Raw genomic sequence first — 144179 nt, 5'->3', positions numbered from 1 at the left:
TCTTTGATTTCTCCTCTTGTCTTAACCTGTGACTTTGCGACCTTGTTACTACACAATCCAGGAAAATCCAAGGATATTCGTCCTTCAACACTTCAGATGTCTGATTTTCCACTGGCTTATCAACAACAGTAGGCATCACTCCCACCTGCGATCCAGCTATATTACTTTGAAATCATCAATGAGCTGAAGACATTCTTTAGCTTGTAGAGAGAAAGATCAATACACACATCTGTTTGGTTCACATGCAGCTCTCCAACTGAGAGCGAAACTAAACACTGAGCTCAAACCAGCTTTCAGCACAAAACAAAAGTAATAAGCAGAGCAGAGCCCAGCTCCACCCACACAATGACATCACTGCAGCCACTTAAAAAGACAAACATTTCTTAAAGTGACATTGACATGACAGGGGCTAAAGACGCTGTTCAGGATTCTCTGTTTGCTGACACGGAAACCAAGAAAGGCGATGGGGCGGAGAATAGGTTCCGATGCCAAAATTGCGGCGGGCGTAGATTTGACGCCAAATTGCAATTCTCTGTCACCTCAACAGCAGCGTCGATGCGGTCCAGAACGCACGTACAGTAAACACCATTTGCATATAATTAGCGGGCCTGACCCGGTATTCTCCGGGACCTCCATGATTCTCCGCCTCCGATGGGCCGAGTTCCCCGACAGCGCGGTTCACTTGGAAACTCGTGAAACCGGCATCATGGCTGATGAAGGAGAGAGAGGGGGAAGGACATGGAGAGGCGTAACTGTGGGCTGCCAGGCCGGAAACTGGCCGGCTGGCTGGGGAGGGGGGCCCTGCCAGGGTCAGGTGGAAGGGGGGTGAGCGACGGGGGAACCAAGTTGAATGGCCGGGATGACCCTCTCCACAGGACTGGGGCAGTGTCCAGGCACGGACCGCCATTGCCCCGGCCAGCAAGGCAGCGATCATGCTGCGCATCCCACTGACCACCCACCTAGGCCCCTAGTTCTGCAAAGTGACTCCGGCCTGATGGGTGTCCAGACCTCCGCACACCACCCTCCGCCATACACCCCCCGCCGGCGGGGCATCAGACGGCCCACCAGGGCAATGCCCACGGTAGCCCCTACAGGGGGCCCGGTGAGGGTCACGGAGCATACCGCTGGCAAGGGCAGTGTCAGCCGATGGTACCGATGGTATTATAACAATATTAGGCGGGAACTGAAGAACATAGATTGGGGGCGGATGTTTGAGGGCAAATCAACATCTGACATGTGGGAGGCTTTCAAGTGTCAGTTGAAAGGAATTCAGGACCGGCATGTTCCTGTGAGGAAGAAAGATAAATACGGCAATTTTCGGGAACCTTGGATGACGAGTGATATTGTAGGTCTCGTCAAAAAGAAAAAGGAGGCATTTGTCAGGGCTAAAAGGCTGGGAACAGACGAAGCCTGTGTGGCATATAAGGAAAGTAGGAAGGAACTTAAGCAAGGAGTCAAGAGGGCTAGAAGGGGTCACGAAAAGTCATTAGCAAATAGGGTTAAGGAAAATCCCAAGGCTTTTTACACGTACATAAAAAGCAAGAGGGTAGCCAGGGAAAGGGTTGGCCCACTGAAGGATAGGCAAGGGAATCTATGTGTGGAGCCAGAGGAAATGGGCGAGGTACTAAATGAATACTTTGCATCAGTATTCACCAAAGAGAAGGAATTGGTAGATGTTGAGTCTGGAGAAGGGGGTGTAGATAGCCTGGGTCACATTGTGATCCAAAAAGACGAGGTGTTGGGTGTCTTAAAAAATATTAAGGTAGATAAGTCCCCAGGGCCTGATGGGATCTACCCCAGAATACTGAAGGAGGCTGGAGAGGAAATTGCTGAGGCCTTGACAGAAATCTTTGGATCCTCGCTGTCTTCGGGGGATGTCCCGGAGGACTGGAGAATAGCCAATGTTGTTCCTCTGTTTAAGAAGGGTAGCAAGGATAATCCCGGGAACTACAGGCCGGTGAGCCTTACGTCAGTGGTAGGGAAATTACTGGAGAGAATTCTTAGAGACAGGATCTACTCCCATTTGGAAGCAAATGGGCATATTAGTGAGAGGCAGCATGGTTTTGTGAAGGGGAGGTCGTGTCTCACTAACTTGATAGAGTTTTTCGAGGAGGTCACTAAGATGATTGATGCAGGTAGGGCAGTAGATGTTGTCTATATGGACTTCAGTAAGGCCTTTGACAAGGTCCCTCATGGTAGACTAGTACAAAAGGTGAAGTCACACGGGATCAGGGGTGAACTGGCAAGGCGGATACAGAACTGGCTAGGTCATCGAAGGCAGAGAGTCGCAATGGAAGGGTGCTTTTCTGATTGGGGGGCTGTGACTAGTGGTGTTCCGCAGGGATCAGTGCTGGGACCTTTGTTGTTCGTAGTATATATAAATGATTTGGAGGAAAATGTAACTGGTCTGATTAGTAAGTTTGCAGACGACACAAAGGTTGGTGGAATTGCGGATAGCGATGAGGACTGTCTGAGGATACAGCAGGATTTAGATTGTCTGGAGACTTGGGCGGAGAGATGGCAGATGGAGTTTAATCTGGACAAATGTGAGGTAATGCATTTTGGAAGGTCTAATGCAGGTAGGGAATATACAGTGAATGGTAGAACCCTCAAGAGTATTGAAAGTCAAAGAGATCTAGGAGTACAGGTCCACAGGTCATTGAAAGGGGCAACACAGGTGGAGAAGGTAGTCAAGAAGGCATACGGCATGCTGGCCTTCATTGGCCGGGGCATTGAGTATAAGAATTGGCAAGTCATGTTGCAGCTGTATAGAACCTTAGTTAGGCCACACTTGGAGTATAGTGTTCAATTCTGGTCGCCACACTACCAGAAGGATGTGGAGGCTTTAGAGAGGGTGCAGAAGAGATTTACCAGAATGTTGCCTGGTATGGAGGGCATTAGCTATGAGGAGCGGTTGAATAAACTCGGTTTGTTCTCACTGGAACGAAGGAGGTTGAGGGGCGACCTGATAGAGGTATACAAAATTATGAGGGGCATAGACAGAGTGGATAGTCAGAGGCTTTTCCCCAGGGTAGAGGGGTCAATTACCAGGGGGCATAGGTTTAAGGTGAGAGGGGCAAGGTTTAGAGTAGATGTACGAGGCAAGTTTTTTACGCAGAGGGTAGTGGGTACCTGGAACTCGCTACCGGAGGAGGTAGTGGAAGCAGGGACGATAGGGACATTTAAGGGGCATCTTGACAAATATATGAATAGGATGGGAATAGAAGGATACGGACCCAGGAAGTGTAGAAGATTGTAGTTTAGTCGGGCAGTATGGTCGGCACGGGCTTGGAGGGCCGAAGGGCCTGTTCCTGTGCTGTACATTTCTTTGTTCTTGTTCTTTGTTCTTTGTACCCCTGGCGGGCACCAACAGGGCCAGGGCTGCAGGGATGGGACACACACACACATGGGTGCAGAACCCACAGTGCCAACTGCGGCCACCATATACCCCATTAGACCTGGTTGGGCACGGGGTATGCACCATGCTAACATGTCGGCCTTTCACCCCCCTGAAGACAATGGATGTTGGAATTCAACCAGCAATGCTAGTCGCCGCAGCCCTGGGGGATGCCCTGGAGCTGCTCGAGGAGGAGGAAGCTGCAGCAGCGGAGCGGGCAGCAGCAGAGCGGGCAGCAGCAGAGCGGGCAGCAGCGGAGCGGGCAGCAGCGGAGCGGGCAGCAGCGGAGCGGAGCAGGCAGCAGCGGAGCGGGCAGCAGCGGAGCGGGCAGCAGCGGAGCAGAGCGGGCAGCAGCGGAGCGGGCAGCAGTGGAGCGGGCAGCAGCGGAGCGGGCAGCAGCGGAGCAGGCAGCAGCGGAGCGGGCAGCAGCGGAGCGGGCAGCAGCGGAGCGGGCAGCAGCGGAGCCTGCCCCAGTGGCAGTCGCCCAGGATGGAGAGCCGACCGCCCAACAGACCGAGAAGGAGGAATCCAAGGGGGCGCCGCATGAGACCCATGAGGACTGGCAGTGCCCACCTTTCAACAACCTGCCGGACCGGGCTTCCGTCGAAGACCCCGTTTGAGCAGGGAGAGAGTGCAACATATCTGCCAGATCTTGACACACCTGGCACCGCAGGGGAATGGGGGAGGACACCGCACCCGGTGGCAGTCAAGGTGATGGTTGTCCTGAACCTTTACACCACAGGGTCCTTCCAGGCGCCGAGTGGGGACCCATCCACGATCTCACAGACCTCGGTGCACAGGTGAATCCACGGCAACATGGTGAGGGGGTGGTGGGGTGTGGGGTGGTGTTGGGGGGTTGTTGACACAATTGACATGGGAACCGCAACTCAGCATGGTCTCAGTTCCTCGCCCGAGGCCGAACTCCACTCCGGCAACCTCCCTTTCCTCCGAGCCGCTGACCACGTCCAGGGTCCTCTGCTCTGCCATGGTCAGCGGCCGCATGTCCGGCGGTCCCCCTCCAGTTTCCTCCCGCTCCCAGGGGTTGTGGGCGGCCATTTCCTGCGGGGGGGGGGGGGGGGGGGGGTGGAAAACCAAAAACGACAGTGTTAGACAGTCCGACGCATGCAGCCCAGGGGGTGGGTAGCTGGTGGCCTCCGTGGCCCAGGGCACCCGGCCATGGCGGCCGGTATGGGTACCAGCACGTGGTGCAGGGTGGGGGTTCGGCCGCCATCCATGTTGTGGCAGGGTGCTCTGGTTACTGGTGTGTGGGATGGGGTTAACGCCAGGGGCACAGTGTTGCCCACTCACCCTGGCCGCCCTGAGGAGGTCGTGCAGTTTTATTCAGGGCTGCTGGACGGTGTTGCTGGTGGCGCTGACCACCTCTGCCACCTGCATCCAGGCACGACGAATGGCACAGCTGGCAGCCTCCCTCCCGAGCAGGGGCACAGGATGGTCCGCCACTCCTCCACCACGTCCAGGAATGTCTCCCGCTCAGCAGCTTTCTAGTAATATAAGGAAGGAAGCTGTTAAATGTGATCATGACCCCCATCGAGAGCCCAGGTACTAGAGGTAGTGGTGTCTGTCATAATAGCCACTCATGTATATAATGAGATGCAGACAGGCAGTGTTTGACACACAGGATGACCAGTAAGCACACAGCACAGTGCAGCCAATCACCAGACAGGACACTACCACTATAAAGTCAGAGAGCATTAGGTTTCCCGCTCTCTCGGGACCCAGCCACTGAGACAGTCAGAGTCCACGAACTAGCACGTGCAAACACCATGCGGTAGCTAGTAAGTCTGGTCAGGCTACTACAAGGTCTCCAGTCAGTTCAGTATAGTGTCGACCCACAGCTGAATTTTATATCAGTTCTATCGTTGAATAAAACAGTGTTGGATCCTCTCCAGTGTCAGACGTCTGTTTCTAGCTTCGCTGCATCGAGTGCAGTCAACATCGAACCTACCTGCCTAACACATCAGTGTCGATGGATGCGGAGAAGGTATTTGACCGGGTGGAGTGGCGGCACCTGTTTGAGGTCCTGGGACGATTCGGGTTTGGGCTGAAGTTTGTGGCATGGGTGCGCCTGTTACATGTGGCACCAAGGGCGAGTGTGCGGACCAATGACAAGGGTTCACAGAACTTGGAACTACACGGGAACAAGGCAGGGATGCCCGCTGTCGCTGCTGTTTGCGCTGACTATAGAGCCTCTGGCAAGGCTCCTGGGGCTCGGCAGAATGGGGAGGGATTATGAGGAGACGAAGAGAGCATCGAGTGTCGCTCTATGAGGACGATCTACTCGGGTAGCACAGTGGTTAGCACAGTTGCTTCACAGATCCAGGGTCCCAGGTTCCCAAATTCAATTCCCCGTTGGGTCACTGTCTGTGCGGAGTCTGCACGTTCTCCTCGTGTCTGTGCGGGTTTCCTCCGGGTGCTCCCGTTTCCTCCCACAGTCCGAAGATGTGCAGGTTAGGTGGATTGGCCATGATAAATTGTCCTTGGTGTACAAAAAAGGGTGGGTGGGGTTACTGGGTTACGGGGATAGGGTGAAGGCGTGGGCTTAAGTGGGGTGCGTTTTCCAAGGGCCAGTGCAGACTCGATAGGCCGAATGGCCTCCTTCTGCACTGTAAATTCTATTGTTAGTTTCAGACCTGCTGGAGTGCATGGAGAGGATCGCGGGCCTCTTGGAGAAGTTTGGGGCGTTCTCAGGATATAAGTTAAATGTAGGGAAAAGCGATGTGTTCGCAGTAAATAAGTTGGGTCGGCGAGCTAATTTAGGGGGGATGCCATTTATGATGGCCAGAGACAGGTTTAGATACCTGGGGATTCAGATAGCGAGGGAATGGGCAATGCTTCACAAATGGAATTTAACAAAACTGGTGGAGGAGGCTAGGGAGGATCTCAAGAGCGGGGACACGCTGCACTTGACTTTGGCAGGGAGGGTCCAAGTGGTGTAGATGAACATTCTTCCGAGGTTCCTGTTCATATTCCAGACACTCCCGATTTTTATACCGAAGGTCTTCTTTCGAAAACTAGACACGATTATTTCGGACTTTGTATGGGCAGGGAAGGTGCCAAGGGTTAAGAGGGCCCTGTTACAGAGGCAGAGGCAGCCGGGAGGGTTGGCGTTTCCGAACCTACTACATTACTATTGGGCGTCGAACGTGGGGAAGGTGAGGTGATGGTGGGAAGGAGAGGGAGTAGAATGGGTGAGGATGGAGGAGGAATCCTGTAAGGGGTGCAGCTTAAGGGCTGTGGTGACGGTGGCATTGCCAATGGCGGCAAGCAGATACTCGGAGAGTCCTGTGGCGCAGTCCACGGAAAAGATCTGGTACCAGTTGAGGAGGCACTTTGAGATAGAGGGGACGTCAGTTGTGTGAAAACCATGGTTTTGAGCCGGGGTGGATAGGTGGTACGTATAGGAAGTGGAGAGAAGTGAGACTGGTTAAGGTGAGGAATTTGTATCTGGAAGAAGGGTTTGCCAGGATAAAGGAACTGAAGGAGAGGGTAGAGCTCCCGAGAGGAAGTGAGTTTAGGTCCCTGCAGGTAAAGAACTTTGCACGGAAGGTTTGGAAAGAGTTCCCCAGGTTGCCGAGGAACATTCTGCTGGAGCGACTGCTGCATCCGGATGTGGAAGGAGCAGGATCGGAGACATATACAGGGGCTGGTTCAGCACAGTGAGCTAAACAGTTGGCTTGTAATGCAGAACAATGCCAGCAGCATGGGTTCAATTCCCGTACCGGCCTCCCCGAACAGAGGCTACTGGGTCTACATGTGGTGACTAGGGGCTTTTCACAGTAACTTCATTGAAGCCTACTTGTGACAATAAGCGATTGTTCTATTATTAGGTAGCTGGGAGAACAGGGAGGTGAGTGGGTGGTGAAGATTAAGGAGAAGTGGGCAGCGGAGCTGTGAACGGAGATAAACTGGGGAGTGTGGAGTGAGGTGCTACGAAGGGTAAATGCGACCTCCTCTTGCACAAGGATGAGCCTGATACAGTTCAAGGTGATACGCAGGGTGCACATGACTCGGGTGAGGATGAGTGTGTTCTTTCAGAGGGTGGCAGACGAGTGTGAGAAGAGTGGGCGGGGACTAGCGAATCACGCACATGTGTTCTGGGGCTGCGAAAAGTTGGAGAGATTCTGGCCGGGAGTGTTTGCTGCCCTCGCAAGGATAGTGGGGGAGGAGGTGGCAATATTTGGGATTTCAGAGAAGCCGGAGCTCATGGAGGGGAGGAAGGCCGATGCTGTAGCCTTCGCCTCTGATTGCCCGGCGACGGATGTTATTGGCGTGGCGCTCGGCATCGCCACCGGGGGTAGCGGTCTGGCTGGGGGACTTACATGACTTTTTCCAGGTGGAAAAGATTAAACATGAGTTAAGTGGTTCAGCGGAGGGGTTTGAGGCAAGGTGGGGGATGTTCGTGACTGTGTTTGAGGAGTTGTTCTTCATGGGAGTTGGGGGGGAGGTGAGGGGGGGGGTGAAAAAGGGGGAAAATTTGTACAAACTGTAGAGTTGTGTGTTGGGAAGTTTGTTTCCCGAATTGTGTATGCGTTGTAACATTTTATATACGTTTGGAATAAAATACAATTTTTTTTCAAAAAGAGGCTGAATGGGCACCTCTTTATCTGATGTTTGAGTTTAATCCAGTAGGTGGCAATCTATTCTGCAAATTGGTGATTCTTCACTGCAAGAAAGCTTTTAACTCAAGCTCCCAAACAATTGTCGATTGCAGTTAATGTGCAAGTGGCACTCAGAGCATCTGATGCACGCAAACTATGCAGCTGTAGCTTTCAGAAGCTCATATGTAGTTTCCCTACACATTCAATACATTCACAGATAATTATCAGAGATTATTTTGTGATAATGTAGACTAGGAGGAGCTCCATTCTATATCTGCCCAATATTGTATGTACACTCCGAACATATTCATTCTGCAACTGCTAAATAAATTCCTTTTGCAATCTTCTATTTTACCCAACTCCTCTGAATTAAACTCCAATCTTATTCAACCCCGGAAAGGTAAATTCCGGAAAAGGCAAGCATAAGGGTTCCTTAACCATAAAAGAGTCAGTCAATCAGTAAGTGTAAAAAAAATATATTTTATTGAAATTTTTTTCCCTGAACAACATTTTTCCCGCTTACAAAACAAACGAAACGATAACAATAGCAAAACAGAAATTTTTAACTTTTTAACAATAATAATAATAATAATAATACACAAGTAACAAAACCTCATTCTCTATTGACCTATACTCAACTAAACCTCCTCCCCCCCCCCCCCCCCCCCTCCCCCTGGGTTGCTGCTGCTGGTCATCTGTCTTCCCTCTAACGTTCCTCTAGGTAGTCAAGAAATGGCTGCCACCGCCTGGTGAACCCTTGAGCCGATCCTCTCAGGGCAAACTTTTTATCTGCTCCAGTTTAATAAACCCCGCCATATTGTTTACCCAGGCCTCCAGTCCGGGGGGTTTCGCCTCCTTCCACATGAGTAGGATCCTGCGCCGGGCTACTAGGGACGCAAAGGCCACAACGTCGGCCTCTTTCGCCTCCTGCACTCCCGGCTCTTCCGCAACTCCAAATATAGCTAACCCCCAGCTAGGTTTGACCCGGGCATTCACCACCTGCGAGATCACTCCCGTCACTCCCTTCCAATATCCTTCCAGTGCCGGGCACGCCCAAAACATATGTGCGTGGTTTGCCGGGCTCCCGCCACACCTCCCACATCTGTTCTCCACTCCAAAAAACCTGCTCAATCTTGTCCCCGTTATGTGTGCTCTATGTAGCACCTTAAATTGAATCAGGCTAAGCCTGGCGCATGAGGAAGAGGAGTTTACCCTGCTTAGGGCATCAGCCCACATACCCTCCTCTATCTCCTCCCCTAGTTCTTCTTCCCACTTTCCTTTTAGTTCGCCCACCGACTCCTCCCCCTCTTCCCTCATCTCTCTGTAAATCTCTGACACCTTGCCCTCTCTGACCCACACCCCTGAAAGCACCCTGTCCTGTATCCCCTGTGTCGGGAGCCGCGGAAATTCCCTCACCTGTTGTCTAATAAACGCCCTCACCTGCATATATCTCAAGAAAGTTCCCCGGGGTAACTTATACTTTTCCTCCAATGCTCCCAAACTCGCAAAAGTCCCATCTATGAATAAATCTCCCACCTTCCTAATTCCCAACTGGTACCAGCTCTGAAATCCTCCATCCATTCTTCCTGGGGTGAACCTATGGTTGTTCCTGATAGGGGATCCCACCAGGGCTCCCCGCACCCCTCTCTGTCGCCTCCACTGTCCCCATATGTTCAGTGTTGCCGCCACCACCGGGTTCGTGGTGTACGTTTTAGGTGAGAGCGGTAGCAGTGCCGTCACCAGCGCCTCTAGACTCGTCCCTTTACAGGACCTTCTCTCCAGCCTTTTCCACGCCGCTCCCTCACCCTCCATCATCCATCTACGTATCATTGCCACATTGGCAGCCCGATAATAATCTCCCACGTTCGGTAGTGCCAGTCCTCCTCTGTCCCTACTGCGCTGAAGGAACCCCCTCCTTACTCTCGGAACTTTCCCTGCCCACACAAAGCTCGTAATGCTCCTATCTATTTTATTAAAAAAGGTCCTGGTGATTAAAATAGGGAGACATTGGAATACAAATAAGAACCTCGAGAGGACCATCATCTTAATTGCTTGCACCCTGCCCGCCAGCGATAAAGGCTGCGTGTCCCACCTCTTAAAGTCCTCCTCCATTTGTTCTACCAACCATGTCAGATTAAGTCTGTGCAAGGTTCCCCAGCTCCTAGCGATCTGAATCCCCAGGTATCGGAAGTTTCTTTCCACTTTCCTCAGCGGTAAGCCTTCTATCTCTCTACTCTGGTCCCCTGGATGTATCACAAATAATTCACTCTTCCCCATATTTAACCTATACCCCGACAATTCCCCGAACCTCCTCAAAATTCGCATAACCTCTATCATCCCCCCCGCTGGGTCCGGCACGTATAACAATAGGTTGTAGCGCACAAAGACTCCTGAGAGATGAATAGAGGTGAAGTCGATGAGGCTTTATTAAGCGTGACTCGTTCCCCGCAGTTCAGCAACAGACTGAGCTGCAGGGAGAATTCCTGGTTCGGAGCTAGAGATCAACGGCCAACCAGGACCCGGGATCTGTCAGCCAATGACATCACGGCTTCACAGTCCCACATGACCCCTAATGCATACTACCACATTCACCCCTTGTTAAAAATGAACCCGGCGGGGTGGTGCTTCGCATGGTGGTAGGGGTTTACAAGGCTGGTCCTGGGAGGAAAAAAAACTTTTGCATGTCATTACAGTGCCCTACACTGGGCTATGTACAGAGTTTTTTGTTTTGAACTATTTACAGTATTCGTAAGAGGGAAAAGGAAAAAAAAACATTCTCGTTAAAGTCCACAACATTCTAGTGTTACACCGATGCCACGAGTCGGGCGGGCGGTCTGGTCGTCCTTGTCGATCGCCTCAGCCCCGGTGGTGGTGGTGCTTGTTCCAGTGTTGTCGTCTCCGGGAGCTTTACGGTTTCTGCTTCAGCTTCACCTCCGGTCGGACCTGGGAGGAGGACCGATCCTCCCGGGAAGGGGCGGTCGCGGGGTGCGCCGGTGGCAGGGAGGGGGTGATTGGTGTCGAGGGGGTGTGCGTGTTGCCGGCGGGCGCCAGATCTCGCAGGGAGACCGTGTCCTGTCGGCCGTCGGGGTACTCCACGTAGGCGTACTGCGGGTTCGCGTGGAGGAGGTGAACCCTCTCGACCAACGGGTCCGACTTGTGCGCCCGCACATGTTTCCGGAGCAAGATGGGTCCTGGGGCCGCCAGCCAGGTCGGCAGCGACGTTCCAGAGGAGGACTTCCTGGGGAAGACAAGGAGGCGCTCATGAGGCGTTTGGTTAGAGGTGGTACACAGTAGCGACCGGATGGAGTGGAGAGCGTCCGGGAGGACCTCCTGCCACCGTGAAACTGGGAGATCCCTGGACCGTAGGGCCAGTAGGACGGTCTTCCAGACCGTGCCGTTCTCCCTCTCTACTTGCCCGTTCCCACGGGGGTTGTAGCTGGTCGTCCTGCTCGAGGCTATACCCTTGCTGAGCAGGAACTGGCGCAGCTCGTCACTCATGAAGGAGGACCCCCTGTCGCTACGTTCGTGTGCGGGGCAATCGAACAGTGTGAATATGGTGCTAGGGGCTTTAATGACTGTGGCCGCTGTCATGTCAGGGCAGGGGATGGCGAAGGGGAAACGGGAGTACTCGTCCACCATGTTCAGGAAGTATGTGTTGCGGTCGGTGGAGGGGAGGGGCCCTTTGAAATCCAGACTGAGGCGTTCAAAGGGGCGGGAAGCCTTGATCAGGTGCGCGCTATCCGGCCTGAAAAAATGCGGTTTGCACTCTGCGCAGATGTGGCAGTTCCTTGTGACTGTACGGACCTCCTCCACAGAGTAGGGGAGGTTGCGGGACTTTATAAAGTGGTAGAACCGAGTGACCCCCGGGTGGCAGAGGTCCTCGTGGAGGGTTTGGAGACGGTTAATTTGTGTGTTGGCACATGTGCCGCGGGATAGGGCATCGGACGGCTCGTTCAGCTTTCCGGGACGGTACACGATCTCATAGTTGAAGGTGGAGAGCTCGATCCTCCACCTTAAGATCTTGTCATTTTTAATTTTGCCCCGCTGTGCATTATCGAACATGAAAGCTACCGACCGTTGGTCAGTGAGGAGAGTGAATCTCCTGTCGGCCAGGTAATGCCTCCAATGTCGCACAGCTTCCACTATGGCTTGGGCTTCCTTTTCCACTGAGGAGTGGCGGATTTCTGAGGCGTGGAGGGTTCGGGAGAAAAAGGCCACGGGTCTGCCCGCTTGGTTAAGGGTGGCTACATCGGAGGCGTCGCTCTCGACCTGGAAGGGGAGGGACTCGTCGATGGCGCGCATCGTGGCCTTTGCGATATCCGCTTTGATGCGGCTGAAGGCCTGGCAAGCCTCTGTCGACAGAGGGAAGGTCGTGGTCTGTATTAGGGGGCGGGCCTTGTCTGCGTACTGGGGGACCCACTGGGCGTAATATGAAAAGAACCCCAGGCAGCGTTTTAGGGCTTTGGAGCAGTGAGGGAGGGGAAATTCCATGAGGGGGCGCATACGTTCGGGGTCGGGGCCTATTATCCCATTGCACACTACATATCCCAAGATGGCTAGCCGGTTTGTGCTAAAAACGCACTTGTCCTCGTTGTATGTGAGGTTCAAGGCTTTAGCGGTCTGGAGGAATTTTTGGAGGTTGGCGTCGTGGTCCCGCTGATCGTGGCCGCAGATGGTTACATTGTCGAGATACGGGAACGTGGCCTGCAACCCGTGTTGATCAACCATTCGGTCCATCTCCCGTTGGAAGACCGAGACCCCGTTTGTGACGCCAAATGGGACCCTTAGGAAGTGGTATAAACGCCCGTCTGCCTCGAAGGCTGTGTACTTGCGGTCACTTGGGCGGATGGGGAGCTGATGGTAGGCGAACTTGAGGTCCACGGTGGAGAAGACCTTATATTGGGCAATCCGATTGACCATGTCGGATATGCGGGGGAGAGGGTACGCATCTAGCTGTGTGTACCTGTTGATGGTCTGGCTATAGTCTATGACCATCCTTTGCTTCTCCCCTGTCTTTACTACTACCACCTGTGCTCTCCAGGGACAATTGCTGGCCTGGATTATGCCTTCCTTCAGTAGCCGCTGGACTTCGGACCGAATAAATGTCCGGTCCTGGGCGCTGTACCGTCTGCTCCTGGTGGCGACGGGTTTGCAATCCGGGGTGAGGTTTGCAAACAAGGATGGGGGCTCAACCTTGAGGGTTTCGAGGCCGCAGATAGTGAGTGGGGGTATTGGGCCGCCGAATTGGAAAGTTAGGCTCTGCAGATTGCACTGGAAGTCTAATCCCAGTAATGTGGGCGCGCAGAGTTGGGGAAGGACGTAGAGCCTGTAGTTTATAAACTCCCTCCCTTGCACCGTTAGGGTCACTATGCAGAAGCCTTTGATCTGTACGGAGTGGGATCCTGCAGCTAGGGAAATCTTTTGCGCACTGGGACGGATGGTCAAAAAAACAGCGTCTTACCGTGTCGGGGTGGATGAAGCTTTCTGTGCTCCTGGAGTCGACCAGGCATGGTGTCTCGTGTCCGTTGATCAGCACCATTGTTGTCGTCGTCTGGAGTGTCCGGGGCCGTGCTTGGTCCAGCGTCATCGAGGCCAGACGTGGTCGTAGTGCTTCAGCGTCTTCCTCGAACCCCGTGGAGCCGTCGATGCTGGGGTCCATTGTTGCCGTCCAAGATGGCGGCGGGGGTGAACAAAATGGCTGCCCTCTTGCATCGCACATGGCTGGGGGGTCACAAGATGGCGGCCGGGGTGGACAAAATGGCCGCCCGCATGCGTCGCGCAGGGCTGGGGGGTCCCAAGATGGCGGCGCCCCTCCTCCCCTCGTGGTGGCCGGGACCCAAAATGGCGGCGCCTGCGGGTCGCACATGGGGCGCTGGGGGGGTTGGGGAGCGTTTGGAACGCGCAGGACTCTTTCTTCTCCGGGGACAGCGGCGACCCCCCGGGACCGGCACACAGCCGCGAAATGACCCTTTTTCCCGCAGCTCTTGCAAATCGCTGCGCGGGCCGGGCAGCGCTGCCGGGGGTGTTTCGCCTGGCCGCAGAAATAGCAGCGGGCCCCCCCGGGATGACTTGGCGTCTGAACCGCGCAAGCCTGTGGGGGTGGGGGGGGGGTTTGTCGCGACGGGGGTCCACGGAGCCCAAGGGGCTGCCGCGCGGTCGGGGCTGTAGGCGCGGGCGTTTCGCGCGGTCACATCTAGGGAGGCTGCAAGGGCCCGTGCCTCTGAGAGTCCTAGCGACTCTTTTTCTAACAGTCTTTGGCGGATTTGGGGCGAGTTCATACCTGCCACAAACGCATCGCGAATTAACATGTCCGTGTGTTCAATCGCGTTTACCAGCGGGCAGCTGCAGGCCCGTCCCAAATTAGCAGCGCGGCGTAGAATTCGTCTAGCGATTCTCCGGGACTTTGCCGTCTCGTTGCGAGTTGGTAGCGTGCGTAGATCTGGTTCACTGGGCGAACATAGATGCTCTTTAGTGCTGCGAACGCCGTCTGGAAATCCTCTGCGTCTTCCTCGAGAGGGAAAATTTCCGGGCTTACCCTCAAGTGCAGGACTTGTAGTTTCTGGTCTTCTGTGACCCGGCCGGGGGCCGTTCAGAGGTAGGCTTCGAAACAAGTCTGCCAGTGTTTAAAAACTGCTGCTGAGTTCACTGCGTGGGGGCTGATCCTCAGGCATTCCGGGACGATCCTGAGCTCCATAGTCCTTTAAGCACACTTAATAAATTGTAGCGCACAAAGACTCCCGAGAGACGAATAGAGGTGAAGTCGATGAGGCTTTATTAAGCGTGACTCGTTCCCCGCAGTTCAGCAACAGACTGAGCTGTGGGGAGAATTCCTGGTTCTTATACTCCGCCTTCAGGGCAGAGCTAGAGATCAACGGCCAACCAGGACCCGGGATCTGTCAGCCAATGACATCACGGCTTCACAGTCCCACATGACCCCTAATGCATACTACCACATAGGTCATCCGCGTATAACGAGACTCTGTGTTCTTCTCCCCCTCTAGTCACCCCTCTCCATTTCCTGGAGTCTCTCAACGCCATTGCCAGAGGTTCAATTGCCAATGCAAACAACAATGGAGACAGCGGGCATCCCTGTCTTGTTCCCCTAAATAATCGGAATAACTCCGATATATGTTGACCTGTAACTACGCTTGCCGTTGGTGCCCCATAAAGTAGCCTAACCCAGCGAATAAACCCGTTCCCAAACCCAAACCTCCTTAACACTTCCCATAAATACTCCAACTCCACCCTATCAAATGCCTTCTCTGCGTCCATTGCCGCCACTATCTCTGCCTCCCCCTCCACTGAGGGCATCATTATCACCCCTAATAGTCGTCGTACGTTAACATTCAGTTGTCTCCCTTTTACGAACCCTGTCTGGTCTTCGTGCACCACCCCCGGGACACTGTCCTCTATCCTCGATGCCAGCACCTTTGCCAGCAATTTGGCGTCCACGTTCAATCGTGAAATAGGTCTATAGGACCCGCACTGCAACGGATCTTTGTCCCTATTCAAAATTAGCGATATTGTCGCCTCCGACATCATCAGGGGTAGAGTCCCCCCTTCCCTGGCCTCATTGAACGTCCTCGCCAACAACGGGGCCAACAAGTCCACATATTTCCTGTAGTATTCCACCGGGAACCCGTCCGGCCCCGGGGCCTTCCCTGCTTGCATGCTTCCCAGTCCCTTAATAACCTCGTCCACCTCAATCGGCGCCCCCAGTCCTACCACCGCCTGCTCCTCCACTTTCGGGAACCTCAATTGGTCCAGGAACTGCCGCATCCCCTCCTCTCCCTCTGGGGGCTGAGACCTATACAGTTCCTCATAAAAGGTCTTAAACACCTCGTTTATCTTTCCTGCCCTTCGCACAGTGTCTCCCCTTTCATCCCTAATTCCTCCTATCTCCCTCGCTGCTGCCCTCTTTCGCAGTTGGTGCGCCAACAGGCGACTAGCCTTTTCCCCATATTCAAACCTCCTCCCCTGTGCCTTCCTCCACAGTACCTCCGCCTTTCTGGTGGTCAGGAGGTCAAACTCGGTCTGGAATCGTCTCCTCTCCCTGTACAGCTCCTCCTCCGGGGTCTCTGCAAATTCCCTGTCCACCCTTAAAATCTCCCCCAGTAATCTATCCCTTTCCTTGGCCTCTGTTTTCCTTTTGTAGGCCCCAATAGAAATCAGCTCTCCTCTGACCACCGCTTTTAGTGCTTCCCAGACCACTCCCACAGGGACCTCGCCGTCGTCATTGACCTCCAGGTATCTCTCAATACACCCCCTCACTCTTGCACACACTCCCTCATCCGCCATCAGTCCCACATCTAATCGCCGGAGTGTTCTCTGCTCCCTGTCCTCTCCTACTTCCAGGTCCACCCAATGTGGGGCATGATCCGAAACCGCTATGGCTGAGTATTCAGCTTCTTCCACCCGAGAGATCAACGACCTTCCTAAAACAAAAAAATCTATCCGGGAGTACACTTTATGGACGTGGGAGAAGAAGGAATACTCCCTAGCCCTGGGTCTAAGAAATCGCCATGGATCCACTCCCCCATTTGGTCCATAAACCCCTTAAGTACCTTGGCCGCTGCCGGCCTTCTTCCGGTCCTTGAGCTGGATCTATCTAGCCCCGGGTCCAGCACCGTGTTGAAGTCCCCTCCTAAAATCAAATTTCCTGCCTCCAGGTCCGGAATACGCCCCAGCATCCGTCTCATGAACCCCGCATCGTCCCAATTTGGGGCATACACATTAACCAACACGACCTCCATTCCCTCCAGCCTACCACTCACCATTACATATCTACCTCCACTATCTGCTACGATGTTCTTTGCTTCAAATGCTACCCGTTTCCCCACCAAAATGGCCACCCCTCTGTTCTTTGCGTCCAGTCCTGAGTGGAACACCTGTCCCACCCATCCTTTCCTTAGCCTATCTTGGTCCGCCACCTTTAGGTGCGTTTCTTGGAGCATAGCCACATCTGCCCTTAGTCTTTTCAAATGCGCGAGCGCTCGGGCCCTTTTTATCGGTCCATTCAGGCCTCTCACGTTCCACGTGATCAGCCTCACTAGGGGGCTACCTGCCCCCCTCCCGTGACGACTAGCCATTACTTTCTCTAGGCCAGTCCCATATCCCGCCTCCGCGCTCCCGCTCGCTCCCCCAGCGTCGCACTCCGCCCCCGACCACCCACTCTTTAGCCATTTCCTTTTGGATTTCCGCAGCAGCAACCCAGTTGTCCCCTCCCACCCCCCCCCCCCCCTCCCCCGCTAGATCCCTATCTAGCTTGATTGCTCCCCCATATCACTTCCATAAGTCAGCTGACTTCAACTGACCCCGGCTACTCCTGCTCACTCCTCGACCCCCCCGGTGTGAGGGAACTCTCATCCGCCTTGCGCCTGTTTTCCCGCCTTATTCTTTCTGGCGCGGGAACATCCCTTTACCTGACCCGCCTCTTATGGCGCAGCTCCCTTTCCCCTCCCCGTCCCCTTCCCTATTCTTCGACTATGTCCCGCCTTTCCCCCCTCACCGGCGCCCACATTTCCCCAGTGTCCCCCCCCTTCCCTGTTTACTTCTCGATTAACTTTCACCATAACATTAACAAAAACAATAACAATAACAGTTCCCTGCAGCATCAGTCCCTCAGTTCCGGTCCAGTTTCTCTCCATTGATGAAGGACCATGCTTCCTCCGCCGTCTCAAAATAATAGTGTCTCTCCTGATACGTGACCCATAGTCTTGCCGGCTGCAGCATCCCAAACTTCACCTTCCTTTTGTGCAAAACCTCTTTGGCTCGGTTAAAGCTCGCCCTCCTTCTCGCCACCTCCGCACTCCAATCCTGGTATATCCTTACCACAGCATTCTCCCATCTGCTACTCCGCACCTTTTTAGCCCATCTCAGGACCTCTTCTCTGTCCTTAAGGCGGTAGAATCGCACGATTATCGCCCTCGGTGGTTCTCCCGCTTTTGGTCTTCTCGCCAGGATCCGATTTGCCCACTCCACCTCCATGGGGCCCGCAGGGGCCTCAGCACCCATCAGTGAGCTCAGCATCTTACTTGCGTACGCTCCACAGTCCACTCCTTCCACACCCTCCAGGAGACCTAGTATCCTAAGGTTCTTCCTTCGCACTCCATTTTCAAGGGCCTCAATCCTGTCAGCACACTTTTTATGAAGTGCCTCGTGCGTCTGAGTCTTAACCGCCAGGCCCAGGACCTCGTCCTCAATACCTGATATCTTCTGCTCCAACACGCGAAGCTCAGTCTCCTGGGTCTTTAAAGTCTCCTTAAGCCCCTCCATTGCCTGCAACATCGGGGTCAGTACCTCCTTCTTCAGCAGATCCACGCACCGTCTCACTACTTCATCCTGCTCAGGCCCCCATGTCACCTGCGATCCCTCCGCCGCCATTTTGTTCCAATCCCTCTGACCTTCTGGTTGAAGATTCTTCGGGCTGCAGCCGCCGCCGCCGGCTTTTCCCTCCGTCGTTCGGGGGGGGACTCCCTTCCCACGCACCTCCCACCGGGTTTTTCGGCCGGCAAAGTCCCCGTTGGGGCTCTTAAAAGAGCCCGAAGGTCCGTCGGAGCTGGAGCCGCCGAAACGTGCGGCTAGCTCATCCTCGCCGCAACCGGAAGTCCAGTAAATGTAGTATTAAGGGTATCAGGTAGACCCAGGGTTAATGGGGGACTGGGAAACAATACTGCCCACAGTGTGATGTAAAGAGACACAAGACCTGAGATTAGAGTCAGTTGCGGACTGGACAGAGACCTGTGTTGAAGCAAGCATGGAGCTAGCGCATAGCTTGGGCTACAGCCTGCTTATAAATGACATAGTATAAATGTGTTATAAATGAATGTAATATTCAACCATTCGAGATTTGGAAACTCTTTGTGTGACCTGAGCATACAACATGATGGCAGCTATTGGAAGATTTTAGGACTTCGGGAAAGCTGGAACAGAAATTCAAAAGTTGGAAAATTAAAGGAGTAGCATTCTGACCTGACAAAGCACCTGACGTGGCGACACCGAGGGAGATCGTCTGAGAGAAGTTTCATGACAGAATAGGAAGCAGAAAGGCAGAACAAAAATCTCCACTGTGCAGCTGAGGACTCCACAAGATCTTGCGAAAGTTGGTTGTGATTGCCCAGAGCGCAAAGTCAAAGGAGCTAGCCTGGGTGAGCAAAAAGAAAAATTCACTTCTGAAGCTTCAGTGCTGTTAAAAAGGAAAAAGTCAGAACAGCCAGTGCAGGTTCAGAATCGGCGCCATACCATGTGACAACTGAGCTTGTTTTAAGGAAGAAAAAGAAGGGGAAGGTTTAGAAACCTCAGCTAAAGGCAGGAATTGATTGTAAAACGCCCGAAAATCCTCCGATATCACAGGAAAAGTCCCAACAAATTGCAGCAAGAAAAAAACTAAACCCCAAAGAGGTCGGGCCCATGGCAGCCACCAAAACACGACAAGTGCAGAAAGACTCTCTGAGGTTACTGCAGCGACATCTTTAGAACCTGCACAGCATTTAAGTTGCACTCGCCTGATCTTTAAGCAACCATGGATAACAAATTGACATTACTGGACCAATCTGCACTAAGCCAAAGGCCAGACCAAACACAAAATTGAGGACTTTAGCGAAACCAATTCTGAAGATACACAGTAGCTTCAGGATAGGATTTGATAAAAAGATTGAAGCTAAACAAGTGAATACACTACTCGATTCAGTAGGTCCAATTGCTGATGATACTATTGCGAGACAGGGAATAAACAAATCTTCATGAAAATTTGATGAACTTCTAAAATAATTCAATACAAATTTTAATAATGAACCAGCAGAATTTTGGAGCGAAATTCAACAAATGCATCCAACAGCCTGGAGAACCAGCTGATTCTTTTATAAATCAATTATACAGATTGGCGGCACAAGGCTGTGCCTATGGTGACCTTAAGTCTGAACTCATAAGGGATAGAATTGTTGTGGGAGTGGCTGACTATGCCCTTTCAGACATACTACAGACCAAAGAAGATCTGACTCTAGAAAAGGCCACTTAAATAATCAGGCAGTCTGAAGTCTGCCAACAGCACTGATCCATTTTCTGTGGTGAAAACACGCCGTGGTACAACTGTCCAGATCATAAAATAACTGTCCAGGGGAGGCCAATGATTAAGATTTGCTAAGTGGCGCAGTGGTTAGCACTGCAGTCTCATGGCGCCGAGGTCCCTGGTTCGATCCCGGCTCTGGGTCACTGTCCGTGTGGAGTTTGCACATTCTCCCCGGGTTTGCTTGGGTCTCACCCCCAAAACCCAAAGATGTTCAACGTAGGTGGATTGGCCACACTAAATTGCCCCTTAATTAAAAAGAGAAGGATTGGGTGCTCTAAATTTAAAGAAAAGATTTACTAACAACACTCTATTTGGCCAATTTATAGTTATAATAGGTATTGAAATCTGGTCTGGGCCAGCTTGAACGGCAGCCTCCCCAGCTCTGCTCCCTTTGACAAAGCGGGCCTGATCCACGTGGTGTGGAGCGTGGTCGGAGGTTGCAGAGTATTCCGCTCCTCTCAGTCCTGGAAGCACCGATTTCGCCAGTACAAAGAAGTCGATTCTTGTTTAGGCCTTATGGATCTGGGAAAATGAGAACTTCTTCTACCTTGGGTGTGTGAACCTCCATGGGTCCACTGCCCCCATCTGCTGCAAGAAGGCAATTAGTTCTCTCGCCATGTTTGGCTGTTTCTTGATTTGAGGCTGGATCTGTCCATCTGTGGGTCCTGTACACAGTTGGAAGTTTCCACCCCACCCCCCCACCCATAACCAGCAGAGGCTGGTTTCGCACAGTGGGCTAAACAGCTGGTTTGTAAAGCAGAACAAGGCCAGCAGCGCGGGTTCAATTCCCGTACCAGCCTCCCCGAACAGGCGGCGGAATGTGGCGACTAGGGGCTTTTCACAGTAATTTCATTTGAAGCCTACTTGTGACAATAAGCGATTTTCAATCAGTCGGTGCAAGTCTATGTCAGGGTTTCTGCCATGGTTTTCCTTGTAAAGTTAGCGTCGTCCCAGTTTACACCCCCCCCCCTCCGGGTTGCTGCTGCTGCTGACCTCCTAACGTTCCTCCTGAAAGTCTAGGAACGGTTGCCACCGCCTGAGGAACCCTTGCACAGATCCCCGCAAGGCAAACTTTACCCTCTCCAATTTAATGAACCCTGCCATGTCGCTGATCCAGGCTTCCACGCTTGGGGGCCTCGCATCCTTCCACTGTAGCAGAATCCTCCGCCGGGCTACCAGGGACGCAAAGGCCAGAATACGGGCCTCTTTCGCCTCCTGCTCTCCCGGCTCGTCCGATACCCCAAATAATGCGAACCTTGCAAAACCCCTCCAAAACCCATCTAGCGCCGGGCACGCCCAGAACATATGGGCGTGATTTGCCGGGCTCCCCGAGCACCTCACACACCTGCCCTCTACCCCAAAAAACCTACTCAACCTCGCCCCTGTCATATGTGCCCTGTGAACAACTTTAAACTGTATCAGGCTGAGCCTGGCGCAAGAGGAGGAAGAATTAACCCTACCCAGGGCATCAGCCCACAGACCCTCGTCTATCTCCTCCCCGAGCTCCTCCTCCCACATGCCTTTTAGTTCCTCCACTGAGGCCTCCTCCTCTTCCTGCATCTCCTGATAGATCGTCGAGACCTTGCCTTCTCCAACCCACACACCCAAAATCACCCTGTCCTGAATCCTTCCTGCTGGAAGTAGCGGGAATTCCCTCACCTGCCGTCTCACAAACGTCCTCACCTGCATATGTACCTGAAGGCGTTTCCGGGGGGCAGCCCAAATTTCTCCTCCAGCGCCCCAAGGCTCGCAAACGTCCCATCTATAAACAGGTCCCCCATTCTTTTAATTCCTGCCCGTGCCAGCTCAGAAACCCCCCATCCATTCTTCCCGGGACGAACAGATGGTTCTCTCGAATCGGGGACCAAACCAAGGCCCCCACCTCACCCCTGTGCCGCCTCCACTGCCCCCAAATTTTCAGAGTCGCCGGACCACCGGACTCGTGATGTACCTTGTAGGCGGGAGCGGCAACGGTGCCGTCACCAGCGCTCCCAAACTCGTGCCCACACAGGACACCATCTCCAGCCTCTTCCACGCCGCCCCCTCCCCTTCCATTACCCACTTATGGATCATCGCCACATTGGCAGCCCAGTAGTAGCCACATAGATTCGGCAAAGCCAGCCCTCCTCTGTCCCTGCTACTCTCCAGAAACACCCTTTTTACCCCCGGGGTCTTATTCGCCCACACGAATCCCATTCTACTCCTGCTTACCCACTTAAAAAAGGCCTTAGGGATCAGAATGAGAAGGCACTGGAACACAAAGAGGAACCTCGGAAGGGACCGTCATTTTAACCGATTGCACCCTACCCGCCAGCGTGAGTGGCAGCATATCCCTCTTTTGAACTCCTCCTCCATCTGCTTCACCAACAGTGTCAAATTGAGCTTGTGCAGGGCCCCCAACTCCTAGCCACCTGGATCCCCAGGTGCCGAAAGCTCCTTTCCGCCCTCTTCAGTGGGAGCTTGTCCTATCCCCCTTCCCTGGTCCCCTGGGTGTACCACGAAGAACTCTCTCTTCCACACAAAAGAACAAGAACAAAGAACAAAGAAATGTACAGCACAGGAACAGGCCCTTCGGCCCTCCAAGCCCGTGCCAACCATGCTGCCCGACTAAACTACAATCTTCTACACTTCCTGGGTCCGTATCCTTCTATTCCCATCCTATTCATGTATTTGTCAAGATGCCCCTTAAATGTCCCTATCGTCCTGCTTCCACCACCTCCTCCGGTAGCGAGTTCCAGGCACCCACTACCCTCTGCGTAAAAAACTTGCCTCGTACATTTACTCTAAACCTTGCCCCTCTCACCTTAAACCTATGCCCCCTAGTAATTGACCTCTACCCTGGGGAAAAGCCTCTGACTATCCATTCTGTCTATGCCCCTCATAATTTTGTATACCTCTATCAGGTCTCCCCTCAACCTCCTTCGTTCCAGTGAGAACAAACCGAGTTTATTCAACCGCTCCTCATAGCTAATGCCCTCCATACCAGGCAATATTCTGGTAAATCTCTTCTGCACCCTCTCTAAAGCCTCCACATCCTTCTGGTAGTGTGGCGACCAGAATTGAACACTATTCTCCAAGTGTGGCCTAACTAAGGTTCTATACAGCTGCAACATGACTTGCCAATTCTTATACTCAATGCCCCGGCCAATGAAGGCAAGCATGCCGTATGCCTTCTTGACTACCTTCTCCACCTGTGTTGCCCCTTTCAATGGCCTGTGGACCTGTACTCCTAGATCTCTTTGAATTTCAATACTCTTGAGGGTTCTACCATTCACTGTATATTCCCTACCTGCATTAGACCTTCCAAAATGCATTACCTCACATTTGTCCGATTAAACTCCATCTGCCATCTCTCCGCCCAAGTCTCCAGACAATCTAAATCCTGCTATATCCTCCGACAGTCCTCATCGCTATCCGCAATTCCACCAACCTTTGTGTCGTCTGCAAACTTACTAATCAGACCAGTTACATTTTCCTCCAAATCATTTATATATACTACAAAGAGCAAAGGTCCCAGCACTGATCCCTGTGGAACACCACTGGTCACAGCCCTCCAATTAGAAAAGCATCCCTCCATTGCTACTCTCTGCCTTCTATGGCCTAGCCAGTTCTGTATCCACCTTGCCAGCTCACCCCTGATCCCGTGTGACTTCACCTTTTGTACTAGCCTACCATGAGGGACCTTGTCAAAGGCCTTACTGAAGTCCATATAGACAACATCCACTGCCCTACCTGCATCAATCATCTTAGTGACCTCCTCGAAAAACTCTATCAAGTTAGTCAAGTCACACGTTAAGCTTATATCCAGAAAAGTCCCCAAAGTCCCTGAGGATCCGCATCACCTCCGGCATCCCCTCCACTGGGTCCGCCACATACAATAACAGGTCATCGGCATACAGCGACACCCGGTGTTCCTCTCACCCCCAATCCAATCCCCTCCAGTTCCTGGACTCCCTCAGTGCCATGGCCAGAGGCCCGATTGCCCCCCATTATCAGGCTCCCTGCCTCCAGGTCCGGAATCCGACCCTGCATGCGCCTCATGGATCTGGCATCGTCCCAATTCGGGCCGTATACATTCACTAGTACCACCCGCACCCCCTGCAACTTACCACTCACTATCACGTACCAACCTCCATTATCTGCCACGATGTTCAGCGCCTCAAACAACACCCGCTTCCCCACCAAAATCGCCACCCCTCTTCTCTTCGCGTCCAACCCCGAGTGGAAAACCTGCCCTTACCACCCCTTTCTCAGCCTAACCTGATCAGCCACCTTCAAATGCGTCTCCTGGAGCATAACCACATCTGCCTTCAGTCCCTTTAGGTGTGTGAACACCCGGGCCCTCTTGACCGGGCCCGTTCAGGCCTCTCACATTCCAAGTTAAGCAGCCGGATCAGGGGCCCCCTTCCCCGAATCCTGTCCGATCAAAGAGAATCTTCACAGCATTGGCAAAGCAAAGAGGGGAGGTGAACAACAGGGGCGAAATTCTCCGTTATCGGCGGAAACTCCGCCGATCGGCGCAAAAAACGGCGCAAATCCCACTTGCGTCACGTCATAAAAATGGGCCGATAGTCTGCGGCCCGAAATGGGCTAGCAGCGACGTAACGGGATCCGCGCTTGCGCAATGGTTCACGCCGTGCAGCGTCATACGCGCTGCACGGCGTGACGGCTCATAAGGCCGCGCAGCTCCCCCCCACCCGACCGCAAACACCCGACTTGATGGCTGGCCGTCGCTCAGCCCCGAGGTTTCGAGTCACGCGATGTGGAGGCGCTCCTGGACGCGGTGGAGCAGAGGAGGGACGCCCTGTATCCCGGGCACGGCCGCAGAGTTGCCCCACGCCACAGCCGGCGTCTGTGGAGGGAGGTGGCAGAGGCCGTCACCGCTGTGGCCCTAACACCACGGACAGGCACCCAGTGCCACAAGAAGGTGAACGACCTCGGTCAGAGCAGGCAGGGTGAGCCTCCCCCATATCCCCCATCCCCATATCCCCCCTCCCCCATATCCCCCCTCCCCCATATCCCCCCTTCCCCATATCCCCCATATCCCCCCTCCCCCATATCCCCCCTCCCCCATATCCCCCCTCCCCCATATCCCCCTCCCCATATCCCCCCTCCCCCATATCCCCCATATCCCCCCTCCCCCATATCCCCCATATCCCCCCTCCCCCATATCCCCCCTCCCCCATATCCCCCCTCCCCCATATCCCCCCTCCCCCATATACCCCCCTCCCCCATATCCCCCCTCCCCCATATCCCCCCCCTCCCCATATCCCCCCTCCCCCATATCCCCCCCCATATCCCCCCCTCCCCCATATCCCCCCTCCCCCATATCCCCCCCTCCCCCATATCCCCCCTCCCCCATATCCCCAAGTGAATCCAGCCCTAACCTTAACCTCTGCAATGCACGCGCAACCGATGGCGTGCATTCATATACCTGCCTAACACTGTTGCCTTTTACCCCTGCCACCACCCCCCCCCCCCCCCCCACAGGAGAAGCGCGCACACAACAATAGGGAGCATGTGAGGACTGGAGGAGGGCCCGCTGATGAGAGGCCACTGACCGTACACGAGGAAAGGGCCCTGGAACTGGCTGGCGGACCTGAGGACCGGGAGGTTGCTGATGCAGAGGTCGGGGCCCCACGAGCAAGTGAGCCACCAACAGCCCGTCCCCATATCCCCCCTCCCCTATATCCCCCTCCCCCGTATCACCTGATCACTGCCTGATGTCTAACCATGCATGCTTCATTGTGTATCGCAGGACCAAACGTCCAGGCACCCATCCCCGCAGATGCAGACCGCCCGCAGGATGCCCCTCGGAAACCACAGGAGACGGAGAGACCCGCACCCTCCAGCATGCGACGCCCGCAGGATGCCCCTCGGAGACCACGGGAGACGGAGAGACCCGCACCCTCCAGCATGCGATGCCCGCAGGATGCCCCTCGGAGACCACAGGAGACGGAGAGACCCGCACCCTCCAGCATGCGACGCCCGCAGGATGCCCCTCGGAGACCACGGGAGACGGAGAGACCCGCACCCTCCAGAATGCGACGCCCGCAGGATGCCCCTCGCACACCACGGGAGACGGAGAGACCTGGAGCAACAGGGAGACGACACCCCCGTCACGTGCGGGAGCGACCACCCAGCGATGAGGGGGGCAGCCACAGGCCCCCGTCACATCCGAGCCAGGACACCACTACCCAGGAGACCACTATCCAGGACACCCCTACCCGGGACACCACTACCCAGGACACCCCTACCCGGGACAGCACTACCCGGGACAGCACTACCCGGGACAGCACTACCCAGGACACCCCTACCCGGGAAGACGAAATACCGGACAGTGACTCAGAGTGGATGGGTGGAGACGAACCCCCACCCCAAAGTGCCATGGACTCAGAGTGGGACGAAGAGCACGACACAACGCCACTGCTGTCACCAACACCCTCCACCATCGCAGAAACACTCACCACGGTTGGGCACTTTAGTGATGAGGCGTCTGGTACACTCACTGGTGCGCACAACACAGCCGTCCCGGTACAGCAGGTGGAGGTAGGAGCAGCAGAGGGACCGGGCGCTCGGAGGGCAGCCCAGGCCAAGCGAACATCTGCCGCCCAGATGGATCCCGGGTTCCTGCAGCTACCACACCCACACATAGATCCGATGCAACCACCGACACGGAGACGAGCGAATAGGGTGATGGGTGGCTTGCGGCGGCTGCGGTCGCAGGTGGAGGAGTCCACCCGCGTCCAGGAGCTGGGAGTGGTCCCGGTCATGCGTGCCACCCAGGCTGACACCGCACGGGTGGCGTCCGCGGTGGAGGCAATGGGTGCGACGGTGTCAGACATGGGGAACGGTTTGCGAGGCCTGGGGCCTTCCGTGCAGGCGGCGTCTGTGGCCCAGGAAATGGCTGCCCTCTCACAGGAGGCCATGAGCCAGTGCCAGCGCCAGATGGCAGAGGCGCTCAACGCCATAGCCCAGTCTCAGCAGGCCATGGCCCAGTCTCAGCAGGCCATGGCCCAGTCTCAGCAGGCCATAGCCCAGTCTCTGCAGGCCATGGCCCAGTCTCTGCAGGCCATGGCCCAGTCTCAGCAGGCCATCGCTGAGGGCATCGGCGCCAGTGGCCATGTGCGAGCTGGCGTCACACTGTCGCAGACAGGGTTCGACAACCCCCTGGGCTCCATGGCTGCAAACCTGCAGACCCCTGTCGATACCAGCACGGGCCTCCAGGACTGGCAGCGCCAGATGTCGGGGGCGCGTCGGATGGCCAGTCCGTTCGCATCCCCCACCCATGTAGAGGCCTGGGGGCCATCGGGCACCCCGAGGGAGGAGGAGGTGGTGTGGTCCGTCCCGGCTCCCTCTGTAGGGGAGGTCCCGGTACACCGCGACACCTCGGACTCCCCCCCTTCCGTCCCAGGTGCATCGGGTGGGCAACGGGCAGGACAGGCTGGCAGCTCGCCATCCCAGTCGCCCGGGCTGCAGCCTGGCCCATCTAGGCCAGGACGCCTCAGGAAACGGCCGCCAAAGGGATCCGGTGTCAGAGGGCAGGAATCACAGGAGTCCACCTCCAGTTCTGCTGTACCGTCTGGGGAACCACGTAGACGTAGTCAAAGGGCCCGTAAGGCCAAACAATTAGACACTGAGTAAGTTGGCACGGGTGCAGGGCACAGATGAGTTTTAGGGGCTAGGGCACGTGCATGAACTCCTTTGGTTATTAAAGTCAATGTTACACCTACCGAAGCTGCCTTTGTGCTCTGTCCAAAGTGTGCGGGCGTGTCATGTACGTTGAGCGCAAGTGTGTGTGTGACGGGTGGTCTTACCTCAGCCCCAGGTGAGTCTGCCCCCTTCCCCCTGGGCCGCCATCAACATCCCCCGGGCAGAGGACGGGACCGTGCGCTGCAGTGTCACAGCGCATGCAGGGATGATCCGAGTGGATGGTGGTACTGTGGCCATGGGTCAGACATAGTCCAACGATGTAGAGCCAGGAGCTCATCGGAGGCGGGTTGTCATCATCCTCCATGGCCTGCGATAGACACGCGTCCACCCGCAACTGGGTGAGCCCGGCCCGTTGTGCCGCCGGTGGATCGGCAATTGGGGGTGGGGGGGTGGTGTGCATGCGGGTGGGGTGTGTGGGGTTGGGGAGGGGGGTGAGGGTGCTGGGTGGGTGGATGGGTGGGGGGTGTGGGTGGTCGGCTGTTGTCATGGTGTGCGGTCTGTGGCCATACTACCCGATTCCCACGCCCATCTAGTCAGTGAAGCGGGCGTCTATCAGTCTGTCCCGTGCCCGCTGGGCCAGCCGGTAATGGTGGACAGCCACCCGCCTGTGTCTACCCCATCTGCCCTGACCATTGCCCCCATCCCCCTCATCTGGGGAGGACTGGGCCTCTTCCTGCTGCTCCTCCACTCCGCCCTCCTCTGCCTGCGGCACATCGCCCCTCTGCTGGGCTATGTTGTGCAGGACGCAGCACACCACAATGATGCGGCCGACCCTATCTGACCGATACTGGAGGGCGCCCCCAGAGAGGTCCAGGCACCTGAAACGCATCTTCAGCACGCCAAAGCACCTCTCGATCACTCCCCTTGTCGCTACATGGGCATCATTGTAGCGGTTCTCCGCCTCATTGCGTGGCCTCCGTATAGGCGTCATCAGCCACGATCGCAATGGGTAGCCCCTGTCGCCCAGCAACCAGCCCCTCAGCCGGGGATGGCGTCCCTCGTACATGCCGGGGATGGATGACCGCGACAACACGAATGAGTCGTGTACACTGCCTGGGTGACGGGCGCAGGCGTGCAGGATCATCATGCGGTGGTCGCAGACCACCTGTACGTTCATTGAATAGGTCCCCTTCCTATTAGTGAACACGGCCCTGTTCTCTGCAGGTGGCCGCACGGCGACGTGCATCCCATCGATCGCGCCCTGGACCATGGGGAACCCGGCAACGGCAGAGAAGCCCACGGCCCGGGCATCTTGGCTGGCCCGGTCCACGGGGAAGCGGATGTAGCGGTGCGCCATGGCATAAAGGGCATCTGTCACTGCCCGGATGCACCAATGCACCGATGTCTGCGATATGCCGGACAGGTCCCCACTCGGTGCCTGGAATGACCCCGTTGCATAAAAGTTCAGGGCCACCGTAACCTTGACGGACACGGGGAGAGGGTGTCCCCCGCCAGTGCCACGCGGTGACAGGTGTGCCAGCAGGTGGCAGATGTGTGCCACGGTTTCCCGGCTCATCCGGAGTCTCCTCCTGCATTCCCGGTCCGTGAGGTCCTGGTATGACTGCCGGGGCCGGTACACACGGGGCGCCCTCGGGTGCCTCCGTTGCCGTGGGGCCACGACGTCCTCCTCCCCCTCCTCATCCTGTCGGTCAGGTGTCCCTCCAGCCTGGGCGGCTGCCGCCTGCCCCTCTGCGGCAGCCTGCGCCGCCTCTCTGGCACGCTCCTCCTCCTCCTCCTCCTCATCCTCATCCAGGGCAACATAGACATGAGCGGCTGCCACCACGGCGGCCAACATCGCTGGATGGTCTGAAAACATGACGGCCTGGTGGGGGGGAGGGGAACGACGACATGTCATCATTGCCCATATCCCCTCCTCCCCCCAGCCAGGTGGCATGGACCGCATGGGTCCAACTGTTGGAGGCTGGCACCTGGCCAGGTGGACCAACTCATTTGCCCTCCCATCACCCACCCCGGCACAGACCCCCTCCCCAACCCCCAACCTCTACCCCAGCACGGACCCCCCCCCAACCTCCACCCCGGCACGGACCCCCTCCCCAACCCCCAACCTCCACCCCAGCACGGACCCCCCCCCAACCTCCACCCCGGCATGGACCCCCGCCCCAACCTCCACCCCGGCACGGACCCCCCCCCAACCTCCACCCCAGCACGGACCCCCCCCCCCCCCAACCTCCACCCCGGCACGGACCCCCTCCCCAACCTCCACCCCAGCACGGACCCCCCCCCCAACCTCCAACCCGGCACGGACCCCCTCCCCAACCTCCACCCCAGCACGGACCCCCCCCCCCAACCTCCACCCCGACACGGACCCCCTCCCCAACCTCCACCCCGGCACGGACCCCCTCCCCAACCCCCAACCTCCACCCCAGCACGGACCCCCCCCCACCTCCACCCCGGCACAGACCCCCTCCACAACCCCCAACCTCCACCCCGGCACGGACCCCCTCCCGGCACTCCCCCGGAGCCCAGCCTACTCTAACCACCCCCCCACCCCCCCCCCGCCGCACACACACACAAGCCGAGACACACCTCTCCTCACTCAATCAGTCTGCGGCCACGCCATTTCCTGCCCAGAGCCAACCCCGTCACTCACCTCCTCGCTGGTCGGCGTGAGCCTGGAGCACCGGGTCACGCCGATGAAAAGGAGGTTTGATTGACGTCGACGTGAACGGTCATCACGTCGACGGGACTTCGGCCCATCCGGAAGGGAGAATATCGGCAGGCCGAAAATCGGCTGCCTTGCGCAGACCCGTGACATTCTCCGCGGCAGCGGCACCATTAACGCCCCGCCGACTTTTCTCCCTTCGGAGACTTCGGCGGGGGCGCGATTCACGGCGGCCAACGGCCATTCTCCGACCCGGCGGGGGGTCGGAGAATGACGCCCCAGATATACGGCAAGTGTGTGGATAACTTCATCGTAAAAAGATGGTGGGTTCAGGAGTTTGTACAACATGTTAGGTGATGTGCGTTTTACCACCTCCCCCGCCCCTTAGGATTGTATGAAAAAGAGGTTATGGGACAAATTGGACAGCCCCCTCAGAGAGTCCACGCAGGCACGATAAACAACACACACCATCTTCAAGTGTTGAGCGTAAAGCAAGCGGGGGTGAAATCTCCTCCTGGTGCAGGAATTGTCATGATATCCACATTAGCATATCATGGTGCAATCACACACACACTGATAGACAGGTAGATGGACCAACCAACACACACACATCACAGCCAATCACCAGTGAGAGCACACGCACTATAAAACAGGGAACACCACAGTTCCCGCTCATTCTACCAGGAGATAGCTCAGAGCACAGAGCTCACAGCGCACCACTCAGGCATAGACCATGTGCTGAGTGCCTCACTAAGATAGTGCTAGGGCTGGGTCCACAGGTTAGCTGGTGAAGCACGAACCACAGCCAGAAGTTAATAGTTATTATTGTACAGAATAATAAAACAGTTGTACCATCTATAACCGTGTTAGTTCATTTGTGTGTCAGAACACCCAACATGACAGGAATGTTGGTAAGTTTCGGAATGCACACAGTGTTCCATCATTATGTATCATTGTCGCTATAACAGAGGAACGGAGGCTGCTCATTAAATCACCATCTCTGCAACAGCCCTGGACAAGAACTGCACGTCAATACAAGAACGAGGGGGGCGGCGGGGGTTAAGAAAATCAGGAAGAGAAAGGCCCATTCAAGTTGCTACTGTACACTCTTCCTGATAACGTGCAAATTAATCCTCGGCAGAATGTTGGGACCGAAAGTGTACTTCAGAGACCTGTGGAATGCTTGTATTAGTACCAAGTAAGTTTCAGAATTCATTGTTGCAAGAGATTGCATGATCGCAAGAATTTTTCATGAGTTTTATCTTTTACGTATGTAACGGATGAACTCAAAAGCAAGACGGGAACGCTTTTGCGGGTAGGGTGCCCCCCATTGATTACCTGTCGAGGTCAGGGCGTAGCTGAGCCATGCAGCACAGCAAGATCCCACATTCATTTCTGATGTGGGCTGTGCTGGATTACCTTCGCCTAGTGCTGTAATTGACCACAGCAGCCTAAGGGGAAGAGTCGAATGTTGCCCGGGCTCCTCCCCCTGACTGGTATCCACTGACCCTTTGCTGGTAGTGCTTGTGTACCTGGGGTAATCAGGTGAAGTAAGGACTGGATGGATGGTTACCACAGTTGAATAGGGAAACTGTTTCCCCTGGTTAAATTTAGACCGTGCTTTTCCTGAATTGCGCTAAGTGGGGCTGCAGGCAATAATAACATAATTATCATAGAATTTACAGTGCAGAAGGAGGCCATTCGGCCCATCGAGTCTGCACCGGCTCTTGGAAAGAGCACCCCACCCAAGGTCCACACCTCCACCCTATCCCCACAACCCAGTAACCCCACCCAACAACAAGGGCAATTTTGGAGACTAAGGGCAATTTATCATGGCCGATCCACCTAACCTGCACATCTTTGGACTGTGGGAGGAAACCGGAGCACCCGGAGGAAACCCACGCACACCCAGGGAGGATGTGCAGACTCCGCACAGACAGTGACCCAAGCCGGGAATCGAACCTGGGACCCTGGAGCTGTGAAGCAATTGTGCTAACCACAAGGCTACCGTGCTGCCCCGATAAAGAAGTGTTTTTCCCCCTGGCCACAAAGGTGGCAATTTGCGTCTTTAGAGTTTTACAGCAAGTCAAGAGGCCCTTCAGTCCATCACATCCATGCTGACCCAGCAAGCACCTAACTATTCTAAACCTATTTTCCAGCACTTGGTCCCTAGCCGTGTATGCTGTGGCGTTTCAAGTGCTCATCTAAAAGCTTCTTGAATGTTGAGGGTTCCGCCTCTACCACTCTTTCAGGCAGCGAGTTCCAGATTCCCACCACCTTCTGGGTGAAAAAGATTTTCCTCACATCCCCCCTCAACCTCCTGCCCCTCACCTTAAACCTATGCCCCTGGTTATTGACCCCTCCAAGGGGAAACGTACCTTCCTATCCACCCTTCTATGTCCCTCATAATTTTATACCTCAATCAGGTCCCCCCTCAGCCTTCTCTGCTCCAGTGAAAAGAATTACAGCCTATATGGTCTCTCCTGATTGCTGAAATGCTCCAGCCCAGGTAACATCCGGGTGAATCTCCTCTGCACCCTCTCCAGTGCAATCACTTCCTTTCCATAGTGTGGTAACCAGAGCTGCACTCAGTGCTCCAGCTGGGGCCTAGCCAGCATTTTGTGCAGCTCCAGCATAACCTCCCTGCTCTTATAGTCAATGCTTTGGTTAATAAAGGCAAGAATCCCCTAGGCCTTCTTAATCACCTTATCTACCTGTCCTGTTGTCTTCAGAGATCTGTGAACCTGCACACCCCTATGATGCTCTGTACTTCCTGGAGTCCGACCATTCATTGTATATTCTTCCCAAAATGCATTACCTCACTTTTCGTGGTTAAATTCCATTTGCCGCTCTTCTGCCCATCTAACCAGCCCGTCTACCTTGTCCTGTAATCTGAGGCCTTGTTCCTCACTATTTACCACACCACCAATTTTTGTGTCATCTGCGCATTTACTTATCATACCTCCTACATTCACAGTCAGGTGAATGGATATTACAAACAACAGGGGACCCAGCACCAATCCCTGCGGAACACCGCTGGACTCACGCTTCCAGTCACATAGGCCAGGCCGTATAAGGGTGGCAGATCCCTTCCCGAAAGCAGGGTAATGAACCAGTTTGGATTTTTATGGCAATCCGTTAATCTGACACTCCCCATTACTGATGCTAGTTTTTGTTCCAGATTTAGTAATTGCATTTTAAAATTAAATCAGTCCAGGCTTCTGGATTACTGGTATAATGGCACAAGAAGAAATAGGACCAGGAGAAGGCCATTCGTCCCATCAAGCCTGCTGCTACCCGTGAGACTGATGTGGCCTTCAACCCCACTTTCCTACCCCCTCCATTCTCTGAGACAACAAGTGTGAAATATATTTAATGTTGGAGCATCCACAATCCTTTGGGGTAGAGAATTTAAAAAGACTCTCAACCCTCTGAATAAAAATATTTCCCCTCGCCTCAGTCGTAAATGATTGGCCCCTTAACCTGAGACTGTGCCCCATTGTTCCAAATTGTCCAGCCACGGGAGATGAGGGGCAGGATTTACACCTCGTTATGCCAGACTTGGTGACGGAACAAGGCCATTGAATCTCACGAGAGGCCTCATCTCAGGTTTGCGACGCCGGAGACATCTCGCGAGCTTCAACCGAACCTCGCGAGATGTCGCGACTTGACTGGGCGAGATCCAAATCAGCATATTTAATGGCTCATTTAAATATGTCTGCGCCGTATTCTCCCGGAGCACGGGAATTAATGGCCTCCCCAGTGAGGCCTCAACTGGCCGCGTTTTAGTGCTGGTCCAAATAAACAGCTTCTGGGGAAGGGGGGTGGTAACAGCATCTGGTAGGGTCTCCCAGCCCATTGAAGACCCCTGGGTGGTCAGGCTCTGGGCATGGTGGTACACTGGCAGTCCTGGTACCCAGGCACCTCGGCACTGCCAGCTTGGTACCCTGGCACTGCCACGATGTATGTGCCAAGGTGCCCGTGCCCAGGGTACCTTACCCTTAAAATGTGGAAAGGTGGGGGGGGTGGCTCGAGGATCCCCGAAGAGATAACCTGGGTGCTGTGGGTGGTCTGGAAGCTGTAATGGGGCCGCTGGGGTGGGGGTCAAAAGGTCTGTCCCAATCCAAGCAATGGTGAGTTAAGCGCATCAGTGCAGGAAATTATGCAAGTGCGTTCCTCGATGAGGCCAAAACAAAACCGGCAAGGTGCCATTGAATAACGCTAAATGCGTCCGAAACTGGATGCTTTTTGTTCCCGTTGAATCGTGCCCAAAATCTCCGTATCTCCCCTGCCGTAACCGGTTTGTCACTGTATCCCTCCAATGTACTGAGTACCTCAATTATGTCATTACAATGGGTTCATCGGAATAGGACTTAGCCATTCAGCCCATCAAGACTGCTCCTCAATTTACATTTAATACAGTCACGGCTGATGCCTTCAATGCCTTTTGCACAGACTATCCCCATGACATTGCTGTTAATCAGTCAGTCCATCTCTACCTTAAACATACTCAATGACTGAGCTTTCACTGCCCTCTGGGTTAGCGAATTCCAAACATTCACCACCCTCGGAGTAAAAACATTTCTCCTCATCGCTGTTCTCAATGGCATCCCCCCTCATTTTGAAACTGTGTCCCCTGGTTCTCGACTCCCCCACCAAGGGAAACACCTTACCTGCTGTGATGTTACGAGGAGGCCATGGAGAGGGGAACAAGGTTTCTTTCGAGAGATGAAGTTTGAACAATGACCACAGATCATTCAAGACTCTCATGGCTCATAGAACATAGAACATACAGTGCAGAAACAGGCCATTTTGCCCATCGAGTCTGCACCGACCCACTTAAGCCCTCACTTCCACCCTATCCCCATAACCCAATTACCCCTTCTAACCTTTTTTGGATACTAAGGGCAATTTAGCATGGCCAATCCACCTAACCTGCACATCTTTGGACTGTGGGAGGAAACCGGAGCACCCGGAGGAAACCCACGCAGACACGGGGAGAACGTGCAGACTCCGCATGGACAGTGACCCAGCGGGGAATCGAACCTGGGATCCTGGCGCTGTGAAGCCACAGTGTTAACCACTGTGCTACTGTGCTGCCCCAAAGCTAACTGAGCTATACAGGATATTTAGAAATAGATTTATATAGAGTTGTTACTACACAGAAGGAGGCCACTTGGTCCCTTGAGTCTGTACCAGTTCCCCGTAGATTAGAAAATAAATGTGCCAAGATGGCGGAGCAGGAGTTGTGAAGATACTTTTAGGAAAAACACGAGCGAGTCTTTCTTCCCACAGTGAGTGATCAGCAGATGGCACTGGTTGCAGGAATGGTTTAACAACAGGACACCGGACAAGAAACAACTAGATACAGCAAAAGGTTGGCTGTTCTGGGAACAGGAGATCAAATTGTCGAAAAAGCTTTGGAACTCACTGCTTGTGTCCAGACAACTCTGTCAATGAAACTCACGGAAATAGTGATTAAATTAAACAGTTGCCTGAGTGACTGTGCTGAGTGACTCCACTGTCTGTGTTACAGGCAAGAGAGTCACCTTTGTTATATTCCTTGCCTTTTCCTCCAAGATAGCCAGATATGTAGTGTTGACAAAGAATGTACAAATAAGATTGAATCAAAACTAATTTATTTTACACAACTAACCAAAATGAAGTTCCCACACTCTACTGAGTTACAGATAATAAACTAATGATATTGAATCTGGAGCACAGTATTCAATATTCTATTTATTAAACTACACTATGACTTGACCTTGTGCTATAAATCTCCATTCAACTTGCACTCTGCTCTCTTCATGTTCTCTTCAGCTTCTCCCAGAATTCCTAGAGATGCTGTCTTATATACAGTGAATTAGTAACGCCCTCTAGTGTTTGATTTACACAAAGATTCAACCCTTTACGATAGTGGCATTATACATATCCTTACAACCTTCATTCAGTTACAGCATGAAATTCCTTGGCAGCCATTGTAGTTTAAAAACTAATCACGTTCATGCACCCCATTTGGAATTTGCTTTTATGAGTTGCAATGTGATTTTCTGCAGAGGGTCAGTCTTCATGTCCAAGGAGGACACAAGTGAAAGAGCCGCCCAATGTGCCAGTTTTGTCCTGAAGAGGTGTGGAGGTAAGGAACCGCTGACCATCTATTGTCTAAAGTGTCTGAGAGGGGAAAAAAAGCATTTAAAGGATTATTGTTCAAACTTCTGTGGTGGACCAGGGCATCACATGGTGTAGCATCAAGTCCCACGGAAAAAGCAGCTAACATGCTGATTCCTACCATTACTGACTGGAAGGGGATTATCAGGACAGTCCCTGGAGTGTGTTTGTGTATAAACTGTAGGGTACGTGGGGGAACTGTAGAGAGCATGTGTGCACGTGGGAGCACTGTAGGCACTGTGTGTGATGTGTGGACTGTAGGGAAGGTTAGTGTGTGTGGACAGCAGAGATCACCCATCATCTCCATCAGCTGTTGACGCCACCATCTTCAAGAAAGGAGACAAATTGGACTGTTGGAGCTACCGAGGAATCTCCCTACTCTCCGTCGCCAGGAAGACCATCGGCCAAATCCTCACTAGCCACCTTCTCCCAGCCTCTGAAGAAATCCTTGTGGAAAGTCAGGATGGGTTCCGACCAAACATTGGAACAGCGCACATGATTTTCACTGCTCAGCAATGTCAAGAGAAATACCGGGAGCAACATCAAGCACTCTACATGGTTTTCATGGACCAAGGCTTTTCAGTCAAATCGGAAAGTGCTATGGAAGACCCTGTCAAAGGTTGGCTGTCAACACCCTCAAGCTCCTCCACGACAGGATATTGGTGACAGTCCTCACCAATGGAAATAAGACAGAATCTTGTGGTCAAGACTGGAGTCAAGCAGCTATGTGTCATCACCCCCACCCTTTTCTCCACCTTCACTGCCACCAACCCATATCTATTGCTTTTACTGATGTCAGTGTTTCAGCAGCTGAGGTGCTCTTCACTACCATTTAAATTTTCTTGGCTTCCCAGACCAATGGACAGCATTTAGCATTCTATTTCATTATGATAACCCTGCTGTGCTAGAATATCCAAATAGCCATCTGGAAAACTGGCCAGTCAAGCATCACTAAAGGTGACCAACCTCATATCGTCCGGTTAAATTTAATTTCTTTAATTATTTGTTTACTCAGAACTTAGTGGGGGGCATGGGTAGCACAATGATTAGCACAATTGCTTCACAGCTCCAGGGTCCCAGGTTTGATTCCCGGCTTGGGTCACTGTCTGTGCGCTGCACGTTCTCCCCGTGTGTGCATGGCTTTCCTCCGGGTGCTCCGGTTTCCTCCCACAATCCAAAGATGTGCAGGTTAGGTGGATTGGCCATTCTAAATTGCCCTTAGTGTCCAAAAAGGTTGGGTGGGGTTACTGGGTTACGGGGATGGGGTGGAGGTGTGGGCTGAGGTAGGGTGCTCTTTCCAAGAGCCGGTGCAGACTCGATGGGCCGAATGGCCTCCTTCTGCACTGTAAATTCTACGATCTATGAACTTCTTCTCCCATAGCATTTTTAAAAGTCTGATTGATCGGTCAATATTTTATATAAAAGGTAATCTATCATGGCATTGTTTCTCTCGCACAAACTGAAGGTGCTCAGAGCAGTGTGCGTAACTATGATGCACACTTCTCAAAATTGTACATTGGCAAATTCCAATGTTCCTAATCCTATTCCCACCCATTTCTCCATGTATCGAGAAATATACATATATTACAGTGTGTGGTGATGTTTGTGAGGTTTTCTTCTGGATGGAAAGCGTAGTGTTCGCAAAGACAACTGAAGCTATGCTCATCAACTAAGCTAAATTTATTTACACTACTTAAATTAAAGTTCGACACTTATTCCTGCAGTAAACAAATAGATTATATTAAACTACACTCACTAACACTATCTCTATACTCTAACTATGACTATATTCTATCCTCTCTAACTCTACTATGCACTTTACTCCTGCCTCCCCTCCTCTATTCCACTCTCTCCCAGAAGCTTAAGAATCAGTGCCTTTTAAAGTACTGTCGCTAGCTCCATCTAGTGGCTAATTGTAACATGGCATTAACTCTTCACATGCTGTACATTTCTATAATGCCACTCAGTGAATAGATTAAATCTGGTCACCATAAAAGGTAGGGGGGGGTAAAAACGATATTTTTCCCATATTGCCACAGCATCGTTAAATTCCCTGCCTATTGGCAAGCTCACAATAGGACAATGTGATATCAATTTCACACTGAGCGGTGACTTGCTGAATAGGTTTGCCCTATTCCTTATCAAACACTCCAGCATCTAGCAATAAGGCTTTGTTTCTGCGGCACCAGATGTGCAAACTATGCAACTTCCAAAGGATCTGTTTGTCTTCCAAATCTGTGTCCAATGATTTGTCGATCGCGAAACTTGGCCACCATGGTACCCTCCATCCACTGCTGCTTTATCACAGAGTTGTCTGTATTCAAAAGGAAAGTAACAGAAATTATTGTCTTTCTAGAAAATTTTTTAGGGCAGCAGCCAATTGGTCTGAAAGAAAGTGTTTACTTTGGAATTGAAAACCTCGTCAATACTGAAAGTCTGTCAACATGAGAAATGCGTGCACAATTTAATAACTTACATAGCAATACAGACTCTGGGATGTTAAGTTCAAAACTATTCAGTTTCTTATACCATTTGTCAAAATTCATGATATATTTCTCCATGGACTAATCATTTTTATCTTACATCTGTCAAAGGTTGGCCACGTTTCATATGCTTCTAATAAGTCATCCTTTTTGTTGAATTTATCCAAAAACTGTATCAGAAGGTCCAATTCTTCTTCATTATCCAAACAATCCGTGTTCCACTTTACTCCTAATTTTACTCTTTGCTGGTAATAATAAAACCAAAACCATACTTTGCTCCTTTTTGGGTAATGAGGTAACCCGTGTCCACACCTCAGCTTCAGTTTTCCATTGTTCACATGGCTCCACTTCCGAGAAAATGGTGGATAGTCAAAGCCTGACACTTTGCATCGCCCTTCTAACATCCTGTAACTTACATTTGTATGCAGAAGCATACCTCTCTTCCTTCAGAGGATAGAGGCAAAGACCTTATTTTACACCAACCTATCCCCAAGACGTAATGCTCATCCTCTGCTACCATGTTATATCCAATAATAGTACATGGTGAAAGAATCAGCCTAAAGCTCGTCTTTAACCTAATGTGTATTCTCAGCAAAGTGACAAACTTTCCCTTCACACTAACTGTTCATCTGTATCCAATGTAGGTGAGCCACTGTCTTTAACAATGCAATTGGCTTCACAATGTAATTGCCAAAGGATGTGATTTCTGATACAAAAAATATTTGTCCAACTTCACCCCTGTCTCAGCTAATCTGCTGTTAAATCCTCATTCAGGCCTTTGTTACCTCATGACTTGACGATTCCAATGTAGTCCTGACTGGTCTCCCCACATTCTACCCTCAGTAAACTTGAGTTCATCCAAAACTCTGTTGCCCATGTTTACCTCACACCAAATCCCCATTCTCCTATCCCCTCATACTCACAGACCTACATTGGTTCCTGGCCAAGCAATGTCTTGCTTTTAAAATCTCAGTCCTGTTTACAAGACTCTCTATGGCCTCATCCTTCCCTGTCTCTGTCATCAAATCCAGCCCCATAACCCTCTGCGATATCTTTTGTTCTTCTAATTCTGACCTCTGAGCATATTTGATTGGTTCTGTGCCTGGGCCCCAAGCTCTGGAATAACCTCCCCTCACACCTCTGCCTCTCCCCCTAACATTCCTCCTTTAAGCCATTCCTTAAAACTCACATCTTTTAATTATTTCCTGATATGGCTTGCTGTCATTGTTTTTAAATAATACTCCTACGAAGCATCTTAGGATACTTTATTGCATTAAATGTGTTTCTTTGAGGATAGAATTAACTGTAAATCAGGAAATGGAAGGAAAGGAGGAACTCAAGAAAATTACAATCACCGGGGAAGTGGTATTGAGCAAATTGTGGGCTAACAGCTCCCCGGCTCCTGATGGACTTCACCCTAGAGTCTAAAAAGAAGTAGCTAGTTATTATAGTTGATAACTACTGGCCAGTTAGCTAAACATCTGTTGAAGGGAAAATGTTAGAAACTATTATTAAAGACATTACAGCAGGGCACTTAGATAAATTCAAGATAATCAGGCAGAGTCAACATGGTTTTGTGAAAGGGAAATCATGTTGAACCAATTTATTGAAGTTCTTTGAAGGAGTGACATATGCTGTTGATAAAGGGGAACTGGTGAATGTACTGTACTTACATTTCCAGAAGGCACTTGAGAAGGTGCCACATCAAAGGTTACTGCAGAAAATAAAAGCTATGGTGTCGGGGGTAACATATTGGCATGGATAGAATATTGACTAAATAACAGGAAACAGAGAGCCAACATAAATTAGTCATTTTCTGATTGACCTGATGTAATGAGTGGTGTGCCACAGGAATCAAGGCTGGACCCTCAACTTTGTTACAATGTGTATAAATGACTTAGATGAAGGGACCAAAAGTATGGTTGCTAAATTTGCAGATGATACAAAGATAGGTAGGACAGTAAGTTGTGAAGAGAACAAAGATAGGTAGTACAGTAAGTTGTGAAGAGAACGAAGGAGATTACAAAGGGATATCGACAGGTTACGTGAGTGGGCAAACACTTGGCAAATGGAGTAAAATATGGGAAAATGTCAAATCGTCCATTTTGGTAGGGAGAATAAAAAGGAATCACGGTAGCACAAGTGGCTAGCACTGTAGCTTCACAGCACCAGGATCCCAGGTTCGATTCCCCGCTGGGACACTCTGTGCGGAGTCTGCACGTTCTCTACGTGCCTGCATGGGTTTCCTTCGGGTGCTCTGGTTTCCTCCCACAGTCCAAAGACGTGCAGGTTAGGTGGATTGGCCATGATAAATTGCTCTTAGTGTCCAAAATTGCCCTTAGTGTCCAAAAAGGTTAGGAGGGGTTTTGGGTTACGGGTTACGGGGTGAAAATCAGGGCTTAGGTGGGTCGATGCAGACTTGATGGGCCGAATGGCCTCCTTCTGCACTGTATGTTCTACGTTCTATGAAGCTTATTATCTAAATAGCGAGAGATTGCTGAGCTCTAAGATACAAAGGGATCTGGGTGACCTTGTGCATGAACCACAAAAGGTTAGTACGCAGGTACAGCAAGCAAATAGAAAAGCTAATAGAATGTTATTATTTATTGCAAGGGGATTGAATACAAAAGTAGGGAGGTTATGCTTCAGTTGTACAGGGCATTGTTGAGACCACATCTGGAGTAATGTGTACAGTATTGCTTTGGAAGCAGTTCAGCGAATATTTACCAGACTAATACCTGGAACAGATGCATTATTTTTTGTGGAAAGGTTGGACAGGCTGGGTTTGTATCTGCTGTAGTTTGGAAGAGTAAGAGGCGACTTGATTGAAACATATCGGATCCTGAGGCAGCCTTAAGCCATGTCTAAAATGTGGGATGTTGATTCACCTGATGAAGGAGCTGCGCTCCGAAAGCTAGTGATTCGAAACAAACCAGTTGGACCTTAACCTGGTGTTGTAAGACTTCTTACTGCTGGGACGAAGCATTCAAAGCTGAGACGGGCAGCACACAGGAAGCCATTCAACCTCGAGATTCACTGAAGGAAAACCATAAATAGGACCATCAGTCAGCCTCATGACTGTGCTCATGACTGTAACATACATCTCTGAAGAAAGGTTTTTCTCTCCACGGATGCTGCTGGGCCTCCTGAGGTTTTCCAGCATTTCCTGTTTTTATTTCGGATTTCTAGCACCTGCAGAATTTTGCTTTTAATTTGCTATGACATGGAGATTGCTTTCATAGACCCTCTCTGAGCCCATGAGAGAAACTGACATTACTCTGAAAGGTAATGCAGTGTTGATCAAAACAGAATGGTGGTTGTCATTTCAAGTGCATTGCAAGATCCGGACTCTGTAGACAGTATTATGCAGTTAACAGACAAGCAACATATCTCACGTTGAAGGACCCGGTGTTTATACAGTAATGATGTAACAGATGACAACAACACCTGAATCATAATCATACATAATGAGGTAATTTGAATATAACACAGCTAGGGCTTACACAACTTAAGACAACTGGCAACAACAAAAAGAATAGTTGGCAGCAAAGCTGGTGGCTGCTTGGAGTGTATAGATTCTGTTTGATAATCCTGTTCACCGGGGAGGTCTGGAGCAATGGTCACTGGGAGCTCAAAGTGGCAACGTGGGAGGGCATCAGTTACAGGAGGTTTACACTGATCGTAGGTGGATCCAGAAGAGTCAGTTTTATAAAAGCTCAGAGCAACGGGGTGTCTGCAAACATTGATTCATCAGAAACTGGCCTTCTATGGAAACCAGAGCCATTGACCATGGAACATTGATGACGGAACCTTACTGATCTCTAAGCCATAACAGTAAGAAAGGGGACTGTGCTAAGCATTGGTGTGGGTTAATTAACTAGTGTCCGTGGTGACATGGTGGCACAGTAGTTAGCACTGCTGCTTCATGGCGCCGAGGACCCGGGTTTGTTCCCGGCCCCGGGTCACCGTCCATGTGGAGTTTGCACATTCTCCCCGTGTCTGCGTGGGTCTCACCCCCACAATCCAAAGATGTGCAAGATAGGTGGATTGGCCATGCTAAATTGCCCCTTAATAAAAAAAAAAGAATTGGGTACTCTAAAAATTTATATTTTAAAAAAATTAACTATTACCCTCTCAAACACTAATTCAGAGTGTTTCAGAAATCGGTCAGTGGGCAGCCCCAACACTGGTACTAGAGGGAATAGAAACTTGGAATTTTCTTCCAGATAGCTCTACTGGGAGACAATAATTTCAAGACTGTGATTTTTGTTTAGTGGGGATATCAGGAGATATGGAGTAATGGTGGAACAATGAAGATTGGATGCGGACCAACCTTGATCTGATTAATGATGGAACAAATTCCAGGAACTGTTACAATATTACAATGGATTGCATTTATATAGCACCTTTTGTTGCCCTTAGAGCCAATGTAGTACACTTTTGAAGTACTTTTGAAGCACACAGCAAGCCGCTACAAACAGCAATGTGATAACGATCAGATAATCTAATGTTGATTGAGGGATATATATTGATCTGGACACCATGGTAACACACCTGCCCTTCCTCGAAGTTGTGCCACGGGATCTTTTACATCCACATGCGACAGTAGATACGGCCTCAGTTTAACATCTCATCTGAAAGACAGCACCTCCAGCAGTGCAGCACTCCCCCGGTGCAACGTAAGGGCTAGCTTGACCTTTGCGCTCAAATCCTGGAGATTACTTAAATCTACAACCTTCTGACGCAGTGGCAGGAGTGCTGAAAAGCATCCGAGGATTGGATAGGGTGGACAGTGAGAGCCTTTTTCCTCCGATGGTGATGTCTAGCACGAGGAGACATAGCTTTAAATTGAGGGGAGATAGATATAGGACAGATGTCAGAGGTAGGTTCTTTACTCAGAGAGTAGTAAGGGCGTGGAATGCCCTGCCTGCAACAGTAGTGGACTCGCCAACACTAAGGGCATTCAAATGGTCATTGGATAGACATATGGACAATAAGGGAATAGTGTAGATGGGCTTTAGAGTGGTTTCACAGGTCGGTGCAACATCGAGGGCCGAAGGGCCTGTACTGCGCTGTTATGTTCTATGTTCCACAGCTGACACTTCTGTGTAGGAGAAATGAGCAAAGATACCCAACTTGGCCACATCCTTCCACGACATAATTTTGTACCCATCACAGTTCCATGTCACATGATTATATCCAGGGCCTATTATTTGTCCGCTCTGTTGATCCCTCTGGCCTGCTGTTGGTTTTCTAAGTTGATACCTTTGCTCCAGTTGTGGCTGAGATTACTGTATGAAAGCCCCAACACAGCAAGACTCACGTTCCCAGAACGGGCAGCACCTGTAGCACAGGGTGGTGTTGACAAAGCCTCAGCTTCCATACACCGGTCTACTGAGGTTCTGCTACCTCCAAACATCAGTCACGCATTCACAGATCCTAGACGTCTGCCTCTCTTGATTCCGCGATTCTTCGTTCACCAATTAACTGACTGGGTTACTCCCCACAGGTCACCCTGGCTCCGCAGAATTGTGGAGTCTGCTCAGGGAAAATTCTGAAGCCAAGATCGCTCGGCTGGATGCACAAATGTCCAAGGCGTTCAAAGTATGTATGATCACAATAGCCATTTCAGGCAGCACTTGCAGTTGATTCTCTGAGATCGTTTGTAACTGATGCGGTGTATATGTGCATCTTTGTAGACTGTGGACGTGACCTGTATTCAGATGCTCGAATGCAATCACTGGCATGACTCAGGCGTTAGAGGTATATGCGCTGAAAGAACATGGGCATCACCTTTGACCCAGTGCAGAGGTGGCGGAAGCCGGCCACAAGTGGCCACAGTACTGTGCTTTCATACATTGGATCAAAGAGAGTGCAGGATTCTATGTTATCTGTCATGACAGTGACAGACACCCAGTACAGCCAATCAACACACAGGACAGAACACAACCAATCACCAGGCAGAACACTAGAAGGTGGTCTCCCACTATAAAACACACGAGGCATCAACACTCTGCCTCTTTCCACTGGTGACAACTGTAGTGACAGTCAGGGTGTATATATCAGTTAGCACCTTCTACACGTGGCTCAGAGCTAGTCTGGTCTAGTTAGTTATAGTAAGCATGCTTAGATTAGTAAAGTGTCAAACCCACAGCGAACTGTGTGCACTGCTCATATTGAACTAACATCAAAGTTTTGAGTCTACGTTCAAGTACAATTGCATCCAGTTGCAGTCCGTGTTACCCCAGGGTGATTAACACGACATTATCAACATACCTCATAACAGGGCCATTCAGAGCTGAGGCCAGGAAACACTTGTGGTGACATGCATGTGTCAATGCAAATGCATGTAAGCTAGCTAGACACTAGAGGGAGCACCAGTGACATCACACACACACACTCAACCAATAGATCAGTTAGATAGGACACGACCAATGGACATTCACGATACACACAGAGGTGACACCACCACAGGAGGGCATTACACCAACCCATATAAAAGGACACCACACACATGATCTGCCTCTTTCCAGTGGAGACAGTCAGTGAGCAGAGACACAGGGTTGATTCAATATTACACCCACCACGTGGATTGCAGCAACTGGTTAGTCAGTCTGGGTAGCTATAGTAGGATTAGCAGTAGTGTCAAACCCAAGTAATAGAAGTGTAAATAGTTTAATAAACGTGTTGAAGTTATCTCCACGTCTGAACCTTCCTTTGTCAAGTGCACCACAAGGAAACCGCTTATGTTACACCTACAGCATAACAAATCAACACTTGTTCGGACAAAGGGGGATGGAAATCTCTTTCACCTTCATCCTCTGTGATGAGACCATCCACGGGGCCCATTGTTACTCCCCAGGTGCACTTTGCCCACATGAAAGTTTAAGTTCACTTGCGTGCTTTGTCCAACTAATTTTGCAGCTCTGGAGTTGTCACTGGAGATGAATTGGAGATGAAACGGGTTTGGTGCCGTTTGCACCAATTATTGATGTGAGTTAAGAACAGTGGAATTCACCATGTTTTTCAAAAAACATTTTTATTATAGATTTTTCACTGAAAACAAGCGCAACATCAAACTGGCCAGAAAGTGTCATAATAACAATACATGTATATTTTAAACATCCCAATCGATCTTATAACTCCCACCAACCCAACAAAAATGATGTACCCTCAATAATAATAACAATGCTGAGTGGGAGCCCCCGGTGCTCAGCTGTCGCCCCTCCTGGTTGTCTCCTGGCGCTAAGCCATGCCAGGGGGGAGGGTGGGGGGTGAGTCGTACACACTCTTTCTTTTGTTGCCCGTTGTCCCTTGCGGTTCTTCCCTTTCCTACATGGCCTGCGTTCTTCCTTGGTGCTTTTATACCCCACCGCCTCCTGTACTGCTCCCCCCCCCCCCCTCCCTTTCTCTAAGCCACCCTCCGACCCTCGCGTGCAGTATTTTAATTTCTCGAGCTTGAGAAATTCTGCCAAGGTAGGAAAGCCAGTCTGCAGCATTAGGTGGTGCTGCTGATTGCCGGCTGTGCAGGAGTCTCTGGCCGGTGATCAGGGAGGCAAAGGCTAGGGCGTCCGCCCCTCTCCCCATGAAGAGCTCTGGCTGTTCTTGCCCTGGAAGGTTACCCACATCTTCACCGGGTATAGCATCCAAAACCGCACCTTGCTTTTGTACAGGGCTGCCAAATTCAGCTTGGCGCTTGGACAGTTCTGCGCCAATGTCCTGATGCACGCGGATCGAGTGCCCTTCCCAGTTACAGGTCCGCATGTGCCTTGCCCAGTTCAGGATCCACTCTCTATCTTGGAACCTGTGTAGCTTGGCAATGATGGCCCGTGGTTGCTCCCCTGTTTTTGGGCCAGAGTGATCTGTGGGCCCTGTCTATTTCTGGGGGCTTGGGTAACTTCCCCCCCCCCCCCCCCCGCCCCCCTCCCCACCCCCACCCGACCAGATTTGACAGCATCCGAGCTATGTACTCCGTGGGGATTCTGCCTCGATACTCTCCGGCAGGCCCACAATGCAGAGGTTCTGACAGCACGATCAGTTTGATGGTCCTCCATTTTTCCCTTGAGAGTTCCCTGGATCGCCACCAACATTGCCACCTCCACTTCTAATGAGGCGATTCGGTCCCCTTGGTTAGTCGTCATCTTTTTGAGCTCCTGTGCCTCCGATCGCCGCTCTATATTTACCAGGGCCTCCTTGAAGGGGGCCGGGCATCTGCAACCGTCCCTTTCACCGTCACCATCATTTCCAGCTTGACCACGTCCTTGTCCTCCTGCGTGAGGAGCTCCACCCGCTGACTCATTGGCGGGTACACCAGCGTGAGCGTCGGCCACCCACCTCGGTCAGCTATGTCCAGCTCTACCTCGCTCCCCGTATCCGCCATCCCTGCTTTCCTCCCCTGCTTTCTGCTAATTTGACCATCTCTTCAGCCCCTTGGTTGGTTTGTGAGTATCTCTGTGTGTCTATGAGGAGGACCGGGGGGGTGGAGGTTTGCTAGCTTAGTGGCCTATTTTCGTGCTATGTTTTCTCTCTCTCTCTCACTCTCTCGCTCTCGCTCACTCTCTCTCTCTTTCTCTAACTCTCTCTCGCTTTCGTACTCTCTCTCACTCTCTCTCACACTCACTCACTCTCTCTCACTCTCTCTCACTCTCTCACTCTCACTCTTTCTCACTCTCTCACTCTTTCTCACTCTCTCTCACTCTCACTCTTTCTCACTCTCTCTCACTCTCACTCTTTCTCACTCGCTCTCTCACTCTCTCACTCGCACTCTCTCTCTCTCTCTCTCTCTCTCTCGCTCTTTCTCGCTCTCTCGCTCTCTCTCTCTCTCGCTCTCACTCTCTCTCTCTCTCTCTCACTCTCTCTCTCTCTCTCTCTCTTTCTCTTGAGTCCTTCTCCGTTGTGGTGAGTGAGCCAACTTCTCCCAGAATCCTCCTCAGTTACATCCCACGACAGAATTCACCATGTTGATGCTGAAGACACACCACTCAGCATATCTCACCCCCACATCTGCACCACTCAACAAATACTTCCAATTAGTACCTATTGCGCTCTATCCTTGAGGACTGTGGGAGGAAACTTGAGAACCTGGAGGAAACCCATGCAGACACAGCGGCACAGTGGTTAGCACTGCAGCCTCACAGCGCCAGGAACCAGGGTTCAATTCCAACCTTGGGTCACTGTTTGTGCGGAGTCTGCACGTTCTCCCCGTGTGTGCGTGGGTTTCCTCCGGGTGCTCCGGTTTCCTCCCGCAGTCCAAAGATGTGCAGGTTAGGTGGATTGGCCATGCTAAATTGCCCCAAAAGGTTAGGTGGGGTTACTGGATTTTGGGGATAGGGTGGGGGTGTGGGGCCACCTTCAGAGGGTCAGTGTAGGCTTGATGGGTCAAATGGCCTCCTCCTGCTCGGCTGTGATTCTATTTTTGATTCTCAGACAATTTCTATCCCTGAGCAAGATTTAGCCTGAATCTCGATTGCTTTGAATTTAATCTTTCATGCAGTGCTTTTTGGAAGTTTGGAAGCTTTATCACATCCTGTCTGGATTATTTATGTGGTTTGCTTAATCCATCTGGAAGGAATTTAAATTGAATTTGAAGCATAAATACTTCATCCATAACTTCTGATATCTGGGACATTGCACCCAGGGGAAATCCCAAAGGTACCCTGTGGAAATCTCAGGTAAGGATTGTGCAGTAAGTTCCCTGCAATACTCCAATTTCAACCCCAACTATCCCCTATTTCCTCTTATAGATCCCCCGAACGTCCATGGGAGCTACCGACCATCCTCGCAACCCCCTCAGCCATCCCCGACTGGCTTCCCCACTCCCTGAATGCCCTCAAACCCCCCAACTTCCCCACTTAACCCCCTCCTCAGGGAACATCCTACTACCTGGCCACTACCCCTGACTACCCCGCACCATCCCCCAAGTGGCCACTCCACCCCCCCCCCCAAGTAACCTCCCCACCTATATCTATCCCCAACCTCCCAGTACTCTCACTGACCCCCCCACCCCACTGACCAACATCTCACTAACCACACCCCCCACTAATCAAACCCCATGAGCCCACCTACCCTGCTGACCCACCCTACCACCTCCCCCAACCCCCATCCTACAGCTTAGCTTATACACATACCTTCTCCCTGGCTTCTTAAAGTGGCCGTAACCTTTGAACCTACCCGATTTATCGCAGTCAGAGACATAAAAAAGGGGGCATGCCTTCCTTACCTTTGACTGAGTTGTCATCCTTAGAAGCATCTATAATTATTTTATAAAAATATATATTCAAATTTTCAACAACCCCCCCCCCCCACAACAAGAAGAAAGAAACAAGAACACAACAATCAAAAATTATACATTGGATTTCCCCCATATACAATAACCCCCCAATATAACATTTAAGAACACAAATAGGGGGAAAAAAACACCTTCACCCAATTGCCACCCCAAAAGGAACCCCCCTCCCTCCCCCCGAAGCATCTATAATTATGTATTAATGTTATATATGTATAATTATATAGTAATATGTATGTTAATAATTTATATGTATTGATAATTATGTATTTAAGATAATCAGCCGAGCTTGTATTGTGGCTCATTTATACTTGCTCGAAGCCACATACATTCATACGCACAAATCTATTCTCTGCAAACAAAAGGAATATGTTCAAGCCTTGCACATTTGTTGAATTACCTGGGAGCTTGGGGAGCCTATAGTACCCAATTTCTTTCTCCATGGCAACGCCTCAACCGGTCAGAGTTCACCTGCCAACGAACCCGCACCCTTTTCTCCTGGAGAATTGTTGTGGTTGTTTGAAATTTGGTGGCCAGGATTCTCCGCCGGCATGATTCTCCATTATGCCGGCGCCTGGGGTTTCCCGACGGCGTGGGGCCGCCCCACAATGGGACACCCCATTGACCGGCCGGTGTGACGGCGAATCCCGCCGACCGGTCGGGGCAGAAATGTGGCGGGGCAGTGAATCCCGGCCGGTATTCTTGCATTTGTCCTGACGCGTGTAAGCTGAAAAGCTTCAGCAACATGTCTGTATTTTCAGCAATGTTAAAACTATCAATGTTCTGCAGCCAATTGACAAGTTTGCATTTGTGGCATTGTCAAGCTGTAGTTAATGACAGTGGAGAACCTGAGCAGAAATTTAAGATTCACTGTTCCTATAACATGCTGTACCTCATCTCTACACACACAAGGTAAGTAGTGCATATTTTCTGCATATTTTCTTCAAGAATCCCAGTGGTTGTTAAAATTAACACTGGTGCACCCATTCAAAGATCAAATATTCTCTAGTATTGGATCACAGAATGACACCTCTTACCTGTGCCAGCAAAGAGCTAAACAATTAGTTCCACTTTCTTGCTCTTTCTCCTGCACGTTTTTCTTTTCCTTTCAGCCAATTCCTTTTGAAAATTATGATTGAATCTGCTTCCACCACGCTTTCATAAAAGTTGCCTGGGGCAAGATGTCAGATCCATGATCGCTGAACTCTGAGGCATGGCTCAGCCGCTGAGGACCATGGCTGACGGGTTCAACACCCCGGTTCAGAAAATGGCCGGTCTCCGGGACTGGCAGCGTTAGGTAAAGTTGAGGCTTCCGGTGCTCACTCCAAAAGCCCCTCCATCCCATGGAGTAGCCATGGGGCCCACAAGCACCCCGAGGGAGGAGGCACCCCTGGAGCATATCCCAGGGCTGTCCACTCGGGAGAGCCTGGGGGTGACCAGCCAATATGAACCCCATCTTTCTGATACCGGTGCAACCCAGAGGCAACGGGATGCACAGGGTGATGCGGCAACACCAGTGCCACCCGAGAGTGGGCCAGGGCCCACCAGGTCCCAGCCCTCCAGAGGACGCCCGCCAAAAGCACCTCAGGAAACAAGGCATACAAGACTGCCTCCACTTCTGATTAGACATAGCGGCAGGGTTCGCAAGATTAAGGAATTGTCGGGGCACAGAGTGGGCATGGGTTCCATTAGACACAGACAGCTGGGGGTACTAGGTGGAGAGTGGCGCTCACCTCCTCCCTCCCTCGCCGAGACCTTGACGTCTGGTTCCTGTTTCTAAAAACCAGGACTCATTCACACCCACGCGACGTCACGCCTGTTTGGTGGGGAAGATTCAATGAAGTCTGAAGGTTCAACTTTAACCTCACTAAGTCCATTTCATGCATTCAAATTGATTCACATCGGGTTCACGCCCTTCATGGACGTGAACCTGGTCATGTCATCGGGGCGAGCCCGTGATCAGAAATCTCGTCAGCGCAAATTCCGTTTTTGACCTCACGATATTTTACGACCATGACGGGATATGCAGCCGTGATTGGATTCGCGACTGTGGCTAACAGGCCCGCTAAATCTCGCCCATTGTCTTCTGTGGGAATTTGCCAGTCCTCACCACTTCCACGTCTGGGAAAACTATTATGAGTGGGAAATTGTTTGACCCAGAAATGTGCCACGTCGGGTGAAATGATGTGGCTTCAAGCACAAGTATTGATGGAAACTTTGGTGATCCGTCAGAGCTCACTCAGGAAGTCCGAGTTGCTATGGCAACATGCACTTTCACATGGATGTTGTAGTCTGGAGGTCCGGGTGGTGATGGAGGCTCCAAAGTTCTTTCCATCACCAGGAATGTCTCCCATTGTTACCACCAGTGATGTGTGTCGGAAGGATTTGCAGGTTGATGCTTGTTATGGTGGCCACGAAGGACATGGGGGATCATGAATAGATCACCCCGTGAGTTGAAAACCCGCTGCTTCAACCCAGGCTGGTATTCTGTAGGTCCTTGGGCTTGGACTTGCGCACTGTAAGCCGCGCCTCTGGCATTTTCCGTTATGTAAATGAAAGGGTATGGCTTTCAAAGATTATTACATTGGCGACGAGGATAAACAATTTTTTTTCACTGAACAATCTTTGTTGTCAAGAACAAACGGCTTCTCCAGTAAGAAAAAAAATGCCTTTCTTTGGTAAACGTGAAACCTATGGTTTATGTAGAGGAGACAGGGCCCAATGCACAGAGCACGTATGTTACTTCTTCCAGGCTAATAATATTGAGGGAGATGAGAAACAGAAAGTGATCTTACTGTGACAGCATGATTTAGAGTGATTAAAAAGTCTGACCTAACCAGATGCCCCGACTCAAAGACTTTAAAAGAGTTAGTAGACTTGGTAAAGAAACACTATAATCGGAAGCCCTATGTTATACTGCAGATAAACCTCTTCAACACAGTAGAGAGAACTCCGGCGGAACCTGTCCCTGAATTTTTGGCCAGATTACGAAAATTGGCAGATATTGTGAATTTGGTCATCCCTGAACAAAATGTTGCGAGACAGATCGGTATGCGGAATAAACAACTTGACAACCCAAAAAAGTTATTGGCTGTCCTCAACCTGGATTTTTAAAAAATGATTGAAGCAGCTCCAACATTGGAAAATGTAGGAAAAGGGTCTCAGGAGATACACGGGATATCAGACAGCCAGGTCCTCCGGTTAGGGGGATGGGTCTTGTGTAACAGTGGCCATTCCTGAACTGAGGGTGCTTGTGGAAGTAAGGTGTCAGATAATCCATTACAATATCGCATCACCTGGCAGTCAAGAAAATGCAATGGCGGCCACAAGAAGACTCGGAAACATGTTCTGGAAGGTTGCAGGCGATGGACTATTGCAAACGCTGCCAAAGGGCACAGCCAAGTTATAGGAATAGGTAAAACACATGCTCTTCAAGGAAGTAGCCAATACTGGCCTGCACCACACAGGTAAACCTACTACCAGAAACAGGGACAATGCAACTAAACCACATCATTACAGCCAAGGTCCACCCCAATAATGGTGGAATTGCTAATAAATGGTCATCCATTGAAAATGGAGGTGGGCACGGCAGCTGCAGTCTCTGTTATCGGGGGGCAGACATAAGATCACCTCCAAACTTGTCTTCAACTCTTGAACATAGACGACACAAAGGCCAGACTAACCACCTACGCGGGAAAACCATTGCGAATACAGGGCACCACAATGATCCCAGTGACCTACAGGCAGCAATTAGCCAGACTCCCACTCATCATTGTGTAGGGGCAAGGACCAAGCTTAATGAGGAGAGATCGGCTCCAGCAGAGCAGGCTGAACTGGTTGGAGATTTCCAGGTGGGAAGACTATGAAATCAGCAGCAAATACCCTGATGTTTCTCAGGAAAGACTTGGGAAAATAAGAGGAGCCAAAGCCAAGATTTATGTCGACCCCGATGCTATGCCCAAATATTTTGGAGCAAGACCGGTTCCAGACTCCCTATTGGAAAAGGGGGAAACCGAACTTCGGTGCCTGGAAAATCTAGGCCTAATAAGGCCCGTAAAGTTTGCAGAGTGGGCCGCGCCTGTCATCACTGTCCTTACGCTGGACAAATTGGTATGCCTCTGTGGAGATTATAAGCCAAACGTCAATCATGTTTCCAAGCTAAATAGACACCCCATGCCTCGAATCAACGACCTGTACGCCAAGTTAGCAGGTGGCTAGACATTCACTAAGTTGGATATGAGCCACACCTACCTTCAACTTCAATTAGACGAGCCATCCTGGATGTATTTTACAATCGACACGCACAAGGGCCGAGTACACTCGCTTGTCCTTCAAGGTCTCATCAGCGTACACCACATTCCAACGGATCATAGAGAACATACTCCAAGGGTCACCCAAAATGGCGGTGTACATGGATGACGTCCTGGTCATGGAGACTTCAGAACGAGAGTAGCTGGCAACCCTAGAAGAAACCTTACAGAAATGCCCCAGAGCTGAGGTACACGTGAAGAGGAAGAAAATGTGTTTTTCAAGCAAATTAAAGTGACCTACTTGGGCTATCGGGTGGGTAAGAAAGGTTTACATCTTGTAGAGGATAAGGTAAAGGCCAACAAGGAAACACCAACTTCAAGAGACACCATGGAGTTAAAAGCTTTCTCGGGATTAGTAAATTATTACGGGAAATGTATCCAGAATTGGCCTCCTTACTTACATTCCCTACTACGGAAGTACCAAAAATGGTCTTGGGAAGCACCACAGGTGGAGGCTTTCAATAAAGGTAAACAACAATTGCTGTCATCAAATTTATTTTGACGCTAAGAAAGAACTCGTTTTGACATGTGATACTTCCTCTTCCGGGGTTGAGGCGGTACTTTCACTCCGCTAGAGGAACAGAGAGGCCCGTCATAAACGTTTCCAGGACCCTTTTGGATGCCAAGCGGAGGTATTCTCAAATTGAGAAAGAGGGCTTGGCGGTTGGTGTTTGATGTAAAAAGAAAAAGTCCACCGATACGTCTCTGATAGGCTCTTCAGAATAGTAACGGACCACAGGCCCTTATTGGGACTTTTTAATGAAGGTTATGCAATTCCCCTTTTTGCCTGCAGCCAGATACAGCGTTAGGCCCTGTTACTTGCAGCTTACTTGCAACTTGTCGAGCCCATCCTAGAACCCGTATAGCTAACGCCGATGCTTTGAGTCACCTCCCGCTGCCCACAAGCCCTCCTCCTTTACCAGCATCGGAAGAGGTTGCGATGACCCTAAATGACTTTCAGACTTCCCCGGTGTCCGCATGGCAAATTAAGGCCGAGATGCAAAAATATCCAACCCTCTAAACTAAAGTACATGATCCTGAATGGCGGATTCCAAGGACAACCCTCAGAAGAAATGAAACCCTATCTGACTAAGAAAGACGAGCTCAGGGTTGAGGATGGTGTCATTCTCTGGGGGTCCCGAGTAGTTGTCCCTCACCCAGGGTGGTGTTCAATACTTATGGAACCGCATAATGGCCACCCTAGAGTATCAAAATGAAAATGTCTGGTTGCCAATCCAAACACCCTCCCTACATACATGGGAGGGGCCTGGCGGGCCCTGGGTGTGAGGGCATGCTGACTTTGTCAGCCCTTTTATGGGTTCCATGTTTTTGGTCCTGGTAGATACACACTCCAAATGGTTGGAGATGCACCACATGAACGCTATCACCTCCGACGCTACAATCAGGAAATTACGGCAGGCAGGGAATATCTGAAGTCCTGGTTTCCGATAACGGCACTGCTTTCACCAGTAGTAAGTTCCAAAGCTTCATGCTATCCAATGGCGTCAGAGACATCAGAACAGTCCTTCATCACCCGTCATCAGATGAGTTGGCAGAACGGGCGGTGCAGACTTTTAAAACTGGCAAGAAAATACAAACTGCAGCATCCATCGAGACCAAATTGGCACATTGTTATTCGACTATAGGACCACTCTTCACACAACAACAGGAATTGCCCAAGCAGACCTGTTAAGGGAACAGCGGCATCGTACGCGATTTAACCTGACTATTCCCAAACCTGGCGGGAGGGGGGATGAGTCTCAACAAGAGAACCAGAAAATAAATTACAACTCTGCAGGAACAGGAAGAATGTTGCAAACAGGTGATCAGGTTTACGTGAGGAACTTTGCAGCTGGTCCCAGCTGGGTCCCTGGGATTTGTATGACCAGTGCCATACAAAGCGAAGGTGGTAAATAAGCACCTGGACCAGCTCAGGAGCAGGGACACTACCCTCACGTACGTTTCATTAGCGGCCATGGAGGCGGCCGTTGCCAGACCCGGGCAACATTTCAAAGCCAGCCCCCCCCCCCCACCCCCCAACCCGGATAACAGGGACACTGCCTCTAAGGTGGAGGCAGAGGTAGCTGGTGCCCTTACCAAAGAGAAACTCAAGTCATTAACTCTTCGGTGCTCCATCGGGAAACAAAGGTCCCCAATTCGGGTTCACACCCTCAGATCCGATCCCACTCGCGACTGATCTCAGACGGATTGCAAAGCGGCGGGAGGGATTTTCCCGCAGCGAAGGTACTGGGGGAGAACGGACTTAAGGGGGGGGGGGGAATGTCTTGGTGCCACAAAGGATATGGGGGAATCATCAATAGATCTCCCCGTGGGCTTCATGGAATATGAACTTCTCTATTGAGCGGGTGGGGGTTCGCCCGATGGGACAGAAGCAGAGGAAGTTTAAAAACTGCTGCTTCAACCTGGGCCAGTATTCTGTAGGTGCCTGGGCGTGGACATTGGGTGAATTTAGCTGCGACTGTGGCCTTTTCCATAATGTAAATGAAAGGGTATGGTATCGGAAGACTGCCCTTGATGAGACTATTACGATACTCGACCCAGTTGGGTTGTGTTATGAATATATTTTCGTTGACCATCAGGTCCTGGGGAGGGACCCAAACCTGGAGCTTCTGGCACAGAGGCAGGGTGCTAGCCACTATGCCATAAGACCTCTTCCATGTAAACGTTCCTGTTTATTCCCTTATTTCCCCTTTTTATTTGTGCCATTACATTTTTGATCCATGGATGATTAATGGACATGTGTCTTTAAGGCAAGCAGTCTATCTTTAATGTAAGCAGAAGAATCTAGAAGTTTGTGCTGGTTTAAATGAGAGCTGCAGACTAGACTGACTGGCATCAGTCAGAGAGATGGGTTGGGACTCGGGTTGAATGATTTGGCTAGTGGCCCATGAATTGGCCCATTAGGCTGTGCTCTGCCTGGTAACAAGTGGTGATTGGATCTTATCCCGCTGAAATGGTTCTCAGAGACCTGAAGGTTTCAGTTTTGATCATAGCACCACGGTGAACAGACACAGCTAATTATTTCCAGAAAGATCCCGGCAACTGTCTCCAGAAAGGCCTGCTGTGAGGGCTGTGTCTCCCTCCAGTAGCCTGCGAGCGCTGTGTTCCTGGTACTACAGAGGCCTGAAGACAAACCACAAACTGAAAGCAAAGTTTGGTGAGAAAGATTCTGCCTCTCCAGGAACGTTGTGAGCACGATATTTCTAAACTACAGAAAAGCTGAGCGAATGAATCAACAATGAAGACCAATACAGGCTGCAACAAATAATTTAATCTGCAATCTCATTGTGAAGACACTCTGCAAAGAACCATCATCTGAAGCAACGACCTTTTTCCCTTTCACGCAAGTTTTTTTTTTACCCCTTTCCGCCCTTCTGTGTTTGTCTGTCGTGTGTGTTTGTGGGTGTGTAGAGGGTGGGGGCAAGTTAACATAGGAATTAAGCATTAATTAATAGTTAAACAATTGTATCTGCTGCATTTATAGTTCTTGTTATAAATAAACAGTCATTGTGTTTACATTTACAAACCTGGTGACTGTAATTATTGGGCAGCCAAGGGCCAAAGAGTTTGGGGATTTTTATAAGAATTATTGGTAAATTCACTTGTGTTGTGACTCTGGGGCAGGTGGGACTGGAATTGACCACGCACTAGCCCAGGGCGTTGGAACACTTACGTTGGTACCATGCAGGGCAGCACGGTAGCACAAGTGGATAGCACTGTGGCTTCAGTGGCCTCCGTCTGCACTGTATGTTCTATGTTCTATGTTCAGTGCTGCAATTAGAGTAGGATATTGTGAAACAGTCAAAATGTTACTATGCCAGTTTTCAGTAACTCAAACAAAACCATTCAATACAAAATTCACTTGATGGGAAGAAGCTCATGATCTGACTTGTTGGAACTAACCTGTCCCAGCAATTCTTGTGGTTGCTTAACGGTGGGAGAAACCTTATCAGAATGCCTTTGGCACACTGCTTCTTGCAAAATATATTTCCCATTTATTACAGAAGGGATTGGTACAAAAAGAGGCTGTATGAATTTGTAGGAATCCACTGTAAGCTAAAGTGGTATTCCTATAAGAATGGACACGTACTCTTGGAAGGTTAAAGTGCTTTGATGAAATAAGCAGGAACGGAGCTGGCACATTTATAGTTTGTGTGTCCATAAAGTTCACTTTGTTCTTGAATTGTTTCTCTGTCTTTTTTTAAATAAATATTTTTATTCTCCATTTTCACATTTTCTTCAGAATTTACACCCCACCAAAAAACAGTGAATGGTAACGAATACAATGTCCATCCCCCTACCAACAACAACGATCCCATCCTCCCACCAACCCCCAAACAATGGCCCGCATGACAATATAAGCATCAAACAAAACAAACCCTCCCAAGGTGGAAAAAAAAAGGAAAAAAGAAAAAGGAATCAGGAATCGCCCCTGGTCACCATTGACATATACAGTCCACCCCCCAACCACCGCCCCCCCTAACATTCAATGCCATCCAATCCCCAAAGAGTACCGTGAATGACACCCATGAATTGTAGATACACCCCCACCCCCCGCCCAGATTCCTCCCCTCCACTTCCTCTTGTAAACTCCTCCCCCCAACCTCGTTCCTTCCCCCAACCTTTCACCCAGGCTAGACTCACCGAAACCTGTTCTACCAGGCTCCGATGGCCGCAGCCCCTCCCCCCACCTCACTCCCGTTCACTGGCCGGCTTAAACCGGCCAAGGTGGAGGCCCCCGCCCAGGTCTCCTTTCCCCTTGCCCTGTTCCAGGAAAACCAAGAGATCCCCCTTAGCACACAACCCCCGCATACACACCCGAGCCCCAAAGAACCATCATTGCAAATAGAAGTCCCATCTCTTCCCTTATCCAAATATATACAGCGTCGACTCATTGAGTACATACACCAACACGCAGTGAAAAAATAAAGTTACATGAGGCTACATCGGTACATGACCATTTCTCAATTCTGCCACAGTCCTTCTCGCAAACTCCTCCGCTGCTTCTGCCATCCCAAAATAAAAGTCCTTGGATTCGTAGGTCACCATCAATTTAGCTGGATATACTATGCTGCACTGCACCTTGCTGACGTACAGTGCCTTCTTCACCCGGCTGAAGGCAGCCCGCCTCCTCGCCAGCTCCACCGTAAAGTCCTGGTATATGCGTATACCAGCTCCAGCCCACTGCACCACCCGCTTCTGCTTTGCACAGCACAGGACTTTCTCCTTTACGCTATACCTACAGAAACACAGTTACTACTCTTGGCGGCTAACTCGCCTTTGGTATAGGCCTCCACGACCAATAAGCCTGATCCAGCTCATATCGGGAGAGATCGCCCCCTCCTCCAATAGCTCCGCCAGCATCGTGGCAAAATACTCCGTTGGCCTCGGGCCTTCCACCCCTTCGGGGAAACCCACAATCCTCAGATTCTGTCGCATAGATCTGTTTTCCAGGTCTTCCATTTTGGCTCACAGACCCTTGTTGGTCCCTATCACCCTCCGCAACTCCTTCCCCATCAAGGTGTGTTGATCACTGTGCTGCGATAATGCATCTTCCACTTCCTTCAGTGTCTCACCTTGCTCCTGCACTTCCGCCGCTGCGCTTGATACCGCTGCCCTCACTGGGGCAATCGCCTCCTCCACCAACACTTTCAATACCGCCCCCATCTCCTTCTTCACCGCTTCCATGTGCTTTGTGAACTGTTTTTCAAGTTTACACAGCCATCACCTTGGTCATTTCTTCTGCTGTGAGCGATGCGGCCTCCCCTGGTGCGCCAGCCTCCGCTTTCCTTACAGCTCCTCCGCTGACTTTTTCACTCCCCGGCGGACTTCCGTTATCCCCTTGTTCACGGCCGTTTTTCTCCCAAACTTGGACATTTCTCCTCCATGTGCCTTCTTACGGCCTTTTCAGCCTCCATTGCCCCCGGGACCGGGCGTTAAAACTCCGAAATTCCTATTCCCGAGCGGGAGCCCTCCAGTGTGCGGCTGCCTCCCGCCCGCCGTCACCGGAAGTGTTTCTCTGTCTTTGAAGACAATTTAAAATATGTACAGAACACAGAGCATTGTTGGCAAGTTCACATTTATTGCACAACCATTATTGCCCTGAAATGATAATTGTATTGACTTCTTCTTGAACCAATGCAGTCTTTCTGATGGTGGAGTGTAGCAGCTTCCTAATACTTTGTTTAAGATCCATAGAATCCCTCCTGTGCAGAAGGAGGCCATTCGGGCCATCGAGTGTGCACCGGCCCTCTGAAAGAGCACCCATCCTGGGCCCAATCCTCCACCCCTATCCCTGTAACCCCACCTAACCGACACACCCCTGGGCACTAAGGGGCAATTTAGGATGGCCAATCCACCTAACCTGCATCTCCTCTGCACCGTTTCAAAGACCCTCACAACCTTCCTAAAGTGTAGTGGCCAGAACTGGACACAATACTCCAGTTGTGGCCTAACCAGAGTGGTTGAGGTGAGACTGTTCCCATTGTTGGAGCGATTTGGAATGTGAGGGCACAGGTTTGGGGTGATTGTCACGTGAAGCGGTGCCGAGATGGGGAGGGTCTTTTTGCACAGCGAGTAGGTGGGATCGGGAGTTCATGGCTTGAGCGTGTGGTGGAGGCGGGTTCCAACCGGGCATTTCAGCCAGAGGTGGCGGCACAGTGGAATACAGTCGGGAGGGAGTTGCCCTGGGTGTCCTCAACATCCACTCTGGACCCCATGAATAATCTTTATTTATTATTGTCACAGGTAGGCTTACATTAACACTGCAATGAAGTTGCTGTGAAAAGCCCCTAGTCGCCACATTCTGGCACCTGTTCGGGTACACCGAGGGAGAATTCAGAATGTCCAATTCACCTAAAAGCACGTCTTTCGGGACTTTTGTGGGAGTAAACCGGAGCACCCGGAGGAAACCCACACAGACACGGGGAGAACGTGCAGACGCCGCACAGACAGTGACCCAAGCCGGGAATTGAACCCAGGTCCCTGGCACTGTGAAGCAACAGTGCTAACCACTGTGCTTCCATGTCGTGAGGTCTCATGGCTTTAGGTTAAACATGGACAAGAAAATCTCCTGCTGGTGAATCAGTACTTCTCCATGTTGAACACCACTCGGAGGAAGCACTGAGGGTGGCAAGGGCACAGAATATACTCTGGGTGGGGGAATTCAGTGTCCATCACCAAGAGTGGCTCGGTCGTATCACCACAGACCGAGTTGGCCGGGTCCTAAAGGACATAGCTGCAAGATTGAGACTGCAACAGGTGGTGAGGAAACCAACAAGAGGGAAAAATGTACTTGACCCCATCCTCACCAACCTGCCTGCTGCAGATGCCTCTGTCCATGACAATATCGGTAGAAGTGACCACTGCACAGTCCTTGTGGAGATAAAGTCCGCTGGTCACATTGAGGACACCCTCTATCGTGTTGTGTGGCACTACCACTGTGCTAAATGGGATAGTTTACTAACAGATCGAGCAACTCAAGACTGGGCATCCATGAGGCGCTGTGGGCCAACAACAGCAGCAGAATTGTACTCAACCACAATCTGTAACCTCATGGACCGGCATATCCCCCACTGGACCATTACCACCAAGCCAGGGGATCAACCCTGGTTCAATGAAGAGTGCAGGAGGGCATGCCAGGGGCAACATCAGGCACACCGAAAAATGAGGTGTGGACCTGGTGAAGCTACAACACAGGACTACTTGTGTGGCAAACAGCACAAGCAGCGAGTAATAGACAGAGCCAAGCGATTCCATAACAAACACGTCAGATCCAAGCTCTGCAGTCCTGCCACATCCAGCCGTGAATGGCGGTGGACAATTAAACAAGTCACTGGAGGAGGAGGCCCCATAAATTTCCCCATCCTCAATGATGGAGGAGCCAGTACACCTGTGCAAAAGACAAGGCTGTAACATTTGCTACAATCTTCAGCCAGAAGTGCCGAGTGGATGATCCATCTCAGTCTCCTCCGGAGGTCCCCAGCATCACAGATGTCAGTCTTCAGCCAATGCGATTCACTCCACGTGATATGAAGAAACAGCTGAAGGCACTGGATACTGCAGCATCTTCCAAACCCACGACCACTACCACCTAGAAGGGCAAGAACAGCAGATACCTGGGAGCCCCACCACCTGGCGGTTCCCCTCCAAGTCACCCAGCACCCCAACATGGAAATATATCGCTGTTCCTTCACTGTCGCTGGGTCAAACAGCGCAGTGGGTGTACTTACACCTCAGGGACTGCAGCGGTTCAAGAAGGCAGCTCACCACCACCTTCTGAAGGGCTACTAGGGATGGACAATAAATGCTGGCCTAACCAGCGACGACCGTAAATTAATTTTTAAAAAACAGAGCTCTTTAAAGGTTCAGAATAACTTCTGTTTTATTATTTGAAACCTCTATTTATGAAGCCCAAAGTACCACATGTTTTACCAACCACCATCTCATTCTGTCTGCCACCTTCAAAGATCTACACACATGAACCACCAGGCTTCTCTGTCCCTGTACGTTCCAGAGAACTGTGTCCTTAAGACAATAGACCATAAGAGAGAGGAGCAGAAGTAGGCCATTCGGCCTATCAAGTGTGCTCCGGCATTCAATTAAGTCTATATTGTTATCTCATCCCTTGTACCAAAACATATAAACACTCACTTCTCGGTGTTAAATTCATCTGCCAATTTGCCCATTGTACCAATCGGTCTATCTATGTCCTGTTGCAATCGATTGGGATCCGTAGAATACCTACAGTGCAGAAGGATGTCATTTGGCCCATCAAGACTGCACTCTGAAAGAGTGTCTACCTAGGCCGACTCTCCCACCTATCACTGTAAACACATAACCCCAACTAACCTGCACATCTTTGGACACTAAGCGGCAATTTATCACGGCCAATCCACCTAACCTGCACATCTTTGGACTGTGGGAGGAAACCGGAGCACCCGGAGGAAACCCACGCAGACATTGGGGAGCACGTGCAAACTCCACACAGGCAATCATCCAAGGCAGGAATTGAACCCGGATTCATGGCGCTGTGAGGCAGTAGTGCTAACCACTGTGCCACCGTGCTGTGTTCGACACAAGGAACCCACTTCATTGAGGAAAAATGGAAAGATGTTTCTTTAAAACAATGAAAAATATAAACAAATCAATCGTATTCTAAAGATGACAATAGTATGTTAATCTGTATGAATTTCTTTGTGATGGAGTTAATAACGCACTTTTTTACCAACTAGTCTGTTTTCAGCATCTACACAAGAGACCTTCGGATAAAACAGAATGCACAACCAAACTCCAACTGCTTAAGTGATGATTGGGTTAGTATCTAAAATTCTTTGTTATCTTGAATTGTTTTCCTCAGGATTATTATTCTATGTAAATGATCGGTTGTCATTAAACTGCGGGTTGTTTTCCTCAGTAGCAACATTTTCAGTTCCGTAAGGGCAAGGTTGTGGAAATTCAGACAGAACTCTGTGCCCCATTTCCACCTCTCTCTCTCTCTTTAAGAAAACATTCAGGTAAGTTCTCTCTTTGTAACTTTGTAGGTAATACACATGCAATGATACTGAACTTTGTAAACTAACAAAGCAATATGTTTCATTGTTCTTCTGAATTGAATCAGTTGATCTCAATGGGGTGACAGCATGATGCTACAATGCTCCCAAAGGCTATGGGCTAAAGATCTGTCTACTTCTGACCAGGATCCAGTAGTCATTGTCACACCAGTGGAAATCAGCTGACACCAGCATCAGGCTCATCTAATTTGTTCCTCAGACATTGAACAGCTTTTTAACAGTCACATATTGGGACGGCAGCATCTGTGGAACCTGCCCAGCATGTGTCAATGGAGAGAGAGGGAGAGAAACAAAGAATACTGACACACCCCAGCCGGGCGCCGTCCAGCACTCGTCCCCACAAACGGGGAGCAGAATCCCATGCAATTGGAGGTGGCAGCCTGGCATTGCTGGTACCACCTGGGCACCCTTGCACTGCCTGGCAGTGCCAGGCTAGCGGGTGCACTGACAGGGTGCCAGGTTGGCATTTTGTCCGCGCCAGGGATTGGGCCCGGGGGTGCTTCCTCGCCCTGTGAGGTGGGGTGGAGGGGGGTACTCGAGGACCCCCTTATCGGTGAGTTGGGGGGTCAAGGGGTAGAGAGATCGGGGCAGCATTTAATAGGCATCCTCATCTCTTTCTGCAATGAGTAGCGCCTCTCGGTGGAAATTACGCTAAATTGCAGCCTCACGGGGTTCCCAGTCAGAGCCCAAAATTGTATCAGACTGCGTTAGATATTTTCCCTGCGGCAGTCTCCAGATTGGCCATCGCACCGTCCAATTAATGATGCCGCTCCAAACTGAGGTCCAGCAGCTCTGTAGCCGTGGTAGCCACCCCAACCCAGCAGCAGAGGTGGGCACGGCTGAGGCAGGTCGGCGATCAAGAAGCCACTCATGGAAAGGTACGTTTAGGAGATGCCTCAAAACCACTGCAGCGAAGCCGCTCCATGAGGCTGGCAGCCCCCTCACATGGCAGCAGGATGGTCCACCACCGACGAAACGCCAGCGGGCCCTCTCAATGGCCTCCAATTGGGACCTTCATTATGCTAGTGAACTGCCTACCTCCACTCAGTGGGAAGCCGATCCGTCTTCCTGGCGATCACGGAGAGACGTCAAGGGCAGTCATCCCAATTCGGCTCCTGAATTTTCCCCCACCCCTCCCCCTCTCCCTCCCTGGAAAATTCCACTCTTGAAACCTTCCCAGGAATTTTAGACGTCATGATACTTTCTGGTTAACTTCTTCGTTCCATCTGCCCTGTTTTTAATTCTTCACCGAGTGACACGTGTTGGAAAGAATCCATTGAGGAGGAGGTTATGTGGCAGGGAGCGGGTACGGGATCAGGTTGGCTATACTGCTACATCTGCCCCTTTGGCTGGATAGCCTGCTGGCTGATCTAATGCCACGCACAAAGATGGCCAATTGGATGAGGGTTGCGAGGTCTGTTCAAATATTTCAAACAATTGTTCACTCACCCTCCCACATCCAGGAGTGAGTCGAAGGGAAGAAAGTGTTTTTTCTTCTCTCCCTCGTAAGAATCCAGTGAAGCTGGTATTGTTTATTTTTTACCTTGAATCTATGCAGAGAGGGCACGGGTTTCTACACGACGGAATCTTCCCCTGTTGCCAATGGCAGGAATCGTGCCAGGCAGGGGAGGAAGTAATGGCGAGATTGAAAAAAATTGGTTTCTCATTATCGGGAAACGAGATCGGAAAATTGTCATCCCAACTTTCAACACAGGTCAATGGCTTTCCCGCTGACGTACATAGGAAACCCCTTTCGTATCTCATGAATGTTCATCCAAACCACAGCTGACCAGAACCTCGTTTCCCCATAAGGTTTTCCGCCCTGTCAGCTGGCGTTTAGGCTGTTCTGTTTTGCGACTCAACGTACATGGCACGCACGCGATGGAGACTTCCAGAACGTCCAGGAACCTGACGCTGTTTGCATCATTCCTGATTGTCACTCGTGGATTCCGGGAGATGGTACACACAGGGAAGGGAACATTCGGGGCATGAGAGCTCAGGTAGCTGAGGTGAACTGGGATACTAGACTAGAGGACAGGTCAATAGGGAAGCAGTGGCAGACATTTAAGGAGACTTCAAAATACTCAGAATAAGTATATTCCGACTATTAAGAACAATTCTAAGGAGAGGACCTACCATCTGTGGTTAACTAAAGAAATTAAGGAAAGCACCAAACTTAAGGAAAAAGCATATAATCATAGAATCCCTACAGTGAAGAAGGAGGCCATTCGACCCATCAAGTCTGCACCGACCCACTGAAAGAGCATCCTACCTAGGTCCACTCCCCTGCCCTATCCCCGTAGCCCCACCTAACCTGGACACCAAGGGGCAACTTGGCATGGCCAATCCACCTAACCTGCACTTTTTTGGATATAATCTGTGTTAATGAGGAGCAAGATATTAGAGTATGAGAGGAAGCTAGTTAGAAATGTAAAAATGCCTCCCGGGGGTAAGTTTAGGGGGAAGACGTAGGCGAGGTGGCTCCTGCTGGAGAACTGAACTTTCTGCCCTTTTTCTTGGTGCCATGGGTTGTTTATGCCTTGGCAAGTTGTGTGAGTTATTGGGGAAGAGTTCCCACTTTACTGGAACGCCAGAAAGAACAAGGGTAAGAAAGCTTTGCGTAGAAACTCATCGACGGAGTCTGAAGCTTCTCGTAGCTCAACAGCAAGTAAGATGGCAGAGTCGGATTCTCTCTCTCCGGCCACTCCACTAACGGCCGAGGTCCTCACCAATATCTTGGCGAGCGAGTTTGAGGACTTAATGGCAAACCACTACGACCCGAGACCATCAGTTATTGTCCAGCCCTACAGGTTTAATACACCGGAAGGCTCCATGGAGAGCCTGCAATGGAGTTCCTAATGAGGTTCAGGAAAATGGCCGAATACTGTGAGTAGGGGGCATCCCTGCTGGAGATGCTGTGGGACCAGCTGGTACTTGGGATAAACAACATCGCAATACAGAGAACAGTTCTTGCAAAGCCCGTCCTGTATCTTAAAAGAGCCATAGAACTGGCGCTGTCCCTGGAAAATGCCAGAAATGGGGCTCAGGAACTCCAATGTTCGATGGACTGCAGTGTGCTCAGTGTCGGACGTCCCCCGTATCAGAAAATGAGCACCCTGTAGATAACGCCTCTGCGCCCGGCCCACCACCTGGTCACTACTCAGCCACAGCAAACACAAGGACAGGGGCTGATAACTGCAAAACTCCAGGACTGTTAGAGAAGCTTCCCCAGAATGGCGAACAGTCACGAGACTGAAGGATACGCCCAAGACAAGGCTGCCAGAATCGACAGTATGCGTATCGCCCAGACCGGAAGCCAAAGCCACCTCAGACCTGGGTCCCTGTAAATCCACCAGCCCCAACAGGATGAACTAATGCAGTTGAAATCCATCACCACCCCCAAAGTTGCCCCGTCAAAATTAAACTGCGGGTCAACCATCAGCCCTTGGAAATGGAAGTGGGCACAGGAGCCACCTTCTCCAATGTGGGGAAACAGACCTTCAGGCACCTCTGAGCAGCATCCGGTTATGCCTGCGGGACACCAGGGCCAGGTTGGCCACGTACAGGGGGGATCACCGACGAATCGTAGAAACCACTGTGACCTCGGTCACCCTTGGGCAATAGATGGTATGACTTCCCCTAATAGCCTTGCAAGGACCAGGACCCAGTCTTCTGGGCAGCGACTGGCTGCAAAATATCCAATTGGACTGGTAGCAAATCTTGAGGATGCAAACCAAGGGCCAATATGAAATATCCCAAGGTGTTTCGGTCGGGCTTGACAAAATCAAAGGAGCAAGGGCAAACATCTTTGTTGACCTGGAGGCCCTGCCTAAATATTCAGGGCACAACCGGTCCCCTGTGCCTTGGTCACCAAAGTATAGGCCAAACCTGGGCACCTGGAGTGCCTTGGCATAATACGCCCGGTATAGTTTGCAGAATGGACTACACCAGCAGTTCCAGTAGTAAAATCCAACAAGTCAGTCTGTCTTTGGAACGACTATAAATTGACTGTCAAAGGAACCTTCCTCCTTGACCGGTATCCCATGCCAGGTATTGAAGATCGTTACTCAAAGCTGGCTGGAGGCCACACGTTTACCAAATTGGACGTGAGTCATGCGTACCTCCAGCTGGAGCTTGATACAGCATCCAGGAAGTTAGTCACCATGAACACCCATGAGGGGTTGTATGAATATATCGGCGTGCCTTTTGGAGTCTGAGCGGCATGGGCCATTCTTCAGCGTATAATGGAAAATATCCCTCAAGAGCTGCCCAAGGTGGCAGTGTACCTAAATGGTGTGTTAACCACAAGAGCCACCGACAAAGAACACCTAGCAAACTTGGAGGAAGTCCTGCGACGATACTCAGCTGTAGGCGTCCATCTCAAACAGGAAAAGTGCATGTTTCAGGCGAGCAACGTGACATAGCTCAGGTACCAATTTGACAAAGGTGGCCTGCACCCTGTAGAGGACAAAGTGAAGGCCATAAAAGGGCCACCGACCCCACAAAACATGATTGAATTGAAGTTGTTCCTTGGCTTCATCAGTTTATGGGAAATCTATTCCCGACCTGGCCACCTTACAGACACAGACAAACATTGCTAAAGAAAAACCAGAAGTGGGCTTCCAGTGGCGGCCATGGGAGGAGTAGGTCGCACATTTGATAGCTTCCGCCTGTGACGGACTTTTGGACCCTTTACTCCCGTTTTTTTCCGGATTTTATTGGATGAATCGGTGAAGAGTGAGACAGTAAGGAGAAATCCCCCTCCATGGAGAATTGGACCAGAAGTGGCCATGTGAGATGACAAAGTTTTACAAGAAAGACGCGAGCAGAGCTGGCAGCGCGGGAAACCATGGCGGAGAGCAAGGGCCATGGGGAGTCGGCACAGTGGTCGACAGAGCAGCTGGTGACGTTTTTTGAAGAATGCTTCGCCAAGCTTAGGAAGGACACGCTGGACCCGATCAAGGCTGCCAAGCTTAGGAAGGACACGCTGGACCCGATCAAGGCTGCCAAGCTTAGGAAGGACACACTGGACCCGATCAAGGCTTCGATTGATCAGGTGGTGCAGAATCAAGAAATCCACGGACGTGCGATCCAGGAGGTGGAGAAAAAGGTGTCCGAGCACGAGGAATACATAACCGTGCTGGAGACCAAGGTGGAGATGATGAATGACCGCCAGAAAAGAATGCTGGAGAAACTGGAGGACTTGGAGAACAGGTCCAAGAAGCAGAACCTGAGAATCGTCGGCCTCCCCGAGGGCAGTGGGGGATCGGATGCGAGGGCCTATGTGACGAACCTGCTGGAGAAGTTGATGGGGGCTGAGGCGTTCCCTCGGCACCTGGAAGTGGATAGAGCGCATAGAGCCGTCGCGAATAAGCATCGAATGAATGAGCCGCCGAGCGCGATGATGGTATGTATGCACCGGTTCCTGGACACAGAACACATTCTGCGGTGGGCCAAGAAAGAGCGGAGCAGCAAGTGGGAGAATTGTGAGCTGCACATTTATCAAGACCTGGGCGCGGATTTGACCAAGAGGCGAGTCGGGTTTAATCGGGCAAAATAGGCCCTCTTTAAGAAGGGGGTGAAGTTCGGGATGCTGTACCCAGCGCGTCTGTGGGTCACAAATGAGGACTGAGAATTCTACTTAGAAACACCGGACGATGTATTGACTTTCATCAGGGAAAAAAGACTGGATGTGAACTAAAGACACGGCCGCCTAGGTGAGAGTATTGCAGTGGCCATTTGTTGCTAATCACTTTTGTGCTGGTTTGAATAAGTAGTGTTATGTGCAATATGGGGCTGTGTTGCTGGAGCGCAGTCGGGGGGAGGGAAAGTTGGCGCTGCCGAACTTTTGTAATTGCTACTGGACGGCAAATATAGCCATGACTAAGAAGTGGGTAGTGGGGGAGGGGTCGGTGTGGGAGCGAATGGAGGCGGCATCATGTAAAGACGCAAGTTTTTAAAAATATATATATTTATTAAAGTTTTTTAACACAATTTGTAAAGACACAAGTTTGGGAGCACTGATAACGGCACCCCTCCCGTTCTCGCCAGCCCGATACTCCACAAGTCCGGTGGTGGCGGCGGCTCTGAGAATCTGGGGGCAGTGGAGCAGATATAAGAGAATGGAGGGAGCACTGGTTTGGACCCCGATTTGTAATAACCATCGGTTTGTACTGGATAGGCTGGATGGTAGGTTCCGGAGAATGCAGGGGACAGGAATTAGGAGTATGGGGTACCTATTTATAGACGGGAGCTTCCCCAGCTCCAAATCCTTGGAGGATAAATTTAAATTGGCAGCAGGGAATGGGTTTAGATATCTGCAGGTATGAGACTTTTTGAGAAGGCAGGTTCCGGCCTTTCCGCTGCTACCGCCACAGGGGATACAGGACAGAGTAGTCTCCAGTACCTGGGTGGGAGAGGGGAAGGTATCAGACATCTACCAAGAACCTATGGAATCAGAGGAAACTCTGGTGGAGGAGCTAAAAGGCAAGTGGGAAGACGAGCTAGGAGGAGAGTTACAGGTGGGTCTGTGGGTGGATGCCCTAAGCAGGAATAACACATCCTCATCATGTGCCAGTCTCAGCCTGATACAATTTAAGGTAGTCCACCGGGCACACATGACGGTGACCCGGATGAGCAAGTTTTTTGGGGTAGAGGACAGGTGTGCGAGGTGCGCAGGAAGTCCAGCAAATCATGTCCAGATGTTTTGGGCATACCCGAAGCTTAGAGGGTTTTGGCAGGGTTTGGCTAAGGCAATGTCCATGGTACTCAAAACACGGGTGGTGCCGAGTCCAGAGGTGGCGATCTTTGGAGTGTCGGAAGATCCGGGAATTCAGGGGGCGAATGAGGCCGACGTTTTGGCCTTTGCCTCCCTGGTAGCCCGGAGACGAATCTTATTAATGTGGAGGGACTCGAAGCCCCCGAGTGTAGAGACCTGGGTTTCTCAGTCTCGAGAAGATAAAGTTTGCCTTAAGAAGGTCAATGCTAGGGTTCACCCGGAGGGGGCAGCCGTTCATCGACTTTCTCGGGGAAAATTAAAACGTCAGCAGAAGCAGAATTCCAAAGGGGGGGGGCAGACTGTTGTTTTATTGTTTGGGGGGGGTGAAGTTTGTGTTGGGGGTGAAAATGTTTATTGTACCATGTTTACGTCGCTGTTATTGTTATTATTATAAAAAATGGCAAATACTCTAATAAAAATATTTTTTAAAAAAAAGAAAAGCCAGAAGTGGTCGTGGCAGGCGCCACAGGACGAAGCATTCACAAAAGTGAAGCAACAGCTGCTGTTGTCCAATACCTTGGCACACTACGATGCCACAAGACCGCTGGTACTAACATGTGATGCCTCTCCCTCCGGAGTCGAGGCAGTCTGCTCCCGCTGTTGGCATGTTGACACCGAGCATCACGAACCCTGGAGCGACGCACAAATCAAAAGTCTGGCCATGACATTCGGAGTGAAGAAATCCATCCACAGGTCTACCGCTGCCACTTTACGGCAATCACGGACCATAAACCCCTCTTGGACCTTTTTAAGGAGGACAAGGCAATCTCACCCATCCCCTCGGCTAGGATTCAGCACTGGGCAATCTTGTTGGTGGCTTATGGATATAATGACAAGGCAAAAGTCTCCCTGTAGAGTCCTAGGACTGTGGATCCAAGCAGATAGTGTAGGAGGGAGGCTCTCATCAAACTTGTTACAGAGCGATAGCTCCATGCACAAGCATGCGTGCGTGGGTGAAACACACATCCTTGGTCCTCCAGGATATTCTTCACCTGGGAGGGGTGGAGTGTGTGCGACCAGAAAAGCGACTGGTGGCCAGATGGAATCCAGGATACACCAACACAGGGCAAGTGCATATATTTATTTACAAGTACATGGGGCTCCTGGAGGATACCCCTCTCACCTAGCCAGTGATGGCTACAGTGATGGAATGCCCGACTGAGTGCACATCCAGCAAACACTGCTGGACCTAGGTCTCCGAAGCAGCTGCCTCGGAGATCTTCGAGCCACCACATGAGAGAGCACATGGACAAACTCCTCTATCTCTCTTTCCACTCTATTGAAGGCCTCTTCTGCCTGATGGTGCTCTGTTTCTCCTTGAATCTCCAGCATGTGTGGGAGGGCTGATTGCAGAGGCTCGTCACCTGACTCAGACATGGCAGGTACCTGTTTCCCATTAGTCCTCGAGTTCTGGAGGGACTTGGAAGGGAACCTCCAAGTAGTGGTGTTCCCAGGTATCTGCTACCCTAGTTCTTACAAATCAGTCATGGATAACTTAGGCTAGTGAGGGGACCACATGAGTGACCCTTCATCATGTCCGTGGGCCGCATGAATGAAATTGGGCATTTTCATTAACCAAGATCCCATGAGTAAGATTAAATACATTTAGTACAAGCCAAATATTTCATAACCAGTTACATAGAACACAGAAAAATACAGCACAGAACCGGCCCTTCGGCCCACAATGTTGTGCCAAACATTTGTCCTAGATTAAGAACAAATTAATCTACACCCCATCATTGTACCGTAATCCATGTGCTTATCCAATAGCCACTTGAAGATGCTTAAATAAACATTTATATATTCATAGAACTGTCATCAACTGCACATGGAAAATAAAATGTAACATTTACGCTTCCATTATTAATGTGACGTTTGGTTGGATCTGTGCACTTTGCAATTCAGCACATTTGATCATTTCTCTTGGATTTTAAACCCAGCAAATAAAAACATCTGTGGATTAGTTGATGCATTCTTTCACCAATTCGCCATCTGAGAATGACTTCCACTTTTTGCAAATAACCAAGCAATATGAAAACAAGCCAATGTCACTGCAGCATTCTCGTTTGCTGCTTGTCTGAGTACCCGCCTGTGTATTTTCGTGACTTCCTTCAGATTTGGAAGCCGACAAGCAGGTTGGACAGAACCTGGTGGAAATGTCACCCTGTGAGAGGGGATGGCATGTTTCATAATGTCTGTTAACATTGGTTTTTTTTGGAGCTACAATCACCTTATCACACATTAGGCACAATGGTCAATTAAGCGCAATTAGAATTGTGCATTTTGGTAGGAAGAATGGAGGTATAGACTATTTTCTAAAAGGCTTCAGAAATCAGAAGCACAAAGGGACGAAGGAGCTCTCGTTCAGGATTCTCTTAAGATTAAACATGCACGTTCAGTTGGCAGTTAGGAAGGCAAATGCAATGTTAGCATTCATATCAAGTGGGCTAGAATACAAGAGCGGGGATCTGCCGTTGAAGCTGTATTTGGAATATTGTGAGCTGCGTTGGGCCCCGTATCTAAGGAAGGATGTTCTGGCCTTGGAGAGGGTCCAGAGGAGGTTCACAAGAATGACCCCGGAATGAAGGACTTGTCATATGAGGAGCAGTTGAGGACTCTGGGTCTGTACTCGATGAAGTTTAGAAGGATGAGGGGGGGGGGGGGATCTTATTGAAATTTACAGAATACTGAGAGTGGACGTGGAGAGGATGTTTCCACTAGTAGGAGAAACTAGAACCTGAGGGCACAGCCTCGAATGAAGGGATGATCCTTTGAAACCGTGAAAGCAGGAATTTCTTCAGCAAGAGGGTGGTGAATCTGTGGAACTCTTTGCCACAGAAGAATGTGGAATCCAAGACACTGAGTGTCTTTAAGACAGATGTTCTTGATTAATAAGGGGATCACGGATTATGGAGATAAGGCAGGAGAATGGGAACAGGAAACATATCAGCCATGATCGAATGGCAGAGCAGACACGATTGGCTGAATGGCCTAATTCAGCTCCTATGTCTTATGGTCTTATGAAAAATGATAACAAAAGCAGTGCAGATGTGAGTTTGGAGAGTAGATGATTAACTTACCCAATGGAGAAGATGCGATTCATCCATTTTCTGCACTGCAGGGCTGTACTCCTTTGGCTCCCATGGGTGCTGATCACCCTGGCGACTCACTCCTGGTCACTGTGGCCAGATGGGAGGACCTTCTGCTCCCATCCCTTGGAAAGTGGACCTCCCACCTTCCCTTGGAGGCCTGTAGGAGAATCTCCAGGGAGATTCTCACTGAAGCATGGATCAGGAACTTGCTGCTTTCTAGTCAGTATTTTGGGTCCCCAAAGGTTTTGGCGCGGTGAGCGAATGGGTGTCCGGGTGCACTTAAATATGGCGGCCAGACATGATGACAGGGAGGGCAGCATCCTGCCTGTCCCATCACACCACATGCCATGATCCTCACGGCTGCGTATAATTAGTCAAGTGAACAGCACATGATTCGATGTGTATGCCTGTCCCGTTCTCCAGTGGAATTCCCGCCAACCTCCTGATCGCACTTCTGCCACCAGACTTTAGTCCCAGAGCAGAAAATTCCGACCTATGTATGTGTGACAGAACCCAGACACAGTGCTTCAAAATCTCTACTCCAGGCTTCCAGGTCTTTCTACTGCTTTGTTTACTTTTCGCTGAGTGCACGCCCAGGCTTAACCAATCAAGCACAGTGAGCATCAATAGTAAGCAGACTCACACAGTCAATCACAGCAATTGAATCGTTGGACACTACAGCCAGCCTTGAAAATTAGTTTTACACTGAAGATACAAATGAGAAAACGATAATATTTCATGCAGCCATCTATTCTCGGGAGAAAGAAGAATACATGTCCCTGGCTTTCCGCATGTGATGGCTTGCGGCTTGACATGCACAGGAAGAATCCCCTTGACCATCCCTGTGAAATGCCTGACCTCTTGTCTTAAAAAGCATTCCCAGAGTAATAAGCAACCCTCAGAAGGATCATTAAACAGGAACTCTTTTTATTTAAAAAAATAGTTGTTCTGCTTCTTGAGTGTCTCCAGACCTTGTGAATTGGGGGAACAGTCCAGTCATTTGGTGCAAGTGGGAATGTCAATGGACCAAAAGCTGTGTGTTGTGACAGTGCACCTCATGTGTCTGAATGAATGGGCAGTTCATCAGTTGCTCTGGCAAACAGCCCAGAACCCCCCCCCCCCCCCCCACACATACGCACATACACACACATAACAGGAAGAAACTCAGGCAGCATCGTGGTGCACCACACATGTCCCAAAGAACGGGCAAAATGGTGGCGCAGTGGGTTAGCACTGCTGCCTCACGACGCCGAGGTCCCAGGTTCGATCCCGGCTCTGGGTCACTGCCCGTGTGGAGTTTGCACATTCTCCCCGTGTTCGCGTGGGTTTCACTCCCACAAGCCAAAGATGTGCAGGCTCGGTGGATTGGCCACGCTAAATTGCCCCTTAATTGGAAAAATGAATTGGGTATTCTAATTTTTTTTTTTAAAGTCCCAAAGAACAATCGCAAACAGCCCACTGGTTGTACTCTATAATGGAGGGGGCGGTGTGGGGTGGGGGGGAGGGGGGGGGGCGTCAGGGAGGGGAGCCTATTGTACACAAGCTTTTTACCAAGAGGGAATTTAGAGATGTCTGAAGGGAAATTTTCTATGCCGTGGACACATGTTCGACCCAGTACATTTGGAGTTTTGGCCCATTTTAAAGGGGGGGGGGGTGCTATTTTTCAGAATTTTACAGAGGTTAGTAAATGTGTCAGTAACGTAACCACTTCTCTGCCATTGTCGAAATGAGGTTATAGCTAAAATCCCTTTAAACATTTTTTAAAAACTGTGCCTCTAGATGATTTTAAACTCCTGCTAGGTTATACTCAGTGTCTGGCCTGTGTGCACAGAATGGTTACAGCATTGAAGGAGGCCATTCAGCCCCATAGCCCTGCTTATTCTTCTTTCGCAAATAAGAAAGTATCTTTGTTAGACGTTTTAGCCTGAGCTCCCCCTAGCTGGTGCCATTGTTGTGACTGTTGGTTGCCTGGTATTGGTAAGGAGTGTCTGCTGGTTACCCTGGTAACCTCTTAGAGCAAATGTATTTCAGTGGAGCTACAATGGACTGTGCTGCGTAATAAAACATTTATTCCTCCAAAGCTGCCTGCACTGGTCCAATTTGACTCCACCCTACATCTGCGTTGCCGCTTAATGCGATAATTATAAGATTTTTTAAAATCTGCTTTGGTATTTACTATAAACCTCTATTGGGTTCCCTGGGTAAGCATTTTTGCAAACATTGGTGTAAGCATGTTTATGATTGCTGAAACGTATGGTGGAAGTTATGCTTTGTCGAAGGTGGTATTTTTTAGGTGAGACATTAACTGAGCTTCTGCCTGCCCTCTCCGGTCCCTTGGGACACACTGGTGGTCAGAGCTTTGTTGGCTGTCGGTCTTAGCGCTTCTACTTTGGGTGGCTGCTGTTTGTGCTGCTATAGAAGCTGAGACTTCAGCTATTAATTAGATGGTGCATCATGGTTGGATCGGATATTCGACCAGGGTTGGCCACCCTGCCATGCCGGAGAGGATGTGCTTTAAGCTGTGCACAATATCCTGTGCCAAGTCGGTGCTCGACTCGTCCATGCCCCTTGACATTGACCACAGGTTTTCTCTGATCCCTCCTTCCCAATCTACGAAGCATTTCATTGTACATATGCACAAGTGTCCTTTTCTGTAGGTTGCCCCATTGTGGGCGGCATAGTAGCACAATGGTTAGCACTGTCGCTTCACAGCGCCAGGGTCCCAGGTTCGATTTCCGGCTTGGGTCACTGTCTGTGCGCAGTCTGTACATTCTCCCCGTGTCTGCGTGGGTTTCCTCCGGGTGCTCCGGTTTCCTCCCACAAGTCCCGAAAGACGTGCTGTTGGGTGAATTGGACATTCTGAATTCTCCCTCCGTGTACCCGAACAGGTTCCGCAGTGTGGCAACTTGGGGCTTTTCACAGTAACTTCATTGCAGTGTTAATGTAAGCTTACTTGTGACAATAAAGATTATAATAAGATTATTATTGAAGTGCTTCTGAGTCCTCCGCAGCGGAAGCCATTGTGACCTTGGCCTCCAGCCACCTGGCACTTGTTATCCTTGCCCCTTGCCCCGGCTGCAACCCACTCCCGGCCTGCCTCACCACATGTTCCCTGTTGGTACATCTCCACTGTTTGGTCATGTTGGAGCTCATAGGCATCTGAAGGAAGAATAGCGCAAGAATAAGATTGTCGTGCGTGGGGAGATGGGAGAATGGGGTGGAAAGCAAGAAGTACATGTTTACACTATGTAGCTTATAAATCAGAAGGGAGTGTGGAAAGAGGGAAGTGACATGTGAGAAGGAGGATTAGGTATGAGGATAGCATTATCTTTGGTTTCAGTTCTAATGTATGCCACGGCCTCAACAATAGGCATCCCAGTGATGGCCAGCACCATCTCCTCCTTGGGGTTTTGGACATGTAGGCATCGGTCTCGCATGCCACTTAGATTCTGCTGCCTCTGATTGTGCACAGAAATGGAAATGTTTCAGTGCATGCACTCCAACATGTTTGGGTGATGAAACTGCCATGATTGAATAGCTGGTTGTGAGAAGTTTGTTGCCCAACCCTATTTGCCCCTGCCCCTGAACTGAGTTAGTTGCTTGACCATTTCAGGGGGTAGATAACAGTCAACCTCATTGCTGTGGGTTTAAAGTCACAAGTAGTCCAGTCTGGATAAGGACGTCAGATTTGCTTCCCGAGAGGATAATAGCGAAACAGATTGTTGCTCTCTTTGGTTGGTTCTTAATTTGGCTGTTTAATTACGTTTGCTCAAGAGTCGGCAGGTATCTTTCGACACCGCCACAAGGTTCAGAACCGAATACTGATCAATGACTCAATATACCAGTTGGGAAGTTCAAAAGCAATGCTCATTTATTTACACACAGTCAGATCTACTCATGCATAAACTCTACAAACTAAACTACCACCATTACTAAAGCCTATACTTAGCTTTGGTTGCTCACTCAGTCAGAGGAACAATGGCCGTTGCTCGGTTCTGAGGCTGCTCGGTTGAGCTGTTTACAGGATAGCAACTAGGAGCGTCTATCTCGTAGCATGCGTTGACTTGGAACTTACTTGGTCTGCTGTAGCTGCTAGGCTGGTCTCTCTCTTCGCTGAGAGCCAAAGCCAAAGGAGGGCGTTCTCCCTTGGGGGATACCTTTTATACCCAAAAGGGCTTTGCACGCTTTTGGGCGGGCCTTGAACTTGGCCGCAACTAATTGGGTCTTTCCCAATCATCCGTATCGATCTTCCTCCAATAGAGGGGTGGTTCCCTGATCGCTGGGTGTGTCCTGGTGACTGTTGGTCTGCTTTGTTTTAGTCTCTTCTGGTGCCGGGGTGTCCGCCTTAACATTGTGTATCTAAATGTTTCCCTTTTGTCCCCGGAGATGGCTCATTAGTATGTAGATTGCTTAGCAGTTTCTGTCCTGTCTGAGCGTTTAAGGTTCTAATCAACAGACAGAGCTTGCACCTGCTTGTTTCTTAGTATTGTCCAATTTTCCCTGCATTCTTTGCGAGTGTCCATTTTGTCACCAGGCCGTGGCCATCCCAGATGGCTACAAGATGGGTTTGTGCAGGAATCAATGATAGTTTTCGTTGTTACTGAGAATGGCTTTATAAAGTAAATTTAAATTGGTGGGATTTGAACCTATGGCCTGGAGAATTACCCTAGCCTCATTCAATGTCCAGCGCCATCACCACTATTCCACCCCTCTGGCAGCAGTGGTAATTGTTTAAGGGTGAGGTGAAGCTTGCGAACCTTGACTGAGCGAGATTGTTGGAAGGTGAGGAATAGATGTGTGGTGCTTTGAGCTGTGTGTGAGGCTAGTGGTGAATAAAATTGGTAGGATATGAAGATGCATTCACTGACTTTAGCCTCTTGCCTGAGGCCATGGAACTCCTTGCGACTCTGAATCCAGGTCCTTTGGGCTTGACTCCTGTCATTGACCTCCATAGCTTTCAGCTCCTTTTGAATGTGTGTCTAGACGGCCTCTGCAGATATAGCACATCTCTTCCACTTTTAACCTCTGGTGCAACATCTGAAAAACCTGGAGCAGGTTCCCTGCCATGTTGTGTCAGTGTTTCCAAGGTCACATTCAATCCCTGTATGATGTCCGATACCTACTCAAGCCACAAACAACCTCCGCTTTAGGCAGTGCAGGCCAGCGGCATTAGGAAGCTACAATTGTGGACCCCGTGCTGATGTATACAGCCAATGAACAGAGTGGTTAGTACTGGTACACACAGCAACCTTTCCAAGGAGCAGATACCGTGAAGGTGGTATGCTGCCTGCCTTACATTGAGTGTGAATGCCAATGTTTCCGAGGCTAGCTCCCGGTATCTCACAAAGTAGCATTTCCAGCTCTTCCCCACATTGATATCCACCTGCTGTGCATACCCCAACATACGACCCATGTGCAGACAAGATACGCTCTTATATTTTATTTGGAAAGAACAGCCAAGATTCAGAAATGCCATTCTTCAAGATCCTACATGAATGGAATGCATAAGCAGAGCAGTCTAGCAAGGTGCTGTCTAGAAACTACTAAACAAACTTCTTTTAACAACTGTCATCCAATACCAGTCTCCACGAGTGCTGGGCTGTGCTGAGACCTGACTGCTGGACAATACGGACCATGGGAGTGAGTCCTTCCCCTTGCTGGAACAGGCAGCTCAATCTGATCACCAAATGAGTTTCTAACACCATTGACAATGCGGTTGTCAGCCAGGAGGTGGAGGGGGGGGGGGGGGGTTGAGACAGATTTACAAGAGAATTGGATGAATCCTGGAAAGGGAAACGAGGGAAGGAGCAGGGGGGAGGGACTAGTCGGAGAGCTCTATCAAGGAGCCATCACAGGCTGGATGGGCCAAATGGCCCCCTGTGCTGTGTCATTCTAAAAGGTGGCAGCAAAACTAAAATAAACAGCTCAAAGAAAATGCTCATCTCACCTGGAGCCCCAATGGGAGGTCAATCCCCGTGGGTCTCGTGGGGGTTATTACACCCTCCCCAACCCACCGGTGATCCGCAAGTCCTCCTGTCATTGAGGCCTCCTTCGTCGCTTCACCCGCGGCTGTTTCTGGCAATTGCCAGTGGTGTGTAATGCTTCAGGTAGAATCGCTTCTGCGCCGATCGTCTGCAAGTGGTGTCAATGGTGTCTCCCTGGCCAAACTGTCATTTGAGACTAGAGGTGCTTATGTCTCCATGCCTGACCCTGAATCTTCCGTCTCATGTATCTCTGCATCCTGGCCCTTCGGGAGTGTTGCTCCTTGTCCCCGGGGGGGGGGGGGGGGGACAGAGGACAAAGAGCTGACACACCTGGCGGGCCCGCTCCTGGTACGGGCTTCCTGCCTTTGTGGTAACCCGCGTGTTTTCATAGGGTCCGCTCCTTGGTTTTTACTGTATAAGAGACCGGTCCAGTCTTCACCACTGTGGTCCCTGGTACCCACTGGGCACCGTCTCTGAAATGCCGAACGTTAGCGGTGTCCCCTCGCTTGAACTCGCTGTCCTGCTTCCGTTGGCTGCGGAACTTTTTCTGGAGATGCTGAGCTGGATTCGCCGGACCCCGACGCCGAAATCGCGTCCGGCGCCTGGGCGGAGAATCCAGTTTCGCGCACGGAATCGGGACCGGCGCCGGTTCCCCGATTCACTGGGCCCCGAAATGCCGCGAATCGGCTACCTGCGGCCATCGCTGGAGACCCGCCCCGCTATTCTGCACCCCTGGCTGGCCAGAGTCTCGACGGCGTGGCCCATTCATGGTCCTGCCCTTCGGGATAGTCGCGTGGTCTAGGGGCGGGCGAATCGGAGGGCAGGGGGTGCCTCATGGGGGACAGGGCCTTTATTGTCGGGTGGTCCGGGTCGGGTCCCCGCTAGCCCCCTGCAGGGCTATGAATATCTGTCACGCAAGTTATTTTGACGTGAAAGGCCACAGTTTTTACAACAACATGGGGACATAGTCCCTGAAATGGAGAATCCAGCCACCTGTTTTTTCTCTGCCTTCCCGCCAATATTGGGAAATGTCAGCCTAAGACTGGTTCTCAATCTTCGGCCCATCAGCAATTCTGCCGGTGCCACCCCAGCCGTTATATGCAGTGTGGTCCGATAGCTAAACCGGAACCGCGCCAATTTTGTCTCCATGGACCCCGTGGCTTATTTCTTTAAGCCCGTCTTAAATGTCTGCTCCACCCGCTCAGCCAAGGGGTGGTACGGGACGGTCCGAATGTGTTTTGTACCATTTGCCTGCATGAAGTGCGAGAGTTCCTCGCTGGTAAAAGGTGCCGTTATCAGTAACGAGCACCTCCGGCATGCCATGAACTCGAAGCAAAGGGCAGCTTCTCAATGGTAATCTGTCACGTGTGGTATGGCGGCTGGCAAATGTCTAACCATTTTGAGTGGGCGTCAATGGGCAGTCGAAACATTGACCCTAAGGAAGGTCCGGCGAAGTTGGCGTATAACCGTACCCAGGGCCGGCCTGGCCACTCCCAGGGGTGAAGGGATGCTGCTGGTGGGAGCTCCTGATGCTCCTGACATGTGGTGCACTGCTGCACGGTCCACTCAATGCCGGCCACCACACGTAACATCTGACTAGGACACTCTGGGGTGTCCATTGTGCAGCTCCTTTGATATGACTTTCCGGCCTTGGCTCGGGACCGGGCCAAGGACCCTCCATAAGGGAATGCCGTCCTCCACGCTAAGCTCCTGTTTCTTAGTCCTGAAAGCCCACAGCCCCTCAGGCAGTTTTCTGTGCAGGCAGCCGTAGCCCAGCAGACTGGGTTCGGGTCCCTGCACCACTGTCAGTCGCAAATGAACAGATTGTTGCCCGTGGGCAACCTGAGTCATTGTCATCCCAGCAATGTCCCAGCCGTTCTCCAGTATATGTCGGCAACTTGTGTTTGTGTCCCTTAGGTCCAGGCCTTCGGACTTTCCAGTACGTTTGCTGACCTGTGACCGAGACAGCAGCCCCTGTGTCAATTTCTACCATAGTAAGAAGTCTACAGCACCAGCTTAAAGTCCAACAGGTTTATTTGGAATCAGTAGCTTTCGGAGCGTCTCTCCTTCAACATGAGCGGGTGGGCGTTTGCCTGGACGGTGATTTTGATGCAGGCAGCAATTCAGTTTAGCTGCATGCACTCATCCTCCTCGCGTTGTGCCAGGTGTAAAGCCAAGACTCCGGATAGGCCTGTCTCCCGACCAGGTCGACATGCTCGCTGGTGGTTCTGGAGTTCCTGGCCCACACTATTCCCTCGACCACAAGTGCAGCATTACTGTGAGTCATTCTCCTGGAACTCATGGGAGATATCTCACCAGGCTGTAGAGGCCCTTGGCTAACGGGTGGTGGCTGGGTCCCACGGCTCTACTCTTGGGGGGCGTTACTCGCCAGAATGATGGGATGCCCAACACTGTTCACCTCCATATCTAGTAAGCTCTGGAAGTCCTGGACTCCCTTCTCCACATTTTCACGTGAGAGGGATAACTCAATGGCCTTTTCCAAGCCCAAAGAAGGTTCTGCCGGCAACTTACGTTGGGTCGCCATATTGTTTATGCCACACACGAGGCGGTACCTCAGCATCTCCATAAGGACGGCCTATCATCACAATGCTTGGCCAGCTTACGTAGGCGCATCAAAAATTCCGTGACCGACACCCCTGGGGTTCGCCTATAGCTCTGCACGATCACTGACAGTTTGTGGTCATAATAGTCCACCACATGTGCTACCAGCTCATCGAAGGTCTTTGAATCTGGAGCCGCAGGATAGGTAAGGCTTTTGGTAACGCCAAAGATAGGGCCTCCTAGGGTCAGAAATATCACCTTTTGTCGGCCGTCTTCTGTAATGGTGTGGTAGTAGAGGTATTACGGTACCTGATAGGCTGGAGCACCATTGGTGGAAACTATGCTTTCTATTGGTTCGGATGTATGGTAGCTCCGCCCTGCTAGGCGGGGTATAAGTGCCCGTGCCGCCCCAGCAGCCTTCATTCAGTACCTGAGCTGCTGGGGAAAACATCTAGCTTATTAAAGCCTTCAGTTGGACTACAACCTCGCTTTAGTGGTCATTGATCGTGCATCAAATGGCATTTGCCAAAAAAAAGTACCGCACCAGTCAGTGTGCTGGGCCTAATCTTCCACGCCTGCGACGAATGCTTCAAGCCTCCTGAAAAGCAATATTTTTAACTTTGTTCTGACCTTGCTCCCTTGCAGCGAAATTCAGCTGTGGTCCGGATGTCCAGAAGCGCAGTGGCTCTTTCTCCTCGTCGCCAGTGTAATATTCACAGGCGTCCCGAGAAGGCTTAAACATAAATGTTTCCTCTGACAAAGAAAAACAAGCCCGCAATGCGGCAGGCAGTGCATCAATTCCAGCCGGGACCATCTGAAGATGCTGATTCCAATCCTAGCCGCCTTTTAACAGCCGGGTTCAACGAGCCCTGCTGTTAGGCCTCCACCGCTCAGTGGGGGTGCCCGTATTCCCAAGCCCCACGGGGATCGATCGAGACTTGTGGAGGTTATTACAGTTAGTAATGGGAAACTTTCCTTTGGTTGGAGAGCTCAGAACAATTGGTTATAACCTTGTTAGAGCTCGACTGATGGGTAAAGTCACAAAACACTTCTTTACACACATCTGGAAGTTTCCCCACCAAAAAGGTTTTTGAGATTGATGACATCAATCCTGACGTTGATAGATTTTTGTTAGTTTGGGATGTGGAACAGAGGTAGCTAAGTGGACTTGAGGTAGAGAATGCCCGTGATTGGTGGAATAGGCTCGAGGGGCTGAATGGCCCCCTCCTGTTCCTACTTTCCTCCGAGCTTACTTCATCGCCAGTTCTGGGTGCACAAAGTCCCAGGAAAGTGGGTCTGAGCCCGGGGGTTAGCACTGCTGCCTCACAGCGCCGGGGACCCGGGTTCGATTCTGACCTTGGGTGATTGTCTGTGTGGAGTGGGTTTCCTCCGGGAGCTCCGGTTTCCTCCCACAGTGCAAAGAGGTGCAGAGTGGATTGGCCATTCTAAATTGTCCCTTAGTGTTGTCCAAGAGGTTTGGCGGGGCTGAGGGGTTACGGGGATAGGGCCCAGGCAGGGTGCTCTTTCAGGGGGCCGGTTCAGACTCGATGGGCCGAATGGCCTGCTTCTGCACTGTAGGAATTCTATGATTCTATGAATAATGAGCATGTTCCTTCTCTTCATTCTCCACAGGAGCAAGATTTTCAGACCTTACACCAAACCCAGTTTCAGAAGTGCGTCAGCCACATGAGAAACAGCCTGGGCCTGATGAACCGTGCCTCGGAGAGCAACCAGGACAGAGCCTCCGCTATCATTGCCAACAACCCAATTCCTGACATCAATGACCTGGATGGAAAAGACACCCCGATGCGTTTCCTAAGCAACACCCCATCCAAGGTGCCCCCTGAAATCTGAGCAATTTTATACTAAGGAAATATTATAGTTCATCAGAAAATTGCTGAAAATGTCTTGACGATCTTGTTTCTTTCTGTTTAGTGATGCGGTAATTTTTAGGTTAATTTCAAATGAGATGTAACTTGCACTCCTGCCTTATCCCCTCAGCTGTTAAAATATTTCCTGCCCTTCCCTCTTTTTTTTTCCAGTGGGAAGGGAGAAGTTGTCACGTCACACAGAGTGATAATGGCACAGGAGGAGGCCATTCTTCCCATTGAATCCATGCTGCCTCTCAGAGCAAGCTAGTCAGTCCCATTCCCTCGCCCTATTCCGATAGCTTTGTACCCTTATTTTCCCTCATGAACCTGTCCAATTTCCTTCTGCAATCATTGATTGTCTCTGGTCCGACCACCAGAAGCAGCGAGCTTCAGGTCAACAGCACTCACTGTATTAAAAAGGTCTCCCTCCCATCCCACCCTCATATCTCTTGCCCAAGTCATTAGATCTGACTTCTTATGCCATTAGCTGCAGTAATTGGAACAGCTTTTATTTGTCGACATTACATAAACCTTTCAAAATTTTGTACGTCTCGATCAAATCTCCCCTCAGTCGCCATTGCGCCAAGGACAGCCCCAGCTTTCCCTTGTAGCTAAATCCCCTCATTCTTGGAGCTATTCTGGCAAATCTCCCCTACACCTTCTCAAGGAGCCTTGCATCCTTCCAAAAGTGTGGTGACCAGAAATTGACACAATACTCCAGCCGTGGCCTAACCGGAGCTCTTTAAAGGCTCCATTTATGAAGCCCAACGTCCACATGGTTCACCAACTACCATCTCATTCTGTCTACCACCGTCAAAGATCTACGCACATGAACCACCCACCAGGCCCCTCGGTCCCCGTACATTCTTTAGAACCGTCATTAGGACCACAGGCCATAAGATACAGGAGCAGAAGTAGGCCAGTCAGCCCATCATATCTGCTCCACCATTCAATTAGGTCTGCATTGTTGTCCCATCCCTTCTACCGAAACGTATACTCACGCCCCCAGGTTCTGTATCCGCCAATCTGGAAAACAGTCATCTACCATGCCTCGTTGTTTTCTGTCCCTCAGCCAATTGCGCGTGCATCAATATTGTTAGTGTTCAGCCGTGCTGCCGTTCTGTGCCTTGGTCTTCCATCTTGGTCGCTCAATAGGGAAAAAACAATTCGCCTGAGGGTTTTAATTCAGGGCAGCCTTTGATCATCATTCACATTTAGTAAACATGGCTTTTCATTCTGTACTCTACGTCAGTTTGCGATTGTTGTTTTTTTACATAGATTACATAGAACATACAGTGCAGAAGGAGGCCATTCAGCCCATCGAGTCTGCACCGACCCACATTAATCCCTCACTTCCACCCTATCCCCGCAACCCAATAACCCCTCCCAACCCTTATGGACACTACGGGCAATTTTTAGCATGGCCAATCCACCTAACCTGCACGTCTTTGGACTGTGGGAGGAAACCGGAGCACCCGGAGGAAACCCATGCAGACACGGGGAGAACGTGCAGACTCCGCACAGACAGTGACCCAGCGGGGAATCGAACCTGGGACCCTGGCGCTGTGAAGCCACAGTGCTATCCACTTGTGCTACCGTGCTGCCCACAGCAGTTTTAATTTGTGCTGTTCGTAGATAACATTGGTTTGGATAAGCCTGCGGAATGTATGTTCTGAGGTTTGATTCTGACATAATTTTCCATTACCTCTTTAAGCTTTGGCAGCAACCTTTATTCTCTGCAGCGGGTCCAAGCTAAAGTTGCATTTATTTGGTTCTTCAGATGCTTTGTGCAGTACTCATGGCGGAATTGAATATTTGTGTTTTTATCCATTTCCACTGCGCTTATGGTAGTTTGTATTATAATGAGCAAAGAAATGCACAACCTTCCAGAAGTAATTTTCATTTGGGTGGAGAGACCAGCCTCCTGCAAGCGGACCAGAGACTTGGTGGGAGGCCGAGTGCAAAGCCTCCAGACCAGCGGTGGGCCACCTGGCCTAGTGCGTGGGCTGCCTGAGTGACCCTCCTTCATCTCACTGGGCCACAAGATTGAAGTCGGGCACGTCCACTAACCATGACCCCATGAATCAGATTAAATACATTTAATACACAGCGAATATTTCATAACGAGTTGTAGAAAATGCATAATCATTCATATATTAACTGAACTGTCAACCTCCAATGGTATTTACACTTTGGACACTGAGGGAGCGTGCGGCTCTCAGTCAATGTTGTGGGCAATCAGCACGCAGCTCACGTCACTTGCTCGTGCTTTGTGTGTGTATCACTTCGGTCATACCGGTAGGAAAAAAACTGCGTGGATGGAAATCAGTGGCACATGGGCAATAGTCAACAAAGTGTCTTGTGGGCCGCACTCAAAATCCATATGGGCCGCATGTAGTCCCCAGGCCACAAGTTACCCATCGCTGCTCTAGACAGAGGGGGCAAGTTTAGTTCTTTAGGAGGATTCCTCTCCCAACCTCCCCCACCCCCACGTCACCTCATCACCACCATGACCGCACACAGCTGAGCCAAAAGCCCTGGCGTCAGTGACCCAGCAGTGCAACAGCCAGCCTCTCAGTTCTCCAACTGCACACCAAGGGATCCTCCAGGGCTTTCTGTGGGTACCAGGCCCAGCCAAGGAGCTGCATACTTGAGGAAATCTGGATCATTAAATCAAGCAGAAGAAAGCAGAAGCCTGTGCTGGTTTGAACTGGAGTTGTAGGTGCAGCTTCCAACAAGCTGAACGAATGTGTCCCACCTTGTTGCAATGGTAACACCTAGGCTTTCGAGTCTCACCTTCACCCTCAGTACCTTCCTTCCTGGTCTGAGGAGTTCTTGGAACATTCCCATTCACTTCAGGTGTAAATATTTCCCAGAGTATGCCTGCTTTGAAGGGAAATATTTACGCTAGCATGGCATCCGTTAGTCAGGACGAGGACAGTAAGGACTGCGAAGTGACACCAAGTGAACGGCTGGTTATCCCACAACCTTGTAAAGGTCCACAGAGCCTCTTCAAGGTAAAGGGAGCAAACGGCAAAGGAGATTAAATAATCGGGAAACAATTCCTTTTCAAAAGTAAGGGGAAGGTGGATGGAGAACCCTGTAGTTGTTCTGAAACAGCATCTGTTAACAACAACCAGAAAGTCCCTGGTGCCCATAACATGCCACCTTCTGATTCTGACAGTAAAGAACAATTGAAATCTGGAAAGCACAAATTGTTTCAGTCCAAATTACCAAATGAGGATAAGGGCTGTGATTAGGAAAGCTCAGCTGAGGAGGTAAAAGTTGTAGCACAAAGAACGCTGCATATAAAGTCAACCAACGCTGAGAGGGTTGAACCCTCAGCTGCCCTTGTTGCTGAAGGTAGTCATGTGAAGGAAAGAGGGAGTGTAAAGCTGGAGGAGTCAAAGAGTCTTTATTGGTTAATAATGAATCAAATATTTCTCTTGAGCATTGACAGTAATGCTTGTGGTTTGACTGTAGAAGATCCTTAAAATTTGGGTAAATATTCATTGGATGGTCAGAAAACTGACTGCATTACACGAGAGACCGAAATAGTACAGACAGAGTTGTGGGGAAATATCAAGGGGCACTCTGTTAACTAATCATGATGTGAACATAAGGAACTCTGAATCAATAAAGCCACACCTGTCTCGACTCAAACCATGGAAACTGGCTCAGTTAGAGACTGAAATACAATGCATGTTGGACATGTTGCAGAGACAAGCGTAAACACCATCGTCCATAGAACACCAAGTGGAGGTTGAGACATTGGCGGCCATGCTAGTGGATGAACCAGTACTGGCCGCCTGGACTTTTCCAGACCAGCTAATGTGGCCACAGATGCCAGTGACCTTAGCCTTGCTACTAGCCCTGCAGCACTTTGAAGTCTCTGACTAACATGACAACAAACAAAGCTTGGTTTACACAGACCATAATCCACTTGCTCATACAGAGAAGTTTAAAACATGGAACCCAAGATTATTCCGGTGGAGTTTATTATTACAACAGTTCAATATTAAAATTGCACAATATTCCCAGAAAGGATAATGTGATTGTGGATGCTTTGTCACGTGCTTCAGGGCTGACTAGTTAATGGAACATGTATAATAGGGATGGATCAGATGGATATGTGCTTGTGATTTCTGTCATGTCTATGCCCTGAAGTTTCATTCTTTTAGGGGGGAGGTATGTAAGGATCCTTCCAGTTTATTCCCTGTATATTCGGCTCCAACTCCATCTACACGTTTGCTGATGACACGACCATAGTGGGTTGGATCGCAAACAATGATGAGTCAGTATACAGAAGGGAGATAGAGAACCTGGAGTGGTGTAATGACAACAGTCTCTCTCTCAACACTAGCAAAACTGTAGAGCTGGTCATTGACGTCAGGAAGCAAAGTATCATGCACATCCATGCCAGCATCAATGGGGCCGAGGTGGAGATGGTTGGCAGCTTCAAATTCCCAGGTGTGCACATCACCAACAATCTGTCCTGGACCACCCATGTTGACGCTACCACCAAGAAAGCACAACAGTGCCTATACTTCCTCAGGAAACTAAGGAAATTCGGAATTTCCACAATGACACTTACCAATATTTACAGATGCACCACAGAAAGCATCCTATCTGGCTGCATCACAGCCTGGTATGGCAATTGCTCGGCCCAAGACCGTAAGAAACTACAGAGAATCGTGAACACCGCCCAGTCCATCACGCGAACCCGCCTCCCATCCATTGACTCTATCTACACCTCCCGCTGCCTTGGGAAAGCGGGCAGCATAATCAAAGACCCCTCTCAGCTGAGTTATTCTTTCTTCCAAATTCTTCCATCAGGCAGGAGATACAAAAGTCTGAGAAAACGTACTAACAGGTTCAAAAATAGCTTCTTCCCTGCTGTTACCGGACTCCTGAATGATCATCTTGTAGACTGAACTGATCTCTTCACACATCTTCTCTACTGAGTACTACTACACTCTGAATGCCCTCCCTTGCATGCCTGTGTCCATGTATTTATAATTGTGTATTTATGTATGTCTTATGTTTCCCATGCATAGAATGATCTGTCTGGACTGCACACAGAACAATACTTTTCACTGTGCCTCGGTACATGTGACAATAAATCAAATCCAAATCCTTATTTCCCCCTCTTTTTGCCGTTACAATTTTGATTCATGGATGATTAATGTTTATGTGTCTTTAAGGAAGCCTGTATCTTTAATTCAGGCAGAAGAAAGCAGAGGATTGGTTTAAACTGGAGTTGTGGACTGGCCGGCACCAATTATATAGATGGGCTGTGACTCGGTTTGATGGATTTGGCCCAAAAGGTTGTACTTTGCCCGGTAACAGTTGGTGATTGGATCTTATTCCACTGAAGTGGTTCAGACCTAAGGCGGTTTCAGTTTGACTTCTCGCAGGAAGGTCCTGCCAAGCTCTCCTCTCTATTTGTCTCCAGAAATGCAGCGTTTCTGAAAAGGCAGGGAGCCTGGGTGAGCCTATTTACAGGAGAACCAATACAGGCTGGGCAGGCAAAGCCCAGAATCTGCTAACTCGCCCCAAAAAAGCTGATGTGAATGAACTGTCTCTCTCTCGCCAGAAAGCCTGCTGCCTGCGAATGCTGCATTTTCTAAACCACAGAAGCCTGAAGACAAACCGCGAACTTGAAGCAAGGTTTGATGAAACAAAGAGTCCGTCTCTCCAGGAAAGTTGGGAGTACGGTATTTTAAAACTGCATTACAGGCTTTAAAACAAAGCACGTTTATGTGAAGAACGCATGCTAAGAACCATCGTCTGAAACAAAGACTTTTTTCCCTTTCACTTATGTTTTTCTTTACCCCTTTCCACCCCTCTGCGTTTGTCTGCCTTGTGTGTGTATGTGTGTATATAGAGGGTGAGAGGCCGGTTATAGTGGGAGTTAGGGATTAATTAGTAATTAACCAAATGTATTTGGTGTGTATTTCATTATAGTTCTAGCTATAAATAAACAGTAATTATGTTTTAAGTTACAAACCCGGTGACTGTAATTATTGGGCCGCCCAAGGGCCAAGGAGTTTGGGAATTTTATAAGAATTATTGGTTAATTCACTTGTGTTGTGACTCCGAGGCTGGAATTGACCACGCAATTGCCCGGCGTGCCGTAACAAAGTCCACTCGAGAGGGCTGAGCAGAAAATCCAGGCTGCAAAACGTTAAGTCAAGGCCCCTTCTTTTAATGAATCTATGGCTTTATTTAGAAGAGGAACTGAGGGGTATCCTTGCTGTCCCAGTCAATAATTGTCCCTCAACCAAAATCACTAATCCAATAACCTAGCCATGATCACACTGTGGGAGCTTGCTGTGTGCAAATTGGCTGCTGTGCTTCCTACATCACAACAGTGACTGCACTTCATTAGATGTAAGGCAGTTTTGGACCTCCTGACTCTTTATCACACGTTAACCTTGCTGCTTCTAAAGGCCAGAATTGTCTGAAGTAAGTTTTTCATCCTCTTTGCTAACTTTAGCAATGAAGCTGCTGATTTCCCCTCTTCAGGTTTGTAAATGTGGGCAGCACGGTAGCACAAGTGGATAGCACTGTGGCTTCACAGCGCCAGGGTCCCAGGTTTGATTCCCCGCCGGGTCACTGTCTGTGCGGAGTCTGCACGTTCTCCCCGTGTCTGCGTGGGTTTCCTCCGGGTGCTCCGGTTTCCTCCCACAGTCCAAAGACGTGCAGGTTAGGTGGATTGGCCATGATACATTGCCCTTAGTGACCAAAAAGGTTAGTAGGGGTTATTGGGTTACGGGGATAGGATGGAAGTGAGGGCTTAAGTGGGTCGGTGCAGACTCGATGGGCCGAATGGCTTCCTTCTGCACTGTATGTTCTATGTGTTGAGTTCCTGCAACGCTGACAATAAGACTTATAACAAGCAGTAATTTACTCGCTAGTGTAACAGCTACTTCACGCATATACTATGCCCGCGCCCCTGGGGAGAAATCCCTCGCTTGTCGCTGCGCCATCACGTGATCACTCGGTCTACAAAGTTCTACAGCGCATGTTTTCACCAACAACGCAGTGACTGGATGAACATACAGCGCCACACGTTCAACCGAACCCCTCTGGTTTTAGTTTCAGTAAGACAGGTTGGGACTCGTGGCGATACACTTTAGTTTTGGGCCTGACACAATAACTGTGTGTTGTGCGGTCCAAGGTGTAATTGGGCATCAGTTATTAAGACAGAACTTCCTTTGTCACTGCAGCTAAGATACCCCGTGAAGAAACAAAGAATCTTGCCTCCCCTGAAACATCCCCGACAGCAATCAGCTGAAAGTTCAACAAACCTGAAGCAGGAGGAGCAGATAACCCTTCGTGAAAGGTTAGTGTATTCATTCCTGTGCAGTCAACGTAGTGAGAGTTGTGCCTGACTGTCCCTCTGTAATTTAGTAACCAGATGCGCTGGCAGATCCTGAGGAAAAGAGAAAAAAATCCAATTTTCCATTGCAAACCTACTTTAAAATAAAGCCAGCATTTCTTTTTAAAATTCTCCCCAACTGAAGCTTATCTCGGGTTAAAAGAGCGAAACGGCTTCCTAATCAATATTAATCCTCACCTTGTGATAAAATTTAAGGAGCAGCTACCTCCACTGTGAATCAATAACCTCTTATCAATAGCCCTTGCCCACAACATCTGAGGCTATTTATCTTCTGTGAAGATCAATTAAAGTGCCCATTGCAGCCAAATCACACAAACCACTCAAAATGAAAATAAACACTTTATAAAAGTAAAATATCATAGAATTCCAACAGTGCAGAAGCAGGCCATTTGGCCCATTGGGCCTGCACCAGCCCTCCAAAAGAGCGCCCTACCAAGAATGCACCCCCCCCCAATCCACCCTGCCCTATCTCCATAAACCCGTACCCTAACCTGCACATCCCTGGGCACTAAGGGGCAATTTAGCATGGCCAATCAACCTAACCCGCACACCTTTGGACTGTGGGAGGAAACCGGAGCACCCGGAGGAAACCCACGCAGACCGTGGAGACTCCACACAGTCAGCCAAGGCTGGAATTGAACCTGGGTCCTTGGCGCTGTGAGGCAGCAGTGTTAACCACTGTGCCACCGTGCCACCCTAAGCTCACCCCAAAGTTATGGGGTGAGATCAAGGAAACTGAGTTCGATAGTTTCAGTGACGGATCAATTTTCCATCCGCTCGTGCCAACATTTCCTTGATATTGGCAGCGATATGATTTATTACCCAAAAGTTGAAAGCAAAAGATATTTTTTGCACAATAACACCAAACAGCTATCAGAAGCATAAATAATTCATTCAGGGGCTGCAAGGACAGGGAATGTATTTTCTTAACACCACAACCAAAGGATACAGAAGGGCAACATAGTGGTCTGACTGCTGTAATGTGGCACTTGCAATCTCACATGTATTACCTTTAGTAGTATTCATTTAATTTATCAGCTGCTGCATAATATCTGATCAATCTGCAGGATTTTAGGGCAGAAGCAACTCCCATTTCCTACTCTGCAGAGATAGGACCAATTTTCTGATGACTTAACTGTTTCTCCAAATAATTCAAGTTTTGAAAACACATGTTCCATAACCAATACTGAAGTTAAAATGTTAGAAGGGATATAATATTGTTTTTTGAAAACATTTTTGTAACCTACGTTTGACTTTTTTAAAAAAGAGTCATTGCTAGTCAAGCTGAGAGGCAGGCTGTGTTTGAAAGAGCCGCTCTCTCTGAGATGCCCAATATACCAGGTCATTTACTCATCCCTGCCATCTGCTCTTATCACTGATCTCTCCCTTTCGTGTTCGACTTGATCCCTTTCTTCATGGCTCTGTCCTTGTTTAAAAGACCAACATCTTCCAGTTCTGACAAAAGGTCATCAACCTCAACATTTTCCGCCCCCACCCCCAATGCTACCCGCTTCCGAGAAGTTTCTGTTTTCAGTTCAGACTTCCAGCAACCACAATATGTTGCTTTTGTGAAAAGTCAGGAAGCTGTGAGCAAGGTAGGAAAAGTGGGATTTCCTGGCCCTGCCCACCGGCGGGATCTTCCAGTTCCGCCGAACTCGACCACCGCCAGGGGGGGTCCCCGACAGGCGGGCCATGCTAAACACCATTGACTTCGGCGGGAACGGAAGATGCCTCCGCTGGCCAATGGCGAACTCCTTGCGCTGCAGGAAAGGGGAGGAGCTGGAAAATTCCTGCCAATGGCTTTGAGAGAATAGTTCCAGATGCGGCCAATGCTGTTATGTAACTTATCAATGGGATTTTTCAGATGATTAAATGTATTTTTGTAACAGACGCAAGGGGCCGTACATGGATCCTCTTGTAGATTAAACCTTGCGGGATATGGCATGAAGGCAGGAAGGTGAACTGCTTTGTTAAAAAGGGAAAGGTTTGCATGGATTTAAACATCATTAGTGGGTTGGTAACATGTCTATGTTCCCCCTCGGGATCAGGATGGTTCAGGCCGCCATTGCTGTAGTGTGTGTATTAAACACACCCTTTTGGTGCTGCTTACAGGTCCCTCGCTGCTCACTCCGCTGACTATACCTGTAAATGTTCACAGAGCCTCTGGTCATCTGGGATCCCATCCAGGCCACCCCTCTGGATGCCCTCTGACCCCAGCAGTGCCTCAATGGGATGGGCGTGGCCAAGCTCAATCAGTGGGCCACCAGGTGCTGACAGTCCTCAGACCACTCCCCAGAAGGTCAGCTCCAGTGCAGGGGAAGCAGGGGATGAGCAGAGCTCACCCCAAATAAAGGACACATGCACCCTGGCGTTTGGCACCCTCCCTGGCACACTGCCCCTCTCAGGGTAGAGGCCTCAACAATAACACTATCAGCTAGCCCACCCCTCAGGTCCACCAGCTGCCCACCGTGCCCCTGCTCCCATCCATCCTGCCCCCGGTCAAGCTGTCACAACTTGCGGGGTACACTTCCCAGCATCACCCAGCGCAGCCAGTCCTGGAGGCCCGCCCGCGTCTGAACCATAGTCACGATGCCCTCAACCTTGGAGCACTGAGACTGGGACACGTACCTTAGCGAGTGAAACATGTCCCTCACTGCCTCTGTCATGTCACTTTGACACTGTGCCATGTCCCTCTGCGCCGGTGACATGTCACTGTGACTGGCTAAGGTCAGTCAGCACCCGGCAAATGCTCTCGATGCCCTCAGCCATGACCCTTTGTGACTGGACCAAGCTCTGGAGCACCGCAGAAATGTCCATGTGGGCCTGGTAGACATGTCTGCCTGTGTCTGGGCTCCCCTGCCATCCGCCTCAGCCATTGCCCGCACAGTGTGCCCCAAGCCTTGGACATCTTGACCCATGTCTTTGACTTCTTGCCCCAGACCTTCCACTACGGACGCCACCCATTCAGTGCTGGCCTGGGTGCCACGCATTGTCGGCACCATCTCATGCCCCCTGAAGGCAGTTGGACTCCTCCAGCTGCACCTGTAGGCCCTGGAAAGTTCCTGATGCCCCCTCCTATAGACCCTGGCTCTGTGCCTGCATCTGTACCAGTGATGAGATCATACTTTCCAGCACGGTAGCACACTGTGGCTTCACAGCTCCAGGGTCTCAGTTCGATTCCCCGCTGGGTCACTGTCTGCACATTCTCCCGGTGTCTGTGTGGATTTCCTCCGGGTGCTCCGGTTTCCTCCCACAGTCCAAAGACATGCAGGTTAGGTGGATTAGCCACGCTAAGTGTCCAAAAAGGTTGGAGAGGTTATTGGGTTATGGGGATAGGGTGGAAGTGAGGGTTTAAGTGGGTCGGTGCTGACTCGATGGGCTGAATGGCCTCCTTCTGCACTGTGTGTTCTATGTTCTATGTACTAGAAATGCGACACCCACTGGACAACAGCTGTTTCCTGGGATCGGACAGCCCTCCAACCATCTGATCCCTTGGAAGTCCCTGCCGCCACCTGATATGCTTCAGAATGTGCGAAGTGCAACAGAAGGTGACCCAGGAGCCTCTTCACTAAAGTGCTCCATTGAGTTGATAGTCTCTGCAATGGTGGAGGGTGCAGGTGGCAGCAGTGCCCAGACGTCAGTGTCTTCCTCGGACTGATGCTCCAGGTGTGCTGGGAATGTGACTGGGGCCCCCGACCCCAGATGGCCCGGCCTCTTCTGATGATGATCCTGCAAGATACAAGACAAGAGACATGGTGAGATGTTGGGATGGAGCGTTCCGAGGGAGAGTTGGGAGTCGCTTGCTATGGAAACATCAGCTTTGCATTAAGCTCTCACTTGGTTGGCACACGCCAATCTCCATTTCAGACACTGCGCTTTCCTCAACCTCGCCCACTAGCTCCATTAGCCTCTGCTCCATGGGGGACTGTACGCACAGATCAGGGATGCTGCCTCCAGTTTTCTGGTGCTGTTCTAGGTCACCTTGACCTTGGCGGCACAGGAAGGATATGGTGAGATACATGGAGGCGGGTTCTATAGGGGTCTGTAGCTGGTGGCATGTCTGTGCAAGGCACCTGACCAAAGAGGACAATACAGGTGCAGGGTTTTGGTGGAGGATGGGGATGTAAGAGAGATGCAGGTAGGTGGGGTGTGGTTGACCTCGAGGGGAGGAGGGAGTGATGTGAGGGATAGGAGTGCTGTCAGGGGCACGGATGGTGACTGAGGAGGTCATTCATCTTTTCCCTGCGCTGGGTTCCAGCCCTCCTGGTCAGGCGGGCAGCACTAACTGTCTATGCCACCTGCGCCCAGGCCTTGCTGGCGTCTGCCGGCTTTTGTTGGTGTCCCACCCTGGGGAAGAGGTTCTCCCTCCTCTCCTCCACTGCATCTAGCACTCTGTCCATGAAGCATGGCACAGATCTCCGTGAAGCCATCTCGGCTGGAATGAGGGTGGTTGGTGAGTGGAGCGCTTATAAGCAGCTCCATCTTGTCAGGCTCTCCAGCACTAATTCCAGCCCTAACAAATCAGATGCCAGCAGGAATGAGCATTGTTCTCAATTCGTGCTGGCAGAGTGCGGGCCCATTTGCATGTCCTGACTTGCTTTCCGAATAGTGCCCCAAACGAAGTGCACGCAATTCAGTCCCAGGGACAACACTTAGGGCGCGATCTTCCGGCCACACTGCTCCGGAAAAGCATCTCGCCACGGCACAGCATGGCCGATGAAAGGCGGGAGACCCCGCTCCCGGGATCTACCCGACTCGCAACGCCTCGCAAGATGCAATGCAATCTCGCGAGGCGTTGCAAGGGGAATCCCGATCAGCTTTTGGTAAATCTGCATTATAGAGCGAGCCTTACTCTAACATGCAGATTCTGGAGGTACTGAGGCTTTGGGATTCAATCCCTTCACCTCGGGGCCCTCGGACGAGCGCCGCTTGGCACTGGCCTCCACAAATGGGGACCAGATGGAACGGCCCTCGTGGGGGTCTCCAAGGGGATCGGAGGCCCCCAGTTGCATGTCCTTTGGGCAGGGTGGTGCCCTGGCACTGCTGGTGCCAACTGGGTACTGCCAGGGTGCCAAGCAGGCATTTTTTGAACGCACGTGATCGGGCTGGGGTTGCTCGGTGTTGTGGGGCCGGAAGGGGGGGGATGGATCCATCCCATGTTGCGTTCGGGCTGGGGGAGGTCGGGGACTCGTAAATGTTTAAATGGCGTCCCTCTCTCTCGCTCCAACGGGGAGTTCTGGCGAATGGAGCCCCCCATTGTACAAAACGGGACTATGTGCGGCCTCGGTCGCACCTTCCCCGTTTAGGCCCCTTATTCAAAGCGATGTGCGTTGAATAGCCACGTGTACCTCGACTCTGCGAGTGCCGGGTAAAACACGCGGCTAAACGCGCTCGCTCGGGAACTTTGTTCCCTTTTGGGAAGATCGCACCCTCAGTCTCCCAAGCAGAGAATTCCCGCCAGGATCTCAGAACCAGCTGGACACTGATTTTAAAAACTTCTGTTGGCAATCAGGCCATTAACTCCGTGCCCAAGTTGCCTTTTCCAGCCAGAGACTGTAAGATAAAAACAGTAGAGTCACACAGAACAGATCTCTGGATCAGGAAGGGTTATTTTATGAAGCATCACCTCGGTTAACTAAACATGGCTATTCATGAATAAAAACAATTTGGGGCTGCCAGAGCAGGAAATTAAGCCACCTGGCCCATGCTTCTTCGATAACGTCCGGTTATACTGAGCGCATAATGGGATAAATCGATAATGGGAGAAGAGATGGGGGGGGGATACACCTAGAATGGGGGAGGTGATCACAGGAGAAACTCATAGTGGGAGGACAGATAGTTGAGCACACATTTCCTTCTGATGTTTTGATACATTTACTGAATGCAGTAGCAGATTGCTTTTTGAGATAAGGCTGTTTTAAACTTGTTTTTTTTGTTGGTATTTCGGAATTGTAGCCAAAATGCAGAAACCTTTCAAAATGTCAGTCACTCTAAATTGGAATGGAGTCAGCAATATTCCCTCGATTAGGACGGTGTCGGCTGCTCTGACCAATTTCTGATTTGATTTCAGACCTCTGGCGATGAAGGCTTCAAAGAAAGAGTCAGCTTCCAATGTGTTGAAAAAGAAGGAGTTCAAGAAAGTTGTGAAGCCCGCTTACCCAATGAGTCCCAAAGTGCTCGCAACCAAACCAAGTAACGGCAAAAAACAAAACAAAGATTATCTTAAAGTATTAGGACAAAAAAATATTGCAAACCCATGGCATTAAATGGGAATGATATATGTTTCAGTATCCAGTGCTAACCGCACTCGGGGTGTGACCAAGGATCTCGTTCTGGGATAACGTTTGATTTCCATGAGTCAAGAATGAATGAGCAGTAATTTTCTAATTTTCATTCCATTGGGTTCTGAGTAGTATGGCCATAGGCAAATTAATATTGCGCGCAATTCTTCCAAAGATTTTTTAAAGTGTGGTCTCCGGCGGGAAACAAGGTACGATTCCTGCCTTGTGGATTTGTACGACCCAGATCGCAATCCATCCGCAATTAGAATTTCTTTTGTCGCCGGGGCGATTTGCGCTGGAAATCTGATGTGTGGGATCCGAAGGTGCCAGTAAGGCTGAATCTTCAGAGATCCCTTTTAGAAAGGCACCCCGATCTATGATTAACCCTGCAGAGAACACCCCTCCTTGCCTCTCGCCGGCAAAGGCCACCCTAACCCCTCTCACCTGCAATGAACCCCCCTCCATCGCTGTCATCAGCAATGTCCCCCAAAGTGAGCAACACCCTGCTATGGGTTCACCAAAGGCCCTCCCGCCCCCCATCACTTCAGGCCCCGTCCCATGCCAATCCCAACCTGACACTGCCAGGGTACCAGTGGGTAGTGCCAGGGCACTATGCCGCCATGTCCCTGGCCCCCCGAGGGCTACAAAGGCCTCTGAGCCCGCTTGTGGACCTCCTTGTCCCTTCCTGCTGTCCAACGTGTTTCTAAGATTCTCGAATTCCATTACGTTTATCCAAAATTGGATACTGGAATGTGATTGGGCACCAACTGGTTTCATTTTGAGGGAAAAAACCAGAAGAATTGTTAGAAATTTGAACACCAATTTGTTTTCCTTTTTGTTTATATAATTACTCTTTGAGACATTGTTGGCTGAAAGAATTCACAGTTTTTTGACAGTGTGAGCTAGCTACATTAACGTTGACCCGTTGCTGGGACCAACCCAATGCTGTGCCAGCTTTCAGAATGGAGCTTTGGGTTTCCTTGCAGGGAGCATTCAGCTCAGTTGCTCGCCAATAGTTCCCCCAGTTGTTTAACGAGCACCGCACAACTAATGAGTAATATAAAAATGAACAGCGAGAGCTTCTTCAAATATATAAAAAGGGAGAGTGAGGCCTAAATGAACATAAGCCCCTAAGAGAATGAGACTGGGGAAATAATAATGGGGAACTGAGAAATGGCAGAGAAGTTAAACAAATAGTTTGTGTCAGTGTTCGTGGTGAATACACTAATAACCTTCCAAAAATGTTGAATAATCAGTGGGCAGAAGTCAGGGAAGAAATAAATACATAACAATCACTGGGAAACTAATGGGGTTAAAGGCCGATAAGTCCCCTGGATCGGATGGGCTTCATCCCAGGATATTAAAGGAAGTAGCTACAGAGATAATGGATGCACTGGTAGTAATCTTCCAAGAATCGTTAAATTCCAGAAAGGTCCCAGAGGATTGTGAAACTGCCAATGTAACACCTTTATTAAAAAAGGGAGGGAGACGAGAAAGCAAGTAACTATAGGCCAGTTAGCTTAACTGCTGTCGTTGGGAAATGTTGGAGTCCATTGTCAATAGAACATGACAGCTCAGTACAGGCCCTTCGGCCCTCGATGTTGCGCCGACCTGTGAAACCAATCTAAAGCCCATCTGCACTATTCCCTTATCATCCATATGTTTATCCAATGACCATTTGAATGTCCTTAATGTTGGCGAGTCCACTACTGTTGCAGGCAGGGCATTCCATGCCCTTACTACTCTCTGAGTAAAGAACCTATCTCTGACATCAGTCCTATATCTATCTCCCCTCAATTTAAAGCTGTGTCCCCTCGTGCTAGACATCACCATCCGAGGAAAAAGGCTCTCACTGTCCACCCTATCTAATCCTCTGATCATCTTGTATGCCTCAATTAAGTCACCTCTTAACCTTCTTCTCTCTAACGAAAACAGCCTCAAGTCCCTCAGCCTTTCCTCATAAGATCTTTCCTCCATACCAGGCAACATCCTGGTAAATCTCCTCTGCACCCTTTCCAATGCTTCCACATCCTTCCTATAATGCGGCGACCAGAATTGCACGCAATACTCCAAATGCGGCCACACCAGAGTTTTGTACAGCTGCAACATGACCTCATGGCTCCGAAACTCAATCCCTCTATCAATAAAAGCTGACACACCGTATGCCTTCTTAACAACCCTATCCACCTGGGTGGCAACTTTCAGGGATCTATGTACATGGACACCGAGATCTCTCTGCTCATCCACACTACCAAGAATCTTACCATTAACCCAGTACTCTGTATTCCTGTTACTCCTTCCAAAATGAATCACCTCACACTTTTCTGCATTAAACTCCATTTGCCACTTCTCAGCCCAGCTCTGCAGCTTATCTATATCCCTCTGTAACCTGCAACATCCTTCCGCACTGTCCACAACTCCACCGACTTTAATGTCATCCGCAAATTTACTCACCCATCCTTCTACGCCATCCTCCAGGTCATTTATAAAAATAACAAACAGCAGTGGCCCCAAAACAGATCCTTGTGGTACACCATTAGTAACTGAACTCCAGGCTGAACATTTCCCATCAACCACCACCCTCTGTCTTCTTACAGCTAGCCAATTTCTGATGCAAACTGCTAAATCACCCTCAATCCCATGCCTCCGTATTTTCTGCAATAGCCTACCATGGGGAACCTTATCAAACGCTTTACTGAAATCCATATATACCACATCAACTGCTTTACCCTCATCCACCTGTTTGGTCACCTTCTCAAAGACCTCAATAAGGTTTGTGAGGCACGACCTATCCTTCACAAAACCGTGTTGACTATCCCGAATCAAATTATTCCTTTCTAGGTGATTATAAATCCTATCTCTTATAATCCTTTCCAAGACATTGCCCACAACAGAAGTAAGGCTCCCCTTCTTGAACAAGGGGACAACATTTGCTATCCTCCAGTCTTCTGGCACTATTCCTGTAGACAATGACGACATAAAGATCAAAGCCAAAGGCTCTGCAATCTCCTCCCTAGCTTCCCAGAGAATCCTAGGATAAATCCCATCCAGCCCAGGTGACTTATCTATTTTCACACTTTCCAGAATTGCTAACACCTCCTCCTTATGAATCTCAATCCTGTCTAGTCTAGTAGCCTGTATCTCAGTATTCCCCTCGACAACATTGTCTTTTTACTGTGTGAATACTGACGAAAAATAAAATAAAAAATAAAGGATGTAATAGCAGAGCATTTAGAAATACATAATATAATCATGCAAAGTCAGCAGAAGGGGAAATCATGCCTGACAAATGTATTGGAATTCTTTGAGGTGGTAGCAAGCAAGATAGATGAAGGGGAACCAATAGATGTAATATACTTGGATTTCCAAAAAACGTTTGATAAGGTAACACACAAAAGACTACTTAATAAGATAAGAGTTGATGGTGTTGGGGAAGTGTATTAGCATGGATAGAGGATTGGCTAACTGATAGAAGACAGTGGGTTTGGATTAGAGGGGGATTGTTATTTCCCACCGGCATTTTGGGTAAGAACCAGACCAGTGCCAGGGTGGCACTGCCAGGGTGACTGGGTAGAAGCGTCAAGGTGCTAGGCTGCAGTGCCCAGGTACCTGGATGACATCAGGGGTGTCAGGGTACCATCCCGCCCAGAGCCCGACTACCCAGGGGCGTCCCACCCAACCGTTACACATTTAAGTATATCTAACTGCTCAGTTAAATATGCAAATCTGGATTCCGCCCAGTAAGGGCGAGATCCAGACTGCGAACACCTCGCAATATCTTGTTAAATCTCACCAGGCATCATGAAAAGATTATTATTATTATGAGCATTGTAAATCTTGTGAAAGGCTTCTTGCGATATTTAACGGCCTTGTTGTGTCACCGAGTTGGGCAGGACGAGACTGTTTGATCAGGACCTTACTCATTTTTGGGGGGAGTTTCTCCCTCGTCCAGCCCACACAGAAATGAACTGGCCGGTGAGACCGGTTGCTCAGAGATCGGGCCACCATTTTGAAAGGGTTCCCCGATCTCTAAGTGAGCACCCCCTCTCAACCCATGGGCAATGTCCTCCCCCCGCATGCATGGGCATTGCCCCATACCCCCCCAAGAGAGGACACCCCGCTGAGGGTCTCCCCACCCCCTCCTTTTGGTGCCCCCTATCAGGATCCTTGACACCCCCCCCCCAACCTTTATGAGGCCCCTTCATACCCGCCGTTCACCACCCTCCCCTTCATTTTCCCCCCTTACCCCCCATTTCATGGGCATGGCCCCTCCCAGGCCCAGACCCAGGCAGTGCCACCTGGGCACCCTGGCAGTGCTACCTGGGTGCCTCAGCAGTGCCAGGGTGGCAGTGCCAAGGTACCAGGTGCCAGAGGGAGAGCTAGGTGGCTACCCTGCCCTGTCCCTGACCATCCATGGATTTCCAATGGGCTGTGAACCCACCCAGGTAATGTTACGCCTTGTCCATGTTTGGACCAATACTAAACGGCGCCTGGTCCAAGCCTCGCTCTGGAAGCCGTCCGATCCTAGGCACAGGGAGAATCCTGCTCAGACATATTTAAATGAGCCTAATGGTTCATTTAAATATGTATATCTGGATCTCGCCAGCAAGGGTGAGATCCATATCGCGATGTCTCGCAGGGTTCAGATGAATCTCGCGAGACGTCACAAGAATCGAGAATCTCGCGAGATTCAACGGCCTTGGCACTCACCAAGTGGGTGCAATGGCGCCTATATTTCTTTGGCAGAACTTTCTCCATTTATCTCTTGGTGGAACAGTGAAATTGCTGGAAGAACTGGTGGCCAGTGTGATGCACTATCAATTACGATGAGACGAGAGTAGAATGTAATCGAGGCTTTATTACACAGAGATGTGTGGCCTCCTCCACCAGCTGACGAAATAGCTGCTGTTCGGAGAGCACACACATTTATAATCCGCCTACTGGGCGGAGCCAGCAGGCAGGGATCTACCCCCGTACATGTAGAACAGGGGCCTTACTGTAATACCCATATATACAATATAATACATCAGTGGTGACTATCACACAGTGCGTCATTGCATTGGATTCCCCGAGTAAACCTGATCCACTCATAAGAGGTTACAGCAACTCAAAACCATTCAAGGCACGTTTAGTACAATGCTGTACACCTTTTGGAAATCTGACACAGGAAATTGCTGAACATTTGTGGGTGATTCCAGGAGCCAGGCCTCTGATTGACAGAGTATACAGATTCTCACTTAAGCCACTCGCTCTCTCACTTTGATGGCCTGACATTACCAAAGTTTGTTTTGGTGAAATGCCATGCTCTGTCCATCACTCGCCACAGCTGAAACCTTTTGTTCGGGGTTAATCTCCCAGACCAATTTTATTATTTTCTGTCAGGCTCTGCTGACAGCGCAGTCTTTGGAATCAGTACAACACAAGGAACATTTGAGACCAATTTGTTTTTCATTGATTTCTTTGTGATTCTGTTGATTTTACTGATACAGTGCACCACGAGAGCAAACAGTGATGTTCAACACATCCTATGAGAAACTTCCATATCTCTGGTTAGGGAGCAGCTATGGAAGTAGGAGGATAGCCGACCATCTTAATAGGTGGTGAATAGGGTTGCAAGAAGGTAAAACCTTAGACTAGGTGGGAGGACAGGGGTACTATCATTCGGGTATTTGAAGGAGCCAAGAACATCGAGGCCACAATCATCCAAATCCAACTGCACTGAGCCGGCCATGTGCTTAGGATGTCAGGGCCCCGACTGCCAAAAGCAAACCCTCTTCACCCAACTCAAGAAAGGCTCCCAAACAAGAGGGAGACAAAGGAAGTGCTTCAAAGACACCCTGATGGCTTACCTCAAGAAATGCAACATAGTATTGAAGAGACCTACTTGGAGGAACCTCGTGACTGAAGGGGGCACAATTCTTCGAGGACACCTGACGGCAAGAGGAGACCTGGAAAAGAAGCGTGAGATAGGAATACCAGTGATCTGGAGCCGAAGGACCGATCCCACCTCCCGGAAACACCTGCCAAGTGTGCGGTTGAAGATTCAGCTCTAGGACCGGGCTCATCGCCCACGGAAGGGCCCACAGAACCCATGACCAGTAACACAGAGTTTTTTGGGGGACAATCATACTCTTCAGTGAGTGATCACCGAAGAAGAATCAAGATTAGATTTTTTTTCACCCGATAAAACACCATGGGCTGGATTCTCTGCTGGCGGGATTCTCCACTACGCTGGCAGCGCACCCACGCCCGTGGATTTCCCGATGGCATGGGGCTGCCCACAGTGGGAAAACCCATGAATTAACAGGGTGACCATGGGCCTCCTCCCTTTGGAGACGGAGGGAAGGGAGGAGAAGCAACTGTTTGTGTATACACCTCTGATCATGGAAATTATTGTTAAAGTCTGACTCGCGGAGCTTGTGTTCTGGGAGGATCCCTTCCATTATCCAGTGCATGGAGAGATCTTTTGACATGTCACAAAATAATGTCCTTTTGGAAATTTGTGTCATTTACAAGACATTCATTGAACAAATGGTCAGAAAGAAAAACATAAGTGCAAGGAGGCCAAGTCAGCCCATTTGATTCATCCACCCAGAGAGATAAATGAAAATAAGGCAGGGATAAGATGATATATGTGTAATATAGAAAATGGGATGAGAATAGATAAGTGCTTGATGACCAGTGCAAACACAGTGGGCTGAAGGGCCTCTGTGTGCTGTAATATTGTATGACTCTATCACGTCTGTCCAGATAATTCAACAGTAGCTGCGAGTAGGTCCTCATTGAGGAACTCTTGCACTTTAATATCTGAGTGGTGCCAGCTGCTTCTGTGGTGGTAAAGTACCTCCAGTGCAGGCATACTGGTCAGGTATCTGAGGTTGAAAAACATCCAGTCTAAAAGAATTGCTGTCAGACAGAGCATCTAGTCTTTATTGGAAGCACTTCAGAATAGAAAACATCCACTGTGGAAAAAAACTCGCAGGCACAGCACCTGGTCAAAAAAGGAAGTATTTCAGAGCTAATGGGCCATGAAGTGCTATAAAAACAAACAAGGCAAATGCTCCTTTGAGACTGCCTTTAGCTGTCAATCAAGAGGCTTGGGAAAGTCAATGGGGTTGAAATTGAATATAAACAACCAAGAAGGCATGCCGCAACAGTGAAACCACTGAGCCCATTGAAACTTCAAGGGGAGTGAAAGGCTTCTCTGAGAAACTGGACAGGCTCTGTCCTGTGAGAGGAATTTAGGACAGGCACACTGCAGCTGTGACTTGCCCTCTGAAAGGGTGTTCAACATGAAAGAAAGCAGGCGCCAAGGCTTCACAGACCCAAAGCGACCCTCATCCCGGGGAGACACCCAACCTGACCCCCCCCCTTCCAGCCCAACCCGAGCCCCCCTAGCCCCCAGCTCCCTTGAAGAACGCCTCCTCCCACAGCATCTGTCCAAGGTCCGCTGCAGCCTTGTTGCTCGGGGGAGGTAAGTGATACTCACCACCTTGCTCCCCCTCAGAGTCTTTGGCATCTGGTCTACGCTTTTAGGAAGCATTAGTAATTCACACCCAGGAGACTTCCTCATTGCGGGGCCGATTTGCTGACTAAGTGGTGATGCCGGCGTGGGAACAGTGGTGTTTTACGCCAGAAAAAACGGCACAAAAGCTGCACTGATCCTTCGTCCGGTGGGGAGCTAGCAGCCACGCAGTGTAAAGCCCCTTTACCCACAGATGTGGCACGAGAATTGCCGGATCTGTGGCCGCGCACGGCGCAGCCTGCAGTGTCCGCGCCATGCAACAGGGGCACCGGCTGCACAGTGACCCGGCCTGCCACATACTGTCCCCCTGTAACCCCTCTCGCCACCCCCGGACCACCCCCCCCCCCCCACCTCTGACCCCAGCCCCCCGCCAAAGCTCCCCCTGCCCGCGGAACGGCTCTCCTCTGACTCTGGCGGCGCTGGACTCAGTCTAAACAAAATAGCACGAGTGACCCACGCCATCGAGAACTCGGCCCATTGGGGGCGGAGCATCGGGGAGGGCATCAGGTGACGTCCTGAGGCTGTCCCGACGGCGTGCGGAAAGAGTACACCATTTCTGAGGGGGCGGAACATCACAAAAGCGTCACCGCCCCCGATTTCGGCGCCAATGGGGATTCTCCTTTCGATCGGTGAGCGTGATTTCAGCAACAGCGACCGGAGAATTGCACCCCTTTTTTGGGAGTCTTCCGCATCCTCCCGACATAACAGGACTTGCACCGGGCTCGAAACAGCCGGAGAATCATTCCTTTTGGTAATGAATGTTGATGGTGCTGTAATGTAGGGGAAAACGCAAGGGCAAATGGTTTCAAGTGGATGAGAAATAGATTTCAAATGCGAACCATTCACTATACAGTGCGCGTACGGGGTCATGTTCACAAGCGCTAATCCTTTCTGTACAGATAGGTGAAATGAAGCAACTCAATCCATATAGAAAATAATATTCTACACCAGAGGAAGGCACAAGAGGTAACTTTAGCAAACCTTTATTTCCAGTGCTCAGGCGACTGTGAATCGGAGACAGGGCCACAAGACAGTAATACCAACCCTCAAACACTTAAGAGGGCAGAAACACTGAATTACTTCCTAATTTACACTGCCTGGCTCCATTTAACAAGCTAGCATGTGTTAAGATAAACAGTAGGGACATCTCGATCCCAAACATCTTGAGGACAAAATATTATTTAATGAGTTTAGAAGGTAGTAACACGATAATGAACTCAAACCAGTATAGTCTTGGGATGGCTTAACAAAGGTGAGGCAATTGAATCAAAACCGAACAGGGCTGCTTACCTTTTTGTTCGATATTCCAATGATGTGGGCAATTGGGTATTACTTGGGCAGTATTCTCTGGTGCGGCCGCATTTGGAGTATTGCGTGCAATTCTGGTCGTCGCATTATAGGAAGGATGTGGAAGCATTGGAAAGGGTGCAGAGGAGATTTACCAGAATGTTGCCTGGTATGGAGGGAAGATCTTATGAGGAAAGGCTGAGGGACTTGAGGCTGTTTTCGTTAGAGAGAAGAAGGTTAAGAGGTGACTTAATTGAGGCATACAAGATGATCAGAGGATTGGATAGGGTGGACAGTGAGAGCCTTTTTCCTCGGATGGTGATGTCTAGCATGAGGGGACATACCTTTAAATTGAGGGGGGATAGATATAAGACAGATGTCAGAGGTAGGTTCTTTACTCAGAGAGTAGTAATGGTGTGGAATGCCCTGCCTGCAACAGTAGTGGACTCGCCAACACTAAGGGCATTCAAATGGTCATTGGATAGACATATGGACGATAAGGGAATAGTGTAGATGGGCTTTAGAGTGGTTTCACAGGTCGGCGCAACATCGAGGGCCGAAGGGCCTGTACTGCGCTGTTATGTTCTATGTTCTATTCCATTAACACCTATCTGATCGTGAGTGTCACTCTGCCTGACCATTGGAACCTTGGATTTGCTAGCTCAGTTTTCAGAGTAGTACGGGTGATCTGCAATTGGGCCTAACATTGAGAGTCCACCAAAAGGTTTGGGGGAAGGGAATTTTGTACAAGCAACCCCATAAATGGTCACGAGAATAAATGTAAAAGCGCATAACTGGTAATGACACTGGATTCATAATCTAGCAGCCCAGGCTAATGTTGTGGGGATGGGTTCAAATCCCAGCTGGGCAGCTGGTGGAATGTAAATACAATGAATAAAGACCTTGGGATGTAGGAGCAGAATTAGGCTATTCGGCCCATCGACCTGGAATATAAAGCTAGTCTCAGTAATAGTGACTGTGACACTGCAGTCGATTGTTTTAAAAACCGACCTGGTTCATTTAGGGAAGGGAAATCTGCTGCCCTGAGCCTGGTCTGGCCTACATGTGACTCCAGACCCACAGCAAGGCGCTTGACTCTTAACTACCCTCTGAAATGGCCTCGCAAGCTACTCAGTTCGAGGGCCATGAGGAATGGGCAACAAATGCCAGCCTTGCCAGTGATGTCCACGTCCACTTGAAAGAGTAAGCGGAAAAAAGTCAAGAAAGAAACTGTTGATGGGCTTTCTGATCATATTCATCATGCATATTTTGACATTTGCAGAAGATGTTTGTCTGACAAAACAGATTGGTGCAATAAATATGTAGGTGGGATTCAGAATCAGCGGACTAATGATGGAACAGCCACCCCTGTTTGATGGCTGGCAAAGCAGAGATAGTAAAGAATAATGCTACTCGAGGACAGACTCTGCTGCCTGCCTGCAGCATGCCTGGAGGACAATAGCAATAGAGGATTTATGGTAGTTACTGACATTGCCAGTGTCAGCCCTATGCTGTTGTATATCAGTTGCAGGTTATCCCGCAGTAAATGGTACAACTCCGGACCTGTCAATGGTCTCCTGATCCTGCACAGTTGCTGCTCGGTGAGTACCCCTGCTCATAAATGTGGGTGGGAAGATACCAGCTGGTGAGGGCAGTGGGAGCTGCAAAGCTCCTCTTCCAAACCGGCATCAGTTCGGCCAGTAGTAAGTGAAAGGGGGTATTCACCGGGGGAGCTCATTATCCGAACGTTGTGGACGTGCAAAGAGTCAGCACACATGGCAGAAAGCAGGAGGACCAACAGGGTAGAACGGAGAAAGAAGTTTAAAATGCTGCTACAACTCAATACCACGGTCTTTTCCAGGGAAATCACACACTTTTTAGCCATGGACAGCTATTTTACATGAGTGGGCAGATAACAGATAACTACACTGGTGTTAATGGCACAAAATTGTACAGATATTCAAATCCGCTGTTCATGTATTTAATTGTAAACTGGCGGGCAATTCAAGAGCTGGTACAAAACCCAAGCGGAAAGTTGGATGGTGCACTAAACTGGCAGAAATCTGATGTAAACGGCCTCTGCCCATTTTCTGCTCAGTTACACTGACACAAATGGCTTAGAACAGTGAAACACTGGACCTGTACTGATCGATAGAAGATTCATGGACTGATAGTCATTATGGTGCAGAAGAAGGCCATTCAGCCCATGCGTCCATGTCTACTGGAATCTATAAACAATGATTATTGGTAAGTAAATAAAAATAATTGCCTAAATTAATGTTGTGAATATATATTACTTTTAAAAAATTCTCTCAAAACAAATCTCCATACGTTGCTGACTGAAGTTCTTCCCGCAATCACGAGATGCCCACAGATCTCACAGAAGCAACTGATCTTTATGTTTGAGCTGTGGATGTGAATACTGTCAAGCATTCCCCCATGGAAGAATGGGGATCCAAACCAAGCCTGGCCCTGTTCTTTTCTGACGCCCACACATTTGTATCAAGTTTTGCTGGATGGTTCCCTGGAAATCTTTGATATTCCCCCTCTCAGCCGGCACGTCTGAAGCCAACTACAGTAAATGCAACACTGCCCCTAACATGCCTCAGCTAACACACGGGACATGGAGCCCTGCCTCCCTTCTGGTAATAATGGCTCAGTTACCAATCGGATAAGCCTGCTCGAGCCACCAGGAAGATAGTTTATAGCCTCAAACCATATATGGATATCCTCAAGAAATACTTGTGTGCCGACACATTTAGCTGTGTAATTACGAGATATGCAACCACAGGCGTCAATAGTATTGCAATTATGTCACTTTAACTATCAACAACGAGGTGAATAGATGAATTGCGATGACAATGTTTCTTCACAGATTCCATGCACCCCCTGTGTGAATTGCTTTGAAAGGAATTCAGGGGGCAGGTTCTGTGGTGAATGTATTACTGCTACCATTCACCATTGTATTGCACTGTGTTGTATTATGTTGATGCCCTTATGGGCTCTGCCTATGGCTCCACCCCCTCAGGGGAGGTATATAGATCTGCAGCCTGTAGGCGGCTCTCAGTACAGAGCAGTCGCAGGCAGGCACAGATCTAGCTGATTAAAACCACTGTTCACTTCTACTCATCGTCTCGTGTGAATTGATGGTCACATCAGGTTCCTCCTAGTTCGCAACACACTTGGGATGGAATGAGCCTTCACCTTAATGTTTGTGAATGGTGCCCTGATGTTGCCGTTAATATGGTCTTCGCTGAGTTTATGGAAGTTTGAATGGGAGCATTCTGTCTTGTTAAACATGAACTGTGGCAAACTTCAAGGGCCTGCAAGGTACCTCGCCAGCGAGACAAAACTCTGTAACTAATGGATCCCACTGTATATCAAGACTGTATCGCCCTCTGAAAATGGTTGGATCCACTTTGTACAATCATCCCAACTCTTCAGCTTCCCACATATGGGGTTAAGCTTTCCCTCATATATGGTCGGAACAACAGTAGGGGGATGGTGGGATGGAAGTAACATATTCACCTTATATCTATCAGTCCTATGATCCTGTGATTCATCAACGTAGAAGAACGTTAACCCTTGTATACATCAGGATCTCCCCTTTATAAGGTGTGCCTTGTAGCATCTATTTGATCTTCATGTCTCCCTTGGCCCACCACTTGCTGTTTTTGATCAGATTCCTTCTCCTTATATGGATGTGAAAAAATATTTGCAAAGATCTGGGGACAAGAAATGTACTCCTCCGAGACTGGGCAAGGCAAGAAATGGTGAATTCCGCCTTAAGTAAGACTGAAAGAAATTTGAGCTTCAGTAGACGATGTTTGAAGATACGCAAAAGGCCGGTTGCGGCGATGTGGAGCTAAGCCGCACATTTCGGCAGCTTCCGCTATAACGGACTTTTGGACTCTCTGGAGGAGCCCCAACGGAAATTTTTTGATCAAATCCCGTGTGGGATGGTGAAGTAAGGTCCCCCTTCCGTCGTATGGCGGGGATTAGTAGTGGAGCAGTGGAAAAAGGGGCTTTGGAGCAGCGGCAGAAACGAGGGGGAAAAAACAAGATGGCGGAGGACGGAGATCGAGCAGCATGGGGGCCGGACCAGCAGGAGTTTCTCAGGCGCTGCGTGGAGGAGCTTAAAAAGGAGGTGCTGGCGCCAATGCTGTTGGCGATCGAGGGGCTGATGGAGACCCAGAAGGCCCAGGCGGTAGAGCTCCGAGAGGTGAGGGATAAAACTAACGAGAACGAGGACGAGATCTTGGGCCTGGCGGTGAAGATGGAGGCGCACGAGGCGGTGCACAAGAGGTGGGCCGAGAGATTCGAGGCCCTGGAGAACAGGTCGAGGAGGAAGAATCTCCGGATTCTGGGTCTCCTCGAAGGAGTGCAGGGGGCTGATGCAGGGGCGTATGTGAGCACGATTCTCCATTCGCTGATGGGAGCGGAGGCCTCTCCGAGCCCCCTGGAGCTAGAAGGGACTCACCGAGTCCTGGCGAGGAGACCCAAGGCTGGCGAGCCGCCAAGGGCGATAGTGGTGAGGTTCCATCGCTTCGCGGACAGAGAGAGTGTCCTGAGATGGGCCAAGAAGGAGCGGAGTAGTAGATGGGAGAATGCGAGTCTACCAGGACTGGAGCGCGGAGGTGGCAAAGAGGAGAGTTGGCTTCAACCGGGCCAAGGCGGTGCTGCAACCAGCGCGACTGTGGGTCACATTTCAGGACCGACACCACTATCTCGAAACGCCAGAAGAGGCTTGGACTTTTATCCAAACGGAAAAATTGGACTCGAACTGAGGGACTGTGGTTGTGGGGGAGATGTTGACTGTATACAGGGTTGTAAATATGGGTAAAGAATGTTTCACGGGTGGGACGATGGATGGGGATGGGGGGAAGAGTTTTTTTTGATGGGACAGTGGGGAATGTGGGCGTCGGAGCTGGAGGGAGGTGAGACTCGGGGATGGGGGAATTGGGATAAGGCCGCAACAGGAGCTGCGCCACAGGGGGCGGGGCTGGCTCAGGAAGGCGCGGGCTTTTTCCCGCGATAGGGGGGGGGGTGGAGGAGCGCAAGGAGGAGGAGGGATTTCCACATGGGGGGGGTCAACGGGAAGGCGGGGGAAGCCGGGGTCAGCAGGAGTCAGCTGACTTACGGAAGTATTATGGGGGGAGCAAAAGAGCTAGATTCGGATCTAGCGGGGGGGGGGGGGGGTGAGGAGAGGGGGGCTATAGGGTTGCTGCTGCACTGGCCGAGGGGGAACTGAAAATGGAAGAGGTGGCCGGGGCGGGGGTTCCCCGTCTGGGGGACTGGAGGGTGCGGGAGACGCGGGCACGGGACTGGCCTAAGATAGGAGATGGCTAGTCAGCGGGGGGAGGGGATAGCCCCCCAATCCGCCCCCCAATCCGGCTGATCACATGGAATGTGAGAGGCCTAAATGGGCCAGTTAAGAGGGCCCGAGTGTTCGCGCACTTAAAGGGACTGAAGGCAGACGTGGTCATGCTTCAGGAGACACATCTGAAGGTGGCAGATCAGGTCAGGTTAAGGAAGGGATGGGTAGGACAGGTGTTCCATTCGGGGCTGGATGTGATGAATAGAGGGGTGGCAATACTGGTGGGGAAGCGGGTGTCGTTTGAGGCCAAGAATATCGTAGTGGACAATGGAGGCCGATACGTGATGGTGAGCGGTAGGTTGCAGGGGACGGGGGTGGTATTGGTAAATGTATACGCCCCGAATTGGGACGATGCTGGATTCATGAAACGGATGTTGGGGCGTATTCCGGACCTGGAGGTAGGAAGCTTGATAATGGGTGGGGATTTTAACACGGTGTTGGACTCAGCATTAAATTGTTCCAGATCTAGGACGGGGAGGAGGCCGGCTGCAGCCAAGGTGCTCAGGGGGTTTATGGATCAGATGGGGGGAGTAGATCTGTGGAGATTTGCCAGGCCTTTGGCCGGAGAATTTTCTTTTTTCTCCCATGTACACAAGGCCTACTCCCGGATAGATTTTTTTTGTTCTGGGCAGGGCATTGATCTCGAAAGTGGAGGGAACGGAATATTCGGCCATAGCCATTTCGGACCACGCCCCGCACTGGGTGGAATTAGAGCTGGGGGAGGAGAGGGACCAACGCCCGCTGTGGCGGTTGGGTGTGGGACTGCTGGCAGACGAGGAAGTGTGTGGGAGGGTGCGGGGGTGCATCGAAAGGTATCTGGAGGCCAACGACAATGGGGAGGCAGGTGGGAGTAGTATGGGAGGCGCTGAAGGCGGTGGTCAGGGGAGAGTTAATCTCCATCAGGGCTCACAGGGAGAAGAGAGAGGGCAGAGAACGGGAGAGGTTAGTGGGGGAGATCTTAAGAGTGGACAGGAGCTATGCAGAGGCCCCTGATGAGGGACTACTCAGGGAGAGACGAAGTCTCCAGACGGAGTTCGACCTGTTGACCACAGGGAAGGTAGAGGCACAGTGGAGGAAGGCACAGGGGGCGATGTATGAGTATGGGGAGAAGGCAAGCCGGATGCTGGCACATCAGCTCCGTAAGAGGATGGCAGCGAGGGAAATAGGTGGAGTCAAGGATGGCAGGGGAACTACGGTGCGGAGTGCGGAGAAAGTGAATGAGGCATTCAAGGCTTTCTACGAGGAGCTGTATAGGACCCAGCCCCCAGGGGAAAAAGAGGGGATGCGATGATTCTTGGACCAACTGAGGTTCCCAAAGGTGGAGGAGCAGGAGGTTTCTGGTTTGGGGGCGCCAATTGGATTGGAGGAGCTGGTTAAAGGACTGGGGAGCATGCAGGCAGGGAAGGCCCCGGGACCGGATGGGTTCCCGGTGGAGTTCTATAGGAAGTATGTAGACCTGTTAGCCCCATTGCTGGTAAGGACCTTCAATGAATCAAGGGAGGGGGGGACCCTGCCCCCTACAATGTCAGAGCCGACAATCTCTTTGATCCTGAAGCGGGATAAGGACCTACTGCAATGCGGGTCGTATAGGCCGATCTCGCTCCTCAACGTAGATGCTAATTTGCTGGCAAAAATGTTGGCTACGAGGATTGAGGACTGTGTCCCGGGGGTGATTCACGAGGACCAGACGGGATTTGTAAAGCGTAGGCAGCTAAATACCAATGTGCGAAGGCTCCTAAACGTGATAATGATGCCATCGGTGGAGGGAGAGGCGGAGATAGTGGCAGCTATGGACGCGGAGAAGGCCTTTGACCGAGTAGAGTGGGAGTATCTCTGGGAAGTGTTGCGGAGGTTTGGGTTTGGAGAGGGGTTTATCAGTTGGGTTAAGCTCCTATATAGAGCCCCGGTGGCGAGTGTGGTTACGAATCGGCGGAGGTCGAAGTATTTTCGGCTGTATCGAGTGACGAGGCAGGGGTGCCCCATGTCCCCCCTGTTGTTTGCATAAGCAATTGAACCTTTGGCCATGGCATTAAGGGAGTCCAGGAAATGGAGGGGGGTGGTTCGAGGGGGAGAGGAGCATCGAGTGTTGCTGTACGCAGACGACCTGTTGCTGTATGTGGTGGACCCAGTGGAGGGGATGGTGGAGGTCATGCAGATCCTAAGGGGGTTTGGGGACTTCTTGGGCTACAAGCTCAATGTAGGGAAGAGTGAGCTCTTTGTGGTGCATCCGGGGGATCAGGGAATAGGGCTAGACGACCTACCGTTGAGGAGGGCGGAAAGGAGCTTTCGATACTTGGAGATCCAGGTGGCTAGGAGCTGGGGGACCCTGCACAAACTTAATTTGACGCGGCTGGTGGAGCAGATGGAGGAGGACTTTAAACGGTGGGACATGTTACCACTCTCGCTAGCGGGCAGGGTACAGTCGATTAAAATGGTGGTCCTCCCGAGGTTTCTTTTGTATTCCAATGCCTTCCAATTATGATCACCAAGGCCTTTTTTAAGAGGGTAGGCAGGAGCATTATGGGTTTTGTGTGGGCGAGTAAGACCCCGAGGGTAAGGAGGGGGGGTTCCTGGAGCATAGTAGAGATAGAGGAGGGCTGGCGTTGCCGAATCTGGGTGGCTACCACTGGGCAGCCAACGTGGCGATGATCCGTAAGTGGGTGATGGAGGGAGAGGGGGCGGCATGGAAGAGGTTGGCGATGGCGTCCTGCAAAGGAACGAGTCTGGGGGCGCTGGTGACGGCACCGCTGCCGCTCTCGCCGACAAGGTACACCACGAGCCCGGTGGTGGCGGCAACGCTAAAGATCTGGGGGCAGTGGAGACGACACAAGGGTGCGATGGGAGCCTCGGTGTGGGCCCTGATCAGAGATAACCATCGGTTTGTCTCAGGAAGGATGGACGGGGGGTTTCAGAGCTGGCATTGGGCAGGGATTAGAAGAATGGGGGACCTGTTCATCGATGGGACGTTTGCGAGCTTAGGGGCGCTGGAGGAGAAGTTTGCGCTATCCCGGGAAACGCTTTCAGGTACATGCAAGTGAGGGTGTTTGTGAGGCGGCAGGTGAGGGAATTCCCGCCGCTCCCGGCACAGGGGATTCAAGACAGGGTGATTTCGGGCGTATGGGTCGGAGAGGGTAAGGTGTCGGCGATATACCAGGAGATGAAAGAAGAGGGGGAGGCTTTGGTAGAGGAGCTGAAGGGTAAATGGGAAGAGGAGCTGGGGGAGGAGATTGAGGAGGGTCTGTGGGCTGATGCCCTAAGTAGGGTTAATTCCTCTTCCTCGTGTGCCAGGCTTAGCCTGATACAATTTAAGGTTGTTCACAGAGCGCATATGACGGGGGCAAGGCTGAGTAGGTTCTTTGGGGTGGAGGACAGATGTGGGAGGTGCTCAGGAAGCCCGGCGAACCATGCCCATTTGTTCTGGTCGTGCCCGGCATGGGATGCGTTCTGGAGGGGAGTTGCGAGAACTATATCCAAGGTGTTGAAAGTCCAGGTTGGGGGCTAGCATTATTTGGAGTAGCGGACGAGCCGGGAGTGCAGGATGCGAAAGAGGCCGGCATTCTGGCCTTTGCGTCCCTGATAGCCCGGCGGAGGATCTTGTTAGTGTGGAAAGATGCGAAGCCCCCCAGTTTGGTAGCCTGGATAAATGACATGGCCGGGTTTATCAAGTTGGAGAGGATAAAGTTTGCCTTGAGAGGGTCTGCGCAGGGGTTCTACAGGCGGTGGCAACCATTCCTAGACTATCTTGCGGAGCGTTAGATGAAGTCTGGTCAGCAGCAGCAGCAATCCGGGGGGGGGGGGGGGGAAAGGGGGGGTATCTTTCTTTGGGGGGGGGGGAGAGAAGAGGGAGGGATGGAGAAGGGGGGTCTTTCTGGGGGGCATTTGAGCAAGAAAATACATGAAGGATCCGGAACACTGTTATGTACGGGAGGAATCCAATGTACAAAGTTCTGTATCATATTGACTTGCCATGTTTATGTCTTGCTATGCGAGCTTTCTTTTCTTTTTGTTACGGGGTGTGGGGAGGGGGGGGGTTGTTTGTATGGTTGAAAATTTTGTTTAAAAATTCTTAATAAACATATTTTTTTTAAAAAGAAGATACGCAAAAGCTATTATCGATGGACTAATCACACTTGCATACCTTTCCAATGTCTCAGAATATATATTGTACATTGTGTACGATATCAGATGAGATTGTCAAACACATGTTGGATGAAAGAAATCGGCATTCACTATCAGAGGGAGTGGTGAGTTCTTGATCCATGAGGTTGGACATTGCTGCCTATTAGGATTTCGCCTTTCACTATATTAGAATCCATAGAATCCCTACAGTGCAGAAAGAGGCCATTCAGCCCATCGAGTCTGCACCGACCCTCTGAAAGAGCACCCCACCGAGGCCCACTCCCCCGCCCGATCCTAGTCATGTGCATTGTGACATTTTTATATATATTTTTTTGACACTAAGGGCGATTTATCATGGCCAGTCCACCTAACCTGCACATCTTTGGACTGTGGGAGGAAACCGGAGCACCCGGAGGAAACCCACGCAGACACGGGGAGAATGTGCAGACTCCGCACAGACAGTGACCCAAGCTGGAAATCGAACCTGGGACCCTGGAGCTGTGAAGCAATTGTGCTATCCACAATGCTACCGTGCTGCCCGACATTTTTATATTGTTAAGCAACGTTTTGTCGAATACATTTAAAAAATAAATTTAGAGTGCCCAATTCATTTTTTCCAATTAAGGGGCAATTTAGCGTGTCCAATCCACCTAACCTGCACATCTTTGGGTTGTGGGGGTGAAACCCACGCAAACACGGGGAGAATCTGCAAACGCCACACGAACAGTAACCCAGAGCCGGGATCGACCCTGGGACCTCGCGCTGTGAGACAGCAGTGCTAACCACTACGCCACCGTGCTGCCCTCTGTCACATACATTTGATGGTCAACCTACTTTGTGAACCTTTTGGATTTTTAAGACAGTAATGACCCAATTATATTGAAGATTCTCAATAATAGTCATTTTCTGCTGGACTTTGTAATTATGCAAATACCCAACAAGAATAAGACCAGAGTGGAGAAATTTGGTCCCAAGGTGGATGCTGGCTTAATGGCTGTGCGGTGGTCACATGCCTTATAGCACTAGTTAAGACAGTAACTTGTCAAAGACTACTGAATTCTTATGGAACGGCCCATCTCATTCACCAATCTTCAGTGATTCCAATAATAAATCAGCAGGCAGGATTTTCCCAAAGCCAAACATATACTTGTGATGTGGGAAATAAAAACAGCTCAGGCTTTCAAATTCAGATGCTTTCCTTTGGTTCTTCCGACAAGATTCAAGAAGCCTATCGGCTCAAACACTTGGCACGTTGTTGAACTACGTTTTACAGAGCTCCAAGTTTCAGTCCCAGTATAACGGGAGACGTGTGATTGGCCTACCAGGCAGATTACAGCACAGTGGTCTGTGCTGGCGGAGCAAACTTTCACCTGGGCCAGAGTCTTACTGACATGGGTCCCAGCTCCCAGGCTGAAGAGATGCAAGAGAAGACAGGAGAACAGGGGCAATTTTTCTTTAAACACAAAGTAAGCCTGAGAAAATATAGCAATAGGAAACACAAAAACAAGAGACGGACAGAACAGAAGGTGATTTTATAAACTTTTCATTTGTTTGTAAAACTAAACTTTATTGAAAAAAATGGAAGAGTGAAGCCAGTTTGGAGATTGTTGTCATACTCACTGATGTTTCATCAGTCTGATGGTATTCGGGAGCTGAATTATTTTTTTAAAAGAATGAATGTTTCAAAACATTGAACTTCCTGGAACTATGGCACAATGGAAGGGTTAATCTTGTTTAGCTTAAACATTTAATGGTTTTGTTGTATTATGGATGATAGATCAATGATAACTGTGTGTGTGCACGTTCATAACATATATTTCTTGTCCTGATTCTTGTCTCGTTCTCTTTCAGTTTTGAAAGCCTGGACTCCTGAAATGCCAGAGAGAGAGACAAATTTGCAAGCCATATTGTGGGAACCCCTGCAAAGCCATCAGTCCAAAAAATGTGAACACATAGTTTCAGGCAAGGGAATTTTGAACATGGTCAAACTTCACGGTGAAGTGTCAACTGGCATCAATCTGATGTTAACCAGTAAACCAGAGAAGTGATAGAAACATTGCTTCATGTACTTCCCTAGAGCACGCTGCCAATGTGATTGAGCTACAAGTCCATTCTGTCTATTTGAAACATTGTTTGGCATCTGGATAATATGGACTAATTGCTACCACACCCATTTCCTATTTGAAATGGGGAAGAGGTCAGGAAAAGCTTTGAGCAGCTAGCAGTCACCTCTATGACCTGACTCCAGCCTAGGTTGACGGAATGACTCCTCACCTCCGCTGGACCGAAAGGTCCTTTGTGAGAGAAGTTTCAGCAGTCCCAACCCAGTTCCTGGTTGGTCCATGGCACAGAAACCGGCCCTAATCTAGGCCAATTCCAACAAAGTCTGGACGTTTCACTCAAAAAGGGCAACAAGAATTCACCATTGTGAGAAGCTGGAACTGCCCCCATTGGTGCACTGGGCAGAGCAAAGGGCAAAAGGTTGAGGTGGATCAGAGGGAGCTTTGCTGTCCAACCAATAGTGCGATTTGCAGAGAGCCTGGGAGCATTGTTTCCTGGTGTGGCAGCTTGAAATTGCAAAATATTCAATTTGCCAACCCTTGCGTCCCTCACCTTGGGAGGCACAAACTTTGCACAAGGAAAAGTCATTATTGCATTGGCCTAAAAGCCTATTGTAAATACGTCAGATCGAACTGTGTTTCAAAATGCAGTAAACATGTAATTTGCATGATTATACTATACCATTCATGGTTCATGCCTAGTGATTGAGTGTTCTTCTCATGCAAACACACAACCATGTATGTAAATATACCATTTTATGTATATGTACCAATTATGTGAATGTACAATTTTATGTGTATGCAACATATGTATACTTCTCATGTACATTGGAGTATTTGTAACATTTGTATTTTTGTATGAAGGAGTATTTTATTAAAGTACCAAATATTGTATGTTAATTATCTAAATATTTGTACTGTCTGACAGTGGAATCCTAACACCTATTACACCATGTTAAATATTCACACTGTATATAAATGAGTAGTTTTATCATGTGACTGGCTTGTAACGCTGTTTGGGTCATTGTTCTCAGTGCAGTAAACTTTGGGAATCCTGAAATAAAAGTGGACAATTCCTTGGAAATACATTATAGAACTTGTAAAGAAAAAAATATAGGATGGCGTCTTGCTTGGTGACCCTTAATGAAAGTTGAGAAAGGTAGGACCCTTCTACAAGACTGACTGGAACTAAGAAAGGTGGGGAGAATAGCAGATAAAGGGCAAGTGTGTAGAGACAGCTGATGGGTTGGTCGCCCATTCACTGTTGGAACCTCTGCTTGCAAAGTGAATAAAAATATTGGCTGGCTTTTTGTTGAGGCAATTAACATTCTTGTACTTGTATCGAGTTGAATGAGGCTGACCTTCTCATCTATTTGATCTCATCTAAAACGTCAAGCCTACCAGTTTGCTATGTGGTATTTAGTTACTCCTTAAATGAGTGCTGTGTTCTGCACGCATCCATTCCTTCAGAAAGTTAGTTCCAGCTGTTGGTCTCTCTATGCAAATATACACCCTGGAACTGTGCCTAAATTTGGCCTTCAAAACCATGAACTCCACCCCTCTTGTCCTGTTTCCTGGGCTTATCTGGCAGCAGTGTGGTTAATTTACTCCCCTTTATCCTGTTAAATGCTTCATATTCAATTATAAAATGTTGTCTTTTCAAAGCAATTTGCTTCAGAGATGAAGAGCTCCAGGAACATAAGAACAGGGGGAAGCCATTTTGCCCCTCAAGCCTTTCAAAGGGATAATTGAATAGCTTAACACCCTTCATACTCACTCCCAACCCTTCATACCTTTGGCTAACAAAATCAATCTCAGAATTAAAATTAACAATTGATCTAGCGTCAATTGCCATTTGCAGAAGGTTGTTCCAAACTTCTATCATCCTTTGTGCGTAGACATATTTCCTAACTTCATTCCTGAAGCATCTGGCTCTAATTTTTAGTGTATTCCCCATAACTTCCCTATAACCTATTCCCATGGACACCAGGAGTCAGCCCTTAGCTTTAGAAATGAACAGGTTCTAGGTCTGAATGGGCTCCTTCACGTTTCAGCACCCAAGAGTTGACAGGGTCGCTGTGAGATATGTGCTTTGGGGATCTGGCAACGTTAAACCATCATCAATTCCCTCACACGCTACATGGCCGATTAACTCATACCTTCTGTTTCCCCTTCTACATGTCTGGCTTCACCCACATGCAGTAAACTTACTTTTCATATTTACCTTGTACCTTCAATTCCCATCAAGCAGCCCAGGTGAAAACCCCAGCAAACGTTCCACCAGAGATTGTTACCTCTTTGGATTCCATGGTCTTCCTAGCTGGGTATCATTCATTCATCTCACTTGGATTGAAGCAGTAATTGCAGACCAGGAATGTAGGACGTATGCTGGAGGTTCCAGTACAGATCGCCAGGGCAACCACTCAATAGCTTCCTCCAACTCTGTGACTACTCTCTTTGACTGAAATGAAATTAAATGAAAATCGCTTATTGTCACAAGTAGGCGTCAAATGAAGTTTCTGTGAAAAGCCCCTAGTCGCCACATTCAGGCGCCTGTTCGGGGAGGCTGGCACAGGAATTGAACTCGCGCTGCTGGCCTGCCTTGGTCTGCTTTAAAAGCCAGCTATTTAGCCCTGTGCTAAACCAGCCCCAGACACCTGCCTGCTTTCTTTTAAAACAATAATAACTTGCATTTCCATAGCACCTTTAACTGTGTTAGCCAACCCAAGGTGCTTAACATAATAAATTAGATAATGAACTGCACAAGGAAATGTTAAGTCAGATGACCAGCAACGTGGTTAAAGGAAGTGGGTTTTATGAAATGTCTTGAAGCGAGAGGCGGAGTTGCTTAGGGAGGGAATTCCGCAGGTTATGACCCTAGGGAAAATGAAGGCACGGCTGCCAATGTTGGAGCAATGAAAATCCAAGGTGTACAAGAGGCCAAAAATAGAGGAGCACAGAGATGTTGGAGGGGTGTAGAGCTGGAAGACATTAGAGAGATAGAGAGGGGTGAAACCATGGAGGCATTTGAAACCAAGAACGAGTATCTAAAAATCTGAGATTGTTGCCAGACCAGAAGTCCATGCATGTCAATGAGCAAGGGGTGATAGGCAGGGCTTTACAAAGCTTTTTCCAGCAGAGAGGAAGGTTTAGCCCAACAGGTCTATGTTGGTCTGTGCAAGTTAGGATACTCGCTTGTTGAGCTTTGGCAGAACCAGCTGCTGACCCTTAGACATGTTATATCCTTACCACGTGGATATACATAGATTTTGATCAGCTTTCCTCTCTCAGTTCTGACCCAGAACTGACGGGTTAACCGTCACCTCCATTTGTAGCTATTTATGAGCCTACAGTGTATTTCCAGTATTTTCCATTCTTCGTTTCAGGTTTCTAATATTCAGCGTTATCCTTACCTCCCTATAGTTCACTATTCACAGCTGTGTGGACTTGAGCTTTCTGAAGTCATTCATAAAATGGGAAGATGTCACCTGTCTGATACAGAAGAACTTCTGTACCATTTTCCCCAATGTCTTTAATCAATGCAGGAGAGGCCCATAGTTCCCTGAACAACCCCTTCTGATCTCTTAATATCCATTTCTAACAGTAGTGCAAATTGAATGGAGTGTATTCCTAAATTGAATTGATCTACCTTCCCTCCCTGATGGACAGGACTGGCTGTCAGCATGTGTGGTACAGTACCCTTTGGTGAGGCCGTGCCTTCAAGAGAACTGGGGGAAAAGGAAATTAAGCGAAAAAGTCCAATAAAGAGCACTAAGAACAGAAAAAAGAAGAGAAGTATAGAAAATCAGAGATATAGGCAGCCTAAAAATGACCCTGTTTCAAGCAACTGTTAGAATAGCAGGTGGCAGCATGCCACGTGATTACGTTGAATGTTTGTACACAAAATATCTTTTCAAGACCGATGAACAATATGAATCAGAGAAAGACAATAAAGATGAGAATAAAGATGGATGGTGAAATCTGCTCTGCTGTGCTCGTTTTTGCTTCTACATTGATAAGGGAGCTCATCCAACTCTTGTGCCCCTTCTCGTAATCCAATGAAGAGCGCCATTTTCAAAAACTTGCTCTTCTCAGTAAAAGTGCAACATGTAACATGAGTAAAGTAGGAGAGTGGGCAGCATGGTGGCGCAGTGGGTTAGCCCTGCTGCCTCACGGCGCCGAGGTCCCAGGTTCGATCCCGGCTCTGGGTCACTGTCCGTGTGGAGTTTGCACATTCTCCCCGTGTTTGCGTGGGTTTCGCCCCCACAACCCAAAAGATGTGCAGGGTAGGTGGATTGGCCACGCTAAATTGCCCCTTAATTGGAAAAAATGAATTGGGTACTCTAAATTTATTTTTTTAAAAGAAGGGGAGAGAATTTACAAAATAGCTTTGAATTTAAAAGTACCAGTCATTCTAATAGTGTACTCACCAATGAAGATTTTCAGTTTGGGGTGTCACTCCCCGGACTATACATATTGTGTTCTTTAAATGACTTTGAGATATTTAGAATGATTCGGCCTATCACATTTGCAACCCCTGTAGGAGGCCGATGTTGGGATGGGGCAAGGGTAGTAAATTCAACAAGTATTGTCAAACTCTTTTCCTAATTTGCCAATCTGCAAATCCATCCTTTACCTGCACAAATTAAAATACTTTATAACATTAACTTGACCAACTAAAAATCAAATATAATACACAAACGTATTCAGTTCTCGTCACACCAACATTTCTCAAAGAGCTTTGGCATATTTTTTGAAGTAATTGAGACAGACCGTGGCTCCTCTAATGTGCTTTGGGTTCTGGGATGTGTCCAACTTGCCTTTTTGCAACCAGTACAGCTTCTCTGCACTATCCGTACTCCCACGGGTGAAACTCCTGAAAGGTCAATCGTCCAAGTACTTCCAGCTGCATTCAAATGCTATTTGAATCATTTGGAGAGGGACAAAAAAAGGAAAACAAATTATTTTCAGTTCATCAAATGAATTGTTACCAACTGTGCAAAACTCTGAACTCTGTCTTTTCAATTGTTTGCTTTCAGGAAAATCCAAGGAATGCAACCTGGAGGACACCGGTGTGATTTCCATTAGTCAGGGTTTGGATACTTGCCGAAGATCATAAGTTGCAATGTGCACTTTGTCACGGTGGAAATAAAAGGATCATATGCGGCATTTTTTTGCTTGTTGCTGTCTGCTTCATTGAGAAATTCACAAACTTGGATTGGTGGGGCTGTTTGAAAGTCTCTTTTTGTTCCCTGCTTCGCCCAGGTGTGTAGGTTAGTTTAAATGCATCTGAAGCAATTGGTTACTGCAGAGCCTGAGAGGCGAGATTCCAACAGCTTCGTAAACTTGGGCTTCCCGTTGAATGAGCAGGCACTTGGAGAAGGCAGCCCTGGTAAGTTCAAAGGGCGCGATCTTTGTCATCGCCAGTTGGCAGTCCCAAGTGTGCAAGCATCTATCTGATCCATATATTGGGTGAATTGTGATCTGAAGGAAGGAATGAGAAGTGGAAATGATTCTCATCTATGAACTGGAAGATCAAGCATGCGATTCTAGATGGACAAACTATTAAATTGAAGAGGTTGAAGCCATCCCGAGAATCTAAATAATACCAATTTTATACTTACTATTGGACAAGAATTTCTGCTTTTGGCACAATCAACTATCCGGGTGAAAATTGCACTAATTTCCCGGAGTTCTTTTTAAAATGAAGTTTTGGTTTAAACCTATGACACCTACCAGTGCTAAGTACTTTCTGCTGTGAATAAGAGAAAGTGAAACCACTTAGCTCCTTTTGATGTGGTGAGGGGCTGTCCATCATAGCAAGAGTCTTTATAATTGTGGTTTACATTAAAACAAAGTACTGGAGATGCATTCAAGCGTGAAAGGAAAGATAGATGAACAATCCACCAAGCACCTGTCTCTAGACTAATAAAACTGTCAATCATTTGTTATGGGCCAGGGCTTAGAAACTCCAAAGTGTATTACGAAGCTCACCTGACCTATACATTTGATGTTGAATTTGGCTAGGATGAGCACAAGAGCCTTCACTTCAGGTGTTATTCATCAGTCTTCCTAGGCGCTTTTATCAAAAAAAGTTTATTATAAGAATGTAGTTAATATATATAAAACACTTGGCGAGAGTTTGTTATCAATTACAAACATTTTAAAAAACACAACAGCTACAGTAATCCATGTATATATCTCTTAATGAGTGACGGGGCTGACATATGATGGCTATGGGACGTGTCAATCCCATGAATTGAATTGGACCAATATCCCAGTAGACGGAGGCAGCCTCCATTACCACCTTAGGCCTGCCTCAGCCCAGACACTCAGAGACCAAAATACCTGGTGAGTGAGCTGAATTTAGAAATCAAGGGGCGCGATTCTCCGCTCCCGCGCCAGTTGGGAGAATCGCCTGGCACACCATTTTGCCCCGCGACGCCGGTCCGATGCCCTCCCACGATTCACCCATTCACCCAAGCGGTGAGAACGGCCCCGTCGGGTTCTGCGCAGTACAGGCCGGAGAATCGCCCGGGACACCCAAAATGGCGATTATCCGCTACACCCGCTATTCTCCGGCCCGGATGGGCCGGGCGGCCTGCCCAAAACGACGGCTTCCCGCCGGCGCCACCCACACCTGGTCGCTGCCGGCCGGAACAGCGCGGGAACGCTGGGGAGGTGGCCTGTGGGGGGCAAGGGGGGTTCTTTAACCGGGGTAGGACTCAAAAGGGGTCGGGCCCGCGATCGGTGCCCACCGATCGACAGGTCGGCCTCTCTGAAGGACGACCTCCTTTCCTCCACGCCCCGCAAGATCCATTCGACATCTTCTTGCGGGGTGGCCTCGGGGAGGACGGCAACCACGCATGCGCGGGTGACGCCAGTTACGCGGTGGATGACGCAGCGCTGCTTTTATGCGGCGCCAATGCCCGGCGCGCACTAACGACGCTGCTTTTGCGACACGCCCCCCGAGTTTCTCGCGGCCCCGATCCTAGCCCATTTTCGGGCCTTGAATTGGTCGAGATCGGGGTCGTTTTGCGCCGTCGTGAACCTCGATGCCGTTCACGACGGCATGGGCACTTAGTCGCGGGAGCGGAGAATCGCGCCCAAGATCTCAACAAGAAGAAATGGTTCCTGATTTGAAGACAAAAATCCGACCAGCACCTCTGACAGTACAGCACTCCCTTTAAGAAATGTTTTTTTTTTTAAATAATATTTTATTGAAAATTTTTGGTCAACCAACACAGTACATTGTGCATCCTTTACACAACATTGTAACAATACAGATAATAATGACCTTTTTTAAATTTAAACAAAAACAACAACAAATAAATAAATATTAAATAACAAAAAATAAAAACTAGCCCTAATTGGCAACTGCCTTGTCTCAGGCCACACACACCCCCCCCCCCCATCCCCCCCCATCCCTCCCCCCCCCCCCCCCCCAAGTCCTGGGCCGCTGCTGCTGCCTTCTTTGTTCTCCCCTATCTATCTTTCCGCAAGATATTCGACGAACGGTTGCCACCGCCTAGTAAACCCTTGAGCCGACCCCCTTAGGACGAACTTAATCCGCTCTAACTTTATGAACCCCGCCATATCATTTATCCAGGTCTCCACCCCCGGGGGCTTGGCTTCTTTCCACATTAGCAATATTCTGCGCCGGGCTACTAGGGACGCAAAGGCCAAAACATCGGCCTCTTTCGCCTCCTGCACTCCCGGCTCTTGTGCAACCCCAAATATAGCCAACCCCCAGCTTGGTTCGACCCGGACTCCTACTACTTTCGAAAGCACCTTTGTCACCCCCATCCAAAACCCCTGTAGTGCCGGGCATGACCAAAACATATGGGTATGATTCGCTGGGCTTCTCGAGCACCTCGCACACCTATCCTCCACCCCAAAAAATTTAATGAGCCGTGTTCCAGTCATATGTGCCCTGTGTAATACCTTAAACTGAATCAGGCTTAGCCTGGCGCACGAGGACGACGGGTTTACCCTGTTTAGGGCATCTGCCCACATCCCCCTCCTCAATCTCCTCCCCTAGCTCTTCTTCCCATTTCCCTTTTAGTTCGTCCATCATAGTCTCCCCTTCGTCTCTCATTTCCCTATATATATCCGACACCTTACCGTCCCCCACCCATTTCTTTGAGATGACTCTGTCCTGCACCTCTTGTGTCGGGAGCTGCGGGAATTCCCTCACCTGCTGCCTCGCAAAAGCCCTCAATTGCATGTACCTGAATGCATTCCCTTGGGGCAACCCATATTTCTCGGTCAGCGCTCCCAGACTCGCAAACTTCCCATCCACAAATAGATCTTTCAATTGCGTTATACCTGCTCTTTGCCACATTCCATATCCCCCATCCATTCCCCCCGGGGCAAACCTATGGTTGTTTCTTATCGGGGACCCCCCCAGTGCTCCGGTCTTTCCCCTATGTCGTCTCCACTGTCCCCAAATCTTCAGTGTAGCTACCACCACCGGACTCGTGGTATAGTTCCTTGGTGAGAACGGCAATGGGGCTGTCACCATAGCCTGCAGGCTGGTCCCCCTACAGGACGCCCTCTCTAATCTCTTCCACGCCGCTCCTTCCTCCTCTCCCATCCACTTACTCACCATTGAAATATTAGCGGCCCAATAATACTCACTTAGGCTCGGTAGTGCCAGCCCCCCCCCTATCCCTACTACGCTGTAAGAATCCCTTCCTCACTCTCGGAGTCTTCCCGGCCCAAACAAAACCCATGATACTCTTTTCTATCCTTTTGAAAAAAGCCTTCGTGATCACCACCGGGAGACACTGAAACACAAAAAGGAATCTCGGGAGGACCACCATCTTAACCGCCTGCACCCTCCCTGCCATTGACAATGCTACCATATCCCATCTCTTGAAATCTTCCTCCATCTGTTCCACCAACCGCGTCAAATTTAGCCTGTGCAATGTGCCCCAATTCTTAGCTATCTGGATCCCCAGGTAACGAAAGTCTCTTGTTACCTTCCTCAACGGTAGGTCCTCTATTTCTCTACTCTGCTCCCCTGGATGCACCACAAACAGCTCACTCTTTCCCATGTTCAATTTATACCCTGAAAAATCCCCAAACTCCCCAAGTATCCGCATTATTTCTGGCATCCCCTCCGCTGGATCCGCCACATATAGTAGCAGATCATCCGCATATAAAGATACCCGGTGTTCTTCTCCTCCCCTAAGTATTCCCCTCCATCCCTTGGAACCTCTCAGCACTATCGCCAGGGGCTCAATCGCCAGTGCAAACAGTAATGGGGACAGAGGACATCCCTGCCTTGTCCCTCTATGGAGCCGAAAATATGCCGATCCCCGTCCATTCGTGACCACACTCGCCACTGGGGCCCTATACAACAGCTGCACCCATCTAACATACCCCTCTCCGAACCCAAATCTCCTCAACACCTCCCACAGATAATCCCACTCCACTCTATCAAATGCTTTCTCGGCATCCATCGCCACTACTATCTCCGTTTCACCCTCTGGTGGGGCCATCATCATTACCCCTAACAACCTCCGTATGTTCGTGTTCAGCTGTCTCCCCTTCACAAACCCAGTTTGGTCCTCATGAACCACCCCCGGGACACATTCCTCTATTCTCATTGCCATTACCTTGGCCAAGACCTTGGCATCTACATTGAGGAGGGAGATTGGTCTGTAGGACCCGCATTGTAGCGGATCCTTTTCCTTCTTTAAAAGAAGCGATATCGTTGCTTCTGACATAGTCGGGGGCAGTTGTCCCCTTTCCTTTGCCTCGTTGAAGGTCCTCGTCAGTAGCGGGGCGAGCAAGTCCAAATATTTTCTGTAAAATTCAACTGGGAATCCGTCCGGTCCCGGGGCCTTTCCCGTCTGCATGTTCCTAATTCCTTTCACCACTTCTTCTACCGTGATCTGTGCTCCCAATCCCATCCTTTCCTGCTCTTCCACCTTGGGAATTTCCAGCCGATCCAAAAACTCCATCATTCTCTCCCTCCCATCCGGGGGTTGAGCTTCATACAATTTTTTATAAAATGTCTTAAACACTTCATTCACTCTCTCCGCTCCCCGCTCCGTCTCTCCATCTTCGTCTCTCACCCCCCCTATTTCCCTCGCTGCTCCCCTTTTCCTCAATTGGTGTGCCAGCAATCTGCTCGCCTTCTCTCCATATTCATACTGTACACCCTGCGCCTTCCTCCATTGTGCCTCTGCAGTGCCTGTGGTCAGCAAGTCAAATTCCACATGCAGCCTTTGCCTTTCCCTATACAGTCCCTCCTCCGGTGCTTCCGCATACTGTCTGTCCACCCTCAAAAGTTCTTGCAACAACCGCTCCCGTTCCTTACTCTCCTGCTTCCCTTTATGTGTCCTTATTGATATCAGCTCCCCCCTAACCACCGCCTTCAACGCCTCCCAGACCACTCCCACCTGAACCTCCCCATTGTCATTGAGTTCCAAGTACTTTTCAATGCATCCCCTCACCCTTAAGCACACCCCCTCATCCGCCATTGGTCCCATATCCATTCTCCAGGGTGGACGCCCTCTTGTTTCCTCCCCTATCTCCAAGTCTACCCAGTGTGGGGCATGATCCGAAATGGCTATAGCCGTATATTCCGTTCCCCCCACCCTCGGGATCAATGCCCTACCCAACACAAAAAAGTCTATGCGTGAATAGACTTTATGGACATAGGAGAAAAACGAGAACTCCTTACTCCTAGGTCTACTGAATCTCCACGGGTCCACCCCTCCCATCTGCTCCATAAAATCCTTAAGCACCTTGGCTGCTGCCGGCCTCCTACCAGTCCTGGACTTCGACCTATCCAGCCTTGGTTCCAACACCGTGTTAAAGTCTCCCCCCATTATCAGCTTTCCGGTCTCTAGGTCTGGGATGCGTCCTAGCATTCGCCTCATAAAATTGGCATCATCCCAATTCGGGGCATACACGTTTACCAACACCACCATCTCTCCCTGTAATTTGCCACTCACCATCACGTATCTGCCCCCGTTATCCGCCACTATAGTCTTTGCCTCGAACATTACCCGCTTCCCCACTAATATAGCCACCCCCCTGTTTTTCGCATCCAGCCCCGAATGGAACACCTGCCCTACCCATCCTTTGCGCAACCTAACCTGATCTATCAGTTTCAGGTGCGTTTCCAGTAACATGACCACATCTGCTTTAAGTTTCTTAAGGTGTGCGAGTACTCGTGCCCTCTTTATCGGCCCGTTAAGCCCCCTCACGTTCCACGTGATCAGCCGAGTTGGGGGGCTTCCCACCCCCCCCCCCCCCCCCCCCTTGCCGGTTAGCCATCATCTTTTTCCAGCTTCTCGCCCAGTTCCCACGCGGCTGTATTTCTCCCAGACGGTGCCCCCCCGCCCATCCTTTCCCGCACCCACTCCCCCCTTTCCCCAGCAGCAGCAACCCAGTAATTCCCCCCTCCCCCCCCCCCCCGCTTGACCCCCCGCTAGCGTAATTACTCCCCCCATGTTGCTCCCAGAAGTCAGCAAACTCTGGCTGACCTCAGCTTCCCCCGGGATCACGGCTCGCCCCGTGCGGCGCCCCCTCCTTCCTGCTTCTCTATTCCCGCCATAATTATCATAGCGCGGGAACCAAGCCCGCGCCTCTCCCTCGGCCCCGCCTCCCATGGCCAACGCCCCATCTCCTCTCCCTCCCCACCTCCCCCCATCACCACCTGTGGGAGAAAGAAAAGTTACCATACCGCAGGATTAATCATACAATCCCTCTTCGCCCCCCCCCCCCCCCCCCCACTCGTCCCACCACTTTGTCCAAACGTTCATTTTCGTAGTCCAATCATTCCAATTTTTCTTCTACAATAAAAGTCCACGCTTCATCCGCCGTCTCAAAGTAGTGGTGCCTCCCTTGATATGTGACCCACAGTCTTGCCGGTTGCAGCATTCCAAACTTTATCTTTTTTTTGTGAAGTACCGCTTTGGCCCGATTAAAGCTCGCCCTCCTTCTCGCCACCTCCGCACTCCAATCTTGATAGACGCGGATCACCGCGTTCTCCCATTTACTACACCGAGTTTTCTTCGCCCATCTAAGGACCATTTCTCTATCCTTAAAACGGAGAAATCTCACCACTATGGCTCTGGGAGCTTCTCCTGCTCTCGATCCTCGCACCATAACTCGGTATGCTCCCTCCACCTCCAACAGACCCGTCGGGGCCTCCACTCCCATTAACGAGTGCAGCATCGTGCTCACATATGCCCCGACGTCCGCCCCCTCCACACCTTCAGGAAGGCCAAGAATCCTCAAGTTGTTCCTCCTTGCGTTATTTTCCAGTGCCTCCAACCTCTCCACAGATCGTTTCTGGTGTGCCTCCTGTATCTCCGACTTCACCACCAGGCCCTGTATGTCGTTTTCATTCTCTGCTGCTTTCGCCTTCACGACCCGAAGCTCCTGCTCCTGGGTCTTTTGTTCCTCTTTCAGCCCTTCAATCGCCTGTAATATCGGGGCCAACAACTCTTTCTTCATTTCCTTTTTTATCTCCTCCACGCAGCGTTTCAAAAACTCTTGTTGTTCAGGGCCCCATATGAAACTGCCACCTTCCGACGCCATCTTGGTTTCTGCTTGCCTTCCTTGCCGTTGTTCCAAAGGATCCGCTGTAATCCGGCCACTTTCCTCTCCTTTTTCCATCCGTGTCCAGGGGGAACACCCTTCTGGTTTACCGCACGGTGTTTTCAGCCGTTAAAATTGCCGTTGGGGCTCCTATCAAGAGCCCAAAAGTCCGTTTCACAGGGAGCTGCCGAAACGTGCGACTCAGCTGGTCATCGCCGCACCCGGAAGTCCTTAAGAAATGTTTTGATCTAGAATTTTATGATAGCTCAATTGCCTTCAAAATAAAGTAAATATTCCCAGTTATTTTTGAATGTGTTCTTAATTTCCCTGGAAATCTTGGCAAGACACATAAATTATAATGTACTTAGTGACCAGAGGACTTTTCCTGAGCTCATAATGATACTGTGGGTGTTTCATTTCTAACACATGATTTACAGTTTATTAAATTGTTCATATAAAGAAATTTAGGGACATTTTGCTGGAAAGCCCATGGCTGCTGTTACAATGTTCTGGGAAAAGAGAAGGGGAAATTTTGTTTTCATTCGTTTACTCTTCTACTCCGAGGAATGACTTTGTACCTTCGACTGTTCAGCTTTGCAGCAAGTTAAGATTCAGAGTGACCCAGTGACAAATTTCATTTTCACATTTACCCGAAGGACAATTAAATCCTGTTGAGCAGAAGACCTGTGAAAATAAAAACAGAAGCACGTACGTATTTGGTTAAATGTTTTGGGTGTGGACATGTGGTTAGAATCTTCAATCTACAATTCTTTCTTCGGAATTTGGAATTCATGGTCTGGATTCTCCGATTCTGGGGCTATGTCACCACACCGGCGTGGGAATGGAAAATGGCGCAAAATGGCCACCGATTCCCCGTTTTGCTGGGGGCTAGCAGCAAGGCAGCATTGAGCACCAGGCTTTCGCTGCCGATACGTCCCGGAGAATTTCTGGGTTCGTGGTCGCGAATGCGCTCGGCGGCGGCCTGCAGTGGCCGCGCCATGCTACATGGCAGAGGCCGCTTGTGGACCCGGCCTGCTCGCGCCTTGGACAGCCCCCCCCCCCTCCCCACAGTGCCCCCACTACTGAATAACGTCCCCCCTCCCCCCCGCCCGCGGATCGGCCCACCCCCGACTGTGGCGGCGCTAGACTGAGTCCGCAGCCACCACGCCGAGTTGCCGACGGGTGAGACCACACGTGTCCTACGTCATCGGGAACTCGGCCGGTCGGGAGTGGAACATCGGGGCATCATGCAATGTCCTGAGGTCGTCGATACGTGCCATGGCCTACACTCCGAATAAGGCATTTGGAGGGAGCGGAGCCGGTTTTCGGATGCTCCGCACCCTCAAAAACAACGTCATCACTGAGTACGCCGCACGCCATTGGGAAGGCCTCACGACGTCACCTAAAGGCCCTCCTCCAATGCTCTGCCCCCGATGGGCTGACATTCCAACGGTATAGAATCATAGAATTTACAGTGCAGAAGGAGGCCAGTCGGCCCATCGACTCTGCACCTGCTCTTGGAAAGAGCACCCTACTCAAGCCCACGCCTCCACCCTATCCCAGTAACCCCACCTAACCTTTTTGTTTGGACACTAAGGGCAATTTATCATGGCCAATCCACCTAACCTCCAAATCTTTGGGCTGTGGGAGGAAACTGGAGCACCCGGAGGAAACCCACGCAGACACGGGGAGAACGTGCAGACTCCGCACAAACAGTGACCCAAGCCGGGAATCGAACCTGGGACCCTGGTGCTGTGCCCACCGACCCCAAGGAGGTTGGACACAGCCCACCTGGCCAACAAGGCTTTTTGCGAGAAAATACCACAGGCCATAGATGGGCACGTCACCAACAACCAAACTAGCAGCAGAGCCAGAAAAGGTCAACAACGTTTTTGAGGCCTTCTACCGGGGGCTGTACACCTTCGACAACAGACTAGCAACGCTGGAAAATGGGGAGGTCTCACCCTCCATGTTCTGGGAGGCGCTGAAGACTGTGATCAGGGGTGAGACTATTGCCTATAAAGCACATAGAGACAGGGAAGAGAGGACAGCCAGGCAACAGCTAGCCAACTCCATATTGGAAGTAGACTGGCAATACTCCGAGGCCCCGATTGTAGAGCTCCTGACAGGGAGGAATAAATGTACTAATGGACTATGAACTGCTCTCCCCTGTGGGAGGGAACCGGAACACCCGGAGGAAACCCACGCAGACACGGGGAGAACGTGCAGACTTCGCACAGACAGTGACCCAAGGGAGGAAAGTAGTGCACCAACTCCGCCAGACACGGGGGTCCCTTTGTGAACACCGAGACAAAGCCAGCCGCCTGCTGGCTCACCAGCGGAGAAAGAAACAGCCACAAGGGAAATAGCTCAGATTAGGGACGACAGAGGCAGACTAGTAGCAGAGCTAGAAAAGGTCAACGACATATTCGAGGCCTCCTACTGGGGGCTGTGCACCTCCGAGCCCCCCCCCCCCCGAAATGGACTTGAGGAGAAGCAGTTCCTCGATGGACTGGACATGCCAGTTGTGGGGGAGGAACCGTGAGAAATCAAGGCGAGCATGAACTCCATGCAGGCGGGGAAGGTGCCGGCATGGGACGGGTGTGCCGTGAAGCCCGCCCCCGCCGGTTGCAGAAGTCTCCAGCACCGGATATTCGGCGGGGGCGGGAATCGCGCCGCGCCGGTTGGAGGGCCCCCCCGCTCGATTCTCCGGCCCGGATGGGCCGAAGTCCCGCCGATAAATTGCCTGTCCCGCCGGCGTAAATTAAAGCACCTATTTACCGGCGGGACAAGGCGGCGCAGGCGGGCTCCGGGGTCCTGGGGGGGGCGCGGGGCGATCTAACCCCGGGGGGTGCCCCCACGGTGGCCTGGCCCGCGATCGGGGCCCACCGATCCGCGGGCAGGCCTGTGCCCTGGGGGCACTCTTTCCCTTCCGCCTCCGCCACGGTCTCCAGCATGGCGGAGGCGGAAGAGACTCCCTCCACTGCGCATGCGCGGGAAACTGTCAGCGGCCGCTGACGCTCCCGCGCATGCGCCGCCCCGACATGTCATTTCCGCGCCAGCTGGCGGGGCAACAAAGGCCGTTTCCGCCAGCTGGCGGGGCGGAAATTCCTCCGGCATCGGCCTAGCCCCTCAATGTTGGGGCTCGGCCCCCAAAGATGCGGAGCATTCCGCACCTTTGGGGCGGCGCGATGCACGTCTGATTGGCGCCGTTTTGGGCGCCAGTCGGCGGACATCCCGCCTTTTCGGGAGAATTTTGCCCCTGATCTTAGAATTCAAACCAAGCCGATTCAAAATTAAACCAAAGAAGGAAAGAAATCCTCAATGGGAAAGGGTTGCAGGGCAGTGGAATGTCCCGCTAAGGAGGTAGAAGATAGAGGACTGAATAATTGTTGTTGGATCTGAACCCTGACATTCGATAATTTCCGGATCCCTACCCTGTACAATGTGGGCATGACATGCACACCCTGAATTTTGATCAAAATGCCAAATAACGGCCAGCGCCAACCCCCTCCCCCCTCCTCCTGCCCACTTTCCAATTAAGGATAGAAGGTGGACCCGGAAAGCTGGACATCAATAGGAGGCCTTAATTCTGGCATTGAATCATAGAATTGTTACGGTGCAGAAGGAGGCCATTTGGCCCATTGCCTCTGCTCCAGCTTTCCAAGCCAACATCATGACATTGTGCCATTCCCTATCCTTTCCCCCAACCCCTGCACACAGTTTCTATTCAAGTAATTACCTAAGGCCTTCTTGAATTCCCCCCCCATTGAACCTGCCCCCCCCCCCCCCCGCCCACACTCCCAGGCAGTGAATTCCAGAGCCAGACCTCTCATTGTGGGGAAAAGTTTTCTCCCACATCACATTTGCTTCTTTTGTAAATCACTGTAAATCTGTGCCCTCTCGTTCTTGATCTCTCTATGAGCAGGAACAGTTTTTTCCCTGTCTACTCTGTCCAGCCCCCTCACGATAATGAACATCTCTCTCAAATCTCCTCTTAGCCTTCTTCTCTCCGAGGAGAATAGTCACAATTTCTCCAATCTATCCTCATACGTTTCTCAGCCCGGAAACCATTCTTGTAAACCTCGTCTGCACTCTCTCCCGACGCGTTCACTTACTTTCTATAGTGTAGCGCCCAGAACTGCACACAATACTCCAGCTGAGGTCTCGGGTACAATTCAGTGGACCCAATTGGCGCCACGAACATTCTGGTTGTTGTTAACTGATACTACATGGTTCTACATGGTTCTCCATCTACCTTCCTCTTAATTTTTAAAAAGAATTGCTTACTGATTAGTTTGTCCCCTTTGCTGTTTGCTCCCTTTACCGCGAAGAGGCACTGTGGACCTTTAAAAGCATGTGGGATAACAAGTAATTTGCTTGGTGTCACTTCACAGTCCTTACTGTTTTCATCCTGACCAACTGATGTCACGCTATCATGTATATTTTTCTTCAAAGCAGGTAGGCCCTGGGAAATACCTGCACCTGAAGTGGATGGCAATGGATATACTGCAAAATGCTGTAACAAATTAGAAAAGTCCAAGTCACTTTCTTTTTCCGATTTGCTGCCTTCTTTCCTAGCTTTGGAAGAATTACTTGCCATTTCATCGAATCCCTGCAGTGCAGAAGGAGACCATTCAGCCCATCGAGTCAACACCAGCTCTTGGAAAGAGCAGCCTACTTACAATTTGGTAACAGCTGTTTATTTTTACTTCATAATCAGAACCAAAATCGGATTCAGAGCTCTCATCTAATTCCTCGTCACTTATTACTAGTAGATTTGGTTTCCTCTTTCTTCTGGTCACCTTCAATCTTAGAGCTCTCAGAATCTGGTTCTCTACTAGATTTTATCTTTGACAAGTCTGTTAGAAATCATTACGTAGAGATAATTTCACCAGTATCGGCCAAATTAGATTCACTACACTTGTATTTGAAATGTGATCAATGTCTGTCAACGCTCCTTACTTTGAGCCATTTACTGCCCGTTGCGGTTTCCTAAGTCCCACATGCCCTACCGTTGGTATCTCATGTGCTAAGTGCAGTACTTCCCTCGGACTCTCTGTAATCATGGGTGAAGCTACCATCTTCACTCCTGCCAAATCATTCCCCAAAAGCAAGTCTACTCCTTCCATTGGGAATTCCTTAACCAGCATACGGCACGTCAAATCCTGCCGGTGAGAAACCGGTGGCTGAGAGGCCGGAGAATCCTACCCTATATGTTTTATCAGCTACTGCCTCCACCTGTCCTGCACCTTCATAGATCAATGCGCATATGCACCCAGATCCATTTGCTCCTGTACCACATTAAGTATTCTACTCCTTATTTTATACTGTCGGTCCATGTTCTTCCACCCAAAATGCATCACCTCACACTTCTCCGCATTGAACTTCACCTGTCACCTATCTCCCTACTTCACCAACTTGTCTATGTCTTTTTGAAGGGCTACACTGTCCTCTTCACAGTTTAGAATACTTCCAAGTTTCATAATATCCATTGATCGTAATTCTCGGCTTCCTTTTATTCAGTCAAGTTTATATCCACGTTGCGATTGTAATTGTTATTCCATGAGCTATAACTTTTCTCACAAGTCTGTTGTGTGGCACTGTATCAAATGTCTTTACAAAGTCTATGCAAACCACATCAACAGTATTACCCTCATCGACCCCTGTTATATATCTTCAAAAAACTCCAGAAAGTTAGTTAAACACAATTTTCCCTTTAGAAATCTATGCAGGCTCCTCCTAATCGACCCACATTTTTCCACGTGACTACAAATTCTTTCCGGAATAATTGTTTCCAGAGGTTTGCCCACTACTGATGTTAAACTGTCTGGTCTGTGAATGCTGGGGCTATCCTGACCACCTTTTTTGAACAAGGGCGTAATATTTGCAATTCTCTGGACCCCTGCCATCTCCCCTGAGTCGAGGGAAAACTGGAAGATTACAGCCAGCGCCCCTGCAATTTCCATTCTCACTTCCTCCAGTATCCTTGGCTGCATCTCACCTGGTCCCGGTGCCGTGTCAACTTTCTGCACCAACAACACTTCCTCCTTATCAATTTTGAACCCGTCTCATGACAGAGTTTCCTCATCTGTAACCTGTCGATGCCAGCAAGGGAGAGAGAGGGGCCGCCTCAAGATGGAGGACCCTCTCGACATTATTAAAATCTTGCAACTTAAAAGTGGTCACAGCTGTCAGACCATTTTGTGGTGGGGAACCCCCTCTACCAGGCAGCCTACCGTCAATGGTAAGTTGGCTGCAGTGATGGATTCTTAAATCGTGAAACAGAGTACTATCCCCACACGTTCCCCCACCGCCCCCCTCCCTTCCTGACTCGTATCTCACCACCCACCCCCTTGAGTATGCAATCTCTGTCTCTGGCTTCTCGGGTTGCGTTTTGGCTACTGCAGGGGGGGGCCACCTGACGAGGAGAAAATTACAGTCAGTACCGGAGAAAAGCCTTCATAGGCCACTTAATATTTCTTTCTTGTCTCCTCGATAAACATTGCTCGCGAGAGACCAGCCATTGTACCACTAACCCAACCTCCCAGAAAGTGTCCTGACGACAGCACTATGCTGGTGACTGACCAGAGGTGGGAAAATCTGGGCCCACCATCTCCAGTCCTGGAGAAACATTCAACCCAGAGAGTCAACTGGGGCGTTTCAAAGGGAGCCAAGCACTAACTGGGAAAATAAAGGTCCACAGAATTTGGAGGAGAGGCAAGGATTTAGAATGAAGAGGATAATCGACTGGGAACATAATGATAGAGCAGGAATTCTCTGGTTCCTTCATCACATAATAATAATCTTTTATTGTCACAAGTAGGCTTACATTAACACTGCAATGAGGTTACTGTGACAAGCCCCTAGTTGCCACATTCCAGCGTTTCCTCGGGTACACAGAGAGAGAATTCTCAACGTCCAAATTACCTAACAGCATGGCTAAATTCTCCGGTCACCGACGCCAAAATCACGTTCGGCGACTGGCCGGAGAATCCGAGTTCCCGCCCAAATCGGGGGCGGTGCCGCATTCGCGATGTTCCGCCCCTTCCAAAGCAGCGTACTCTCGGAGTACGCCACTTATTGACGGCCTAAGGACGTTGCCTGAGGCTTGCTCCCCCGATGCTCCGCCCTGAGTAGCCGAGTTCCCGACGGCGTGATGCACGTGTGGTCTCACCCGTCAGGAACCCGGCCTGGCGGTTGCAAACTCAGTCCAGCGCCGCCACAGTCGGGGAAGGGTCGATCCGTGAGCAGAGGGGGGGGGGCATTATTTGGGGCTGGGGGAACTGTGGGGAGGTGGTCTGGGGCGTGCGAGCCGGCCGAAGGGGGGGACTATTTCATGGACCGGGGCCACGAGCGGCCAGCGGCATGTAGCACGGCCACGGACCCGGCAATTCTCCGGGGCGTATCGGCAGCTAGAGCCGGGTGCTCTACGCTGCCGTCCTGGTAGCCCCCAGCAAAACGGGGAATCGGTGGCCGCTTTGCACCATTGTTTCTGGCATAAAATGCAACGGCCCCCATGCCGACGTGGGGACATAGCCCCAGGATCGGAGAATCCAGCCCCACGTCTTTCAGGACTTGTGGGAGGGAACCGGAGCACCCGGAGGAAACCCACACAGTCACAAGGAGAACTCTGCTCAGACAGTGACCCAAGCCGGGAATCGAACCTGGGACCCTGGCGCTGTGAAGCAACAGTGCTAACCACCGTGCTATGGTGCCTGACTCTGTACATATAAGCTTGAGCGTTATTAAACAGATTTATGAGGAAAGGTTGGAGTAACAGGGAGCTACGCAAACTTGACATAGTACAGTTAATGGCACAGAAAATCTAACCATGGAACATTGATTCATATAAGCTGTGGCAGTAAGGCTAAGTGAGGAAAATTCAAACTAATTTTAGGGGTGATGGCTCAAATAACATTACACAAGGACTGATGAGGGTGTTGAATGGATTCCGGGGCAGCTTAATAGGGGCAAAAAATATCCCCATCATTTAGGAAGCTGATGGGTTTGTGTGTTGGGGTGAGGAGGCTGTGGTACAAACAGATCTGAATGCATCAAACAACCTCTCTCAACTGTATGAATCTTTTGACTGTTGCATTTTTTCAGCGACGGCCTCAAAGTTGGCATGTTGCCTGGAGCAGCCCTGCCAGTCTGCCCCCCATGTCTAACCAGAGCAAATAATGGTTTCCTGAGCACAGTGCATGAATAGATTACGCAAACACTTCAAGACGTCAGAGACATGCAAGCAAAAGAAAAAAGATTGATAATAGGTAAACAAGCGAAGGAAGTGATTGTGAAAGCAGAGCTAGAATAATGAAACGATTGGTGCCGATGGAAAAGTAACGCAGGGCTGAATTTTCTGGTGTTGGGAATCGTGGTGGGCAAGGTCAGTTTCCCCTCGGTGGGAAACAAAGTCGGAATTTCCCCCTCCCAATTTCATGGCAGGTCGAGTTCCCCACCACTCCATGGCGGGAACCACATCTGCACCCCTTTGCATCTCCCGAATGCCCATTGAAAACCCAGCTCGCCAGAATCACCTTCTCATTCCAAATTTCTTTTATTTTATTGAGATTTTACATTTTGACAAACAACGTTACAAAACTGATCCACCACACAAGCAAAGAAAAGGCTCAGTGTACATGAATACAGAGGGGTACAGGAGAACAGCAGAATAACCAGCTCAATACAATCATTAAACATAACTTGATGTCTTTGGAATGATTTCATAGGTTTCATAGAATTTACAGTGCACAAGGAGGCCATTCGGCCCGTCGAGTCTGCACCGGCCCTTGGAAAGAGCACCTCACTCAAGCACACACCTCCTCCACCCCATCCCCTTAACCCAGTAACCCCAGTTAACCTGTTTGGACACGGAGTGCAATTTAGCATGGCCAATCCACCTAACCCGCACATCTTTGGACTGTGGGAGGAAACCGGAGCACCCGGAGGAAACCCACGCAGACACGGGGAGAACGTGCAGACTCCGCACAGACAGTGACCCAAGCCAGGAATCGAACCTGGGACCCTGGAGCTGTGAAGCAACTGTGCTAACCACCAAGCTACCATACTGCGCTAGCGCTCTAAGCCCAGCCACAGGACAAGGGAGAAATAGGATAAGGCCATGAAAACATAGTAAAATGGTGCACACCTTCCCGGGCAGTGAGTGCTCGCAATTAGCACGAGCGTTCAGGATGTATTTTTGTGCCATGTTCCGGCGCTCACCAATATCCATCTCACTCCACTCCAGCAATGCCAGAAGTACCAATGGCACCCGCAACTTCTTCTCCTTGGATACCAGAGCATGCCATGCCATGCAGGAACCAATCACGGATTCTTTATACCCACCTTTATACCCATTCTTTATACAACAAAAATACAAGAGAACCCCAGACCAAAAAGGGTGTTAGAGATATTTCACACAACGCAACTTAACCCCAGTTTCAGGCCATATAACGAACATCATTCCATGCAACTGTATAGAGAGGACCAGCAGCAACATGTACAGAATATGATCCGAGCCGTCAATGCTGTGGTGATGTGCATCAATGTAAATACATGTAGGCTAGCTAGACACTAGAGGGAGCACCAGAAACATCACACACACACACACTCAACCAATAGATCAGTTAGATAGGACACGACCAATAGACATTCACGATACACAAGGAGGTGACACGACCACAAGAGGGCATTCCACCAACCCATACATAAAAGACACCACACACATGATCTGCCTCATTCCAGTGGAGACAGTCAGTGAGTTGAGACACAGGGTTGATTCAATATTACACCCACCACGTGGATTGCAGCAACTGGTTAGACAGTCTGGGTAGCTATAGTAGGATTAGCAGTAGTGTCGAACCCGAGTTATAGAAGTGTAAATAGTTTAATAAACGTGTTGAAGTTATCTCCACGTCTGAACCTTCCTTTGTCAAGTGCACCACAAGGAAGCCGCTTCTGTTACACCGAGAACATAACAAATCAAACGCCTCCCAAGATAAACAGAACGGAAGGAAAACTAGAAGTAAATCACAGGATAACAAGGGATCAGGACCCCCACCATGGGTCTGTATTTCCCCCGGCCCCGCCATCATCCATTAATGAAGACAAGAACAAGCTGCTCATTCAAACAAGAAAGTGTCCCGACCATTGGGGGGGGGGGGGGGTGGGTGGGGGGGGGGGGGGGGGGGGGGGGGGGACGCGGGGGGGGGGGGGGGGAGGACAGGATATCAACCAAAGTACAGGACACGGTTCAACCCCAGGCCCTGTGCACCGAAGAAGCAAATCCCAGTCTCGCAGTGTGTACCTAATAAGTGCCTTTGGGAAGGGACATCCTGAACTGTGTGGGGTGCAACAGGAGACCCACTACACCAGACCTGGCAGAGCCCAGCCCATTCGGACACCCAGGAATTAATGCCCCAGCACCTCCGGCACGCCCCAAAACTTACACCCCAGCTGATCCTGCACCTCACCAACCACAGCCAGGGCACAGCACCGCTCCCAATTACACTAAAACAAAATTACAGTAGTCCCAGCCGGGGAGAGCCCATCACCACAGAGAGGAATCTTCAAAACACCCAATAACTGGGCGCCCTGGGAGTGGGCGATTCCCTCCCCTCCGGTACAATAAGGGGAACCTCCCCCGGACCAGCAGTCCGGACCAGGATTAATAACAGCACACTGCTCACCCAGATGAAGAGAAAAAGACCCCCCCCCCGGGAAGAGCGCACGTGCTGTTGCCAGGAAGATTAACCAGGCCCAGAACTGGCCGCCATCGCAAGAAGGATAATGAGATAAACAACAGCGCTGCCTCAACGGAGACACAAACACTACTTCCACAGGGGAAAACCCAACCACAATGAGGAGCACATTCAGGAAACACCATATAAGACCACATGGAGGAGGGCACCTAACTCCCCCTCTGGTGGTTTGAGACATACACCGGAGATGTTCCAGTACTAAACAATAGGGTTTATTGAGGAAAGACAAAGTCAGATAGATAACAGGCACAAGACACTCAACAACAGGTCTTTACACTTCAGCACCCTGGTTCACACTGCCCAGGGTCTGTTTCGAGAGCACCATGCCAACTCCCCATCGGCCAGGGTTTGCATGCGATTGGCCCTAAACCGGTCACGTGGTCCGTGGAGCCCACTCCCTTAAAGCGGCTAGGCTACCACATCCCTCATCAAACCTATCTTCACACAGTGGAAAGGATTCAATAATGTAGGGGCCTGACAAACAGTCTCTCTCTCTCTCTCTCTTCAACAACCCAGCCAAGAATGGACCAGCCTCACCTCGGTGTGCGCCCCCAATCGGTTCCTCCCATTCTAATAGCTCCAAAGAGAGAAGATCCAAAGAAATAAACTCCAGCCTCCCCAGGATTCATAATCTGCAGAGGCCACTGAGGGAGACAGGCATGGATTCTTAAATCCAAAATAGCGAAAAACAAAATAAAGACCCAATGTGGTTAGCTCTAACTGGCGGCGGGGCTGGGGGGGGGGGGGGGGGGGGGGGGGGCGCAATTTTAGTGAGGACTTAACTTACCCTACCACCCAACCCTACACCAACTAACCACCTATCACCCTGCCATGGCTCCACTCATCTTCATTATGAACAAGATAACGAGCGTCCAAAAAGCACTCCTTTCCCATAACCACAAAGGTTACAGCACATTAAAAAAAAGGAGCAAAACTGCACAGACTGCACGTCTCACATAATCGACTCAATATGTTTTTTGCTAGAACAGGATGACAAATGACTCGCGCCCTGGTGCTCATACCTCGAACACCCTTGCAAGAGAAAAAACAACAACACATAATCGACAACGTAATCAAAAGGGAGAAACGTCCAGGATTATTGATGAATTGCAGGATAACAACACAATCTGTGTTGCTCGAAGGAGCCAAAACCATAACAGGATTATCGAACACGCTTCAAGATCTCTCACGGATCCCACGGCGAAAGCACCTTCACGTCCACTATGCTGCTGCCTCTACAACAAAGCGACTCACAGCCTAGGCCCCGGCTGGGGGTGGGGGGGGGGGGCGGGGGGGGGGGGCTCCAACCCCTCACATCAAGCATCGACAACACGATAATACAAGGCCAGTGCTCGGGAGACGCAACCAACTCCAGGCATCGTAGACCAAAGACACTGCACAAATTGAACCTGATGCACTCAGCCTCCCAATCAAGGGCAGGGCAGCTAATTCTCAAACTCAATCGGGAAATCGCCTCCTACCTCTCTTCAGGGACCGAGCTCATGGACACTCCCACCCATACCTCCCAAATCCATCAGGATAGACAACACATAATGCAACAAGTCCTCAATGAATAGAAGGCAGGCCCTTCTCAGGGTCAGTGCTCTATCGAATGCAAAGATAATCTCCTGCACCCCCACCATTCTCCCAAGGATACATGGATTTTGTAGAATTTACAGTGCAGAAGGGGGCCATTCAGCCCATCAAATCTGCACCTATCCTTGGAAAGAACACCCTACTTAAGCCCACATCTCCACCCTATCCCCGTAACCCAATAACCCCACCCAACCTTTTTTTGGACATTAAGGGCAGTTTAGCGTGGCCAATCTACCTAACCTGCCCATCTTTGGACTGTGGGAGGAAACCGGAGCACCCGGAGGAAACCCACGCACACACGGGGAGGATGTGCAGACTCCACACAGACAGTGACTCAGCGGGGAATCGAACCTGGGACCCTGGAGCTGTGAGGAAACTATGCTAACCAACGTGCTACCGTGCCGCAGTTCCTCAAAGTGAGCTCCCAAGACCTGCACCAAGGAACCGGGACCCTCATCTAGAGGAACATTCTCAATGGCGGCCATAATCTGGATGCGCGCAGCACTGCCGAGGTGAAAGCCCGTTCACCAGCAACAATGCCACAGCAACCTGGGCCCCACCCCAACCAATCCAACCGCAACAGTCAAATGGATTTTGGATTTGTTTTGTTGCACGTGTGCCAAGGTGCAGTGAAAAGTATTGTTCTGCGTAGAGTCCAGACAGATTGTTCCGTGTGGAAAAACATAATACATAGATAAATACACAATGTAAATACATAGACAGACACAAGCATCGGGTGAAGCATACAGGACTGTAGTACTGCTCAGTAGAGAAGATGTGTGAAGAGACCAGTTCAGTCCATAAGAGGGTCATTCAGGAGTCTGGTAACAGCGGGGAAGAAGCTGTTTTTGAATCTGTTTGTGCGTGTTCTCAGGCTTTTGTATCTCCTGCCCGATGGAAGAGGTTGGAAGAGAGAATAACCCAGGTGGGAGGGGTCTTTGATTTGAGTCGAGCATGGGAGGGAAGGGGAGGGGGAGTACAGATGTATGACTGGGTGGGATGGTGGGGGGGGGGGGGGTTGTTGTCAGGGGTACAGAGGGTGGCAGTGTGTCCTAGTGCTGAAGACAGATTGTCTGGACTGAACGAGCATTACCCCCCACATCCTCCACCCCTCCCCCTACATCTTGCACATCCTCAAAGGATCAAATTAGAATATAGAAACTGTGCACAAACCCTGAAATCAAAATTCAGCTCAGCATGATAAACCTGATTAATTCCAGATAACAATGATGCAAGACATTACACCTGAAATATTTACTTCCCCGCAAATAGAAAAGTTGACAACATTAACAGACAATAATTAACATGGTTATCACGGAGCAAAGTCCAGGATAACAACTGAGGCACAAGGCAGTCGCTACTCCAGCAGCGTAGGAGGAAGCAGACACCCTGGATAAAGCAGGATTTGAATGGGAGAGCGCTGTCCGGGGTCTTCCAAGGATTCCAACGATTGGAACACGAATCTCATTACTTCCAACATGCTGGCTCCACTGAGCCCAGGTGCCAACTACCCAGGCTCCAGCGGAGGGGGGGGATGGCCCGGCCAGCTCAGGTGACCCCAACCCCTCTCAACCCATCGCAGGAACAGAACCATAGGTTGGAAGGCCAACCCCAGGCTTCAGAGCCTGGAGCAAATGTGTTCCTTCGAATGTGAGCT

At 50.2% G+C, this 144179-nt stretch overlaps 1 protein-coding gene across 4 annotated transcripts; it reads left to right on the top strand.

The window, feature by feature from the left end:
* Positions 1–31469: 31469 nt before the first annotated feature.
* On the top strand, positions 31470–122768 carry LOC140387660 (uncharacterized). Of its 4 annotated transcripts, XM_072470850.1 has the most exons (10): positions 31470–31617; positions 36476–36555; positions 44580–44674; positions 62920–63000; positions 83307–83510; positions 90778–90893; positions 97021–97142; positions 117391–117501; positions 118639–118758; positions 122639–122768. In XM_072470850.1, exons 1-9 carry the CDS (start codon positions 31562–31564, stop codon positions 118734–118736), a joined length of 963 nt encoding a protein of 320 aa, XP_072326951.1. In that variant the 5' UTR covers positions 31470–31561; the 3' UTR covers positions 118737–118758; positions 122639–122768. The 4 variants fall into 4 exon arrangements, with proteins under 4 accessions (XP_072326951.1, XP_072326952.1, XP_072326953.1 ...); XM_072470851.1 differs by lacking the exon at positions 118639–118758 and having other exon boundaries at positions 31471–31617; XM_072470852.1 differs by lacking the exon at positions 122639–122768 and having other exon boundaries at positions 31471–31617; positions 118634–118696.
* The last annotated feature ends 21411 nt before the right edge of the window (positions 122769–144179 follow it).

Source organism: Scyliorhinus torazame, chromosome 13 (assembly GCF_047496885.1).
Source record: "Scyliorhinus torazame isolate Kashiwa2021f chromosome 13, sScyTor2.1, whole genome shotgun sequence".
NCBI classification, from domain to species: Eukaryota; Metazoa; Chordata; class Chondrichthyes; order Carcharhiniformes; family Scyliorhinidae; genus Scyliorhinus; species Scyliorhinus torazame.
This window is presented reverse-complemented; position numbering and strand designations above follow the sequence as displayed.

Coding starts and splice junctions, on each gene's coding strand:
- LOC140387660 (XM_072470850.1), top strand. CDS start 31,562: ATGTTGGGACCGAAAGTGTACTTCAGAGACCTGTGGAATGCTTGTATT. Junction 44,675..62,919: donor AAATGTCCAAGGCGTTCAAA/GTATGTATGATC, acceptor TTTACCAACTAG/TCTGTTTTCAGCATCTACAC. Junction 63,001..83,306: donor ACTGCTTAAGTGATGATTGG/GTTAGTATCTAA, acceptor CATTCTCCACAG/GAGCAAGATTTTCAGACCTT.